Genomic DNA, 107,514 nt, shown 5'->3' on the forward strand with positions numbered 1-107,514 from the left:
TGACATCAAGTAGCACAGAAAAGCTGTGTTGTAGTAACCATCAGTTAGCTCAGTGTGATGAGAGGCTGTCCTTGGGAGCCACAGGTCCAAGGTTCAAATCCCACATTAGGCATAACTGTGACAATTTGCTTTGCACACTGATTTCCTGAAGGACAACTTTAAAGCAGCCCAGAAATTCACCATGATTGTGTGCCGGTAAGTGGCCCAGCGGATAAGTCAGATGATATCCGTAGTATACCTAGTAGAAGTGTGCCGGTTCAAACCCGACATACTCCTAGTAGGTAGTGATGGTTCAAATCACTGACACCTAGAGTAGGAGTGGCCCTGTGGATAAATCAGATGATATCCGTAGAATACCTAGTAGAAGTATGCCGGCCGACATACTACTCCTAGGATGGTGCTGGTTCAAATCACCATCACCTAGAGTAGGTAGGACCGTGTGCTGTTAATTGGCCCTGTGGATAAATCAGATAATATCTGTAGAATACCTAGTGGGATGGTGCTGGTTCAAATCACCATCACCTAGAGTAGGTAGGACCGTGTGCCGTTAATTGGCCCGGTGGTTAAATCAGTTAATATCCGTAGAATACCTAGTGGGATGGTGCTGGTTCAAATCACCATCACCTATAGTAGGTAGGACCGTGTGCCGTTAATTGGCCCGGTGGTTAAATCAGATAATATCCGTAGAATACCTAGTGGGATGGTGCTGGTACAAATCACCATCACCTAGAGAAGGTTGGACCGTGTGCCGTTAATTGGCCCGGTGGATAAATCACATAATATCCGTAGAATACCTAGTAGGATGGTGCTGGTTCAAATCACCATCACCTAGAGTAGGTAGGGGGTCAGGTAAGAGTATGTAGGGGCAGAGTAGGTTGAGGTGTAGATAGGGGGAGAGTAGGTGAGGGTTGGTCAGTTAGGTGGAGGAGTAGGTGAGGGCGGTCAGGTAGGGGGAGATTAGGTGAGGTGGAGAGTAGGCGAGGGTGGGGCCAGGCAGGGGAAGAGTAGGTGAGAGGGTGGCAGGCAGGGGGAGAGTAGGCCAGGGGGCCAGGGAGAGGCCAGGCAGGGGGAGAGTAGGCGAGGGGGGAGGCCAGGCAGGGGGAGAGGGGGGAGGCCAGGCAGGGGGAGAGTAGGAGAGGAGGGAGGCCAGGCAAGGGGAGAGTAGGCAGGGGGGAGGCCAGGCAGGGGGACCAGGCAGGGGGAGAATAGGAGAGGAGGGAGGCCAGGCAGGGGGACAGTAGGAGACGGGGAGGCCAGGGGAGAGTAGGAGAGGAGGGAGGCCAGGCAGGGGGAGAGTAGGAGAGGAGGGAGGCCAGGCAGTGGGAGGGAGGCCAGGCAGGGGTAGAGTAGGAGAGGGGGGAGGCCAGGCAGGGGGACAGGGCTCTAACTATTATTTCTTTTAAATAATTTTAGAAAAAATAAAATAATTATAATAAAATATTTATAATTATTTTATAAAAAAAGTTTTTTTTTAACTTATTTACTAATGATTTAAAAAAAAGTCAGGAAGACCCCTAACTGGCCTTTCTCCTCTCCTACTCTCCCCCTGCCTGGCCTCCCTCCTCTCCTACTCTCCCCCTGCCTGGCCTCCCTCCTCTCCTACTCTCCCCCTGGCTGGCCTCCCCCTCGCCTACTCTCCCCCTGCCTGGCCTCCCCCCCGCCTACTCTCCCCTTGCCTGGCCTCCCTCCTCTCCTACTCTCCCCCTGCTTGCCACACCCTCACCTACTCTTCCCCTGCCTGGCCCCCCCCTCACCTACTCTCCACCTCGCCTGCCCCCCCCCCTCGCCTACTCTTCCTCTGCCTGGCCTTCCCATCTCCTACTCTCCCCCTGCCTGGCCTCCCTCCTCTCCTACTCTCCCCCTGCCTGGCCTCCCTCCTCTCCTACTCTCCCCCTGCCTGGCCTCCCCCTCACCTACTCTCCCCCTGCCTGGCCTCCCCCCCGCCTACTCTCCCCTTGCCTGGCCTCCCTCCTCTCCTACTCTCCCCCTGCCTGCCACACCCTCACCTACTCTTCCCCTGCCTGGCCCCCCCCTCGCCTACTCTCCACCTCGCCTGCCCCCCCCCTCGCCTACTCTTCCTCTGCCTGGCCTTCCCATCTCCTACTCTCCCCCTGCCTGGCCTCCCTCCTCTCCTACTCTCCCCCTGCCTGGCCTCCCTCCTCTCCTACTCTCCCCCTGCCTGGCCTCCCCCTCGCCTACTCTCCCCCTGCCTGGCCTCCCTCCTCTCCTACTCTCCCCCTGCCTGGCCTCCCTCCTCTCCTACTCTCCCCCTGCCTGGCCTCCCCCTCGCCTACTCTCCCCCTGCCTGGCCTCCCCCCCGCCTACTCTCCCCTTGCCTGGCCTCCCTCCTCTCCTACTCTCCCCCTGCCTGCCACACCCTCACCTACTCTTCCCCTGCCTGCCCCCCCCCTCGCCTACTCTCCACCTCGCCTGCCCCCCCCCTCGCCTAATCTCCCCCTACCTTACCGCCCTCACCTACTGCTCCCCCTAACTGACCAACCCTCACCTACTCTCCCCCTATCTACACCTCAAACTACTCTGCCCCTACATACTCTTACCTGACCACCTACCTACTCTAGGTGATGGTGATTTGAACCAGCACCATCCCACTAGGTATTCTACGGATATTATCTGATTTATCCACCGGGCCAATTAACGGCACACGGTCCTACCTACTAGGTGATGGTGATTTGAACCAGCACCATCCTATGTCGGGTTTGAACAGGCAGACTTCTACTAGGTATTCTATGGACATTATCTGATTTATCCACCAGGCCACTTAACTGCACACACTCCTACTTACTGTAGGTGTTGGTGATTTGAACTAGCACCATCCTACTAGGAGTATGTCGGCCGGCATACTTCTACTAGGTATTCTACGGATATCATCTGATTTATCCACTGGGCCACTCCTACTCTAGGTGTCAGTGATTTGAACCATCACTGCCTACTAGGAGTATGTCGGGTTTGAACCGGCACACTTCTACTAGGTATACTACGGATATCATCTGACTTATCCGCTGGGCCACTTACCGGCACACAATCATGGTGAATTTCTGGGCTGCTTTAAAGTTGTCCTTCTGGAAATCAGTGTGCAAAGCAAAGTGTCACAATTATGACCAATGTGGGATTTGAACCCTGGACCTGTGGCTCCCAAGGACAGCCTCTCATCACACTGAGCTAACTGATGGTTACTACAACACAGCTTTTCTGTGCTACTTGATGTCAGTGTGGAAAGCAAAGTGTCACAGTAAATACTGGGGTGGGATTGCACCCTGGAACTTTATTTTTTTGTTTGAACTTGAGTGGGGTTTGAACCCACCATCTCCTGATCATGTGGCAGCATCCTAACACACTGAGCCACTGGGTCCAGACAATTCACACTGCTTTTTTGTTGGTTTTCTTCTTCTGAAATCGGTCTTGAAAGTAAAGACTTGAGTGGGGTTTGAACTCACCATCTCCCGATCATGTGGCAGCATCCTAACACACTGCGCCACTGGTTCCAGACAATTCAACTGCTATTTTGTTGGTTTTCTTCTTCTGAAATCGGTCTTGAATGTAAAGACTTGCGTGGGGTTTGAACTCACCATCTCCCGATCTTGTGGCAGCGTCCTAACACACTGCGCCACTGGTTCCAGACAATTCACACTGCTTTTTTGTTGGTTTTCTTCTTCTGAAATCGGTCTTGAAAGTAAAGACTTGAGTGGGGTTTGAACTCACCATCTCCCGATCATGTGGCAGCGTCCTAACACACTGCACCCAGACAAATCAACTGCTTTTTTGTTGGTTTTCTTCTTCTGAAATCGGTCTTGAATGTAAAGACTTGAGTGGGGTTTGAACTCACCATCTCCAGATCATGTGGGAGCGTTCTAACAGACTGCGCCACTGGTTCCAGACAATTCACACTGCTTTTTTGTTGGTTTTCTTCTTCTGAAATCGGTCTTGAAAGTAAAGACTTGAGTGGGGTTTGAACTCACCATCTCCCGATCATGTGGCAGCGTTCTAACACACTGCGCCACTGGTTCCAGACAATTCACACTGCTTTCTTGTTTGTTTTGTTCTGGTACCATTTGGTAACCAATCTGGTAACAGACAACTAGGGTTAGGGTTAGGGTTAGGGTTAGGGTTAGGGTTAGGGCTAGTGTCCGTTGGGGGGTAATTGTGTGATTTAACATGGAGTTGATGACAAACCGTGAAACACCAAACCCACCCTCAACAAAATCCGGGATTCCTTCAACTTGATAAGAAAATGGATTAATATGCCTTTGAATGTGTTGGTTGATAGGTCGTTGGTTTTCTTCTTCTGAAATCGGTCTTGAAAGTAATGACTTGAGTGGGGTTTGAACTCACCATCTCCCGATCATGTGGCAGCGTCCTAACACACTGCGCCACTGGTTCCAGACAACTCAACTGCTTTTTTGTTGGTTTTCTTCTTCTGAAATCGGTCTTGAAAGTAAAGACTTGAGTGGGGTTTGAACTCACCATCTCCAGGTCATGTGGGAGCGTTCTAACAGACTGCGCCACTGGTTCCAGGCAATTCACAATGCTTTTTTGTTGGTTTTCTTCTTCTGAAATCGGCCTCTAAAGTAAAGACTTGAGTGGGGTTTGAACTCACCATCTCCTGATCATGTGGCAGCGTTCTAACACACTGCGCCACTGGTTCCAGACAATTCACACTGCTTTCTTGTTTGTTTTGTTCTGGTACCATATAGTAACCAATCTGGTAACAGACAACTAGGGTTAGGGTTAGGGTTAGGGTTAGGGTTAGGGCTAGTGTCCGTTGGGGGGTAATTGTGTGATTTAACATGGAGTTGATGACAAACCGTGAAACACCCAACACACCCTCAACAAAATCCGGGATTCCTTCAACTTGATAAGAAAATGGATTAATGGGATTGATATGCCTTTGAATGTGTTGGTTGATAGGTCGTTGGTTTTCTTCTTCTGAAATCGGTCTTTGAAAGTAAAGACTTGAGTTGGGTTTGAACTCACCATCTCCCGATCATGTGGCAGCTTCCTAACACACTGCGCCACTGGTTCCAGACAATTCACACTGGTTTTTTGTTGGTTTTCTTCTTCTGAAATCGGTCTTGAAAGTAAAGACTTGAGCGGGGTTTGAACTCACCATCTCCCGATAATGTGGGAGCGTTCTAACACACTGCGCCACTGGTTCCAGACAATTCACACTGCTTTCTTGTTTGTTTTGTTCTGGTACCATATGGTAACCAATCTGGTAACAGACAACTAGGGTTAGGGTTAGGGTTAGTGTTAGGGCTAGTGTCCGTTGGGGGGTAATTGTGTGATTTAACATGGAGTTGATGACAAACCGTGAAACACCCAACCCACCCTCAACAAAATCCGGGATTCCTTCAACTTGATAAGAAAATGGATTAATGGGATTGATATGCCTTTGAATGTGTTGGTTGATAGGTCGTTGGTTTTCTTTTTCTGAAATCGGTCTTTGAAAGTAAAGACTTGAGTGGGGTTTGAACTCACCATCTCCCGATCATGTGGCAGCTTCCTAACACACTGCGCCACTGGTTCCAGACAATTCACACTGGTTTTTTGTTGGTTTTCTTCTTCTGAAATCGGTCTTGAAAGTAAAGACTTGAGTGGGGTTTGAACTCACCATCTCCCGATAATGTGGGAGCGTTCTAACACACTGCGCCACTGGTTCCAGACAATTCACACTGCTTTCTTGTTTGTTTTGTTCTGGTACCATATGGTAACCAATCTGGTAACAGACAACTAGGGTTAGGGTTAGGGTTAGGGTTAGGGTTAAGGCTAGTGTCCGTTGGGGGGTAATTGTGTGATTTAACATGGAGTTGATGACAAACCGTGAAACACCCAACCCACCCTCAACAAAATCCGGGATGCCTTCAACTTGATAAGAAAATGGATTAATGGGATTGATATGCCTTTGAATGTGTTGGTTGATAGGTTGTTGGTTTTCTTCTTCTGAAATCGGTCTTTGAAAGTAAAGACTTGAGTGGGGTTTGAACTCACCATCTCGCGATCATGTGGCAGCGTCCTAACACACTGCGCCACTGGTTCCAGACAATTCAACTGCTTTTTTGTTGGGTTTCTTCTTCTGAAATCGGTCTTGAAAATAAGGACTTGGGTGGAATTTGAACTCACCATCTCCCGATCATGTGGGAGCGTTCTAACACACTGCGCCACTGGTTCCAGACAATTCACACTGGTTTTTTGTTGGTTTTCTTCTTCTGAAATCGGTCTTGAAAGTAAAGACTTGAGTGGGGTTTGAACTCACCATCTCCCGATAATGTGGGAGCGTTCTAACACACTGCACCACTGGTTCCAGACAATTCACACTGCTTTCTTGTTTGTTTTTTGCTGGTACCATATGGTAACCAATCTGGTAACAGACAACTAGGGTTAGGGTTAGGGTTGGGGTTAGGGCTAGTGTCCGTTGGGGGGTAATTGTGTGATTTAACATGGAGTTGATGACAAACCGTGAAACACCCAACCCACCCTCAACAAAATCCGGGATGCCTTCAACTTGATAAGAAAATGGATTAATGGGATTGATATGCCTTTGAATGTGTTGGTTGATAGGTCGTTGGTTTTCTTCTTCTGAAATCGGTCTTGAAAGTAAAGACTTAAGTGGGGTTTGAACTCACCATCTCCCGATCATGTGGCAGCGTCCTAACACACTGCGCCACTGGTTCCAGACAATTCACACTGGTTTTTTGTTGGTTTTCTTCTTCTGAAATCGGTCTTGAAAGTAAAGACTTAAGTGGGGTTTGAACTCACCATCTCCCGATCATGTGGCAGCGTCCTAACACACTGCGCCACTGGTTCCAGACAATTCACACTGGTTTTTTGTTGGTTTTCTTCTTCTGAAATCGGTCTTGAAAGTAAAGACTTGAGTGGGGTTTGAACTCACCATCTCCCGATAATGTGGGAGTGTTCTAACACACTGCGACACTGGTTCCAGACAATTCACACTGCTTTCTTGTTTGTTTTGTTCTGGTACCATATGGTAACCAATCTGGTAACAGACAACTAGGGTTAGGGTTAGGGTTAGGGCTAGTGTCCGTTGGGGGGTAATTGTTTGATTTAACATGGAGTTGATGACAAACCGTGAAACACCCAACCCACCCTCAACAAAATCCGGGATTCCTTCAACTTGATAAGAAAATGGATTAATGGGATTGATATGCCTTTGAATGTGTTGGTTGATAGGTCGTTGGTTTTCTTCTTCTGAAATCGGTCTTTGAAAGTAAAGACTTGAGTGGGGTTTGAACTCACCATCTCCCGATCATGTGGCAGCTTCCTAACACACTGCGCCACTGGTTCCAGACAATTCACACTGTTTTTTTGTTGGTTTTCTTCTTCTGAAATCGGTCTTGAAAGTAAAGACTTGAGTGGGGTTTGAACTCACCATCTCCCGATAATGTGGGAGCTTTCTAACACACTGCGCCACTGGTTCCAGACAATTCACACTGCTTTCTTGTTTGTTTTGTTCTGGTACCATATGGTAACAAATCTGGTAACAGACAACTAGGGTTAGGGTTAGGGCTAGTGTCCGTTGGGGGGTAATTGTGTGATTTAACATGGAGTTGATGACAAACCGTGAAACACCCAACCCACCCTCAACAAAATCCGGGATGCCTTCAACTTGATAAGAAAATGGATTAATGGGATTGATATGCCTCACCATCTCCCGATCATGTGGCAGCGTCCTAACACACTGCGCCACTGGTTCCAGACAACTCAACTGCTTTTCTGTTGGTTTTCTTCTTCTGAAATCGGTCTTGAAAGTAAAGACTTAAATGGGGTTTGAACTCACCATCTCGCGATCATGTGGCAGCGTCCTAACACACTGCACCACTGGTTCCAGACAACTTGATTGCTTTTTTGTTGGTTTTTCTTCTTCTGAAATCGGTCTTGAAAGTAAAGACTTGAGTGGGGTTCGAACTCACCAACTCTCAATCATGTGGGAGCGTTCTATCACACTGCGCCACTGGTTCCAGACAATTCAACTGCTTTTTTGTTGGTTTTCTTCTTCTGAAATCGGTCTTGAAAGTAAAGACTTGAGTGGGGTTTGAACTTACCATCTCGCGATCATATGGCAGCGTCCTAACACACTGCACCACTGGTTCCAGACAACTCGATTGCTTTTTTGTTGGTTTTCTTCTTCTGAAATCGGTCTTGAAAGTAAAGACTTGAGTGGGGTTTGAACTCACCATCTCTCGATCATGTGGGAGCGTTCCATCACACTGCGCCAATGGTTCCAGACAATTCAACTGCTTTTTTGTTGGTTTTCTTCTTCTGAAATCGGTCTGGAAAGTAAAGACTTGAGTGGGGTTTGAACTCACCATCTCCCGATAATGTGGGAGCGTTCTAACACACAGCGCCACTGGTTCCAGACAATTCACACTGCTTTCTTTTTTGTTTTGTTCTGGTACCATATGGTAACCAATCTGGTAACAGACAACTAGGGTTAGGGTTAGGGTTTTCACATTTTTCAAATCTGAAAAAAAAGGAAAAAAATAGCAAATTTCTGTTTGCTGGACTCAAACAGAATTATACTAAGGCACCACCATTTTTGTGATTTTTCGGTTAGTGTTTTCCCATTTTTCAATTCTGAACAAAAAAAGGAATCTTTGAAATGTTTCATCGTTTTAGAAATATAGTGCTTTCAAATTTGAGACATTTACAATGGGGCTCAATGGCAGATATTGGCACGTCAAAAAAGCACTTTCACCTAGAAACTCCATTCACACTTTTTATAATTCAGCTTTTTGTGGAGACACATGCTGGAACTTTTTACTTTGAAATGTTTTGTAGTTTCTGAGTTATTTAAGTTAAACGCCCAATGCATTCCAAATGGCAATAGCACAAACTTTGGCATGCTACTAGTCCTACATACTTACACCTAGAAACCCCATTCAAACCTATTTAGGTTCATCTTACGGTGGACATGTTTGCCTGAAAAGGAATCTTTGAAATGTTTCATCGTTTTAGAAATATAGTGCTTTCAAATTTGAGACATTTACAATGGGGCTCAATGGCAGATATTGGCACGTCAAAAAAGCACTTTCACCTAGAAACTCCATTCACACTTTTTAATTCAGCTTTCTGTGGAGACACATGCTGGAACTTTTGACTTTGAAATGTTTCATCGTTTTAGAAATATAGTGCTTTCAAATTTGAGACATTTACAATGGGGCTCAATGGCAGATATTGGCACGTCAAAAAAACTTTCACCTAGAAACTCCATTCACACATTTTATAATTCAGCTTACTGTGGAGACACATGCTGGAACTTTTTACGTTGAAATGTTTTGTAGTTTCTGAGTTATTTAAGTTAAACGCCCAATGCATTCCCAATGGCAATAGCACAAACTTTGGCATGCTACTAGTCCTACATACTTACACCTAGAAACCCCATTCAAACCTATTTAGGTTCATCTTACGGTGGACATGTTTGCCTGAAAAGGAATCTTTGAAATGTTTCATCGTTTTAGAAATATAGTGCTTTCAAATTTGAGACATTTACAATGGGGCTCAATGGCAGATATTGGCACGTCAAAAAAGCACTTTCACCTAGAAACTCCATTCACACTTTTTATAATTCAGCTTTCTGTGGAGACACATGCTGGAACTTTTTACTTTGAAATGTTTTGTAGTTTCTGAGTTATTTAAGTTAAACGCCCAATGCATTCCCAATGGCAATAGCACAAACTTTGGCATGCTACTAGTCCTACATACTTACACCTAGAAACCCCCTTTTAAATTTGAGAAATTCAGAATGGGGGTCAATGGCAGATTTTGGCAAGTAAACATTTGAGTGGGGTTTGAACCCACAATGTCCAGATCATGCAGCCAGTGTGCTAAGTCACTGATCTACTTGCTACCTGCCACAACACAGTCTGCTGTTCCCTTTGACTACAACATTGATACAAAAATAAAATACAACAAATAAAATAACAGGAGATTTGTCTATTGTTTCTTTTGCCGTTGTTTATCTCTAGACGTTCGAATGTTTATGAACCACAATGGAAACAAGTCTCTGGCTCTTCTGTCATTATCTATTCGGCCTTTTAAGAACAGCATGCACAGTGGCTCACTGGGTAGGCCTACAGAGCCTTCCTGGGAATCAGGAGGCTGCTGGTTCAAGTCCTGGCTCTGACATAGTGTCCTGAAAATATGACTAAATATATTATGCCGTCCCAAACCATGGACTATAGTATGTCGTTTTTTTTCAAATCCTCCAAAATCATGCAAAACGACATGCTATAGTATGCCGTCCGAAACCATGAACTATAGTATGTCGTTTTTTCATGATTTTCATCTTTTTTTCAAATAGTCCAAAATCACGAAAAACGACATGCAATAGTAAGCCGTCCGAAAAAAATTATAACTTTGGCATGCTACTAGTCCTACATACTTACACCTAGAATCCCCATTCAAACCTATTTAGGTTCATCTTACGGTGGACATGTTTGCCTGAAAAGGAATCTTTGAAATGTTTCATAGTTTTAGAAATATAGTGCTTTCAATTTGAGAAATTTATAATGGCAGATAGTGGCACGTCAAAAAAACTTTCACCTAGAAACTCCATTCACACATTTTATAATTCAGCTTACTGTGGAGACACATGCTGGAACTTTTTACGTTGAAATGTTTTGTAGTTTCTGAGTTATTTAAGTTAAACGCCCAATGCATTCCCAATGGCAATAGCACAAACTTTGGCATGCTACTAGTTCTACATACTTACACCTAGAAACCCCATTCAAACCTATTTAGGTTCATCTTACGGTGGACATGTTTGCCTGAAAAGGAATCTTTGAAATGTTTCATCGTTTTAGAAATATAGTTCTTTCAAATTTGAGACATTTACAATGGGGCTCAATGGCAGATATTGGCACGTCAAAAAAGCACTTTCACCTAGAAACTCCATTCACACTTTTTATAATTCAGCTTTCTGTGGAGACACATGCTGGAACTTTTTACTTTGAAATGTTTTGTAGTTTCTGAGTTATTTAAGTTAAACGCCCAATGCATTCCGAATGGCAATAGCACAAACTTTGGCATGCTACTAGTCCTACATACTTACACCTAGAAACCCCATTCAAACCTATTTAGGTTCATCTTACGGTGGACATGTTTGCCTGAAAAGGAATCTTTGAAATGTTTAATCGTTTTAGAAATATAGTGCTTTTAAATTTGAGAAATTCAGAATGGGGGTCAATGGCAGATTTTGGCAAGTAAACATTTGAGTGGGGTTTGAACCCACAATCTCCAGATCAGATCATGCAGCCAGTGTGCTAAGTCACTGATCTACTTGCTACCTGCCACAACACAGTCTGCTGTTCCCTTTGACTACAACATTGATACAAAAATAAAATACAACAAATAAAATAACAGGAGATTTGTCTATTGTTTCTTTTGCCGTTGTTTATCTCTAGACGTTCGAATGTTTATGAACCACAATGGAAACAAGTCTCTGGCTCTTCTGTCATTATCTATTCAGCCTTTTAAGAAGAGCATGCACAGTGGTTCACTGGGTACAGAGCCTCCCTGGGAATCAGGAGGCTGCAGGTTCAAGTCCTCGCTCTGACATAGTGTCCCGAAAATATGACTAAATATATTATGCCGTCCCAAACCATGGACTATAGTATGTCGTTTTTTCATGATTTTCATCTTTTTTTCAAATCCTCCAAAATCATGAAAAACGACATGCTATAGTATGCCGTCCAAAACCATGAACTATAGTATGTCGTTTTTTCATGATTTTCATCTTTTTTTCAAATAGTCCAAAATCACGAAAAACGACATGCAATAGTAAGCCGTCCGAAAAGAATTATAACTTTGGCATGCTACTAGTCCTACATACTTACACCTAGAATCCCCATTCAAACCTATTTAGGTTCATCTTACGGTGGGCATGTTTGCCTGAAAAGGAATCTTTGAAATGTTTAATCGTTTTAGAAATATAGTGCTTTTAAATTTGAGAAATTCAGAATGGGGGTCAATGGCAGATTTTGGCAAGTAAACATTTGAGTGGGGTTTGAACCCACAATCTCCAGATCATGCAGCCAGTGTGCTAAGTCACTGATCTACTTGCTACCTGCCACAACACAGTCTGCTGTTCCCTTTGAGTACAACATTGATACAAAAATAAAATACAACAAATAAAATAACAGGAGATTTGTCTATTGTTTCTTTTGCCGTTGTTTATCTCTAGACGTTCGAATGTTTATGAACCACAATGGAAACAAGTCTCTGGCTCTTCTGTCATTATCTATTCAGCCTTTTAAGAAGAGCATGCACAGTGGCTCACTGGGTACAGAGCCTCCCTGGGAATCAGGAGGCTGCAGGTTCAAGTCCTCGCTCTGACATAGTGTCCCGAAAATATGACTAAAAATATTATGCCGTCCCAAACCATGGACTATAGTATGTCGTTTTTTTTCAAATCCTCCAAAATCATGAAAAACGACATGCTATAGTATGCCGTCCGAAACCATGAACTATAGTATGTCGTTTTTTCATGATTTTCATCTTTTTTTCAAATAGTCCAAAATCACGAAAAACGACATGCAATAGTAAGCCGTCCGAAAAGAATTATAACTTTGGCATGCTACTAGTCCTACATACTTACACCTAGAATCCCCATTCAAACCTATTTAGGTTCATCTTACGGTGGACATGTTTGCCTGAAAAGGAATCTTTGAAATGTTTCATAGTTTTAGAAATATAGTGCTTTCAATTTGAGAAATGTATAATGGCAGATAGTGGCACGTCAAAAAAACTTTCACCTAGAAACTCCATTCACACATTTTATAATTCAGCTTACTGTGGAGACACATGCTGGAACTTTTTACTTTGAAATGTTTTGTAGTTTCTGAGTTATTTAAGTTAAACGCCCAATGCATTCCCAATGGCAATAGCACAAACTTTGGCATGCTGCTAGTCCTACATACTTACACCTAGAAACCCCATTCAAACCTATTTAGGTTCATCTTACGGTGGACATGTTTGCCTGAAAAGGAATCTTTGAAATGTTTCATCGTTTTAAAAATATAGTGCTTTCAAATTTGAGACATTTACAATGGGGCTCAATGGCAGATATTGGCACGTCAAAAAAGCACTTTCACCTAGAAACTCCATTCACACTTTTTATAATTCAGCTTTCTGTGGAGACACATGCTGGAACTTTTTACTTTGAAATGTTTTGTAGTTTCTGAGTTATTTAAGTTAAACGCCCAATGCATTCCCAATGGCAATAGCACAAACTTTGGCATGCTACTAGTCGTACATACTTACACCTAGAAACCCCCTTTTAAATTTGAGAAATTCAGAATGGGGGTCAATGGCAGATTTTGGCAAGTAAACATTTGAGTGGGGTTTGAACCCACAATGTCCAGATCATGCAGCCAGTGTGCTAAGTCACTGATCTACTTGCTACCTGCCACAACACAGTCTGCTGTTCCCTTTGAGTACAACATTGATACAAAAATAAAATACAACAAATAAAATAACAGGAGATTTGTCTATTGTTTCTTTTGCCGTTGTTTATCTCTAGACGTTCGAATGTTTATGAACCACAATGGAAACAAGTCTCTGGCTCTTCTGTCATTATCTATTCGGCCTTTTAAGAACAGCATGCACAGTGGCTCACTGGGTAGGCCTACAGAGCCTTCCTGGGAATCAGGAGGCTGCTGGTTCAAGTCCTGGCTCTGACATAGTGTCCTGAAAATATGACTAAATATATTATGCCGTCCCAAACCATGGACTATAGTATGTAGTTTTTTTTCAAATCCTCCAAAATCATGAAAAACGACATGCTATAGTATGCCGTCCGAAACCATGAACTATAGTATGTCGTTTTTTCATGATTTTCATCTTTTTTTCAAATAGTCCAAAATCACGAAAAACGACATGCAATAGTAAGCCGTCCGAAAAGAATTATAACTTTGGCATGCTACTAGTCCTACATACTTACACCTAGAATCCCCATTCAAACCTATTTAGGTTCATCTTACGGTGGACATGTTTGCCTGAAAAGGAATCTTTGAAATGTTTCATAGTTTTAGAAATATAGTGCTTTCAATTTGAGAAATTTATAATGGCAGATAGTGGCACGTCAAAATGTTTATGTTTATGAACCACAATGGAAACAAGTCTCTGGCTCTTCTGTCATTATCTATTCTGCCTTTTAAGAACAGCATGTACTGTGGCTCACTGGGTACAGAGCCTGCCTGGGAATCAGGAGGCTGCAGGTTAAAGTCCTGGCTCTGACATAGGGTCCCAAAATCATAGTGCTTTAAATTTGAGAAATGTATAATGGCAGATAGTGGCATGTCAAAAAATCACTTTCACCTAGAAACTCCATTCACACTTTTTATAATTCAGCTTACTGTGGAGACACATGCAGTATAGGACTAGTAGCATGCCAAAGTTTGTGCTATTGCCAGAATGCATTGGGCGTTTAAGTTAAATAACTGAGAAACTACAAAACATTTCAAAGTAAAAAGTTCCAGCATGTGTGCCCACAGTAAGCTGAATTATAAAAAGTGTGAATGGAGCTTCTAGGTGAAAGTGATTTTTTAACGTCCTATAGAGCTGCCATTGAGCCCCATTATAAATGTCTCAAATTTGAAAGCCCTATATTTCTAAAACTATGAAACATTTCAAAGATTCCTTTTCAGGCAAACATGTCCACCGTAAGATGAACTTAAATAGGTTTAAATGGGGTTTCTAGGTGTAAGTATGTAGGACTAGTAGCATGCCAAAGTTTGTGCTATTGCCATAGAGAATGCATTGGGCGTTTAAGTTAAATAACTGAGAAACTACAAAACATTTCAAAGTAAAAAGTTCCAGCATGTGTGCCCACAGTAAGCTGAATTATAAAAAGTGTGAATGGAGCTTCTAGGTGAAAGTGATTTTTTGACGTCCTATAGAGCTGCCATTGCGCCCCATTATAAATGTCTCAAATTTGAAAGCCCTATATTTCTAAAACTATGAAACATTTCATAGATTCCTTTTCAGGCAAACATGTCCACCGTAAGATGAACTTAAATAGGTTTAAATGGGGTTTCTAGGTTTAAGTATGTAGGACTAGTAGCATGCCAAAGTTTGTGCTATTGCCATAGAGAATGCATTGGGCGTTTAAGTTAAATAACTGAGAAACTACAAAACATTTCAAAGTAAAAAGTTCCAGCATGTGTGCCCACAGTAAACTGAATTATAAAAAGTGTGAATGGAGCTTCTAGGTGAAAGTGATTTTTTGACATCCTATAGAGCTGCCATTGAGCCCCATTATAAATGTCTCAAATTTGAAAGCACTATATTTCTAAAACTATGAAACATTTCAAAGATTCCTCTTCAGGCAAACATGTCCACCGTAAGATGAACCTAAATAGGTTTGAATGGGGTTTCTAGGTTTAAGTATGTAGGACTAGTAGCATGCCAAAGTTTGTGCTATTGACATAGAGAATGCCATGGGGCGTTTAAGTTAAAGTAAAAAGTTCCATGTGGGCCCACAGTAAGCTGAATTATAAAAAGTGTGAATGGAGCTTCTAAGTGAAAGTGATTTTTTGACGTGCCATAGAGCTGCCATTGTAAATTTATAATTCCATTATAAATTTCTCACTATTTCTAAAAGTATGAAACATTTCAAAGATTCCTTTTCAGGCAAACATGTCATATTTTGGGGGAACCACTGCATGGTAGTGAAAGGCAATGATTTGAGCCAGACAAAAATAGGTGAACACATTTAATCTGTGATAGAGATTTAAAGACATAATAAAAGAATGCCAGAACATGTACAGTTACAGTACTCTCTCTATAAACAACTGACTAATATCCGATTTATACATAGTTGTGCGTGGCTGTCCCGACTCCCTGCACCACAAGTAGCAGATCTACAAGTATACAAGCTCATAGCTGGTGTGAGCTCATATAGTTCAGCCATAATGTATAATGTATGTAATGTAACTCACCCACGCACAACTACAGTAACTAATCAGAAATAATGGGCAAGTTCATTTACCCATAATCACAGACGGACGTGCACACAGTTACGTAAACACACACACGCTCATAAACAGTGTACACAACCAAATGAGCACAAAGTATTTAGGTGTTCAACACACATCTTAATCTTAGAAATATACAGTATTGCTGTAGTGGGGTCAATTAGGGGGGAGGGTGATCTTACCAAGAAATGTCAACCATGATAATGAATACAGTAGTAATAATAACAACACCTCCCACCTCCCCCTTTTTAATTTTGTATAGGCAATTCAAATATGTTTTGAATACCTAAATGAGTAGTTCACCCCAAAAAAATACTTATTTTCTATCAATTACACACCCCATGAAGCCTTGAATTCATGATGATTCATGGAGAGTTTTGTCACATTCTTAAACCAATAATTTGATGACCGGCACGTCCGGCATTGTATCTGGTAGGAGACTCAAAAGAGCCTCCATTGAGTCTTTAGAAAATTAGTCTTTTTTTGTGAACTACTCCTTTAAAGGGTTCACCTCTAAATAAGATCATACCGACTCACAAACATGTGGGAATTTATAGTGGTTCACACAGGATTGAGTAAACCTAAAGTCTGCTTTATACTTCCGTCACACTGCGATGTTCGTGAGTCAAAAACAGCAGACTTACAAGCTCACAACGTGTCACAAATGTGACGTGTTGTGAGCTTGTAGGTCTGCTATTTTTGACACATGACAGAGCATAAATGAGTCTTTAGAAACCATATTTGTTGTACACTACACACACATGGATATGAATCATATACAGAGTTATATTGCATAGGGTTGTGTTGTTCTCAAGTATAACACTATTGTTCTTCCGTTTGTGCCAAAAGTTAAAGAGAAATGGCTTTTAGGTATAATAGTCATACATTTTTAGTAACAAGAGAAACGAACAAAACCCCCAAATCTCAGAGCTTCAAGTACAGATTTGGACATGAAGTCATATTATTAATGTCTCTGTTGTGCACAGAGTGGAATGTCTCTAAAACAACATCCGATATAATAATAGTAAAGGGTTCGGCAAACATGTAATAACGCTCGTATCCGGACGAAATAAACTTTTTTTTCATGATCGGCTAAAAACAAGACCTATACGGTTAAAAGACATTAAAGTTAAAAGCCTGCCTGAATGTCGTATACGAAAGAAACAGCTGATCGATCGACAAGCGCAGCTTGAAGATCTGCTATTTTCGCTGCGTGACACCAGCGTGCATTTAAATCAAGTATATACTGTTAAGACCTAGTCTATTTTGTTGTAAATAATCTCCACCCACACAGACATGATTAATGGGGTGATACTGCAGCTGTAGTGGGGGTGGGGGGTTTGATCACAGCTCTATCAGAAACAACCATCAGATATAATAGCAGACAGGGGGGTGTGAAGCCTGATATATGTCTGACTTCAAAAGTAAACATCAGCAAAAACCAAAAAGCCGCCCATGTTTTCAGTCAGCATTCTAACGTAGAATATCATCGCCGTCAGGCAGAAACCTTGTATCTTCTCCATAATAAACGGTGTGTTATTAAAGAGTTGTTTATCGGAGACAGACAACTGCTGCCATGGCGACGCGAACGCGGTCAGAAGACGTCCTTCAAGAACAGCCTAGAGCAGTGGTTTTCAACCAGTGGTCCTTGAGGGGGTTCCAGGTGGTCCCCAGCTAAATGATGGAGAGTTGGTAACTAAATGGATCCAATTCCTTATAGATCTTTAACTCTCGAGTGTAAAATGAAAACAAATGGACATTTTACACTCTCAAAGAGTTAAATTATTGTTAAACATCTGCATTATACTTCATTTACAAGAAGTCTATAGGGAATGTAGAAGAATTGTTATTTTGATTGTTTGCCTGTTTTCTCTCCCATGTTTATGTTTATTAAAGGATCTAATTAGAGAGAGGTCTGACAACTATAGCCCTAAGTACCCATCATCAACACAGCATGGAATTGTGGACAAAATCGACGCGACGTGTTTCAGCGGGTATCAAGTAGGGCATTAGTTTAGTAAAAAAAAACTAAAAGAGAATATGGAGATAAGAGGTTTCTGCCCGACAGCGACAATACGTTTTGTTCCATCGTTACCAAAACAAAGGCGGCATGATAACTTTTGATAGTCATGCGATTAAGTAAATAACTACATAATAATTGTATTTGATTTGATCAATAAGCTTTATATGTAAACTGGAAAGAAGAAAATTGATTGTGTACTGGACTAAATTGGCAATAATAATTAACCACTGAAATCCTATATAGGTAGTTAACCGGGGTATACCACAAGGACATATGCTAGGTACGCTTAGTATTTCCTTATACACCCAAATGCGACGTATCGTGAGCTTGTAGATTTTCCTGCGAAGATATTTGATGTCGATCAGTGGTTTTCAAGCTTGTAGATCTTTAACGCTTGAGTGTAAAATGTCATCTCTCCTATTGTACCAATACAGCATGGAATTGTGGACATCATGTTATCCAACGATAATAATCTATCCTTTACTTTTGGGTCCATCAAAAGGTGGTTCCGTGGCTCAAATGGCGAAAAAATATTGGACCTTGATATGATGAAAAGGGTTGAAAACCACTGATGTTGATCGAAAACAGACAAGTCGCTAGCATAGAGAGCCCTGAGGGACCCCGGTTCTAAGTGTAATACAATGATATTATATATAAAGTGCTTAAAAGTGAATGACAGCATCATTATAAATAACAATATACTGGAAACTGCATTAAACAAACAAAATATATATATATAATAACGACTAGTCGCCTCATGGTCAACCTTACCTAAACTGTGACACAGCTGTCTGTGTAGGCCAGGGGTCTTCAACACTGTTCAGGCCAAGGACCCCTTTGGCTGAGAGAGAGATGATGCAGGGACCTCCCACTACGTATTGTATAAAGTTCTGTTGCAGATTAAACTTTTTCCAGAGATTTTCTTGATAGACTCGTTTACTAGCACGGTGTTGGATCCACGTCGATGATGTGCATTTTCAGACAGTTAACCACTTAAACCCTCAATACTTGATCTTTTCCTTTCCCCTCTTACACAAAACTCTTTTTTCAGCTAATGTTCCTCCCAGAATAGGGACGCTAGGGTTCCCTGTAGTACCTCTGAGGACAACCCTAGGGATCCCGGACCCTGTTGAAGACCCCTGGAGTAGGCTTCTGTTGTGTGACAAATTAACAACTTTTTGTCACAAATTAATGACAAAAAGTAAACAACAAAGCTAAAAACAATAAACGAAAAGCTATAAAAGGGCATGTAAGTGATATGTCTTCTTGTTAAAGTAAGCGTTAAGTAGCTCTACATTCTAATAGTAGTACTTGCCATATTAGAGTGATTATTCGTTAACAATAGTTCTGACCATTTCTCCAACTCTTTAGTAAAAGAGAACATTTTCAGGTCGGGATACCAATTTTGTCCATTCAGGAGAGAGACCTCAATTCAGTAACAAGGATAGTCCTATACAGGATATAAAACAAGTGAAATTGGAAGTACATAATAATACACTAAAAGAATGAGCAGACAAAAAAATTAAAACGGAACTTTATGAAAATGTAAAGGATATAAATGCTCTTTGTGAGGTTGTTCTCTCTCCTGATATCGTACAAAGATTGGTGTCCCACCACCTAAAAACGTAATTTTACAAAATGACTTACTATCAGAATATCACCAGCGAAAACATCACTTACATGGTAACCCCACTTAAAATAAACATATTTTCCGTTTGTGATAGTCAAGTCGTTCTTTGACAAACTTGAATTATGTTACAAGTTACACGTATCACCCGTAACATGATTGTTTTGTTTTTCCTGTTTTTCTTTCAATCCTCTACACTTTATACAGAATTTCATAACAATCAAACTGCGCTGGAGGATAATCTCAGATCAAAAGCGACAAAGTGTGAAATTATTGTAAGGAGGCAGTTTGCCTCTGTTTTTCCACCACTAGAGGGTACTGTGGCTCAAACTATTGCACGATTAGAGTATTTGTCTTCATTGCTTGACAGCGGATTTAGAACAGTGGTTCTCAAAAAACAGCAGATCTACACGCGCCACGCGCTGGTACATCTGCTCTTTGAGCATTTTTTCAAAATCTTGAACGCAATTCTATTTAGTCCTATTTTGTGAGGGTTTTTTTTCCCTTTCTTTCTTTTTTTAAATCGGGAAGACCAGGATGACATTGTAAAGTACCTCCAGTACACAGTTGACATTGTCTGTGTTTTTGATCCATTTCTAACTCTGAGAGGGGTACCAAATGGACCGCTGGGGTTAAACACTGATGATTTGACTGTGCACTCTGCTCAGCTTGCGTCCTAGAAGAACCTTCCCAACGTTGGAACAGAAAAAACTGTGCGGTTCCTGTTCTGTACAGCGTGTGAAGGGTTAGTAGACGGGAGGAGGACTCCCGGGAGATCTTCAGTATGGAATCTGGTTCTGGTAATACTGGAGCATGTCGTACGTTTTGCTCCTGTTGAAGAAAGGAAAAACGATGCAAAACTAATTTATTTCTCATCCGTTTTCCAATCTGCAAGCAGCTTCAGAAAAAAATAAAGAAAAAAAGACAGTTAATATCTGTTGTGCTCTTGCATATTTTATACAGCCCCTTCTACTGTATGTTCAGCTTTGAGGGTTTGTGTAAACGCAAACATTGTCTTAACACAAACATGAATGCCATTGACAATGCATGGTCAGCTTTGAGTGTTTGTGTAAACACAAACATTGCATAAACACGAACATTGAAGACAAAGATGAGGACGCAAAATCTGATTGGCTGGAATGAGATAATGTATGATGATAAGAGCGCCCCTCACTTCACGAGTGTGCTATTTAGTATTCCAGTGTCAATGCCACATCTCACTGCCGTAATAGGAGCTTAAACAGAAACAGTGAAATTGAACACCCACTCAGTAAAGATAAAAGGACGTGTGTATCTTACCTGCTGCTAAGGAAACAGCTCTGTATGATTTTGATGATGTAGGCTGCCGCTTCCTTCTCACTCATCTGAGGGTTGAACCGTCCTCTGAAAAATAAACATAATGTCGTCTGTGTTCACTAAAGCCTGATTTACACTTTGTCACGCAAAGCTTGTGGGTCTGCTATTCTCGGTGCAAGACGCGTTTGCATGTTGGAAGAGCCAATCCGTGTCCATCAATCACAGGGCCATGAGCGCAGACACCGATTGGCTCTTCCACTTTTTGGTGAGAGAGAGACAGAGAGAGTTGCTCCTGCTCAAACTATCGCTTGGATCAGTGTTAATTTTTACAGCAAATTCTGATTTAGTCTTAGTCTTTAGAGTAACACGCCATTTAGTTTTAATCCTATTTAGTCACCTGTAATTGTTTAGTCTTAGTCTAGTCATAGTCGAATAAATATAAAAAACCTTAGACTTTTAGCCTTAGTCAACAAAATGAACACTGGCTTGGATTCTTATCAGTCTTTCATCAACGCTGCCAGCAGATTAAACTTCCCATTTGTTTTGATCACAGGTGTGTGAACCATTCTCTCTACAGTAACACGCGCACGCATGCACACAGTTGTATTGTAATACTTACTTGAGGAGTTTAATGGTTTGTCCCCTGAAACAAGGCAGTCCAGTGTCCAACATGAGAGTGACTAGAGAAACCACTGCATCCATGTACGGCCTGAGAGACACAGGACACACATGATGTCAACAACAATGTTTAGCAAGTTAGCATTTTGTTTTTGGCGTTATTATTATTTCCCCCTTTTGTGCCAGGGAATGCAAGTAACATTAACGAGTGTAAGCTGGACAGTGACACACACACACAAACTGACTGGTTAAAAGAAAGCCCTTGAATAGGACATGATAATGTTTACTGTGATTATGGTAAGCTTACTTTTCACATTTCACAAACACCAAAGAGTAAAAACTCCTGTAACTTTAACCAGTAATTTATTTTCGCCGATACCGATATGCAGCCGATACATGGGTGCATTCCTACTCGTAACAGGTCTCACCGTACGGCCAGGTATCCTCGGACACACATCTCCATGAACCACTTGAAGGGCGTGGCCTCCATCTTCCCGCCCATTATCATCACCATCTCATCGGTCAGCTTGATGTCTGGCTCCCAGCCCAGGTTACCCCCAGGAGAGCTCTCAAACATGAAGCCAAAGTCTACGCACGCGCGCACACACACACACACACACACACACACACACACACACACACACACACACACACACACACACACACACACACACACACACACACACACACACACACACACACACACACACACACACACACACACACACACACACACACACACACACACACACACACACACACACACAGTTGATTTTGACAGCAAATGTTGATTACGTTTTAGTCATCAGATTTGTTTTTGTCTAGTTTTAGTCAACAAAATACCATAACATTTTAGTCGACAAAATCTACAGTAGATTTAGTCGACTAAAATGTATTTTGGTTGGCCGTGATGGCGTTACTTGTTATACATATATGGATGAAAGTACCTTTGATGTAATAATGTACAGTACCTATATGGATGAGATGACCCTTGCTGTAATAATGTACAGTACCGATATGGATGAGATGACCCTTGCTGTAATAATGTACAGTACCTATATGGATGAGATGACCCTTGCTGTAATAATGTACAGTACCGATATGGATGATGGCCCTTGCTGTAATAATGTACAGTACCGATATGGATGATGGCCCTTGCTGTAATAATGTACAGTACCGATATGGATGAGATGGCCCTTGCTGTAATAATGTACAGTACCTATATGGATGAGATGGCCCTTGCTGTAATAATGTACAGTACCTATATGGATGAGATGACCCTTGCTGTAATAATGTACAGTACCTATATGGATGAGATGGCCCTTGCTGTAATAATGTACAGTACCTATATGGATGAGATGACCCTTGCTGTAATAATGTACAGTACCGATATGGATGAGATGGCCCTTGCTGTAATAATGTACAGTACCTATATGGATGAGATGGCCCTTGCTGTAATAATGTACAGTACCTATATGGATGAGATGACCCTTGCTGTAATAATGTACAGTACCGATATGGATGAGATGACCCTTGCTGTAATAATGTACAGTACCGATATGGATGAGATGGCCCTTGCTGTAATAATGTACAGTACCTATATGGATGAGATGACCCTTGCTGTAATAATGTACAGTACCTATATGGATGAGATGGCCCTTGGTGTAATAATGTACAGTACCTATATGGATGAGATGGCCCTTGCTGTAATAATGTACAGTACCTATATGGATGAGATGGCCCTTGCTGTAATAATGTACAGTACCTATATGGATGAGATGACCCTTGCTGTAATAATGTACAGTACCTATATGGATGAGATGGCCCTTGGTGTAATAATGTACAGTACCTATATGGATGAGATGGCCCTTGCTGTAATAATGTACAGTACCTATATGGATGAGATGGCCCTTGGTGTAATAATGTACAGTACCGATATGGATGAGATGACCCTTGCTGTAATAATGTACAGTACCTATATGGATGAGATGACCCTTGCTGTAATAATGTACAGTACCTATATGGATGAGATGGCCCTTGGTGTAATAATGTACAGTACCGATATGGATGAGATGGCCCTTGCTGTCCAGCATGATGTTTCCATTGTGTCTGTCTTTGATCTGCAGCAGGAACAGCAGCAGACTGTAGGCTGCCATACTGCGGATGAAGTTATAGCGAGCCTGTCGGAAGAGAGGATGACAGTTAGTGCACATGATTTAAGGTCTTTAGACACCGGGGGCCGCAGCAAATACATTAGTCTGTACATTTTGTAGTAACTTAAAGTTTAGATGTCATATCTGTAATACCAGGAAAAGGTATAGGCCTGAAGCCATAGTTTATTTCGCCTACCCTTTTACAAAATAAAGATAAAAGGAACAAGACACTTACGTACATGTACATTTTATCATCTTCGTGTGTGTGTGTGGGTGTGTGTGTGTGTGTGTGTGTGTGTGTGTGTGTGTGTGTGTGTGTGTGTGTGTGTGTGTGTGTGTGTGTGTGTGTGTGCGCGTGCATTAACGGTACGTAAATATGTAAAGACACAGTATGTCACAAGGAAAACTGGAGAGAATATTGTGTTTCCATTATAAAATAACTTGTATAGTTGGTGTTTAACCACTTAAACCCCAGCATTCATATTCTGGGAGGAACATTCACCACAAATAGCCGATCTACAAGCTTTGGTGAAGAGACTTATTGGTGTACTGTAGCCTGTAGGCTGAAAAAGAACGCATCAAGTACAGTTTAACTCGGGTCTGTTTTACTAAGCATAAAGGCTCCAAGTGGTTTAAACTGAAGTGACATTGATGGATTATCAAAGTATTCTGAGGCACCCCTGGAGTTGCGTCAAGGCACCCACTCTGAGAAGCCCGGACTTAGTGTGACTTGGTGTGCAAGTGGCTTCAGAGGGTACAGGTTTAGGCCAGAGGTGATTGATAATACTTTCCACACCTTCTGAAAGGCCAGGGTGGACTCGTCTCCGTACTGGTTCCTGAAGTAGTCGTACATGCCGAAGTCAGTCTGTCTGCCCAGCTGGTCCCGAGACTTGCAGTCTGGGATGCACTCAATCACACCACACTGAAACACATACCGGTAGATTGTAAGCATCATCATTCTGTACAGTGGAGAACACACCACAGATAAAGGAGAAATCTGAAACCCTGAATCAGCCTATAATCCTGTCCCAACATACATGTTGGGACAGGATTATAGACCGATTATCTCCTTTAATCAAACTGGTTGGTTCAATTCTACTAGTCCATACCCGTTCGGGCTTAAGAACAGCCTAGCCTCGGTACCCAGACTCTGTGCCGAAACGTTAATCTATAATAAAGTGGGAGTTTACAAAGTTACAGTGTACAGACTTCTATTTTTTATATAACCTTCTCCTTACCCCCGGGACGGTGGTATAACATGTAATATGCTGACATAGCGTTCTCCTTACCCCCGGGGCGGTACTATAACATGTAATATGATGACATAGCGTTCTCCTTACCCCCGGGGCGGTACTATAACATGTAATATGATGACATAGCGTTCTCCTTACCCCCGGGGCGGTACTATAACATGTAATATGATGACATAGCGTTCTCCTTACCCCCGGGGCGGTACTATAACATGTAATATGATGACATAGCGTTCTCCTTACCCCCGGGGCGGTACTATAACATGTAATATGATGACATAGCGTTCTCCTTACCCCCGGGACGGTACTATAACATGTAATATGATGACATAGCGTTCACCTTACCCCCGGGGCAGTACTATAGTACTATAACATGTAATATGATGACATAGCGTTCACCTTACCCACGGGCGGTGGTATAACATGTAATATGATGACATATAGCGTTCTCCTCACCCCCGGGGGGGGGGGGGGGGTGGTATAACATGTAATATGATGACATAGCGTTCTCCTTACCCCTGGGGCGGTACTATAACATGTAATATGATGACATAGCGTTCTCCTTACCCCCGGGGTAGTGGTATAACATGTAATATGATGACATAGCGTTCTCCTTACCCCTGGGGCGGTACTATAACATGTAATATGATGACATAGCGTTCTCCTTAGCACCGGGGCAGTACTATAACATGTAATATGATGACATAGCGTTCACCTTACCCACGGGCGGTGGTGTAATATGCCGACACATAGCGTTCTCCTTACCCCTGGGGGGGTGGTATAACATGTAATATGATGACATAGCGTTCTCCTCACCCCTGGGGGGGGGGGGTGGTATAACATGTAATATGATGACATAGCGTTCTCCTCACCCCTGGGGGGGTGGTATAACATGTAATATGATGACACATAGCGTTCTCCTCACCCCCGGGGCGGTACTATAACATGTAATATGCTGACATAGCGTTCTCCTCACCCCCGGGGCGGTACTATAACATGTAATATGCTGACATAGCGTTCTCCTCACCCCCGGGGGGGGTGGTATAACATGTAATATGCTGACATAGCGTTCTCCTCACCCCCAGGGGGGGTGGTATAACATGTAATATGCTGACATAGCGTTCTCCATAGCACCGGGGCGGTGGTATAATATGCTGACATAGCGTTCTCCTTACCCACGGGCGGTGGTATAACATGTAATATGATGACATATAGCGTTCTCCTCACCCCCGGGGGGGGGGGGGGGGGGGGGGGGGGGGGGGTGGTATAACATGTAATATGATGACATAGCGTTCTCCTTACCCCTGGGGCGGTACTATAACATGTAATATGATGACATAGCGTTCTCCTTACCCCCGGGGTAGTGGTATAACATGTAATATGATGACATAGCGTTCTCCTTACCCCTGGGGCGGTACTATAACATGTAATATGATGACATAGCGTTCTCCTTAGCACCGGGGCAGTACTATAACATGTAATATGATGACATAGCGTTCACCTTACCCACGGGCGGTGGTGTAATATGCCGACACATAGCGTTCTCCTTACCCCTGGGGGGGTGGTATAACATGTAATATGATGACATAGCGTTCTCCTCACCCCTGGGGGGGGGGGGTGGTATAACATGTAATATGATGACATAGCGTTCTCCTCACCCCTGGGGGGGTGGTATAACATGTAATATGCTGACACATAGCGTTCTCCTCACCCCCGGGGCGGTACTATAACATGTAATATGCTGACATAGCGTTCTCCTCACCCCCGGGGCGGTACTATAACATGTAATATGCTGACATAGCGTTCTCCTCACCCCCGGGGGGGGTGGTATAACATGTAATATGCTGACATAGCGTTCTCCTCACCCCCAGGGGGGGTGGTATAACATGTAATATGCTGACATAGCGTTCTCCATAGCACCGGGGCGGTGGTATAATATGCTGACATAGCGTTCTCCTTACCCCCGGCGCGGTGGCCACCACTCTGTAAGGGAAGACGAACAGGTCCAGTCCCACCAGCTGGAAGATGTTCTTGAACAGACCGATGATCTGCAGAGCCAGCATGTCCTGCAGAGGGCGTGAGCGAGACAGACAGTAAGTAGCATTGGGCTCTATGCACACATAATAACTGGGGGTTACGAATGTAACCAAAGTTCTATAACAGCGAGCAAGGCTGCTCACTATGGGAGTTTGCGCCTCCTGGCGTGAACACAGAAGCATTTATTTATAAGCTCACAGACAATATATGGGCTGGGACTTTAAGACGCAAAGGACGTTGACCCCGCCCGCCGGTGCGCTGGTATAACAGTCAGTCAACGCCCTGCGGCCTCATTCGATAACAATTGTTCTCTTCTCAAGCAAACAAGAAGGGAATCTTGGTGAGCAGCCTTGCTCGCTGTTATAGAACTTTGGTTACATTCGTAACCCCCAGTTCTAATAATCAGCTTAGCAAGGCTGCTCACTATGGGAGACTTCATTAACTCCCTTATTGTCATCGCGAAGTCTGGACCCCTAGGGCCCGTACCCTCATCTGTGAGAAAAGGACCACAGTACGTCCCACAACAGGACCACTGCACCTTATTGGGAAGGCCAACAGACCAAGTCTGCCAAAAGTGCCTAAGAGGGGCCGACAGAACAAACTGTCGTAACGCCCCGGAGAAAACCAACGTCCCCCGTGGGGAACTAAGCCTCTCCCTCACCTGGAGGCTACGCCCAGGACTGCATGCGCCACTGGCGCCGCTGTCACATCCAGTCTATAATAGGTGGCAAACGTGGAAGACGATGCCCAACTTGCAGCGGAACAAACATCCTGAACAGAGACCCCCCTACAGAGGGCCCAGGACGATGCCATTCCCCTCGTGGAATGTGCCTTCAACCCTACGGGAGGCACCATATTCCTGCCAGAGTAGGCCCGCTCTATAGCCTCCACGATCCACTGGGAAAGCCTAATCTTTGAGATAGGCAGTCCCACCGTCTTGGGATCCCAGGAGACAAACAGTTGTGTAGTCTTCCTCGTCGCCTTAGTCCTGTCCAAATACAACCTCAACGCCCTCACTGGACAGAGGTTATGCCTCCTCCTATCCTCCTCAGAGGCAAAGGGAGGCGGACAGAACGCCGCCAAGTCCATCGGAACCGGGGTAGCTAGGCGGTTCTTAGGTAGAAATGCTGGATTGGTCTTCATGACCACCCTTGCATCTCCATTGAATCTCATGCATTCCGCACTCGTCGACAAAGCATGGATATCACTGACCCTTTTAGCGGTCACCAAAGCTAGCAATAACGCTGTCTTCAGCGATAATAGCTTCATACTCAACCCCTCCAAGGGCTCAAATGGCACCTGGGACAGAGAGTCCAAAACCAGAACAAGGTCCCACGAGGGGACCAGAGACTTGGTTACCGGATGAAGGTGGCTAGCCCCCTTCATGAACTGGCGCACCAGTGGGAGCTGGCCCACCGTCTTGTCCTCAAACCCGATGTGGCAGGCTGAGATAGCAGCCAGATACACCTTAACCGTACTAAAGGCTCTGCCTTTGTCCAGGAGGTCCTGGAGGAATGACAGTATGACCCTCACTGGTGCTTGAAACGGCACAACTTGAGCTGGTGAACACCAGTCCTCAAACAGCCGCCACCTCATATCATAAGCATCCCTGGTCGACTGCGCCCTCGCACACTGAATAGTGTCGATGACGCTCTGGGGAAGACCCTCCGCGCCAAGATTCAACCTCTCACGGGCCAGGCCCAGAGGTCTAGATCTTCCGGCCGTGGGTGGAATATCTCGCCTCCCGCCTGGGTCAGCAGGTCCCTGCGCAACGGAAGTTGCCAGGGCCGGTCGCACAGGAGAGGGACTATGTCCGACCTCCAAGAGCCCCACCCTGGGGCCACTAAGATCACTGACAGGCGCTGCGTTCTCACTCTCTCCAGCGTGGGAAGGATGAGAGACAACGGGGGGAACGCGTAAAGTAGGCCCTGGGGCCATTGGTGCGCCAGGGCATCCAAACCCAGCGGAGCCGTCCCTGCTATGGAGAAGAACAGCGGACACTTGCTGTTCTCGTCCGACGCAAACAGATCCACTTGTGGCCTGCCGAACCTCTCCCATATCTGTCTGGCCACTGTTTGATGCAGTGACCAAGCCGCATAGAGGTATCGGCCCCTGGACAACAGATCCGCCCCCGTGTTCAGGAGTCCCGGAACGTGGGAGGCTCTGATCGACAGAAGGTGCTCGTCGCACCATAACGTCAGTCTGTGTGCTAGCGCATGCAGTTTGGTGGACCGTAGGCCCCCCTGTTTGTTGACATAGCACATTGTCGTCGTGTTGTCCGTCCTGACCAGGACATGGCAACCGCTGATGAACGGTTCGAAATGCTGCAACGCCAACATTACCGCCATCAGCTCTAGGTAATTTATGTGGGCAGACTTGATGCTGCCACTCCATACACCTCTGGCTGCCCTGCCTTCGTGGGTGGCACCCCACCCCGACAGGCTGGCATCCGTCGTGAGTACTTTCCGGGATACGACCATCCCCATAATCACGCCTTCTGAGAGGAATTGAACGCCTCTCCACTGACGTAATGCCTCGAAGCATCCCACCGATACGGTCACAGGATGCTGACAACGATGTTGTCCTACACCCAGTGACTGCATCCACCTCTGAAATGGTCTAATGTACAATCTGCCTAGCCGAATAACGGATATTGCAGAGGCCATGAGACCCGCCAACCTCTGACAGGTCCGGAACGGGACCCTGTTGCCCGTCTGAAACAACGCCAGACATGACTGAAACGAGCGGATCCTCTCGTCGGAGAGACGCGCCGTGAAAGACACAGCGTTCAACGTCATGCCTATGTAATCTATCGATTGTGCCGGCACCAACACGCTCTTGGCGTAATTTATGCTGAAACCCAGAGACGTCAAGTGATCTACCACCCAGCCTGTGTGTAGTCGCAGTGTTGACGCTGAGTCCGCATAAATTATCCAGTCGTCTACATACATTGCTACCCGAACGCCCCGCTGGCGCAGCGGGGCGACGGCTGCCTGTGTACATTTCACGAAAGTCCTTGGACTTAGTGACAGCCCGAACGGAAGGACCAGATATTCGTATATCTGTCCCTTGAAGCCGAACCGCAGGAATTTCCTGTGTGGTGGGTAGATGGGAATGTGGAAATACGCGTCTCTTAGATCGAGAGTTGTATACCAGTCCCCTCGGCGCATCATGCGCAGCAGAGCCTTGCTCGTGAGCATTTTGAAGTGAAACACTTTCAAATAGCCGTTCAGAGCACGTAGGTCTAGAATGGGCCGCATGCCCCCCCCTTTCTTTTTCACGAGAAAGTAACGGGAGTAAAACCCTGTGTTGCTCTGCTCCATGGACACCACACGTATAGCCTTCTTCTCCAACAGAGACGTTATCTCGTCCTGGAGAACCTCGGCTGCCTGACCACTCGCTTGCGAGAACAGAACGTTCCCACAAGCGGGAGGTCTTCTGGCAAACTGTAGTTTGTACCCCTTCGAGATGGTGTTCAACACCCAAGGATGAACACCACACCGATTCCATTCCTGCAGACACAGCGCCAGAGGAGTTGAAGCCAGCTCTGAACCCTTTTGTGGCAGAGCGGCGCCCCTTACGGTCAGAACCTGGGCCTGGGGCCTCTGTCCTGCAATATGGACCTGGGGCCCTGGCGCTGTGTCCACGGCAGCTACGCTTGCAACTCGGCCGACTGCCACGGGCCTCCTTGAAGGCCCGGGCTGTGGGCCCATCCCCCTCAGTTTCAAATGACGATCCATGAGACCGGTTTTCAGTAGAGAACACTGCTTTATTGGAAATCGTGGTGGCACAGAAAATACAGGAGAAACATTTATTTTCGAAAAACAAGTCCTCTTTCTGTCCACACTGAGAGCGTCCGGCATGAGGCCCGTGGCCACTATGCCGCGCTTCAGAGAAACTCGGGGAAGGGTGGGGGAGACTGTGTCCGACGTCTCCCCGTGGGGCGGGTCTGGTTATTTCGCCTTCCCGCCGGGTGGCCCTCCTTTCTTAGCCCCATTGCGGGGGCCGCCGGCCGGAGAGGCAGAGGGGCGCCTCCTATCGACCTTCTTGCGGTTGCGAGGTGGGCGGGAAGATGAGGCAGACGCCGACGGAGCCCTCTGGGCGTCGGGGACTTTGAAGGTGTCCCTCCTGGACCTGGAACGATCGACCCTGTCCTTGGTGCGCTCGTAGGTCGGCCTGTAGGGTTGAGCCTGTTTGGGCCGTGCTCCCGTCGCCGGGAGACAAGCGCCGATGACCTCCGTGTCAGTCTTCGTCTGTCCGTCGCGGGAGCGCATCTCCTCCAGCATGGACGCGAAGAGTGTCGAAGTGGAGACCTTCTGTTCCAGTGGAGTGCGTCCCACCTTAGGGGACAACTCCAACCACCTGGCCCTCTCAAGGACCAGTAGTTTCGCCATGGTTCTGCCCACCATCTCCGTCTGGGCCTGAGTGAGACGGAGGAGCTCAAGGTGCAGGCGCCTCAACTCAGCCATGCGTTCGGGGGTAGGCTTGTCCCCCACCTCCAGCAGGACGTGAGACACTGACCCTTGCAGAAGGGTCGTGGCGTTCAACGCTCTGGCCGCGGTCGAGGCGCACTTGTAGGCAGCCTTGTTGACTTTGGAGTCGTCCTTGTCCGTAGGCAAGGAGAAGTCCGGGTCCTTATTGAAGACATTGGGGTTAATACCCATGAGCCAGCCGGCGAAGGACTTGTCCATCGGAGGCATGGCCTCGAGGCCCGCCTCCCGTTGTCCTGCGCAATCAAGCAGTTTAAAGCCTCCGCTCAGGGAGGTGGAGGCTGCGTAGGGCTGAGCCCAAGACACCATGAGGGAGTTCAGGAACCCGCCATCGAGGGGGATCTCAGCCTTGGTCTGGGGCTTCGCTAGGTCGCCCTGAATCCTCCTGCGAAACTGTTCACACAGGGTGTATTTAGCCACTGGAGGCTCAAGACTGGCCGGCCAGACCAGATCACAGCGAGCTGTAGCCTTCTTGAACAACTCGACGATGTCAGTGTTGTCATAGTGGAGCTGTGGTTCAGCTGGGGCCGCCGTTGCTGGATCCGTCGGAGCTGCAGCGGGGCCGGCTGGGGCTGCAGCAGCAGTAGCCGGTGCAACTTCTGCAGTAGCTGGTGGTGCTGGAGCGGCGACGTCGGCCGCCTGAGCGGTCTCGACGACTGGAGGCAGGGCTGCCTCCTCAGCGTCGCTCTCGCTGCTGCCGCGGCTCTCTCCATCATCCTCCTCGTCAGAGGTGTAGGAGGATGCTGACTCCTGAGATGAGGACTCCCCGGAGCTCATCTCAGCGTTGTCCCTTCCAGGAGCCTGCTCCACGCTTGCGTCGTCGTCCGCAAGAACGACAACGTCAGGAGCGTCGGGGAGTGGAGCGTCCATGTCAGCGGACCACTGCTTTACTCCCCGCTTCACAGCGGCGGCGTAGGCCCTCTTTGCCACAGTCGCTGCGACGGCGTGTGCCGCCTCCTCAGGAGTGGCTCCCTGCTTCCTCGCTGCATCGTAGGCGTCCTGTGCTGCAGCAGACGTGAGGGACCGGGCTGCCTCTCCGGGGGTCGGGGCTCCGATGAAGAGGCTTGGAGAGTAGCGGTTAGGGTCAGCTGCCTCCCTGGAGGCTTCCTGACGCTGGGCTTCGTCCTCTCTCCCCCGTGCGTGGGCGACCCGCTGTGTCCGATACGCCCTGTGGGAGCGCTTTCGTCTGCTACGCTTAAGGATGTCGGAGAAGGCAGAGCAATGTGGGCATCGCTCTGGGTTCTCCACCGCCTCCACAGCATGGCCATAGCCCAGACAGTAAAGACATTCGTCGTGCATGTCGTCATGGGAGAGCAGGCCCCTGCATGACTTGCAGGCCCTCTGCATGCACTGGCTATCAGCGTCCACTAGGGCGCGACGGCGTCGACGACGAGCCTTGGTCGGGGACTCAGACATCTTACAATGCTAAGAAGCACGTGGAAGCTACAAACAAGGCAAATGGGGCCGAGTTAGTAGGCAGTCACGTTCAAAGTGGAAGCTAAAACAGAGCTTTTGCTAGCTGCTGTGAAAGACCTTCACTTTATGTGGAAACTAAAACAGGGCTATTACTAGTCACTGTAAAAGACGTCACGTGCGTGTGGAAGCTAAAACAGAGCTATCGCTAGCTGCTGTAACAGACCGTCACTTTGTGGAAACTAAAACAGGGCTATCACTAGTCACTGTAAAAGACGTCACGTGCGTGTGGAAGCTAAAATAGGGCTATCGCTAGCCGCTATTAAAGACCGTCACAAACGTGGAAGCTAAACAGTATTATTACTAATTACTGCTCAGATCACCACTCCGTCGAGGGCTAAACCACAGGACGTGTGTGTGTTGGCTAGAGCGGGCTATTACTAGCCACCGCTAAACGCCGCCACACGTGTGGAAGCTAAACGGGTTGTAACACCGTTCAAGTCCGTCACACGTTCGAGACCCTGAGGCCAACGAAAGTTCGTGTGGAAGCAAAAACTGGCTGTTGCTAGCCGCGCTACAGACCGTCACACAGGTAATTTATAGTAGAACTAACTACAACGCTAGCTAGGGCCACGCCGGGCCACTATGCAAAGCTAAATTACCCACCAAGTTAGTATTAACCCGGTAAAAGAAAGCGGACTTACCGTCTTTCTTCGACTTGAAGCCTCGGGGAAAGGTAGTTTCCGCGGTACCGAGAAACCTTCTCGTCCTTATGGAAAAAATCAGATACCAATCGGGAGACTTCGCTGCGTTGTGTGTTACACATGAGAAGAAAAAAACGAATGAGGCCGCAGGGCGTTGACTGACTGTTATACCAGCGCACCGGCGGGCGGGGTCAACGTCCTTTGCGTCTTAAAGTCCCAGCCCATATATTGTCTGTGAGCTTATAAATAAATGCTTCTGTGTTCACGCCAGGAGGCGCAAACTCCCATAGTGAGCAGCCTTGCTAAGCTGATTATTAGAACTCTTCCTACTTCCGGGCCGCTTCCCTACTTCCTTCACAGGTGTTACAGATGATACTAATAAGGCTCTGTTCCATTTCGTGTGCAGTGGTTACTGTGGTTCTCAAACATTTTAATTTCAAGGACCCCCATAACTCTGAGGGTGTACAAATGGAACCAAATAGACTCTTACGGGTCCATTTGGTTCCATTTGTACACTCTCAGAGTTACACACCCATACTGGGCCATTTGGAGCCCACTCAAGGACACTTTGAGATCCATTGGGGTAGCAGAGTGTTTCCAGTGAGCCAACATGCACAATAGCAGCACCTTGACTCTGTTTGACCAGAGTGGAACAGACAGAGCCTTCATTAGTATCATCGGTAACACCTTGTGTCTCCATATAGGGAACTATCCCTTTAAGCTAATCATTTGAGGACCCCCCCCCAAAATAATTTGGGGACCCCCAGTTTGAGAACAAAATGATGTACATCACGATGAGAGAAGTGAGGATTGAAGTATACCTGTCTGCAGTCATCGCCCACTTTAAAGATGGCCGCCTGCCAGATGACCCTGCGCGCTGCGTCTGTGTTCTCCTCGGAGTCTTCCACAGAGTCCGACGTACAGCGCATGCCCTCCTTCTCCAGCTCACTCACCCCGCAGCGCTTCACCTTGAACTTAGCCAGGTAGGGAGCTTTGGCCGCACTGCATGATGGGAACACATGGATTAAAGGGAAATGTTTTATCTCACGGCTGAAAACTATTTGTATGGCCAAGTCCTAATGTGCAATTTGTTAAACGGTGTGAAAGAAGTCCTCCACGCTAGCACTGATTCCTAAACAATTAACACAATATGTAAAATGATGCTGTTTTAGTAATTGTTCCTACTGTTCTATAGTACATACTGCCAACCAGGACTGAGGCTTTAACCTTTGCTTTATTGAAAATTATCAGAGACCATTAGGCTTCTGAACACGTTGCTAGTTTGGCCACTTAAAATGCTCTAATCTTAATATATTAACCAAAAATAGCCTACTGTATGTACACAAGCTCTCAATGCATCACAGACGCGTTGAGAGCTTGTAGATTGGCTACTTTCGCTGCGCAACATGCTTCCATAGAAAACAAGACATGTTTGGCTGAAATCAGTCGTAGTGACTGAGGACTTGTTGTGTGATCAAGCAGCCTAACACAAGAGCCAACAACATGTGAGCTTACCTCTGCATAGGGGTTCCTGACTTGTAGTCGATGTCCAAGACTATGGCTTCTGGGTTGCTGGGGAGATAACAGCCTAGAGACAAGACAGACACACCAAAGTGGTTCATGCACAGAAGAGTTGCAATGGCACTAATTTTGAATGAGTTTTCTTTTTTTTCCTACTCTACTTGATCATACTACAACGTGACACAAAAGTATCCAAAATAGCAGATCTGCACGCTTGAAGCGGGGTGCGATGTAGTGCGTAGGAATCTGTGGAAACAACATGTGGATGTTTATCAGACTTGTGAGAAGTATGGTTACCTGGCTGAACTTTGATTTCTGACAGGGCCTTGAGACAGACTCGCTTCCTCTCATCACCCTTTGGAACGTGTCTGAAAATAATTAAAAATTAAATTAAACACCAGGGACACATATCAAATATCCAGAATAGTTGTTATTTCCATCTGGACCTAGCTTGGTAAACCTCTCCCTCTTGAAAACATTTCATTCATTCTGCAAGCAGAATGAAATATTTGTCTAGCAAAAGGGAGGGGTTTACCAAGCTAATCTGGACCCCCAGGGGATCCCAAATTCATGGGGGGGGGGGGGGGGGGGGGGTCACGGCCTAAACTGCTGTGTGAAACAAACGTACTTAATGATGGCAGACACATTGGTGATCTTGTTGAAGAAGTCAAACTCTCGCGAGTAGAAGTCCTTTGCTGGACCAGACAGAGAACCAGTCATTTCCTCCACCATCTGCTCCAACAGCTCCCCAATGTCGGCTATACACAAAAACATGTACAGTTAAACTAAAACTATGACGATTTTTTTTCGCAAACTACCTTTTTTCACTGATGAAAACTAAATAAAAACTAAACAAAAACCAAGCTATGATGACTAAAACTATGCCACGCCCTGAAAATAGCTGATCTATTGATTCTACAAGCTCACTGAGCTTGTAGATTTTTCTTTCTTTTCCAAAGGCCCTCACTGCCAAGGGAGTTTATATCAGCGAAAAATGTCAGGAAACGGATCGAAACAATCGCAAAATCCCATCCTGATCCGCTATGTTTTTCCGGAATCCGATGATGCATGCTTTTTTCTGATGATGATAACTCTAGAATGCAAGCTCCAAATTGAATATTTATTTGATTTCCCCCATGAACACAGCACACGTGTCCGTAACCTCGGCCTGAAACCAGTGTTGATTTTGAGAGTGCAACACCCGAGCGCAACCAAACATAAAATGACTTTTCTTTGTAGTTCTACAGTATCTCTCCTCCAGTAGTCCCTCCCTAACATTTTAGTGTCAATAGAAGGTAGGCCTGTGACATCATCACATACCCGGAAGTTATGCGGGAACGACTACTGAGTGGCAAAAAACTACTTTCTGGCCTTGACACTTCATACATCCAAACAGAAAAGTCCTATCTGATTGCATTAAATTACGTAAAACGACGTTAAACTCACTTTGGCACTCGATTTGCCACTACCTCTACCATATATACAGTATTTAGTCTTAATTTTAGTCATCTTGGCTTCGTTTTTATTTCGTTTTCGTCAGTTAAAAAGTCTCACGGTCTTTGTGGTGTGCCTCCTCGTCCAGGTAGATGTTGGTCTTCATGTTCCAGATGAACTGGTGGGCCAGCAGCTGAGAGGTCTGGGCCGCCCACAGGATGTACTCTCTCACGTAACCCATCTGCGGTTGTGGTGGGGAAAAGTATGTTTTATGTTTTACGTTTATGTTGAGTAAAAGTGGCAATACTGCAATGTAGAAAATACTCCGTTACAAGTAAGTTCAAAATGTACTCGAGTAAAAGTACAAAAGTATTGGCATCAAAATGGACTTTAAAAGTACCAAAAGTAAAAGTGCTCATTGTTCAAGTTTTCAAATGTATAAAAATCTTGAAAATAGCAGATCTCTGTATATTGAAAATATACAAACTAGGGATGTTGGCTTTCTTTGCCGATATGCAATTTTACAATATTGTCCAACTCTTAATTTCCGATTCCGATATCAAATGATCAGGTAGCAACATCACCTGTCATGGAATTAACACATTATGCCTCATTTTAAAATAGAATTACGCATGTGAAAACCGATAGATGTTTTACGATATTACATTTAATTTAGTTAATATAACGTCTGATGATAATGGGGAGCCAATATTATCTGACATGTCTGCAACAAACAGTTGATTGAACTTAATATTAAACGTTTGTTAAATGGTACAGTATGTGTGATGTACAGTATGTATGTATGTATGTATGTGTGTGTGTGTGTGTGTATGTATGTATGTGTGTGTATGTGTATGTGTATGTGTGTGTGTGTGTGTGTGTATGTATGTATGTATGTATGTATGTATGTATTTATGTATGTATGTGAACATCGATCGTTTACTGAGTAATCACCTTATCATAGCGGAGAGCCTGGACGATCTGGGGGATATAGAACAGGATGGCGTCCTAAAGAGAAAGAAACGTTAGCTGAAAGCAGTCTTATCTATCTATAAATGTGTCTGTCTGTGTGTAATCCACGTAACTCTTGAACCGTTCGCCCCACTGACTTCAAATTCGACACACACGTTCCACACCCCCGCAGGGGGTGCAGTGCCCGGTGTCAAGTCGGTCGGACGCACGGTTGTCCAGAACCGCCCCAAAAAGGCCTCTGCCTGGGCTCTGTACAGAATGCCCAGGGTCTATACAGTATATGGAGCTGGCCTGATCTGACATCATTCAGTCTGCATAGACTCCATATTTGGGCATGCCTGATAAAGAACTCCATATACGGGCATAAAAGGGACACAGACATAATATCTGAGTGGGGGCGTGGGACATGCATTTCCATCTTGCATCGTTCCAAGTAGGCCAGTGCCCAACGGGCACCGCTATAGAGGCCCCACGGGCACCGCTCTAGTATAATTAAACTTTAAGATAGTGCCAAACGCAGACGTGTACACGCCATGGCATCAAATGTCACGCCACTTGATAATGGACAAAGCAATGTCATGAGTCACGGCTGAAACATTTTGCCAAGTCCTAATCTGTGATTTGTGAAACGGCGTCAACGTGCTTAGATTGACTATTTAAAAATGTTTTTCAAAATAGAAAAAAAAGGCAAAGAAGTTTAGGGAAAAAATAGGCAAAAATAGGACCCATAGTCTTTAACCTTTGCATACATGAAATATAAATGGAAAAATAAATGGTAAATGGTCTATTTTATATAGTGCTTTTATCCAAAGCGCTTTACATAGATTGGGTAATTTACCCATTCACACACACATTCATACACCGATGGCGGAGGAAACCATGCAAGGCACCAGCCTGCTCATCAGGAACAATTAGGGGTTCAGAGTCTTGCTCAAGGACACTAACTCTGGGGGAGCCCAGGATCGAACTGGGAACCTTGCAGTTCCCAGTTCCCTTTCAGCCACTGCTGCCCCATATATCTGTTATCATTAGGGTTTTCTGGAAGATTGAACATCTACAAGCTTACAACTGTGTTGTAGATGGACTTTTTCGGCTTCCATAGAAGACATGCTGACTCCTATGAAATTCAAAGGACTGAAATCAGTCGCGGCGACTGAGAACTTGAATCGATCGCTGCTTGATGCTGTGCAGTGTGCACATGCAGTATTGTATTACCATCACATCATTGAGCCCCCCTACTACTGTATGTGAGTGTTCAATGTTGCAATGAATCCAACAGCTGTTCATACTTACAGGAGGAAAGGAGCGCAGCACCTTGACGCCGTACTGAGCGGTGAGAGGATGAGGAGGGTACATGCTGCTGAAGTAGGACAGGCCGGTGGGAGGGTCTGCCGGAGCCCAGCACAGGATGTGGCTCAGCTCCGGAGAGTCTGCGTCGATGGTGTGCCACGTCACCAGGAACTGGAGGGGGTTACCCAGAGAATGCATTCATTAAAAAACAACTACTCAGGCTTATGTGAGCACAAATTCCGTATTTAGATATTCAATATTAATTTGAGCTGCCCCACCCCCTTCCTATGCAAACCTATTAACCTAGTAACTTCAAACTCCATTTTAACCATGTTAGATTCATCGAAAACACCCGTCCTTTTTTCTGGTGACTGATACTGCCCTCCTAATACGTGAGGTACCCGTGTTTTATTATTATCATCACTTTTTTAATTTATTTTTAATATTTTTTGTTCTTTCCCTGATGCTTTTCATTTTCAAAAATATATATATTAAAAAACAAAAATAAATGACAAAACAAGGAACAAAAAACAAGACAATTATTAGTTGGCATTGTGAGAGAGTGTGGTGAGCCTCGTCAAGCCAGCCGTACCTTCACAGCCTCGGGTACGTCGCTCACCGCTCCGGGGTCCAGTCTCACTAGTCTAGTCACCTCTGCAACGATGGCCTCGTTCTTAAACCTGGTTCTCACACACACACACACACACACACACACACACACACACACACACACACACACACACACACACACACACACACACACACACACACACACACACACACACACACACACACACACACACACACACACACACACACACACACACACACACACACACACACCGCTCACATCTGATTCTACTGTGCACAGAAGGCAGGCTGGTGTCTGGAGATGGAAACTGTAGATTCCCGGAACAATCTAAACATAATATAGCCATACATTGTACGATTCAGTGGTGGAAAACGTACTCACATTTTTTACTTTTTAAGTAAAAGTATCAATACTGCAATGTAGAAACACTCCAGAATTAAAAATGTACTTGAGTAAAAGTACAAAAGTAATGGCATCAAAGTGTACTAAACAAAAGCACCTGTTACAAGTTTTCAAATGTATATATATTTTGTTGAAAATAGCAGATCTATAGATCGATCTAGACAATGTATCGCATTGTGAGCTTGTAGATCGGTAAATGTACTTAGTTACTTTCCAGTTTCCACCACTGGCAAGATTATACGTTTAAATCAGAGAGAGGATGATGATGACACAAACGGATTGTGTCACTTTGAGAAAGACAGATCGGTTCAGAACCTGGATGGCGGTGCTATGCTACCTGGATGGCAGCCGCATGGCCACAAGGTACGGTGCTATGCTACCTGGCTGGCAGCCGCATGGCCACAAGGTACGGTGCTATGCTACCTGGCTGGCAGCTGCATGGCCAGGTACGGTGCTATGCTACCTGGCTGGCAGGCGCATGGCCACCAGGTACGGTGCTATGCTACCTGGCTGGCAGCCGCATGGCCACAAGGTACGGTGCTATGCTACCTGGCTGGCAGCCGCATGGCCACCAGGTACGGTGCTATGCTACCTGGCTGGAAGCCGCATGGCCACAAGGTATGGTGCTATGCTACCTGGATGGCAGCCGCATGGCCACCAGGTACGGTGCTATGCTACCTGGCTGGCAGGCGCATGGCCACCAGGTACGGTGCTATGCTACCTGGCTGGCAGGCGCATGGCCACCAGGTACGGTGCTATGCTACCTGGCTGGCAGCTGAAATGGCCACCAGGTACCGTGCTATGCTACCTGGCTGGCAGGGGCATGGCCACAAGGTATGGTGCTATGCTACCTGGCTGGCAGGCGCATGGCCACCAGGTACGGTGCTATGCTACCTGGCTGGCAGGCGCATGGCCACCAGGTACGGTGCTATGCTACCTGGCTGGCAGCTGAAATGGCCACCAGGTACGGTGCTATGCTACCTGGCTGGCAGGGGCATGGCCACCAGGTACGGTGCTATGCTACCTGGCTGGCAGGGGCATGGCCACCAGGTACGGTGCTATGCTACCTGGCTGGCAGCTGAAATGGCCACCAGGTACGGTGCTATGGGGCATGGCCACCAGGTATGGTGCTATGCTACCTGGCTGGCAGGCGCATGGCCACCAGGTACGGTGCTATGCTACCTGGCTGGCAGCCGCATGGCCACCAGGTACGGTGCTATGCTACCTGGCTGGCAGGCGCATGGCCACAAGGTACGGTGCTATGCTACCTGGCTGGCAGCCGCATGGCCACAAGGTACGGTGCTATGCTACCTGGCTGGCAGGGGCATGGCCACAAGGTACGGTGCTATGCTACCTGGCTGGCAGGCGCATGGCCACCGGGTACGGTGCTATGCTACCAGGATGGCAGCCGCATGGCCACCAGGTACGGTGCTATGCTACCTGGCTAGCAGGCGCATGGCCACCAGGTACGGTGCTATGCTACCTGGATGGCAGCCGCATGGCCACCAGGTACGGTGCTATGCTACCTGGCTAGCAGGCGCATGGCCACCAGGTACGGTGCTATGCTACCTGGCTGGCAGGCGCATGGCCACCAGGTACGGTGCTATGCTATCTGGCTGGCAGCTGAAATGGCCACCAGGTACGGTGCTATGCTACCTGGCTGGCAGGCGCATGGCCACCAGGTACAGTGCTATGCTACCTGGCTGGCAGGCGCATGGCCACCAGGTACGGTGCTATGCTACCTGGCTGGCAGGCGCGTGGCCACCAGGTACGGTGCTATGCTACCTGGCTGGCAGGCGCATGGCCACCAGGTACGGTGCTATGCTACCTGGCTGGCAGGGGCATGGCCACCAGGTACGGTGCTATGCTACCTGGCTGGCAGGCGCATGGCCACCAGGTACGGTGCTATGCTACCTGGCTGGCAGCCGCATGGCCACCAGGTACGGTGCTATGCTACCTGGCTGGCAGGCGCATGGCCACAAGGTACGGTGCTATGTTACCTGGCTGGCAGCTGCATGGCCAGGTACGGTGCTATGCTCCAGGCCAGGTTGACGTTGTCCTTCCACTGCTTCTCCGTCAGACTGATGTATTTGGACCTCCAGTTGGCGATGCTGGTCTCCACCGACTGCTCCGTGGCGATGTCCAGCTCGTGCGCAGAGAGCGGGTTGTACCACGTTGTCAGACGCTCAATCTCACTGGCCTGAGAGAGAGATGGTTAGAGAGAGAGAGAGAGAGAGAGAGAGAGAGAGAGAGAGAGAGAGAGAGAGAGAGAGAGAGAGAGGCATCAATGAGAAAGGCATGTAGGGGAAGGAAAACAGTTGCAGAGTTTGAATGTGGTGGTAAGACGCACAAAAAGAAAACACTATTGCGCTTAAATTGACAATACTTACGCATAATTTATAACCTAGATGTGCACCCCGAAAATTCCTGATCTACAAGCTCACAACGATTTGTGTGTTAAGTTAAGAGTTAAGGGATGCCCACACCAAGAAAAATATACAGTAATAAATAAATAGGATAGCTCACATTATATCGGCATAGTTATCTTACTACAGTAGCTATCATTCTTGGTGTGGAAAAGGCCCTTTATGCTTCATTTCTACTTGGTTGTGCATGACGGTTGGAAGAACCAACTATTAATCAAGCTTTTGAAAGCAGTGAGGCATTAAAAATGATTAAAAATCCATGATTGTCCATGTCCTCAGACTCCTCACTCACCAGTAAGGCCAGTAACAAGGTCCTTCGTTTCATGTAGTACTTGTGAAGCTGGGTCCCTCGGTTACTCTTCTTAGACATACCTGCATGGGAGCAAAGAGAAAGGGAGAGAGAGAGAGAGAGAGAGAGAGAGAACACTTTGAGACCCACTGGTGTAGAGTGTTTCCAGTGAGCCAACAATAGCAGCACCCTGAGATGGCGCAAGATGGCGGCAAGATGCCGCCTAGAGCAGGTGTCTCTTCTGGAAATGACGCTCACGCTGCAACTTGACACGTCTGCAAAGCTTTCAGTTTTTTTGCCGACGCGTCAAGTTGGGTACACTGTCACTCTATTTGACTAGAATGGAACAGAGCATTAGTATCATCGGTAACACCTGTGAAGGAAGTAAAGAAGTGGCCCAAGTTCTTTTCAAAATGGCGTGTGTGCATATAGCCCATTGGCCTCTCAGCTCTCACTACAGCCACAACCACCATAGAAGAGTGACCTGTGTGTTAAGTTCACAGACCCTGCCCTGTACTGAACGTACTATACCTGATTTCTTGGATGTGGTGGACACGCCACTGGACAGAGGGTATGTGTTGATCCAGCCGCCCTGGCCGCTCTGCTGCGAGCGCGAGCTGGAGTCCATGTTGTTCCTGAGGTCAGCGGCGTTCATCACCGATAGGCTGTTCAATGACGGGTCCTGATTATCTACACACGCACACACACACGCACACCGTTGCTGTCGGGCAGAAACCACTGTGGGTTTTTTTGTAAATGAAATGCTCTACTTGATCATACAAAAGTATCAAAAGTAGCAGATCTACTAGCTAGCTTGAAGTGTGGCGCAAAGCGATGGGTTTCAAGCTTGTATATCTGCTACTTCTTGAAATCCTGAAAAATAACAGTTTTTTCAAGTTTGTCCAAGCGGATCTCTATCTGTACCTCTCTCACACAGTCTCTTACAATGTCCTCTTCTGCCTCTCTAGCTATGGTATGCATTTTACCTCAATACTTTGTTGCACGCCGGTCTACAAGCTCACAGTACAACATGTTGTGAGCCGAGGTGAGCTGGCTGACCGACTGACTTTCCTTGGTGTGCTACAGACATACAGTAATGTCTTGGTATCCCATTTCTTCATACTACTTCCGCAACCAATTAAACACAAATCCACCGTTTAAATAAAGTGAGAAACTCCCACGGGCAGAACACCAGAGGTAGCTCCACTGATCTCATCCCCACGCAGATTCGGCACAAAATGGGGATGAATTCATTCTACTATCAAGCCACCAGCATGTGGAGTGACCTACCAACAGCCATCAAAAAGTGTGCCCGTCTGCAATTTGCAACTGGACCTAGACAAGTCTCTAGTATCGATGATTTATTCTATAGTATTATTGTATATCTTTAAATGTCTTGATGAATTGAATACATACGTAGGACCACAATGCAAACAACTTAAGCCCTCAGGGCCTTTGGTTTTATCCTTTTAGTATTATTATATAACTGTACAGCTGTACTTTTTGCAAACTGTTAAAGTATTCAATCAATCCAACTGCAAGCATCTTATCTCCATTATCCGACAGCTAGCCATGTGCAGGTATTTCATATTTGACTGAAATGCTAACAGCTTAATTCACGTTTTCTTGAGTTGTGGTTTAGAACGAGCTTCAATTCAACTGTCTGGGTGAAGATCGCTGCTGAGTACATTTTTCTGTATTTTGTCTCCCTGCTCTTCTATTGAGACATTTAGATTGTGTCAAAGGTCATGTCTCAGGTAGGGCGCGTTCAGAAATACCACACCGGAGCGCACTCGCCTATTAGTTTGCATTGCGCAGTGGGCTCAGTGCGCTATTTCCGAACGCGCCCCTAGACACAGGATCTGGGTTACACACCGGCATTCCGAAGCCCGATATTCCGACGCATCGCCATTCCGACGCGCCACATTACTAACCCTGTCCCTAAACCTCTTGAATGTCACTTTGTCCAGAGGATTTTTACCTAATGGTCAAGATGAAATGTATCCTCTCAGCAAGCAGGCAGGCTGTATTAGCATAATCGTAAAACATTTCTGCACTTGCGCAGGAAACCAGGTTAAAATCCGGGGTATTCATATTCATATAAGAATATGAATACCATCAACGCCAACTGGCTAACATCATAAGACTTTAGCAGAAATCGCAGATCTACATGTTCTACTTTCCACATTCTGTGTACAACAACAGCATACATTTACAAATCACAATGACATATTTGGCGGTGAGGGGCATTCTGAGAAATGAGATGGTTTGACCTGTGGAGTTGAGATGGTCATGCGTTTTAAAGGAGGGACATCCAATAGGATTACATACACAGTAGATAGAGGTGCTGTAGCTCATTCAGATCCACTGATGCCGGAACAGATGTTATTTATGGCACGGTTTCCCAAACGGGAACGCGTTTCAAAAGTATTTCAATCGAATAATTGCCGGAGAAATACTAGTTTCCCAGGCAAACGTCTAATTTCTATTTGGGGTCTTGAGCTAGAAAGTTGCCACAAAAGGAACCACTTGTGTCTGGCGATGACGGCAGGAGGACCAAGACGAATCTGATCCAGGATCTGTGGTTAAAGGACTTCAGGTAGAGTGGTGGTGAGTATGAAAGTGAGACGATGATTCTCTGGGTCCTCGGGAACAGAGAACAGAGGAGTATCTGATTCTCTGGGTCCTCGGGAACAGAGAACAGAGAACAGAGGAGTATCTGGGTGGTGGAGGTGGAAAAACACACTTTTTCAATTTGCATGTGCTTTTTCTTTTTTTTACCAAATTGAGGAGAGGGGCGGGTCGATGTGATGAATACAGTAAGTCATGCGTTTTAATACAGGTGACAAATTTGTGCTGTTCCTCACACCTGGAAAGAATAAGAAATAAATTGTGAGAAGCAAAGCAGTGAGATTAGTGAGACAGTTGGAAAGAGGGTAGCACTTTATAATACATTAGTCATACGTTAAGCATTGTTAAACATGTTCTATATCACTGCTTCCATCTCATTTATACTGTAGAATTTTAGATGCTTCGTAAGGCATAGAATAGTCCTCCATACTTTAGATGGGCTCACACAAAATACTTATGTTTATTTATTTTACATGGACATCACAATCACATTGGACGAACCAGATGCATTGCTTGTATTGCAATATTATATATGCTGTAGCACGAGTGCTAGTTTTCAACACCTGTGATTTTGCTTAATGATGGGTGCCATGATTTTTGTAATTTTTCCAGTTTTTCCATGTGTTTATGAGGTGACAGTACTTCATTAGACCCCTTGGTATGGTTTTATGTGCAATGATGCCTTCCCTTTGTATTTAGGGTTTCTTCCTGGAGGTTAAAGCCTTTACAGTCAAACGTGACAATGCCAAAAACTGTTATATCCGATAGTGACATCACAATATCAACCCCTCCCCCTTTATCATACAACAACAGCTGTGGGTGTGGCTTCAGTTCAGGTGGATCACCAGCCATCATCACCCACCAGGCAAACCAGGCATACTTAATGAACTGGTGGGCGTGTCCACATAAAAATGAAATTTTAACAAATACTGTGCACTTTTTTGAAAAAAATCTTCCTCCTTATATAATAATAATGATACCTAATGATCATGTTTTAGGGTGAAAAAACGGCACACCATCTTTAACTAACGACTTAAATCACGAGTTTGAGTATGAATACGTTGGATTAAGTATTTAATGTATTTAATGCTTAAAAGTGTATCTTTATTATAAAGTGCTACCAGAAATAGATGGAAGAATTCAGCCACAGACTCGTGGTCCCCCAGTGCAAGAGCAACACAAAACCACGTGGACACGGACAGTCCTTTATGCCTGTAGTTCTGGGATTACCGACGACTCCTGTTCGACACTATTTCCACATGGGCTACTACTACTCTACACACTACAGAAAATGTTGTTAACACATTTTGTGCCCAAGACGTCTGTGGACGACTTTGGTATTACCGCACGTGCAGAGCCCAAGACGTCTGTGGACGTCTTTGAAAAAATAAATAAATAAATAAATATTTATTTTTATTTATTTTTTAATCAAAAAAATCAAAACAATGATTTTTTTTTATATGTGGTGCCAAATGTGGTGCCAAAGTTTGTGTTTGCCATTGAGAATGCATTTGGCGTTTAAATTAAATAACTCAGAAACTATAAAACATTTCAAAGTAAAAAGTTCCAGCATGTGTCTCCACAGTCAGCTGAATTATAAAAAATGTGAATGGATTTTCTAGGTGAAAGTGATTTTTGGGCAGTTTTGCGTGGGCTCTCAAAGTGTTAATGGACAGCGGGAACAGCTGGGGAGTTGGGGGAGGGGGGTAAGCAGCGTCATTAGAGGCAGTATGACTTGACTTATGTGAAAAATTGCATTTTGCCAACGGGTTGCAATTTTGACACCTCTGGTACAGTATAGAGCACCGAAGTCAATATCGGTAGAGGGCGCAAATCCACAGGTTCGTGTACTTTGTATTTGTATTGTAATCCCCATAGGGGGATTTTAGATCGCCTCATATAAGAACTGTTTTTGAAAAATAATCATGTCACCCCGGCCGTTTCACTCATGGATATGAAGAATCGACTGACTGAGAGAAAACGCTAATGTTACTGCTACTGAATTAGTTACATTTTCGCTAGAAACAGCCTGTATGAGTGACTGACTGAACGATACAGAGACACCTCCCCGACAATAACGCCGAGACAGCTTGTTTATCTTTGGACCACAACGCTTATATGAGACGATATTAAGATGAGCCCATGTTATTCTCCATAGAGAAATTACTTCCGCGAACCAGGGGAATCGAAGGGATGAGCGAGTGACGTCAGGACTTCGGTGCTCTATAGCATTGGTGTTCACCACTGTTCTCATTCTTATCCCTCTACTCTTACCTGTCCCGCTATTGTTTATGCTGCTACCAACACCTGAATTTCCCCCACATGGAAATGGACATCTAAACCAGGAGTTCTCAAGTGGGTGTCGTGACACAAGTCCAGGGGTGCCGCAGAATACTTTGATAATATTTGGACTTTATCCATTTAGTTTAACCACTTAGATAGACCCTCCATACTTCAAGTATGAAGTTACTTTCAATCTGTTGTAATGGAAACTACCAGTCTTAGGGGAGAAGATTTACCTATTTACGTACCGAAATATGACATAAATGTAAGGTTCTATGAAGTAACAGGTAAAGGTTATTTACAGGGGTGACCTGACAAAAAAAAAGAAAAAAAAAAAAAGTTTGAGATCCACTGATCTAAACGTATATTATCTGGAAAAGGGCCATCAAGGGAAAGAGAGGTGTGAAGATGAAGTGAGAGCAGGCTTGTGAGAGGGCCAGCGGGATATGAAACAGAAAGAGAAGAGACAGATAGGTGAATCAGCACAGCATACATGTGTGAGGATAGAACAGCATCAAATTTGACATGCTTAAAAAAACATGCTATACTGCGCCGCAGTTTCCACTGCTTTCAGCTTACTTAGGAGCGATATCGGAGAAGTGCTGGACACGATAAGCGATCCGAATATCCCGGCAGAGAGGCTGCTCGGTGCTGGGGTGGTACCAAGCTCACCGGGTGGGACCAGCTGGACCGCCGCCAGGTACTTCTTGTCGGACAGGATGCTGGCGTAGAAGCGGATCATGATGCTGATGTCCTCGCGCAGCCGCTTGTCGCCCTGGGTGGGGAACTTTGGAGCCGCGCTGGAGAGACAGGAGGAGAAAACGTTAAGCACTTAACCCATTAAGACCCGAGGACCAGATTCTACAAAATGTGTCTTCTAAATCATGACAGTTTCACCTATGTTTCTATATCCGTGGTTCTCAAACTACCAGTATGTCCCCCTAACAACATTATTGGCATGTAATGTTAGTTCCTACTTCTACTACCCTAACTAACATGACATGTAAACGCAAGGGGAACTGAGATATACTATAGCCTGATTGTTACTGGTATAAGAAATACCAATAGACAACACTTTTACTATGGTACCCTATTATTATATATACGAAGTTATATGAAAATCATTTTATGTATTATGATTATGAAAAAGAATGATTTGATTGTCTTCAATGTTTTTTCCACAAATGAGTCTTGCGAAATGGGATTCGTCTTATATTCAGCACAATACGATCTATTCAAAGATTTGCACACTATTTTTCAAAAATAGCTTGTAGATTCAAAAATCTACAAGCTCGTAGCGCGGCACCGAGTGCTGCGCTACGAGCTTGTAGATCTGCTATTTTTCAACAGCTAAAGTTTAAAATAATGGTTAAACGCTAAGCTAAGGTGACACAGATGCGTTCCAGGTGGGTTAAGCCAGGGGTTCTCAACCCGTGGGTCGCGATCCCTCGGGGGGGGTCGCCAAATTATTTTAGGGGGTCCCCAAATTATAAAAAAAAAAAAAAAAAAAAAAAATATTTTAAAATTTTATTTTCACGATTTTTCAAAAATAACAGACCTACAAGCTCGTAGCGCGCCACTCGGTGGCGCGCTATGAGCTTGTAGATCTGCTATTTTTCAATAGCTAAATTATAACAATGCTTAAAACACCAAAAGGGGTTCCCGCCCAAAATGGTTTAAGGTTATTGTAGCAGTCAATTTATATTGGGGGTCGGGAGGGGGCGGGGCGGGGGTCCCGAGACATTGCCAAAGCATTTCCGGGGGTCCCCGGCCAAAAACGTTGAGAACCCCTGGGTTAAGCTATGAACCTCTTCACTCTTCATACGACTGACGGCAAAAATAGTGGCGCGCATCCGCTGTACTCATAAATCAGCTTTAATTGACAAAAATCGACGCACACCAAGGATCTCCTGTACTTGTCGTACTGTATCTAACACAGTAGGCTCTGACCTGGACATTACAAGGAACAGTATAAATACCATTATTCCTGCACGAAGAACCTGGTACTGAAAACAGGGCTCTGATAATTGTGTCTAAGTCTATTTGATTTTTCTGATTTGACAAATAATAGTTAAGACTGTGTTTGCATTTTGTACCTAAAGTAATCAAAGGCGGTGGAATAGATCTTCTCTCTGAGGACGTTCCTTATGGTGGTGTTGGTGACAACATCAGAGTGCAGCAGAGACAGACCCAGGGTCAGCAACCTGTGGTATACAGTACAACACATTGTATTCACAGAACAGACCCAGGGTCAGCAACCTGTGGTATACAGTACAACACATTGTATTCACAGAACATATCCACAATCCAGGGTCAGCAACCTGTTGTGAGTTTTCAGACTACGGTGGAAGACTGTAATGTACCTCTCCAGACTGCACCTTAGCCCGTAGCACTTGCACTGGTCTTGACGACCTTGCAGGTGTATGCAAAGGCTAAACTCTCCTCTCCATATTTTAACTTGAGGTGTTCTTTCGTTAAATCAACGCCCGGCCTGCCTTCATACTACAGTGCCACACAAAAGCATCCAAAGTAGCAGATGAGAAAGCTGGAAATGCGGACCTGAAGCGCGGTCCAATGGCAGCGACGTGACGGTTGAGGCTGCTCTTAGTTCCGCCCACGCTGAGGGACAGAGAGCGTTGCATCAGACTGCAGAAGATCTCCACCTGGTCTTCACTGGAGTACTTGGCTATCTCAAACCTCTGGACCAGGAACTGGATAGATGGATGGATGGATGAAGAGAAGCAACATCTCATACTGTACGATACTGGCTTTGGGAAAGCATGAATGAACGCTTCTCACACACACAATTTAGGCATCTAGCAGAAGCTCTTAATACAGAGCGACTTACAGTAAGCAAGAAAGGAAGATTATCTAGGATCATAGGTAAACCAAGAACCTTTCAACACACACACACCACACACACCACACACCACACACCACACACACACACACACACCTCTATCCAGATGTAATGTGGCGTGACGTCTGGAGGGCAGGGGACCGGCTGACTCTCTTCCGAGGCGGCCAGAGGGTCGGCCTCCACCTGGGCGTCAGAGAACAGGCCCATCTTCAGCTCCACGGTCATCTGCCACGCCCCCGCCATCTCCCGCATGAACTGCAAACGGAGGCCGAGAGAGAATGTCTGATAGACGCTGGTGTGTGTGGGGTCTGTGTACAGCACAGCACCGGTGTTGATTTGGACAGCACATTTTGATTTGGTCATAGTCATTTGAATAAAATTGTATTAAGCTTTACTCACCTGAAGTTTTCTGAAAAAGCTAAGTTTCTATGTCAGTCGTTCTTCGATTTTTCAAAAATAGCAGACCTACAAGCTCGTAGAGCGGCACTCGGTGCCGCGCGATGAGCTTGTAGATCTGCTATTTTTCAATAGCCAAAGCATAACATAATGCTAACACCAAAAGGGGTTCCCGCCCAAAATGGGTTAATTAGTCTCTCGAGCCCTCAAAAGAGGGCGCTGTTTCTCCTTTATTTGCCGATGGGTTCTCAGATTGAGTTTTAATTGACTACATAATATAAGATTTTAGTCAACTAAATCTACAGTTGATTTAGTCGACTAAGATGTATTTTGGCAGGCCGTGATGCCGTTGTAGTTACACTTACAACGCGTCTTACACTTAATGAGCTTGTAGATCTATTTAGTTCTGCTAGATCTCTTCTCCACTAATCCCTCCCTAACATTTTCGTCTCGTTTTTATTTGTTGAAGAAATTGCCAGTATATGTAGTCTTAGTTTAAGTCATCATAGCTTAGATTTGATTTAGTTTCCGTCCATGAATAAAGGTAGTAAGTCGACGAACATCTTTCGTCATGGTTCTAGTTGGCTAAATGAACACTGGTACGTACAGGGACTTCCACTCCGGTGCGTGCAGCCAGCAGCCATTCCCAGCAGGCGATGGCCGTCTCCATGCCATTCTCCGTGAACATCCTCAGAGGAGACCAGCACAGATGGTGCAGGAGCTGAGGGTCACATTCTACACGGCAAACAAGAGAAAGAGGACGGGTCAGGTAAATGGAACAAACAAACATTCTTATTAAAGTTTCGTATATTTACACAATAACTTCTCCAAGCCATGGTATAATGCGATACAGCTAAGGAGCATTGATCAACGACCCCCTTAGCTGTGATATAATGACATACTATGATATGATATGAACTTTATTTGTATAGCGCTTTTCAAAACATAGTTCCAAAGTGCTGCACAGAGCAAGATTAAAACAGCAAGAAACACACAATAACAAAATGATAATGGCACACAAAACAATAACAATACTACATACAATGGCTGGGAGACAGTTGTTGCTGTGTTTTTATTAAATAACACTTTAATTGCCCGGGGTTATTTAATCCATTACATTAATGCGCCCATTCGATTTATAAACACGGACCCCTTTTCCGGACGGACCGGCGGAAGTTGTTGATGTGTGTGTAGCAGCTAACAATAGCCACACCACTCTAGAGTCGATCGACAACAACGGGAGACAAGAATAAATCTATCGAGACTAGCGACTGGACCGCGGAGCGCCGTCTAACACAGGATCTTTTTTCAGAAAAAGACGGGATGATTTAGATCGCGAGTTATGAACGTTTTAAGATTTTCGTTTTCATCAGCTAAACAGGGGAGGGAGTTTTTCGATGACGTCTCACTCTTGCGCGTCACCCAGCATTGCCCAGCAGGCGCTCCTGTGCTATAGAGCCATGCGATCCGTTCTCATATCAATAAACTTCGTCCTTTGGACAATACTTCGTCCTGGGTGTCGTGCGTTACTAATAGAAAGGACAAAGTACTTCGTCCTGGGCGATTGGTTAGCAAAGGCAATATGATGATAATAAACACATCCTAATTACAATTGATCTTTCTTTCAATTTAGAGTAGCCAATTTTTTTTCACCTCATTCTTTCTCCCAATTTAGTCGTTTCCCACTGCTTTGCCACTGCACCGCCTCCACCCTATCTCCTAAGCTTGTACTGTAGATCTAATTATTTTCTCGCGAATGTCGGCCAAGAACAGAAACGCCGGGGTTCATGTGGTTAAAGATAACATCGCGCACGAACGACGGAGACAACCACGGACGAACAAACCTTTGGTGCTGATGAGCAGGGCAGCCAGTTTGAACATGGCCTCGGTGAAGGTCTCGGGGTGTCCACCGTCCAGGGCCTCGCCCATCTGTTTGATCAACAGCCGGCTCAGGTCCGAGTGGCCTCGCACCACCTGAGAGAAATTGATCATGCCTGACACCTAGAAACAAAAAAGGATGGAAATATGAGCAGGAATGAGTCAAGCAGCACTTACTTAAACATGGAGTGCCGTGATCTTTGTACCTTTTCTGTGTTGTATTTGTCTATGGAGTTAACATGACTCTAATAGGCACTAGGGCTTTCACTCAAATGTATACAAGTTGCCTAGTTTACTTTTTTTATCAACTAGTACCAACGAGGTCAACTAGTGGTTTTACTAGTTGAATAGTCGACTGGTTGCTGAAAGCCCTAATAGGCGCCCATGTGTAATATAATATACAGTATGTCTTCCCTGTGTATTTTTGATTTCTTCCTGAAAGCCTTCGAGTCAAAATCACAGCATTTGACGTTTATCTTTGCATCACGTTTTGGCTTAGCGATAGCTTCATTCAGTAGAGCTCCGGTGGTGTGATTGGGTGGGCGGGCTCACCTCTCCGGCATATCTGTTCCTGAGGTTGAGGGAAGCCATAAAGTTGGAGTAGTCCTTCTTCACACAGGCTGGTCTCTCCATCAACTGGGTGGTCTGCGGATACAAAAGCATTTAGAGGGTTTGATAAGAATTGTTAATATATTTGAGGTTAAAAATGTATTCATATTGTTGCCCTTGGGGTATATTTTAGGTTAAAAATGTATTCATGTTCTTGCCCTCGACACCAATGACTTTCTGCTGCAGATATTACAGTATTTAACTTTTCAATAAACAAAAGTGAAGTGAAGTGAACGAGCTTCGGTGTAAAGGATGACTCACCCCTAGTGTGGTGCTCTGTCTGTTGTAGCCAGCAAAGTGCAGAATGCTCTCCGTGGCCATGGCCAGCCCTGTGTGTTGAGACAGACCCGAAACCCAGTTCTGATGCTTGTTCAGATACTCCTGAAAACGACAAACACACAAACGGTTAGAACAACAAGGTCAACCAACCAACCCCCCCCCCCCCCCCCCCCCCCTTTAGGCCGTAATGTGAAATTACAGTTGTGATCGGACCGATGTGATCAGGGACCAATAAGAGTACGACCACATTGTTTATACTTGTATGAAGGTCAATGCTCTGTCACTGTTCTGTCTGGCTGGTTTTCAATCAATAGTCTAGGGACCACCAGTGGTCCTTGAGGGGGTTCCAGGTGGTCCCCAGCTAAATGATGGAAAGTTGGTAACCAAATGGACCCTTATAGATCTTTAACTTTGGTTTCCTTTTACGCTCTCAAGAGTTACAATTTTGATAAACATCTGCATTACTTAATTTACAAGAAGTCTACACAATTAGAGAATGTTAGAATAATTGTTATTTTGATCAACGTTTCTGTACAGCATAGAATTGTGGACAAAATCTTATCCAATGATAATATTCTTTAGTTTTGGGTGTGAGAGGCTAAATCTCATGGCGGTCCGTGGCTCAAATGCTGAACAAACAATGAAAAGTGTTGAAAACCACTGCTTCAGCGGTGTCCAAATGGACCATTGCAAGTCTGTAACTCATACAGAAGATAGCCACTACGAAGTCAGGAATCTCATTAAAAATGAGGACATTTACTCTCTCTAGCCTTGCACCAATACCCGATAGCAAGTAGCAAACAGGCCAGTAGATGGATTACCTGCAGGTGAGACTTGGTGACAGACGGTGCCCATTTCATGGCCTCTTTTAGGATCTCACCACACCGAGCAGCAAAGTCCTTCACTATGCTCTGAAATCACACATTATTATTGGTTACATTAATTGCACAGATAAAATGGAACAGCAGTCACATTCAATTCAGCACAATCCTGTAATAAATGCAGTGTTAATTTTGACAGCAAATTCTGATTTAGTCTTAGTCTTTTGAATAACACCATTTAGTTTTAGATCTTTAGTTTTTAGTCATCTGAAATCTAGATTTTTTTACATTACAGATAACAAAAAAAGACAATGAACATTACATACATTTGAATGTTTAATGTGGAACAGCTGTTCCTACCTCTCTGGCCTCGTACGTGTCAGGGACAGTCACTCTGTAGGGCGTGTCTGGAATGTCATAATAAGGCTGGTCTTTGTGAATGTCCTGAAACATACAATCACAGAATGTCATGTACGGCTGGTCTTTGTGAATGTCCTGAAATATGTACTGTACAATCAATAGCATCACGTTGACAATCGATCCACTGTTACAGGGATAAGTAGATTACCACATGAACACCTACAGGTTGCAACCATATGTTGGGCAATATAGGCAAAAAGGTCTGTATACTAAAGGTGAAAATATCTCTACAAGCTCAAAGCTTCATTTTATTTTACTTTTTTATTTGCTTTTTTCCCCCTTGTCTCCCCAGTCGTTATGCCAATTGTTTCCTCTCCACTAACATGTCTGTGTGTTGTCATTGTCACTGCTGTTGTATCACCCACGCCAACCGGCGTGTCTGTAGATGCTCGACAAAGCCTGATGCACCACGATGGATTTGAACCCACGACCTCCGCATGGTGGGCAGACACTTTACCGCTGCCCCACCAGAGCGAGATTGGCTTTTTTCATGCAATGCCATCGTATGACTAAGTATAAAATAGGGTTTTAAGTGGATAATTGAAGTAGAGAATGGTTTTAAAGCACTTACAGCACTGAGGGAGAGGGAGAGTGTCTGCAGTATGTCCAGCATAGTCCTCAACACACGACCGCTCCACAACAGATGAGGGAAACTGTGAATATTAAAAGAAATACACTGTTAATACTAATGGTTACAAGATTCCACATTTATGATTATTTCCAATATATTCAAAGTGTCGTTGCCAAGGGTATTTTGCTTTGCCGTTTCTATTGCACTATTTGGTTAAAAAACCCTCCTCTTTTATACATTATGAAATTATTAAATGTACAGTATAGGTCTATATTTGTGAGAGAGCATGCATGTCACAGTGGTTAAAAGAAATATCCTCATGATGATATTATTGAAAACTGGAACATTTTATGTGAAAATGCAACTCTCACGTTTCAGCCAGTCCAGAAAGATATTTGTCGGCCACTCTGCGGATCCTCTTATGGATGTGGTTGAAGTTGACCAGCAGGAACTGTGCATGGCGTTCCAACTCTTCCTCATGGGCCTTGGTCTTTGGCTGTAAAAAAAAAAGAAAAATCATTCATTTTTGACACAGAACACATGATGATACAAAGGCTATGTGTTATTAAGCCATTAAGACCAGATTCTACTAATGTCTTCTAAATCCTGACAGTTTTCTGAAAAACATAACAGTGGTGCACTGGTGGCTCAAACTTTTTCATGTCAAGGACCCACATAATTATCTGAATTTGGCCACGGAACCCCATCTGAAAATATGTTGTTCCAGGGACCCCCCCAGAAGCAAATATTTGAGTTAGAAAACATTCACTGTAAAAGAATATACATATTCAAAGATTTGCACACATTGTCACGATTTTTCTAAAATAGCAGATGTACAATATCGTAGCGCGGCACTCGGTGCCGTGCTATGAGCTTGTAGATCTGCTATTTTTCAACAGCTGAAGTTTAAAATAATGGTTAAAGTGGTTCAAAGCTATAAGGTGACACAGATCTAAATGGGTTAATGTGCACTGTAAGGTGTAAAGATCCCCCCTCACTTTATCAGCCATCATGTGCAGGAAGATCTCAAAGACCTTATCGCCGACTGCGATGACACACTGCATCATACCTGCAGAGAAGATGTCAATCGTTTCAAGGAAAAATGTAGCGGGATAAAGTACGTACTCACAATTTGTACTTGAGTAAAAGTATCAATACTGCAATACAGAAATACACTGTGACAAGTCTGAAATTCAAAATGTACTCGAGTAAAAGTACAACAGTAACTTTGAATATTAAATTATATGATATACTATAATACCCTCTGTTTGGTGGCTTAATTCATTAATGAATTAGTTTTGTTTCTTCACAGAATCAAATGTTTTATTATCATGAATAATCAGGATCCTGGATGGCTTGATTCTAGGCTTAAATATAAATAGGCTTGATATATAGATTTTTGGAAATCTCTATGGGAAAAATGAATGAGGTCTGGAAGGATGGAACCAGAAAATGGTCACGGCCACTGCTATGCCCTATTATGTCTTTATATGTGTTGATTAATTGAATACACAGGACCACAATGCAAACAATTAAGCCCTCAGGGCTTTTTGCGTTATCCTTTTAGCATTATTGTATTGTGTACTTTTTGCAGACTGTAAATAATGTCTTAAATTAAATCAAGCAAACTCTTACCAGACTTGTCCTTCTGTATAGCCCTGTCCTCAAAGTAGCGGAACATGACCTGGAAACGGTCGGAATCCAAACAACGAAGCATCCTAAGAGATAAGAACACATTGAGGAAAACATGGAAAAGTATAAGCCTAATGTATGTATGTATGTATCAATGACCTCTACCCCCAAAAACAGCAATGGCGGAGGTGGTCGCACGGATCGGAGCATTGTCTACCTAAGAGTCTTTAGAGGCATTCATATTTTAGACACCGGGAGTTGCTATTGAGCCACTAAACATGGTCCCTTTGTTCATCCACCGCGATCTGCGCTGGAATTCTCATAAAAAAACTAAAAAAGACCTAGAAATGCCTCAGCCCCCACCTTTCTGTTTTTCAATGCATTGAGGCTGAAAGCCAATATTGAACACGGAGCTGCCGATTGACCGAGAGCTTTGATATGCGTTATAGGTTTATCATTAAATAGAACGCTAAATAACACGTTAAACACGTCTATGGCGCAGTGGGAGGTCCTGAATAATCGGTTAAATCAATACATGGCGTTTTATGAGTTAAGAGCTGAGGGTACTCTGTGGGTCTGTGATTGCAGGTGCTCTTTGGCGTGGACAATGGGGAATTTGAATGTTGTGTATGCATTTGTATTTTCTGTAATATGATGTGGATATCTTTGTGTAGACTAATGCCACTGTTTTCAAAGTGGGGTATGTGGATCCCTGGGGGTCCACGACACATAGTCAGGGGGTTTGAGAACCCCTGGTCTAATGATGATGATTGAATGACTGACAGTTTCAGTTTGTGGTCACTATAATGTCATAACCAGTGGACTCTGATGAACCAGTGGACTCGTTGATCACCTGCGTTGATTTTTGAGTGGTGCAAACCACTCCAACAACTGGCTTTGTACCCGTGTTTGTTCGTACCAAAAAAACGAGCATGGATGCTATGGTTAGCAACCAAAAAAACGAGCATGGTTGCTATGGTTAGTATGTGACGTCACTGACTAACTGTTCTAATGTACAGTAACTATAACAATAAATGTGTAGTTGCACCACTCAGTTCACACGGGTGTGATTTTTTTTTCTTTACCTAACAACTAAGCAATAGAAATATTTAAGCTTTGTATCATAGCTGAACAGAGGGCCGGGGCCCGGGATCCTTTTTAAGTTCACCGACTGACTTTCTCACTCCGATGTTACATAAAAGGAAGGAACATTAAAAATATGGTTACATCTGACCAGAAAGTGGATACTGTCTTGGTTTGTACCTCATGTACTCCAGTCTATACACTGATAGTAAGTATCTTCATATACCTCATGTACTCCAGCCTGTACACCGACAGTAAGTAGGTGGACATGGCGAAGTCCAGCTTGTTGACCAGAGCGCTGGCTTCAGGAGGAGGGTCCAGCAGGTTTATAATGGTACTGCGCAGGTCATTCAACTCAGCCTGAAAGACAATGACGAACCATTAAACCACATGTTACCCTAGCGGGCACTTGTTCTAGACATATTAGGCAAAACATTCTGTGGAAATTGCTGATCTGAAAGATAGGGGGTGTAGATTGGCTATTTTCATCAAATAGATTTGGTTTAAAGAGACAAAAGGAGGGGGCCAAGTACAGACCCCAGGGGGACCTCGGTCAAGGGAGAATATAGGGTTAAAATGGTTCAAAAGTTCAGAATGCTTGTGTCTGTGTGTAGGCCTGTCAGAATTATTACATAATCGTCTAAACTCAATTGTTTGAGATATATATTTTTTACATTATCGTCTATCCTATGAACCCTTAGTTAAAGCCTAAAAGCCAAACAAAATTGGAATTTCTATTCAAAATGTTCCAAATGTTCAACGACACAATTATTTGAGCGACAATTCATTGTCAAATAAAATGTATGGTCAGTCTATATGCATTCTGGCTTGTGGTGGCCATTTTTGCCATGGACAAGATGAGAAGACCAAAACACATAAAGAGCTAGGCTAGCCCTAAAAGACTGTGGCAAAAAAATAATTTTGACAAAAAATGTCCACCGCAAGCCAGCAGGGCGATGAGGCCTGCCTGTCTCCCTTCCTCACCGCAGTGACGGTGTCGTTCTTCAGGGCAGAGTTGTACTGCAGCTCAGAGCGGAGGGGCTCTCCACTGGGGAAGGTCAGGAGCGGAGATTTAGTCGCTATCTCACATACTCCCTCATACCACTCCTCTGGCCACAGACCTGAAAGGGTTAAGATAAAAAATAAAATAAAAAACATTATCAGGATTATTACTGTATGTGTGAAATTATTTTGTAAATTAGCCTGATATTTTCTCCAATTAAAAACACAAGGGCTAATATTTCAGTGGATGGACTCAACATGGTGTGTCAAAATTGGCCCTGAAAAACATCTATCAGGAGACCACAAGGGGAGGTAAATGTACCCCCCCCCCCATCTCTTTTTCTACATAATAGGCTAGTGTTTGTATTTGTTGATGACATGTATTATTGTGTTAATTTTGTATGTCATGTTGATGAATTTAACAACATAAGACCACAATGGAAACAACTAGTACACATGGCTTTTTTGTGTTATTCCCTTAGCTTTACTGTCTTACTGTACCACCACCTGCGGTTTGCACTTCTGACCAATAAAGTATTCAATCAATCAATGCACTGAAGCGACAACTGAATGATAGTTGAACAGAATGAATGCTTGTCCACCTGATCCCTCCACGGCAAAGCCCATGACCACCGAGTAGAGCCAGAAGTCCCTGAACAGCTTCTGCAGACGAGGCTTTGCTTCTTTGATGGGCGGCAGCCTCTTAGTGAGCTACCAAGAGACACACAGAAGAGTTCAGCCTGATTTATACACAATGTATAATATAACCTCGCTGTCGGGCAGAAACCTCTCATCTTCTCCATAGTTTATCTTTTTTGTATATTTTTATTAAGTTAGTGCCCTACTTGAACATACTACAGCGTCACATAATAGTATCAAAGGTAGCAGATATGCAAGCAAGTTTTGAGCTTGTATATCTGCTATTTTTGAATTTGAATCCTGAAAAGTTTCCACCCGACAGAGACAAAATTATATAAATTGGCTACTTTCTGTCCGTGACACAATCGTACCACGGAGCATAAATGAAGCAAGCATTGAAGCATTGAATGGGTTCGTTATTTAAGATACTCAAATGTACAGTGTCCTTGCTCACTTTATGCCCACAACACTAGAGGGAGCACCTACGTACGATCTGGAACACCCCAAATTTAGAACAAACATGGGAAAGTTCTCATTGCCACCAAAATGTGGAATGCCCTGACACCCTCCATTAAAGGAGCTGAATCACTGGTTTCTTTCAAAAACTGAAACTGATCGTTTCGAGGAAGCAATCTGATTGGTTGAAACAGCTTTCTAGCCGTTAAACCACGATATAAGAACACCTACTGAAATGAAATGAAAAACAAAGAATTCAGCTGTGCTGTTCTCCCAGAGCGCAGCGATTATCTTAGTTTTAAGGGTAACCGTTGAATTGCAATATTACACTCGATCGAATATTGCACTTCTGCGATGCCTTTCGGAACTCGCCGAGTTCCTGTGGCACTGCAGGCGTGCATTAATGACGATAAAGAACACCCTCTTGTAATATTGCTTAAATAAATCTTTGGCAGAGTCAGTGCACAAGAAATGTGGTGCTTATCGGTCAAGTGGTTTCCAAGATGAAGCATATCAGGAAGCTGTTATGAGCAGCAGGTCAAAACTATTCAAAGAAGGTCAAGTACTTACTACAGCAATAACTGGAATTAACACGCCCAGGTTCCCAGCACTGCTTGATGCCTAGAAAATGGAGAAGTACAAGAAATATTGATATGCGATTAAAATGTGATTAATTTCGACTAATTAATTACAATGCCTCAAATTAATTTGATTATTTTTTGGGGGTGTCCACACATGACAATGAAGTGACAATTTAAAAGGTAAATAAACGGTCGGCGCTTTCATATATGGAGTATATCTACGAACATACGCGTAGATAACACCAGTAGCTACCGTTAGCCTAGCTACGTTTATGAACGTAGATGGCAGAGAAAAAGTTAAAACGGTTTTGTCCCAAGGATTTGCAGCTTGTGTGGCTTGTGACTTTAGGTTGAGAGGTGCTGCATTCGAGTACCTTCAGTGCCGGACCCTTGTCGGACGCTCTCTCGCTGTGTCTCTTGCCCTCTAGTCCCAGCTGGACAAACAGCTCCAGAAGGTTGACCAGCAGCTCGTCCACCATGTGCTCGGCCTGCAGGTTGGCTGCGATGTTGGCCAGGGCGTTGATCACAGCCAGCGAGCAGTGTCTGATAGACCAGGACAACAGAGAGACAGCAAGGTCAACACCACAGGTGTGCACATGTTCAGCTGCTTTCAATTTGAAAAACGGGCTTTGCAATTGGGCGCATATGCTAATGGTCAATGCCCGACCCGTGTGCAAATTCAGAGCAATTACTCCAGCCACCAAGGAGAGCCGGGCAGAACAGACCGATTTGGTGGTTTGCAGAATTCTAGGTAGATGATAAGAAGCTCTAACCTGTATTCATGGTCTTTGTAGTCTTTGGTAGAGTATAGACCATGGAGCTGGCCAACACTACTATAACCATAAGTATGATAAGAACCAACTCAGTGGCCTTGTGGTTAGAGTGTCCGCCCTGAGACTGGGAGGTTGGGGTTCAATCCCCGGCCGGGTCATACCAAAGACTCTAAAAATGGGACCCAATGCCTCCCTGCTTGACACTCAGCATCAAGGGTTGGATTGGGGGCAAGTCCCTGCAACATACTAGCGTCATGTCCAGGGGGTGTACTTGTACATCAAGCTGCCTCACGCTACAGAAACAGGAGATAGGCTCCTGCCCTATGGGCCTCATGGCTCGGCAAGGCTACTTACTTACTTTATGATAAGAACCATAGTGTGGGAGGACATCACCTGTATCCATGGTCTTTGTAGTCTTTGTTAGAGTAGACCATGGAGCTGGCCTTCACGCTGATCTGCTGGAACAGGTTCCACACCTCCTGGTAGATGTATTGCTGGAAACACAGTGAGAGATGTGACACGCTGTGAGCTTGTAGATCTGGGTACCGAGGCTATAGGAAAGTAGTGAATATTATATACTGACATTGCCTGTGATGACCATGCAGCCCAGCTGGTCAACGATGAGGACGTCCAGCTGGGACGGAGGCTGGCAGAACTTCTGCTGGAGGATCTGCAGGATGGGTTCCATGACCCGGGGAGTGTCCCTCAGAGACACCGCGATGTGGCCCAGAGCTCTGATGGTGTGGTCTGGAATCAGATGGGCGTCCCTACAAAAAAGGACACGGACAGCAGAACAGGCTGAACAGAACAGACGTTGCTCGTGTCTCCATGATGCAACTTAATTTCACAACAAGCGAAAATAGCTACTTGTATATACTTGTAGGTCAGCAATTTTTGCTAGCATTTTGAAAAGTGAAAGTGGTTATGCGTGTCTCTGAGTTTCATAAATATGTAACCAATGAAGAGTATTAACAAGAGCTTGTGACTAAATAATATATAACTGCATTGGATCCACTGGAACACGTAACAGTTTTGGATTTTGTTTCTGCTCGACATCCACGATAAATATTACAATTCCATTTCAATTCCACATTGCACAGTAGGCAAGCACAGACAAAAATGGTACTTTAAAGACAGTACCCATGCTTTGCTTACTTGTCGTTTTCCTGGTAGATGTAGAGGCGGTTAGAGAGACTGGCAAGAAAAGCTTCAACGATGACACTGTCCATCAACAGCCCTGCTTTCAGACACCTGAGGGAGAAGGACACACTTACAGTGAATCATACTGCCTCCATCCTCTCTGCTTGCTCTCAACGAAGGCGGCCGCACTTTTCTTTTCTCTCCCTCCCTCTTCACAGACACCTGTTGTTGTGACTCTGGAGTGGACTGAGGCCACGATCAAGGACGTCTCCATAGCAACTTGTTGCTATCGCATCTCCCACCCGCAGACTGAGATAACTGACCTGGCATACATTCCAGAAGAACTCTCCGGGCTAACTCTCACATATACACATGCACTAATAAGCCCCCCCCCCTCCTTTTTTCATGCCGTGCCTTCCTATGTGAAGGCATTGACAAGGAAGCAGTGTTTTGTTTGTATGCCCCGGTTGAACAACATTTATATAGTGCCTTTATCCAAGGCGCTTTACATAGATTGTGCATTACATTCACCACATTCATACACTGATTGCAACGGAAGCCATGCAAGGTACCAACCAGCACATCAGGAGCAATTTGGGGTTCAGTGTCTTGCCCAAGGACACTTCGACATGTAGACAGGAGGAGCCGGGATTCGAACCGCCGACCCATGGATCATTGGACGACCTGCTCTACCTCCTGAGCCACAGTCGCCCCACACATGCACACACACTCAACTCCGACAGTAGGATAACACCCGGAGTATGCTGTATGTGCAGTGATATGCATGTAGAATAGGGCTGTTCTTCTCACCTGCAGATGTTATCTATGGAGATATCACGTAGCTGCTCATACATGGAGGGCTGGCTCTTTCTGCTGGAAAGGGAACTGAGGGTGGACTGTGAGTGTTCGTTGGTCACATGGATCTTTATCTCACCGCCCCCTTTAAAACACAATGTGGAGGAGACAGCATTTACTGCCGGTTCAAAGATGTTTTTCTTGTTTTATTCGGATTTAGGGGTCGTGATGTTCACAGAGAGTTGTTTTATGAGCGGAAGAGCACTTTGGAGATCATCTCTGCATGGATTAAAGCAATATAAAATCTCCCAACTGACATTTTCTTGTTAGGCCTAGTCCTAATTGTGAAACAGTGTGATCAAATTATGATCACAATAATGTACAGTTATGATGTTTTGTTAATTGTGCTAAGCCTATGCTCTGGCTGTTCTACATACAACTTACCAGTTGAGGAAATCACAGATTGACGCTTTAACCTTTGCGAGATCCCTTGGGTTAGAGCAGGAGTGTCCATAGATTTTTCAAAGAGATTTGAAAATATGAAAATACCGTCAACTAACCATCTCCTGTCATACAATACCTTGACGAAGTAAAAACAAAACATTGTATTTAACTAGAGTGCAAAATTAATGTTTATTTTTTCTGTTGGCAGTGTATCTAAATGTAAGCCACTCCTCTGTGCCGTTAACAAAACAGAAGTAGCTGTTATTTCCTCCTCCTCCTGCAGTGTTTGGAACATGCTCTCGATTTCCACTAAAAACTTCACTTCCACTGCGAGAAGCTGACGTTCCTGTTGCCAATTGACCCTTTGTCAAGTCCAGCCTGTGGGTGAGCCCCTCTATTATGTTTTGTTTTAGCAAATTCAACAAAACAACCATATGCCAGAATCAGGGCAGAATGAGGCAGAAAGAGCCTGCTATGCTGCTATGCTGGTTAATCAGAATGACAATGGGCCAACTGACTGCATTCATACTTGACCTTCCACACTCCCTCCATCCATTCATACTTGACCTTCCACACTCCCTCCCTCCTTTCATACTTGACCTTCCACACTCCCACCCCCTTGTTGTCCTCAGGCTCACTGACAATCCTGTGCTCTGAACAGCAGAGTATGGTTAAGGACACCGTATGCCTCGCTGTTACTGACATCGAACCTGGGACCCTCGTGTCTTCTTACCTGTCGTGTATTGGCTGTGATATTTGTAGAGCTTGACCAGGACAGGAGACGGCACCACAAGGAAGTCCCTCAGTGACGTTGTGACCGAGTGGGCCACCACAGGGAAGCGCTCACATAAACGACCCAGGCCCTGAACATGAACACATCAATTTATACTGTAGTTGTGGTGACATTTGGCCCTCACAAGTGTAGTAGTATTACAAATGTGTGCACGCACGCACGCACGCACGCACGCACGCACGCACGCAGGCTCACAGTGTCACAAAGGGAAGTCCACTTCCCTGAAGAGCACTTCAGTGGGTGTGCCCTTTTTGAATAATTTGCAGGGGTGACTCACAGCGGATATCAGGGGTGACTTACTCCCGGGTCCTTGAGATGAAAAATGTTGTGAATGGTCGGTGTAAGAAGCCCGTTACCTGTAGACAGCAGATGAGCAGAGGCATGTGAGCGATGATGACTTTGCTGGACGTCTTGGACTGAAGCTTCTCGGACAGCTTGGTGCACAGGTTCTCAGCTCCTGGTGACAGGAATGCAGGGGTGCAACAGTTAATCAAAGGAGCGGGCACACCCATTGACTCACCCCGCTCTGTCTGGTCCCAACCAATAGCATTCATTTCCGGTTCAATTCCCGGACCGGCTATAGAAAGATGGCGGGTTTGAAATCTCTGAAGAACAGGCTTCATTTACGGTCTGCAGAAACCAATGGCGTGCCGCTGTCCCTATTTTTTACGGTCTATGGTTGAGAATGGCTGATAAATAACTGTACTATACGGTAGACATGAGCGTAACATGGCATCTCACCCTGCTCCTCGGTGACGGCCCACACCATGAGGTCCACACAGGCAGCGTTGGCCTGGCAGCGCAGCTTGAGGGGACTCAGGTCACTCTGCAGGTACTCCACGTCGTGTAGGATCCTCTGCAGCTCCGACTGGCTGCTGCTGAACTGCTCCAGCACAAAGTCGTGGACGTCCTTCACGTAGCCCGTTTGGAGGTCTGACACAGACACACACGATATAGAGGGTATGCGTGTGACATCATCATCATACCCGGAAGTTATGCGGAAACACCTACAAAAAACTACGTTCTGGCCTTGACAGCCCGTACATCCAAACAGAAATGTCTATCTGATTGCATTAAACAATGTTAAACGATTCATTTTGCCACTCGAATTCACTTTATGCATGTGCAATTGCGCATACACCCTATTGTCATCGCTGCCAGGCATGAACTTGCATATTCCGTCTCCATATTCTAACTTGGTGTATTTTCGTAAATTGATCATACTACAGCGTCACACAAGCTCGAAGCGCGGCGCCAAGCGATGCGTTTCGAGCTTGTAGATCTGCTGCTTTTGAATTTGAAACCTGAAAAGTAACAGTTTTGGACATATAAAAAACAAGTCCCCAGAACTTTTTTTGTGTTATCCTTTTTAGCCTTAATGTCTTAGTCAATCGATCAATCAATAAAGGCTTGGCTCAGGGAAGAGGACGCCCCTGCCATGCATAGTCCACCAAGGCACCGTTGGAGGTGCGACAAAGAAAGCAGGAAGACCATCCTTCTGTATGAAATAAAGCCTTAATGTCTTAGTCAATCGATCAATCAATACAAAAAAATACTAGCCAATACAGGTAATTACTAGGGATTTGTTCTCACCTTTCAGGTTGTAGAGAGTGTCTCTCAGCAGTTTGAAGACAGCCACATACATTGGATCGCTGAATGTTTTATAGTACACATGGACGCCAGGGTTCAACTACAAAACAAAGAAATTGTTCATCAAACAGTGAACTTGAACCGTTCCAAAACAAAAGGCAAATGTCAAACTTTGTTGTGCTGTGACAGAATATGTTCAAATACCTCTATAGCTTCAGTCAAGGTTTCATCCAGAGATTTCAAAAATGTTTCAGAGACAAGCTGTTCCACCTGTTCAAAGGGAGAAAAATTTTAAATCACACTTGTGTGAATTGAGGGGCACTCTTATCACCATACATCATTATACATCATCACATTCCGGCCAATCACAATTGGCGTCCTCACTTTTTGATCCTATATACAGGTTTAATATGTGTATTTAGTTCAATGTTTGTTTTGTAAACGCCATTGACAATGACAGGAAAATGTACGTCATAATGTGCCTCATTACGTCATATTGTCTCTTTATTGTTAATGGCGTTTAATGTTTGTGTTTGCACCGTTTGTTTTACATCACCATTACATCACCTAATCAACATGAGTTAGACTTTAATATATTAGCGCCCCTCAAGTCCAATCCGGCTAATCACTTGTGGTGTCCTCACTTTTTGAGTGGTGTAAACCACTCCTACGACTGGCTTTGTTAGTTTACGTGTCTGTCTGTCTGTCTGTCTGTCTGTCTGTCTGTCTGTCTGTCTGTGCTAAAAAAATGAGCATGGTTGCTACGGTCACCCAGTTCACCCGGGTGTGATTTCATTACGTCAGACATTACGTCAGGCCACAGCTGATCAGGCTATATAAGACCTTACACCACTCAGTTCACACGGGTGTGATTTTTATTCTCAATACGCACTCAGCCAATCAAATCATCGCTATGTTTTAGCTTCACCGATGGCCGCTCAGATGCTCATATCATGATGTCTTGCTCAGGGACACTTCGCACCAGGGGGGACAACAGGTGACTTTACAATTCCCACATGACCTCTCTGCAGAGTCTGCACACAGATCTACAAGCTCACGATGCTCCATAATGTTTGTTGAGCTCGTAGATTGGCTATTTCCGACGCCAGGGATACCCGGTCGAAAGTGGCTAATGGAGGAGAGGACGAATAACACAAGCACTTAAACATCTATCAGATTTTAGAAGCCTTCCGGTTTCATATTTCTCACACACCCAGCTCAGAGTGCACACAGAGAGTTCCGATTTCAAACCGAAACCTTAAAAGAATGTTCCACAGCACTCTCAGAAGAGCTGTGGAACAGCATGTACTGGAATTATGCCGCAGCAGCATTCATTGAAACAGAAGGCAGTTGCAGTGCCTCCGTCAGCATTGAAGTGATGACGAAGGAAGGCTTGAGGGGCAGAAAATGTGTCGGTTTCAATGACTGCTGCTGTTGCATTAAATTATCTAAAACCTATTCTGAGAGCCGACTATTCTCTTGATGTTTCTGTTTACAGAACTTCACAGAACTTTCTAAGTTCTGTGGGTTGAGCGCCACCAAGCCTTGGGACTACTCCAATTTCCACCATGATTGTGGGAAGTTTATAATAGATTGGCCTCCATCAACGGTCATGAATCCCCTGGCCCAGACATGATCCCCCCAAAAAACAATATTGAAAGAGTTTGCATGTGAGATCAGTATTCCTCTTTGTGACATCAACAGTTCAGTTGGTGAAGGGGAAAAGAGGGTACTGTTGTCCCTATACCAAAATCTTCCCCATGCAATATAGATGAATTAAGACGTTTTTCCAGTTAAAAGGGGGAGATTTCCGTTGCCACTCTCACAAAATTGCTTGCTCAGGGTGGGACTGTCGGGTCTCTGCTCTACATGTAAAGTAGACACCTCATTGTGATTTGACACTTTGAACTAACCATGGACAGGAGTTGCCGGAGCATATCGATAGGGACATCAAACTCTCCAGTGCTGCTTCCAGTGAACAGAGGGGAGACGGAGAAACTGGAGCTGATGGTGGAGAAGTAGTAATCAGGGTCTACAGCACTGCCATCAGGGAGGTATGAACCTGAGGAGAAGGAGAAAAAAAACAGATACTGATGCCATACTCACTGCTTGGTGAAATAAATCTGTCAAACGCAAGAAGAGCTACCTGTGTGTTTATGTTATCATTGGGGCTGACACACAGAACAAACAGTATGGCATTAGAACAGCGCGTCTTCCAGGTCCAGCTACGGGATCAATTCCTCGAGAGCTCTGTATAAGACGGAGGCTCTCACAAAACCTATAAAGTAACAGTTTTGCACATATGAGGTTTCCACTTTCCACCCATCGCCGGGCACTATATGTTTTTCATCCTTTTAGACTAGAGCAGTGGTTCCCAAACTGTGGTGCGTGCACCCCTTGTGGTGCGCGGGCACCTTCTAGGGGGTGCGCAACATGAAAAGGCTAATGGTGGTGCTATGGTTTTATTTCAAATATATTAACATATTATGCCAATATATGGCAATTATATGCAGAATATAGCCTATATATGGCATCTATATGCCATATTCAGGTTCATATATGTGCTTATATGTGGATAAATAGGAAATTATGTCTCTATATAGCTTATGCAAGTTACATTTCCATGGGGGGGGGGGGGGGGGGGGGGGTGCGTCAGCTAGGGCAGGAGGTAACAGGGGGTGCATGGCCAAAAATGTTTGGGAACCGCTGGACTAGAGCATATCAGCGAGGTCATGATGGGGACTATACAGTATATGCCACACACAAAAAAGGGAATTCCGGGACATACAGTTGTCCTAACCTCAAAATGGCCAAGTGTTGAAGGACTCTTCCTCTTACCTTCAAAGTATTGTGCAGGATGGTCAGCTGGAGAGCTGGGAGTTAGACCGACCCTTTCTGGACTGCCCTGGAAAGACAGAAGAAAAACAAAAAATGTTATCAAATCTACGACTCCACCCCCACCGAGAGGATGTAGCGCCTCCATCCTACTCCCCTTATTCAACATTCCATGCTGAGATAGGGTGACCAGACGTCCCGGTTTGGCCGGGAGTGTCCCGATTTCAAGCTGCGTGCCCAGAGTCCCGACAAACACTAAAACACTAATATGTCCCGGTTTTCATATTATAATAAATATATACAAAGGAGAAAATATCTAAATTATAGTGGCAATATTATCAAACATTGATGAGCAACAACCATAGGACTGAATATATTAAAAATAAATGGGAGACAGAACTTAGAGAAAAACATTGGATAAATATTTGGAGAACGCATCAAACATCCACAAATTCACACATATGGAGCAAAAAAAAAAGTTTTTAAATACTATTATTGTGTGGGGGGTGTGGCTGTGTTTGCATAGCGTACCTGCTGTGATATGGAGGAGACGGAGGAGCCTTTGCGTCTGACAGTGGCGTCTCCCTGGCACGCGCTGAGCAGAGAGCTGGGCATGATGGAGCGGAACTCGTTGAAGGACCTCCGGCGCGCCGTGTCGCCGTCCTCCCCCGCAGAGCCCAGCAGAGGAGCCTGGGGCCTGGGGAACAGCTTGGAGAGCAGCGCCTCTTCAGTGTTGCTGTAGCGGCCGAACGCCCGCGCCACACCCAGCAGGCAGGGCACCGTGTACCGACACAGATACTCTGTATAGGGGAAGACATACGTCACACATTAATAAACGTAACCACTCTAGCGGCGTCCACTATGGGCACATCATAATACTGTGATCAACACAGTATTCAATGTTTTACAGGCCAAGGGGCCATTTAGCTGATAAAGACAGATTGTGTTGCAGATTAAACTTCTTCAATTTCATAGATAGATTAATAGACTTAACTTGTTGGACTGCACTGTCCGTCTGTCACAAGTGTCTGTCATAATTAATGTTTTTTTTTTATTTATTTTTTTACACATGATCTTTTCTATCATATGTGATTTAGGTCCATGTGTATTTAACTATTTAACTACTTAAACCCTCAATACTTCGTTAACACCTTGAGGGCCCGGGCCTATTTAATCCATTAATAAAATGTGCCCATCATTTATAGCGCCCGGACCACTTTTACCAGCGGACCGGAAGTTGTTGTGAATGTCTGTGTAGCAGCTTACAATAGCCACACCACTCTAGAGTCGATCGACAACAACGGGAGGTAAGAATAAATCTATCGCGACTAGCGACTGGACCGCCGTCTAACACAGGATCTTTTTTCATAATTAGACGGGATGATTTAGATCGCGAGTTATGAACATTTTAAGATTTTCGTTTTTGTCCGCTAAACAGGCAGGGAACATTTTCGATGACGTGTCACTGTTGTGCAACACCGAGGATTGGGCAACAAGCGCTCCTAGGCTGTGGAGCGATGCGACCGGTTTTGATATCATTAATCTCTGTCCTATTTATCAATCTCCGTCTCGGGCAACTGACCGTGAACTTGACAGTGATCTCCGTCTGGGGCCCTTAAACTGTTAACTTGACATAATTGGTCTGTGCTTACTCTTAATTTTTCCTCTTTGCCAAAAATAGCCGATCTGCAGCATGTTGATATAAAGTGTTCAGTGTTTGTACCTTTATCATCATGGTCCTCAGCATTCTTGCAGATGTCCTGTAGCACCTGCATGGTTTCCATGATGGCCTCCAAGATCTACATGTAAGATAATTCAAAAGTGGTATAAGTGATATGTGGAAATGGTCTATGGTGGCGGTAGCCAACAGTGCCCAGGGGTTTTAGTGGCAGGCTATGAGTTAAAAGCTCTATCTTCCCTTAGTAATCATAGCTATACTTTGTTATACTTAAGCTATTTAGTAAACAGAATATACCTTTTCAGGTAGGGATACCAATGCCATCCAGTCAGGTGAGAGAATTCCACAATGACTGTAAGCTTAATTTGTATGGTGTTCCAGTTCCAATTTTGTCTAGTAGTTTTTTGTTTCACCACTTTCAATTGTTTTATCCTGTATGTAGAAATAGTTCTCTCTCCTGATTGGATCAAGTTGGTATTCCAACGTGAAAATATATTTTCTGTTTACTAAATAGCTGGAGAAACAGATCCCTGATACTGAACGCACACTACATAGCAATAATTACTAGGAATATAGGGCTAACAATATCACTTATATCCCTTTAACTAAACCAAAGGGCAACATTTCTTACGACATTGTACACACACACGCACACACACGCACACACGCACACACCTGTCCACGTAAGGTTTCATCCCGCTGGGCGACATCTGAGAGTAGTGTTACTAGAGAGAAGCTGAAGTTCTCTGCTACAGGGAGTGTTTCTGCATGACAGGAATAACAACAGTCATTATAAAAACATACACTCCAATGCACTAAAACATAATGGACTTCATGGTGGTAGGACATGTATTGATAGTTACGGGATAACACCACTTTTAACAGCCTGCTCAGAGACTACAGATGAAAATGAGCTCTTTGCTAACTCTGGCTCAATTACATACATGGAGGTGAAAACTGAAATGTTGTCAATATGCACGGTCACTGGTAAATAAATAGTAGGAGCACACAGTATACATGTGGCAACTCTAGTAATAACTGTGTAACAAACTAAAAACTGTATCTTAGGTAACTTTACCCCTTCCTTTGTGTTCAGAGCTTTGTTCAATCCACTGAACTCTGGTAAGCCCCTTAAGCAACGTCAGAAGGTAGGGCAGAATGCTTTCTATGTGCTGCAACACAACAATTACACGTTAAGACATTGTTAGCACCCATGTTTACACATGGATGAACTAACCGGGTGTTGCCGGTGTGTTGGAGTACCTGCAGCTCGGACTCCACCAGAAAGACGCCCAGGGCGATGACCGCATCCCTCCTCCGCTCGTCCAGCTGGAACACTCCCCTGAAGTCCACAGGGCACATGCACTGCAACTTCTGGACCTGTTAGGGACGGGACCATATGGAAATGTCACGTCGCGATTATTGTGGCCAACATGTTTGCGATTAAACTATGTTATCGCAATAATCAACATATATGCTTAAAATGCCACTTTTGATAAACTGGGGGGGGGGGGGGGAGCATTAGCCAAAATATTTTTTGGCAAAGATATTTGTTTTTTAGTGGGGAAAAAAGCCATACTCTTTATAGGTCCATTGTACAAAGTACAGAGGGTTAACGTGGTATAGAATATGCAGCTTGGCAAATGTGAATTGATGCCAGTGTATGATGAAGGACAATTTCACGAAACACTTTATCCACAGGCAGCATCGGCACGGATAGATACAAAGTCTGGCGCTGATCGGTCCGGCTGCACGCACGCACGCACGCACGCACGCACGCACGCACGCACGCACGCACACACACGCCTCTCTAATTTAATAAACTAATGGGTTTCCCATTTAGATCGGAGGCCGATTCAAAAAATGGCATCTAAATCCTGACCTACCGAAGGGTAATTCAACATTTTCAAAAACATTATGTTGCTATAATTATACTGTATAGCAACCCCAAAAGTGGATCCTGTCCTAAATGGGTTAACAGTACTTAATAAAGCTGTCTTTGTCCACAGAATAAAAAAAAAAAAAAAGTGATTTGATGATGTGTTCCATTAGGGATAGTAGTGATTCAGTCAAACTAATGTGTTGCCAGGGAAGGAGCCAGGCAAGCACAAAATCCCTCCACCATTAATTAGACCAACAATAACGAGGATAAGTTAAAATACTCAGGGGGATTAAACCCTGATCCATATGGCGTAAACACTTCAATATAGTCAGAATGAGATGCAGGGGAGATTCAATAAATCACAGACTACAGTACTTTCTCTAATTCTGATAATTAAATGTTGTTGTAGAGCACAGTAAGCTCAGTGGTCCCTGTTGTGCGAGTCTAGCAAACTGCAACACTGAATGAAACCCTATTCCTACAGTACATATGCATGGATTCAAGCAAATTAAAATCTTGCGACAAATGTTTCGCGAAAAATGTTTGTATGGGATTTGTGAAACAGGGTGAAAGGATTCCGAAACAATTAATACAATATGTAAAATGATGATGTTTTAGTAACATTGTTCCTACTGCCAACCAGGTGAAGAAATAACAGATCGAGGCCTTGGCCTTTTGCTTTTATGTGATTAAGATTTTATCTTAATCGACCTGAACATATTGCTAGTTTGACCACTTCAAATGCTCCAATCTAAAAACAACTAGAAAAAGTGCCCTTCTGGGCACAGGTCTCCACCAGGAGGATAGGACTGTGTGAGATGTTTGGCAAAATGTTTAGGAGTAATATAAACATGTTTGCCTTTGATGGCAATTGGATGATTTGAGGCATTTTGTTCCAAAAATGTGTTTTGCAAAAATCAACCTGTTGGTGGCGCTATAACAGGCCAATGTGAAAAGGGTGGGATATATTCCTCAGGCCAGTAAGAAAATGTGTGAAAGATTTCACGTAAATTGCATGCTGCGTTCATGATTTGAGGCTTTTGTTCAAAACGGGGCAATCTTGCAAACTGTGAAAGCTAATTCTAGCCAATTAGGATGGAATATGAAATATCGGACAGATCCGACTTGAGCACATGACCATAGAGATAGTGTGTAACGATTTGTGAGATTTTTGGACAGAATCTGGAGGAGTAATATCCAAAAATGTGTTAAGTCGGCCTCCTGGTGGCGCTATAAAAGGCAGATGCGGAAAATGCAGGTCAACGGTTTGTCCTTGGCCTCTAGGGAGTGTGCATGCAACGTTTCACGCAGATCGGTGCAGTTTTAGGTAAAACATGTGAAAAGCTGCCTCATGGTGGCGCTATAACAGGCCGTTCTGGAAAATGCGGGGCAGAGGTTCATCGTTGGCATCCAGGGAGTGTGTGTGCAAAGTTTGGCATGGATCGGGCCAATGGTGCCGGAGATTAGCTGGTAACAGACGGACGGAAGGAAGGACGGACGCACACACGCACACACACACACACACACACACACACACGGACGGAGTGCAAAACATACTCTCTCCCCATGCCTTCGGCCTGGTGGAGACAATAACCGATCTACAAGCTTTCAATGACACAGATTGAGAGCTTACCTATTTTTGCTGTGCAACATGCTTCCATTTCCATAGAAGACATGCTGGCTTCTATGGAATCCAAATGACTGAAATCAGTCGTGGCGACTGAGGCCTTCATCAGAACCACCATCATGAAGGCCAACTGTGGCCGAAACGTTGTGTACCCTTTGTGGAATGTCAAGCGATTTAAATATACGAAACACTGAGGAGCAAAGCTGTGCAGACTGTTATCCTTTTAGACTGAGAACCATCCATGATCCATGTTGTTATTGCCTACACTAGATGAGGAGAGTGTGGAAATCAGACATGGGAGAAGACCTCAAGCGTGTTGCTGTATGGGGATGAGACATGGACAGTCACAGCACAACAGGAAAGGGCCCTGGATGGAGTCGAATGGCACTAGGTGTCACATGGAGTCCATAGACGGACCACATCAGAAACATGGACCTCTACGGGGACCTACTGTACCATGGCATGGGTCACAGACAAAGTCAGTCAGAAAGAGAAGGATGAGGCTGGCAGGGCACTAGACTACATACAGTAGAAGCACTCACGGCAGGTTAGCTAACAACACTGTTGAGCTCAGGGACTCTTTCCTTGGTGTTTCGCCTACTGATTACAAGTTAACCGCTAACATTTAACTCCACTAAAACTATGCCTAAACCTAACCCTAACCTCACAAACACTATGCCTAATCTAACGTCTGATGTACAGAGCTGTGAATTCCCCTTGCATATTGAGGAGGATCAATCTTTATCAATAAAGCATGCACGCAGACACAGACACAGACACAGACACAGACACAGACACAGACACACACACACACACACACACACACACACACACACACACACACACACACACACACACACACACACACACACACACACACACACACACACACACACACACACACACACACACACACACACACACACACACACACACCTTTTTGACATTGAATTGAATTCTATGAATCCTGCCTGTATACTGAGTTTCCTCATTTTCTCCCTGTCTACAGTGAAACCCCAGGCTGATTTTGCAGTTCGTTTTAAAAACTACGGCAGATTTTTTAAAAAATGGCAGACTAGTAAGCAACAGAGCTGCACCAAATAAAATAATAAATGAGTGTTAGATTTTCATAGGTGTGTCCAGAGCCAAGGGCATGCCAATGTGATGATGCATGATAGACAGTATTGACACACCTAAAACAAACACCCATTATTAATTTGATTAGCTGCAACAGTGTGTACTATGCACTGTGTGATGCAGTCTGCCATGTTTTACCCTGCTGTGGTTTTTAACCTGAAATGGAAAACAAACTACAAAATCAGTCTAGAAAAATCAGCATTTCATGCCCCTTTATTTGCACAAACCACTGCATATGGCATCAACAACAGTTGGTGCTACTGGTTTAGTGTCCACGGCCTGCCAGTGGCCAGAAATGATTGTGAAAAGTCGGTGGTGCAAATATTTTGCGTGAACTTGATTGATTGAAATATTTATTAACAGTTTGCAGAATTACAGTACATTTCAAGCACAAACTCAATACAAAGGCTGTTAACTGTGAGTGGACGACCCAATTAAGCACACTTGTTTACAAGAGGGTCCACCATGTTCACTTCATCAAAACATTTAGAGACGTACAAATAGACACTTCTATATAGACAAAGAACAGAACAGGAATTCATCATAATGAAGGTAAAAAGGGAAAAGAAACATATACAGTGAGGGAAAAAGGGGGGGGGGCTGGGATGGGGGGTATTCAGATTTTACGGGGGCCAGTTTCGAATTGCAGCCATCCGTAGGTGCCCTTTGAGAGCGGTTTTGAAGGAGTCAAGGGATTTGCATGTCTTAATGACTGTTGGTAGGGCGTTCCACATTTTGGTGGCATAGGAGCGAAAATAATTTAGTCCCTTGTTTGTGCCGAATCTGGGTTGTACATGGTTTGTTGCACTCCCTCTGGTGTTGTGGGTGTGGACTTCGTTAACATTAAGGAAGTATCTAGACTAACTTCCTCTTGTTCTTCCTCGTCCTCTATTTCTGCTTTCATCCTGTTAATCATCATCTGTCTCTCTGGCTGGCGCTGCATGCAGCTACACGTTTTATTTATGACTTCACATGATGTTCACAACATACTGCTGCCGTGCTGGCTGGCTGCTTGCCTGGCTGACACAAACACACACGTCCATAAATCGTCACTCTCTGCAGTAGGTGCAAGGTGCAAGCCTTGAAGAAATGATTCCTGTTGTTGAATGTTACTTTTAAACTAGTATAGTTTACTAAATGAATTGCACAAACACGGGGGTTAAATTAGATTTACTATTATGCCACCAAAATGTGAAATGCCTTACCAACAGACATTCAAAAATGTGACTCCTATCCTCCTTCAAAACCACCACAAAAGAGAACCTGTCTGCAATTTGTCGTCTACGCTTGACACCAGAAATGACCTCACCCCTGCCAATGTTTTCTGTACATAGACCTATATTTGTATCACTCCTATAGTGTTGATGATGTATTGTATGTTATTGTTTGTCTTTAAATGTCTTGTTGACGAATTGAATGGAATGGAAACAAGCCCTTAGGGCCTTGTGTTATCCTTATTAGCATCATTGTATACATATAGTTTATGCAAACTGTTAATAATATAGTACAAGTAATCAATCAAGCCACCATTAGGACCCTGTGTCATTGGAGAATTACACTGGGTTACAACTTACAGCCGACCCGCTTGTTGACACCAGACTTTATACTAGGTTCATTCGTATATTGTAGGCTACATTGTAAGATATATTGATTTGAGGACATATTTGAGTAGTACGATCTTTTGATTGAAAAATGTATTAAGTTTGTAGAATGGGTACAGTTCAACGAAAAATACAGGTCAATACAAAATCTGCTATGAGGATGAAACTAGAAAAAGCACTAAGACTCATAAGACAATAATTATGCAGACCAGACAGACACTATATACAAGTGGGAGGGCTCCTCCAGTCTAAACAGACAATGGTTAAAGTTGCAAAATATGCAATATAAATTTAATTTCACACAAAAACCACCAACAACTTTGTAATTACTTCACTATAGGCTAATACTAACAAACTATATAAATATAAAACTAAACACTTTAATTAATACAATAAGATATTGATGTCCATGTTTCAATGTTGACAGTTTTGTCTAATCCACTCGAGCGTTACTTCGCCGCACACGCACACGAAAGTAGCCGATCTACAAGCTCACGCGCAGTGCCAGGGCAGTGAGCTACTGAGCTTGTAGATCGTCTATTTTCAGGTCAAGCTAGTAGTAGTAGCTATAGTTGTATGTTGGGCAGCTCACTCACCTTGTGTATGGGCGCGGGCCGGTGCGCTGCCAGGGAGCGAGCCAGAGACAGCACGGTGTTGAAATAGAACCCTCTCGACGCCCCTCCGTTTAAAGACGACATGTTTATGAAACGTTTAAAATGCTATACTACTGCTACGCTAAGCTGGACGTTAGCATGTTTATCTGGTCCAGCAGTCATTGAGGACAGACAGGAGAGAGGACTTGACAGGACACAGACCTGCTAGCTGACATCAACAACTGTGCGTACGGCGAGCACCGAGGGTCAAACAACAGTGTGGAGGAGGAGGGTGGAATCATAGACATATGGGTGGAATCATGGCTCATAGATTATCATCACCTCACTGTGGAAGAAAGAAGTAGTACCACAATCAGTAATGCATCGATGGTCATTGCACGTGCAATACCATGCCGTCACCCCATGTGTTTTAGGAGCACGCACTTGCATCGATTACAAACAACCCTTCATTTCGAACAGGAACAACGTTTACAAAGGCTACCGTGTGCCGAGTGTCACACCAGCGTGCATTAACCATTAACATAGGAATGAGCCTAGATGCATATCAATGGCCCAGTCACACAATCAGTCTCAATATTGACTGATTGATTTTTCAATTAATGTCCTTTTGAAGGATGTTTTCTCACAATTTGTATATCAAGGTAGAACCCTGCCATCCTGTGGCTGTTTAATGTATCTCTACAAAAGGACAACTGCACGCTAAGTATTTAAAGGTCACGAACTTGTTTTTGTTTTAGACAAATCTATGTTAATTAATGTTAATAGCCTAATAAACCTATGAATATGCCGGTAGATAAATATATTTTGAGTGGTCATATTTGGTACAAGCAGTTGCCCGGGGTAAGTATGGAGACAAGTGAGAACTTGTCGACCACAACATCAAGGTAATCAAGACACCACTTTGAGCACCATGGATAGCTCTTCTGGTCAGGTGTTGCATGACCGTGGAAAGCTCAAGTTAGGGTGTGTTCAGCACCATGGATAGCTCATGTCAGCCTTCATGTAGAATTTACTGTCTACTCCCCCTGTCCCCATTCTAAACCAGGATTGGGTGCATATGTCCTGTGCCATGTGCTGATTTTTGTGTTGTTAACAGTAGATCATTTGACATTTAGCAAGTTTCACAAAAGTCCAAACTGATGAGAATGCATCATGCATGAATGATGTTTATCCTTCTGGTGCTATCTGGAGGAAATGCAACTATATACTACACAAACCGGACGATTACCCTGATGCTTTACATGTAATACAAATAATAATAATACATTTTAAGGTCAATGTCCATGTTTTATTAGAGTGTTATACAGTATTAGTGACAACTAATACTGTCAGACTATAGTACTGTTGTCTGCTAACTGGAGCAAGGCTACAGAAGGCACATAACATCCACAGCTTGATGACCAAGCCAGAACAGGTTTGTTGCACATTCAGCTATTGGCATTAATCTCTCAATAGAACATTCTCGGAGAAGCATTTATTTATTTATTTATTTTGGCAAATCATCATTAGATTGGCCTTTTTCTTTTTAACAAGACGCAATCTTGGAATGGAAATTTAAAGAGAAGGCAATTAAAAGTAGTCAACCATCATTCAAAGTAACAGAATAAAGGCAATTCTTGTTTAGGTGAATTGCTTTGCTTAAAACAATTTTTCCCAAACAAATACATTTGGAAATCTGTATTATAAACCTTTAACATGGCATGAGAAGAAAATAAAAGCACCATTCCTTGGCATTTCTTTAAGGCATAGAAAGGAATTACAAAGCAGAAACCACATGAAAATGTTAATTATATAAGTAAAAAAATAATCAGAAATACTGCAGATTCTGTCTTGCATTAAACAATCTGAAGGTGCTATATTATTGTGTATACCTTGAACAGTGTACATTCAACAATAATTACCATATTTGATCTATAGAAGTCTTTGTAAATGAATCATACAAATACATACAGTAGGCACTTGTATAAGAGAACGTAAAAGGAAACTATAGTTTGATCTACAAGCTCACAATGAGCTGCGGAACATTGTGAGTCAGGTAGGGATCCGGAATCGAAGGAACCGGATCCACCGTTGAAGAAACCAGAAATCAGTTCCATCACATTTTGGAACCGTTTCCAGGACCGTTTTGATCCCACTGTCAGAGCTGGCATGTGGACTTCACGTCTGCTCTACATACAATTACTATACCAGTGTACCAAGTTCTCAAACTTTTAATTTTAAGGACCAAAATAACTCTTGAGGAGAGTGTACAACTACAACCTTAGTGGTCCATTTGGTTCCATTTGTATACTCTCAGAGTTACAGACCTGTAAGGGTCCATTTGGAAACCCCCTATAGGAATCGTTAAAGGGAACCATTAATGAATCGGACTGCTAAGAGGGAATTGTTAAGGAACCGGAATCGTTTTTTCGGTGAGCGACACCTGCGCCCAACTAAGTATATAAATCAGGTTTTAATACATTTCTGCGACTGGAAAATGTAATCACCTGACAGAATTTCTACAATCTCAATTATGTCGATTTGCTTGACAAATCTTTGAATATAGAATCTCTATTCAAAATACAATCTTAATAAATGCTTTGTGAACATGAATGTAAGGCATTTAGGTTTTAATTGCATCTGTTGATAAAAATCAACCAACAATCATACTTCTATTAGCATCGATAGCCTATCATTTCTTTGTTTTATGAATCCACTGCATACAAAATGGTCCATAAAATAATTAGTTTGTTGACCATCTCTTCATTTCAAGTATTAGCTACTGTACCTTACATTAAGTTGGAACTGTTGAATTATTATTATTATTATTAAATATGTACAACATGAGATCAAAGTCTGTAGAAGGCTGTGGTCACATTCTCAGGTCTAGACCAAAACAAATCATTCATCCCCTTGACCCCTTCCCTGAGCTCTAAAAGAACGTCCTCTGATTAGCAATTAAAGATGAGAGGGTAGGTGTTAAACAATTAACGTTGCGATTGGCGGCCATTTACCCATTCCACAGACATCGATTAGACTTAAATGTGTCTGGCTACAGCAAATTAATCACTTTAAACGTTAGTTGTTATGGAGGTAGATATTACAACCTAAAGAGTAGCGTTGTTGAGGAGGTGACAGGTTTGGAGTTCCTGTCCTTAGCTGTCCTGCTTGTGTACTCATCACTGGGTGGGTGTGTGTGTGTGTGGGGGGGGTCCACTTCAATCTGTCTTCCAGACCTTGTTGAGGATCTTCACTACTTCCTCATAAATAATGAAGACGATGGCCACGTCCAAACACACGCGACCCAGTCGAGGTACGGTTCCTTTGTAGAAGCTGTATGGGACAGAGGAAGGAAGAGAGAGTTTATGTCCGTTGGGGATACTGACATACTGTAGCATTTGTACATTCCATTCATGGGATATCGACAACCCATTTAGACCTGTTACACCTACTGTACAGACTATGTTGTCGAAGCTGGAAACGCCTCTAAGCTGGCAACGCCTCTGTGTCATTTTAGTTGTTGTCAGGTAGAAACCTCTCATCTCCGTAGTCTAAATTATTGTAGCAGATCCACAAGCTCAAAACTCGACGCGACGAGTTTTGAGCTTGTAGATCTACTACTTTTGCTATTTTTGAATTTGAATCCTGAAAAGTATTACAGTTTTGTAATATGAGGTTCCCACCCGACAGAGACGATACTATATAGCAACATAATTATTTTGTATTTGACGTTTTGGCCTCAGGTCTAAATGGGATAAATGTGTCCATTCCTGACACTTCAATTGTGTTTTGTTGTTTCTGAATGCACTACTACTACTACCTCCAAACACGATGCATATCGCATGAGAACTACTACTACCTCCAAACACGATGCATATCGCATAAGAACTTACGCCTTAGGTCCTTCATGCTTCATGATCTGCGTGGCACAGTCCAGCGTGCTTTTGTACTTGTGAGCTTCAAGACCCTGTTGAATAACAAATAAACTTAAGCATTTTCGTAACATCGTTTTTACTACTACTACTTCTGTGTAGGCTTTTACCCTTTTTTCTCCCCAATTGTTTTATTTATTATGCCAATTGATTCCTCCCCACACACATTTATGTTTGTTGTCACTGCTGTTGTATCCTATTGGCTCACCTGCTAGTAAGCAGGAGGCCCCCCTCCCACCCCAACACTCCCCACTGACAGGTACAAACCCCTACCCCCCCCCCCCCCCCCCCCCCCCCCGTAATAGTATGTGTGTTGTGACAAACATCATCCTCCCGCCCAACTTCCCTCCTCCGAACACGAGCCAATTGTCAATAATTAGTCATAATAAATACATGTCATCAACAGATACAAACGTTTACCTCCCCTTTTGGTATCCTGATAGCCATTATTAATTATGATATGTCAGCTGTGGCTCAGAAGTTAGTGTCATACTGTACCTGCATCCTAGTCTTTACAACATCCAAGGGAGTGTTTCCAAACACACTGATAGCTCCAGCAGTAGCTCCAAACAGCCCAGTTATCAACGGATTGAGAGCCTTGTTAGGATCGTCTCCTAGATGATTCACACAAAGCAAGCTATGTTATTGAGTTGAACATGAATGTGTATACTATACTAGTCTTCAAGGTTTTTCAGGTCAAGGACCCCTTAGCTGAGAGAGAGATGAAGCAGGGACCTCCCATTACATATCGTATAAAGTTGTGTTGCACATTAAACTTTTTAATTCAGGCTTGTTTTGCAGCACTATCATCACTGTTCTGTAAATCTATGTTTTGTGTTTACATGTTATTTACACATTATCTTTTCTATTTAATATGTTGGACTTGATGTTAATGTGTATTGTCAGACATTTAACGACATAAACCCTCAATACATGGTTCTGTACTTGGTCTGCTCTTTTTTCCCTCTACACAAAACCTCTTTGCCAAAAATAGCAAAGAGGTAATTAATTAATAATTGGCAGCCTCCCTGTAGTAACTCTGAGGACCCCCTACGGGTCCCGGACCCCCTATTGAAGACCCCTGTACTGTAGTATACCCCCCCCCCCCCCCCCCCCCCACACACACACACACACACCTTTGTACCAGTTCCGCAAACTAGTCATGACATAGAAGCGGATGGCCTGGTTTGAGCCCTGCTTCAGGACTGTGGCTGTCAGTCCCTGGTACGTCCCCTTCAGCCCTGAGGACAGCAGTTAAACAATGTAATCATTAAAATAATACATTACAATGTATATAACGTTTTTCTAGATACAATGTCACTTTACAGAAAACAGTACATTAGGAGAAAAAAGGTTTTCTCCTCCTGAAATAAAGACGGGTGAAATTTAATTTAAGATAATTTGGGCATTTTATTTTCAAGTCAGTGTGTGTGTGTGTGTGTGTGTGTGTGTGTGTGTGTGTGTGTGTGTGTGTGTGTGTGTGTGTGTGTGTGTGTGAAAAACATATCTTTCATTTCACTAGGTCTTTAAAAAGGTTCAATACTTGGAAGGTTCAAATTTCAATACAAAAAAATGTAAAAAATAAAATAAAAAAAGTAGAAAAGTTCGGGTGAGGGTAGCTGGGCAAGGAAGGTCACTACACGCATACGGGCTGGGGCGGCACCTGTCAGCAAGGAGCGTTGGGTGGGAGGAGTAGGACGAAGGCTCTACATCCTTCCAGGGGAAGCTCCTCACTGGCAGGTGAGTCAGTAGGAATCAACAAAGGATACAACAGCAGTGTTCAAATGTGTGTGGTGTAGATCTGATCTAAAAAGACTAAAACATCTATTATGCGAGCCAATGTGAGATAAATATGAAATCATGTAAAACAAAAGATAGATGAAATAATAACCAGGAACAGCTCCGAGTATATGATATAACATGTGCTGGGTTACAGTAAATGAACAGCCAACATGCACAACCTGAGAGTCTTACCCTGAGTTCGAATAATCTCCTTCACCCCATGGAAGAAGCCCTTGTACTTTGGGTTTGCTGATGTCTGGTCATGGATGAATTTGACCTAAAACCAACACACACACACACACACACACACACACACACACACACACACACACACACACACACACACACACACACACACACACACACACACACACACACACACACACACACACACACACACACACACACACACACACACACACACACACACACACACACACACACACACACACACACACACACACACACTTTGACTGCCATGTATTAATTAAGTAATTATTCCGCTCTGCCACGGTCTTTGCAGTACATACTCTTTATTATTTCGTAAACCGGAAGTAAACAACATGTTACAATGTGGAGATAAGAGATTTTTCTGTCCGACAGCAACGATAATGTTAATGCAAGGGTGTACTAGTGTGAAACCGGGCTGACCTTGACCGTCTCCATGGGACAGACCACAACCACAGCCTCGGCCATGCCGGCCCCCAGACCACAGAGCAACCCCGAGGTGCTGGTCAGTGTACCATTCTCATCACGCATCTTATTAGCCAGGAACTCAAACACTCCAAACCTGACGAAGACATGGAAGATCATGGAGACACATTTCAAAATGACAACACACCGAGCCGACGGTTATAGTATGGTATGGAAATAGGTATTTGTAAGTGTTAAGGCTGCAACTAACGATTATTTCCATAATCGACTAATAAGACGATTATCAAAACGATTAATCAGATTATGGCACTTATTTAGCAATTACCTTTGAATTTAAAGGTTGATTTAGGCATTTAGGCATACAAAGATTAATAATTAATTAAACAGTAGTGTATAAAATGTTATACAATTTTGCTCAGCTGCTGATTAGTGTGCGCGTGCACGTGTGCGTACGTGCGTGCAGTACCTGACAGCTGCTTTTGGTATGGAGCCATACACAAGTGAGCTCAGGCCTCTGTACAGACCCAGCACCCCATGACTCCTAACTGTCTGCTTCACACAGTCACCTGAAAGTAAGACAGGAGGGATACAGGTCAAAGGTGAAAGGTGAGAGAGCAAGGCAGTTTTACTTGTATAGCACATTTCAACAACAAGGATCATCTTGAAGCAAGATTCAATGTGCTTTACATAGAACAAGGAAGCACACAACGGAAGCACAATAACAGATACAGTTACAGTGCAGAAGATAAAGGAGAACTAAAGGAAAGAAAAGTAACTCAAATCAAAGGCAGCGGCAAGCAGAAAGGTATTTCGTTGTTTTAAAAGAGATAAGAGTGGCAGCAGACCTGTAGTTTTCTGGGAGTTTGTTTCAGATATGTTGAGCATAAATACTAAATGCTGCTTCCCCAAGTTTATTTTATTTTATTTTTTGGGACAGAAAGCAGAACTTTCACAGATAGGTCTGGATGGTTCATGATATCGTACAAGATAAGAAATGTATTTTCAACACATTATAGACCAACAGTACTATTTTGAAATAACGTATTTGACACCAGTTCTTAAAGGTCAGAGTAAGTAAGACAGGAGGGTAATGTTCAGAGCAAGGTGAGAGAGTAGGAGGTAATAAATGCCTAAATAAAATAATAAAGAGTCAAACAAGAAGAGCAAAAGTCCCTTCTCGCTCCTTATCTTGCTGCACCTTATTAGCGTTGGACATTTTGCAGTCATCACAAGAATATGTTAAATATGTACTGCATTGACCTTACAACTAGGTTAACTTACAGTATATAATTCAGGAGTCTATTGTCTTAAAAGTGACCTGAAGCATAGGATACAAGTTAACTAGAGAAAGACTATACGCTGTTATACCCTCCATCCGCCAAGGTCAACACCCGCAATAACATCCTGCGCAAACTAGTGAACTCCAAGTATAGAAAGGCCTAACCAGGGACTGGGGTTGCAAATTAGCCTTGGCTATAAACCCTATATGTACAACGCAACAGTTTCATGTTTTTACAAACTTGATACATTTGTTTTTGTACCGTCCCTGTTAAATAAACATATAAATAAAATAATAAAATAAAAAGTTGGTGCGCAGACCCACAAACAATCAATGCAACTGCCATGGCCCTGTCTTTCTCTACAGCAGAGTATGCCTGGTCAAGCTGGAGCCGATCACGTCACACCAAATTGGTCGACACAGCCTTAAACAACACCTGTCGCATCATCACGGGATGCGTCAAGAGTAAGACAACACCTGTCCCATGCCTCTATACACTAGCCTGGCACAGCCACACTTCACCCGCCCCTAGTATCGCAACACGAGGCTATCTATACACTAGCTGGCATCTCTCCCTCGCACATCAGACGACTGCGTATCGGTCAAGATGAATGGAGAACACAGGAGACAGACATTAGACACCCCTTGCATGGCCACGTAGCACCCCCACGCAGGCTCCCATCTAGAGCCAGTTTCGTGCAGACAAGCAGCAAGGGAGAACATCTGGCAAGATGAATCGCAAAGCGCTAATGAATGGCTGGACAGAGGAATAACACCAACAGAAAGCCTCGCTAGTGGCCACGACCGTGGCTGGACAACCTGGATGTCACTCAATGGACTGCGTGTGGAACAGGGGATGTGCAAAGCACTGAAAGTCTGGAACTACACAACAGAAGACACGTGCAGCTGTGGATCAGTACAGACAATGTCCCACCTACTGGAATGTGCCGACCACCCGGTGCAGTCCAGAAGACCTGGCAGAACCTACCCCATCCGCTGTGGCCTCAGCTGTGAGCGATATTGGCAGAACGACATCTGAGATTGCTACGGACTTGAAGAAGACTCTCCATCCGGGAAAGCTATGTATATAGCATAGCAACATTACTTTTCTTGACATTTTTTGCAGGTTTTTCTGAAAACTTCGGTTCGGGCTCAGTCAAAAAAAATTGAATAAACCGTGCACTGAGATGAAAGCAGACAGGGCGGCAGACAGACAGACATAGCAAAGTCTAGCAACTCTCTGCTAACAGATAACAGTTAGAAAGTGGGTCAATGCAGCTGCACAATGGTTCATTCAAGCTGGGGATATATTGGTAAAGGAAAAATCAGCTCCACTGGTTTATTAATTCATTGTTTCGATCACTGGGATCTTCATCAGGAATGAAGAAGTGAAGGACGATCTTAGCTGAAAAATGTATCGTTACCTCCCGGTTAGCATATTAGCGTTTCTATCGCTAGATTAGGTGACTGGCTGTGGCACAAAAATGGCAGATTACTACTTCCCGTTCACAGGGGAAAATAAACGTGTGTAGGTTCACCCGCCCCCGCACCGACATCATGTACACACTGAGAACTCAGGTTTATCCTCTCTGACTGAGAGGCGAGATAAGCATTGGCACCTATTTTTATATAAAGCCATTGCTGGGATGCTCCCTGACTATATTTGTTCCATGATGGAACTGAACAATAGCACCTATCAGATCCGCTCTAGTGATTTCTTAAGGCTCAAGGTTCCTCAGGCCCAGACAGAGTTGGGCAAGACAGCTTTTTCTGTCAATGGCCCAACTTCGTGGAATTAACTCCAAAACTCTTTAAAACTGAGCTCCCTGCCATCCTATGGTGAATTCAAAGGAATGCTCCAGAACATTTTTCACCGTGATTGCTCCTGTTTCAATTGATTTATTTTACTGATTGTTGTTCTGTATAAAGTTCCTTTGTAATTTATCCTGATTTATAATGTTGTATTTGACTGTATTTTGTGTATTGTAACCTCGGCTACGTTGAAAATGAGGGCTTGCCCTCAACTGTATTTCCGAGTATAAATAAAGGTGATGGTGATGATGATGATGTGGCATTCAAGTCAATAGCAAAATAAACATGTGGCGTTGTGTGTATGTCCACCACAACCCCATATAAAAAAGATGCTGCCATTTTTCAATGAAGTAAAAATGTTTCAGCTTCCTAAACAAAAGGGTGGTGGATGTTCATAACCGCCGCAGAAACACCAATAAAGTAGATTCGGACTATATTATATAGTCAGAAACACAGCTTTATTAATTCAATAATCATCTTATGTTACCTAACTGTAGCAGTTAATGGAAATCATCCTCAGACTCAAATATTTAGTAAGGTAAGAATTCATTTTTCCCCTGGTGCCAAGCTATAATCCTAAACTATAATCCTGGGCACTACTCTCCCTCTGCCAACCTGGGGAGAGCCCCGAACTGAGCTGTTTCCCCGGTAAGACGTAGCACGTGGAAGGAACATATTATTCCAACCAGTACCTTTCCCCTCCATCAGGAGACCAGGATTCTCCCAGACCCTACCCTAGGCCTAGGGTACACGGGGAGAACCCCTCTGTTTACATTTCTGACTAATAAAACTGTCAGACTAGAAGAAAATCGGGGCAGAAGTCTTTGTTATTAAGAGAACAGATGTTGACAAAAGACTCACCAACGCCTTGAAATTTGGGAGGGTTGGCCTTCTCGTCCAGCTGCAGCTGTGTTTTGACGTACTCAGTGGGGAAAGTAATGCAGATCTCTATGCCTCCTGCAAGCCCACCTGGAACAGCACAGCAGATAATACAAATCTCAATCACAGACCAAGCAGGACACATGATACAAGCATATTATGGTGAGATAGTCAGTAACACAGCAAAAAAAACAAATCTGTTAATCCTCACATTCCCAGGCAAATACAAAATGAGCATAATCTGCATTAACAGACTGGTAGGTAATTACCATAACTACACAGTATACAACTACACAAAAACAGACGTATTTACTGTTTAAATGCAAATTTGTTTTCCTCCTCGTCAGCACATCTCTGTGCCCTTAGCTTGGTCTCTCTCTTTCTGCGCACACACAGAGAGGATTGCATTAAATGTTTACAACACATATCAATATCCTTTTTGTTTGTTTGTTTTTTGGTGAAAACTTCAAAATGTGGAACATGAATGAATCGTATAAATGATAATAACAGAATGACACACACAACACGTTCTTCTATAACAGAACGGTTCCGTTCCACCTTAAGAGGCAGTGGGTTGACACATCTGGCGTTCAACAGCAAACAGAACGGCAGCAGCCGATTGGCTTAGCTGCTGAGCGAGTGATTCTGCCCACATGATGATACTCCCCCTAGGACTAGGTCCTGTTCCAGCTCCAGGGGGAGGTTAGCTTCCAAAACACTGCCTAGGTAACATGTATACTGTAGTTATAGTTCAACTAAGATGTTGAAATATAACTACAGTATGCCCGTAGCACTTGCCGTAGCCTTGACGACCATTCAGTCTTATGCAAAGGATAAAATGAAATTTAGATAGCATGTTATGTTAACTTATGTAGACAGATGCCAGGTTCATTTGTTGAACTCCTGGCATCCTATAGTTTGTATAGTTTCAATGAAAATTTGATTTGACCTTTGTCATGCAGTGCAATCCAACATCTCTGCACACAGCATGCAGGGTCAGGCCAATGTTTTAGGATTCCTTCTTAACAACAACATAACATGTTTTTTATTTGTCACAGACCCACTCAACAAAACACAGCTTCTTCAAAAACAATTTTGCTGCCAAGAGATGATCATCATGGTCAGTTTTGAAGGGTGACACCAAACCCCAGCATTCCTTTGGTTAGTAGATGTCTTTATAGCCAAATGAAGCAAAACCAGAAAAACAAAAAGAGCATGTCATCACCTGCAATCCAAAGCCTTCATCCAGCTAGTACCTCCATTCCTAACTGGAGAAGAGATGCAACTATTCTATAAGAATGAACACAATATGTAAACTTGTGTTTTAGAAATAATTTGTTCCTGATGTTCTACATACAAACCAGGTGAAGAAATCACAGATTGAGGCTTTAACCTTTGCTTTTATGAAATATCCGAGACTATTAAGGTTTTATGGAAGATGCTTCGGAAAACATATTGCTAGTTTGACCACTTCAAATGCTCTAATCTTAAAGTAATAACCAATGCAGACGCATTGAGATTCAGCCATTTTCTCTGTGCAACATGCTTCCATAGAAGACATGCATAGCTTCTATGGAATCCAAATGACTGAAATCAGTTGTGGCGACTGAGAACTTTAATCCATAAATACTGTGTGTCATGGTGTGTGTGTGTGTGTGTGTGTGTGTGTGTGTGTGTGTAGGGGGGGGGGCTGTTTTCATTACAGTTCATGGGGTTTTCTTGTCCTATAGAAGGACTATAAGAAGATCAAGGCCTAATTTATATTACTTAGTTGCATGCTGGCGTAAAACAGCAGATCCACAATGCTGTGTGCAACACTGCACACAACCAAGTATAAATCTTGGCACAACAGTTCAAATGATCAACTTTCTTTTCTACCTCTTCCCGCCTTACAATTCTGTATTGTGTGTGTGTGTGTGTGTGTGTGTGTGTGTGTGTGTGTGTGTGTGTGTGTGTGTGTGTGTGTGTGTGTGTGTGTGACGTGTGCAGGTGAATGTGTACAGACTTGTGCCGAGGTCGACAGAGCAATGTGCTTGGTCATCGTGCTTCATGGAACTGAGCTAAAGAAGTACTGCAGTCCTCAACCCTCTTTCTGACCATAAGGGATCTGGGTCATTAGCAGTGTTGGAAAGTAAAATAATCAATCCTGCAATGTAGAAATACTCTGTTACAAATAAAAGTGTGGAATTCCAAATTTACTTGAGTAAAAGACAAGTATCGGCATGAAAATTGACTTAAAGTACCTCATTATGCAGGATGACCCATTTCACAAGTTTTTAAATGTATAAAACTATTTTGAAAATAGCAGATCTACAAGCTTGCATGTGACACATTGTGAGCTTGTGAGCTTTGCTATTTTCAAATGGCCATAATGTATACAGTTACAGTATAGGGCTGAAGTGGTTAATCCAAATCTACAAAGTATCTTGTAAAGCTGCCTGCCTTTGTCTACAGTAAATCCGCGACTGGTTTGGGGTGGCTGTCTTCTATTGAGACATTCAGATCGTGTCAAAAGGTCAAAGCTCACCTAGACACAGGCTCTGACACGAAGATGTCAAAGTTCAATTTATCCCCTGAGCAAGCAGACAGGCTCCATTAGCTCAATGGTTTAAAAAAAGATGAAAAAAGAGGAGCGATCTGAGCATTCGAAAAATGACGGAGGAGAATCAAGGTACTTATAATTGCCCTCTCCTTCGTCATTTTCCGAGTGCTCACTCCTCTTTTTTCAGGTTTTGGTTCCTGTTGATCCTTGCAGGGGTCGGATAAAGTGCCATGTTTTTATTTTCTTGATAGTCAGTGTGCCATACTGCCCACGTCAACATTAAGTTTAAGTATTACATCCCCTTCAAAATAAAAATATTTCCAACAGATTTTGATTGTCCATATTCATAACACCCTTAGAAATGTGTTCTTTCCCATCAGGACATTGATCATTAGACTCAGAGCAATAACCCCACCTATATCTCCCAGACACCCTCCCCAGTCCAAGTTATAGGAGGTTGAATTGTAGAATTATGTGCAGGATGTGATTTGCAGAGATGTGAGGGGGCTTAATTTAATTGACAATATGTTGTTGTATTACTTTTAAAAGCAAAAAATCATCTCTCACACAATTATGCCAGTGTGCCAGGGATCACCCTGCCTCCCCTGTGTTGGCACAGGGGATTTTGTTGGCACAAATGCATGTAAAAGAGAGAGAGAGAGAGAGAGAGATTGTAGAAAATATCCCAGTACATCATGTACTGTACCAACTAAATGTAAAACAGAGTAACTGCTGCTGGGCACATGATGAAATGAAATAACAAGAGGTTGAGGTTCCATTCCATCTTAAAAGCATCGAACCCCCTCAGGCCAGTACAAGCCTGAACTTCCTGTGATAGTACTATAGTTCCTTCCTGCCAAGATGACACAAACATGGCATGCACACCCCTTTCCCTTTATACACACACACACACACCGTTGAGTATGCTAACTCTCTTATCAGAAATAAATGTACACTGCCACACTGGTGTTTAATGTAGTTATAATAAAAACCGTCAAATCCCGACTGACGAGAATGATCCGCTGAATTCTTCTTTCCAACGGCCAGCATGCAGCACAAAATGATAGCAAAAGAGCTAACCTTACGACTCCGATCAGTACACTGAAATGCACGAAATAACTAAATATATTATGTTCGTTACAGAACACGTCAGACATTAGATCTCATACTAAAGTTCAAACTGTTGGAAATATCAAATGCACTACTTTGTGAACAATGTTACGTTAACTTACACACTGTTGTTATTACAATAATAGTGATGACGAGTCACGACTGTTAAATAACTTTGCCTTAGGCTAAACTAAAGTTACTAAACTTACCTGCCAAAATAGCTTTGCCAGGATGAGTAAGTTTGGTTTTCCCTGCCGGGGCTGCAGCCGCCAGACACCGGGGTCTGTGGAAGGGACTCGCGAACAGAGGGTTTCCAGACATTGTGGTTGCAGTGTAGAGCGAACCCTAACCCCGATCAGATAAAACTACTATTTATTTCATCAGACGCTGCGAATCAGAGCCACCATCTATGAAGCCCGGTGCTTAGTGCAGAAAGAACGCTGCTAACTGCCTCACCACGCAAAGGCACAGCGATGTTGAACATTGGACTTGGTACTAACTGTTCAGAGACTGATAAAGAATGGAAGCCTGTGTACTTTGACAGTGGAGCCCCCTGATCTCTCTCACACTCGTCCAGATGCTGATAGTGTGGACTCTGGAGTCAGGCAGTAGAGTGTGCACGCAGCGCAGTGGTGGTTCAGGGCGCTGAGGGCGGGGCTCAGTTGGTTTGTAGCTATGGTTTGTACTGCCGATGTGACTGTGGGCGGCGCTAACGCCCAACTTGTTGACTCCTGACTGTTGACAGTAAACACACAGTACATCCAGTGTACTGTAAACCAAACCAGTGGATCATGCCATAGACCGCCAAATTGATGTGTATTTTTGACCATGGACCCCCATCTGAAAATGCCAGGGACCCCCCCGGAAGAGGATTTGTGTTTTAAAAAAAATATTTAGATAAAGAAAAATGATAATAATAATAATAATAATAAAAAAGCAGATATCTACAATTTTGGGAATGCCAAGATAAATGGATATAATTATAAAGTGGTTATATGATGCTGTATTAACTACTTTTGCTGGGATTGGGAACGCCCTGGAATATCACCTCAAGGGCCCGTAGGCCTATTTGGGGACTGTAGCCTATATATTTTTTTCCCTTTTTTCCTGTTTTGGGCTAAAGTGTATATTTGTATGTCTCTAAATGTTATGAATTGAAAATGGTGGACCCTCTTGTAAACAAGTGTAATACGTTATGGTGTCGTCCACTCACAGTTGACAGTTTTTGTATTGAAATGTACTGTAATTCTGCAAACTGTTAATACATACTTCAATCAATCAAACACTACATGCATCAGAGGCATGCATTCAGGGCGGGGCATGTGTTTCAGCTCCAAAAAAGCTTTGAAATGTGAGTGGGCAGCACTGCTATCATGAAACAATATTTAATTATAGTGTATGCGGCCCATGGCCATGCTGATACTAGTGTTGTGTGCACGTAGCAGAGCATGTGGATTCAGCGTGGAATCCAAATAATTATATTGCACAGCATAAAATAATAAACATTAGAGGTAATGAGTGTAAACTATTCACGAGTTTTAAATGTAGTCTTACACCAGCCATGTTGAGGACCAACAGGTGTTGCAAACAAATTAATTAGTTATTAGTTTGACGCCAATCAGACGGTTCAGACAAATTGAAACACCTGTGTTGGTCCCCAACATGGCAAGTGGTTGTTAATATTTCAATATGGCCTGTTTCTTGGTTGAGAAGAGATATTGTTGTTGCGGTAACATCATTGTTCTGACCTCCCGTTAGTCCGATTACTAACACTATCCCACACCCTAACCCTAACCTCAGTCTTAACCAGCCACGTATAGTTGCTAACTCTAACCTCAGTCTTAACCAGCCACATATAGTTGCTAACCATAACCTCAGTCTTAACCGGCCACGCCTCTCTCTTAACCGGCCACGCAGGTCGATAACCCTAACATCAGTCTTAACCGGCCACGTAGATCGCTAACCCTAACCTCAGTCTTAACCGGCCAAGTAGGTCAGACTCGGACTAATGGGATGTCGGACTTATGGGCAGTCCCCATTGTGACAGGACCTAGCGGCAGCCCACCACACCTAACACCCAAACACCTTGTTCCAAACTGGCCCACGTGATCCAGTCTAGGCCTCGGATGGACATTGAAACTGTCCTTTAGGAGTTTTTAACCCTAAACCTTACATTTATAAACCCTGGGCCCTGACACATCTGTAGCATATGCCTACTGAATATATATTGCTGACACTGGAATAGGAACTGCACTCAGAAGATAGGTGTTAAATGAAGGACAATTGCACTGATGATCACACCCCTTTAAAGAACACTACCCTAACCTCACAAACAATAAGATCACAGAATAATAATCTCAAAATGGGGCCACTGGGTAGAAAGGTCCAGAAAAGAGTGAATCTCATAGCCTACTATTGACAGTGTCTTATTCTGTCTCAGGACGATTCTCATGAAAGGTAAAACATATATATATAAATATAAAATACAATTCACAAGACATATACAATAGTAAAATAGCTCTTCATTTATTGGTTTTGTTCAAGGTTGGCTAAATTCAGTCTGAGCTTCAATAATGTTTTTTATTAAAAACAATGTAAACTTTGCATATACTGTATGTACACAGGCACGTATATAGGCATGACACATTTGATTAATCACAGACCAGGCTTATGGCAGCAACAACAACAATCACTACATTTATGTTTAGTGATGTTATAGCGATGTGAGGTAACAAGATCAGGTCAGGTCCAAGATTTCTCTATGAGGAATTTCTATGAGGAAAATACTTGACCCAGGGGTAGAGGGAGTGATGTTGGTACTCTATTAAAAAATAGCAGATGTACAAGCTTATAGCGCTTCATTTCGTGCCACGCTGCAAGCTTGTACATCTGCTATTTTTGAAGACGTTTGAAAAATATAAAAATTGTTTGGAAACTTTTGAATAATGATTTTTTTGTAGTGTTTGTTTTTTTTGCATAACGTTCCTGGGGGTCCCTGGCACCAAACAGTTTCAGATGGGAGGGTCCACGGCCAAATACATATACATTTTGGGGTTCGTTCGTCGGCACAAAAAAGGTTGATGTATTTATTGCTGTTCAAGAGGCCAGTGTGTGCATCCGCAGGTGGCTGATGAGGTTGCGCTGCTGCGTGAACTTCACGCCGCACAGCTGACACTTGTAGGGCTTCTCCCCCGAGTGGACGCGCGCGTGCTCCGTCAGGCGGTACTGGCGCGTGAAGCGCATGCCGCACTCCTGGCAGGCGAAGGGCTTGAGGCCCAGGTGGCTGCGCATGTGGCGCGTCATGGTGCCGCGCTGCGTGAACAGCTTCCCGCAGAGCGGGCAGGGGAAGGAGGCCCTGGTGGCGGTGGCGTCGGCAAGCCAGTGGTGGCTCCTCTCGTGCTGCCGCAGCGAGGCGGCATCCTCGCAGCGCTGGTTGCAGATGGAACACACGTGGTGGTGCAGGAGGTGGTGGTGCGGGTGAGAACGTTCCACCACCGTTTCCTCTTTGGGGGGATCTTCCGGCTGGTTCTCGGCGGGGTCCGCAGCTTCGTCTTCAACCTCTTCCTCATCCTTTACACTGGTGTTTAGTGAACTGGAGTCCGCTGGGCCCCCGGCCTGGCGCCAAATATCACACGAAGGCTGTGAGGACGTCGTGTCTGTTTGGAGGTAGTAGTATGACATTTTATACACGCTGCACAAAATCATAACTTGCATTTGTTGGGGGTAATTATAGTATCAATTGAAAACTGTGGGACTAATATCCAAAAATGTGTTGAGCTAAAATCGACCTCCTGGTGGCTAGAACAGGCCGATGCAGGGCCAAACGATCAGGCCAATGGTGCCAGAGATTAGCTGTTCACAGACCGACGGACACACAGACAGAGCAGATATAGTCTCGGCCTTCGGCCTGGAGGAGACGGTTAAATTCTACATATTTCAAGATTTCAAAGGAAGTTTTAGAACAAGCTAAAATAGCTAACCTACAAGCTCACGCATTGGGACGCTTTGTGAGCTTATAGATCTGCTATTTTCATGGTATGAAAAGTATACCGGTGGGTAACATGTTTGACAAATGTGTTTGTGTGTGCGTGCGCATGGTGGGGTCTCAGCTTATAAAGTGTCAGATGTAAGAAAGGAAGGGCCTCCGAGGTTTCAGACACTCACCATTCTCTTCTTCCACCTTGACGTTCATGTAGAGCTCCTCTGCAGTGTGTGACTCTACGTGAGCGTTGAGCTGTTCAGAGCTGGAGAAACCTTGTCCACACGGGATGCACATGTACAGGTTGTCACCTAAGGGAGGCTCGTCGTTGTAGTCATCCCCCCCTGGTGGGAACCGGGGGTAACTGCAGGTAGTGGCCCCAACCTCCTCGCTCTCCTTCTGGATGCTGATGATGTCACTGCAAGGCTCTGTCTGATTCGCTGAGACCTGCTGCGAGGCAAGTGGACACATCAACAGAGAGCAGGGAGAACATACAGTAGTGCCTTGAAAGAAACGTTTAACCCGGAAGCTTCCAAAACCTGAAACTTTCTCAAAACCTCAGAAGTTCTGTGATTTTCTTTTTGTTTTCCATGGGGACTTGGTTTCAGTTGAAGGGAATGTTGTACTCGTGTGACAACCCACAGACATAAACAGAAATAGTTTTAAATTGTGTTTATTTTGAAAACTAGAGGTTTGAGCTGCTCCTTGCCTACATCCCTGTACCCTTGTGCTCGGCTGTTGCACTCTGAAAATACATTTTCAGCCTGCAACGTTTGCAACCAAGTGTAAAATCAGCCATTTCAACGCCATCAAGGCCCGCCAAGATACATTTTAGTCAACTAAATCACTGTATATATTTCTTTTCCCTTTTTACCTCCTTTATGATGAATTCCTGTTCTGTCTATAGAAGTGTGTCTATTTGTACGTCTCTAAATGTTTTGATGATTTGAACATGGTGGACCCTATTGGAAACAAGTGTAATGCTTAATTGGGTCGTCCACTCACAGTTAACAGCCTTTGTATTGAGTTTGTGCTTGAAATGTACTGTAATTCTGCAAACTGTTAATAAATTCTTCAATCAATCAATCAATCAGATTTAGTCCACTATAATCTTATGATATTTAGTCAACTAAAACTTCTCAGATGACTAAAATATGACTAAAACGAAAAGGTTTTTTGTCAAAATACTATGACTAAAACTGAAACAAAACTTGCGGTCAAAATCAACACTGGTTCAAATAAAGTTGCTCTTTACCATGCATGCAGTTGGAGTACCTCTCTGTACGGTTCCATTTCTACCACAACCACCCCGGAAGGGCGATAGGTATGCCCGTATGCCGTACATTTCAAGTCTACAAGCTCACCACCATGTTGCAAGTAGATCGTTTTAGAAATACTTTTGAACATAAAAATAAAAGTTGTACCACGCAGTGTTAATTTTTACAGCAAATTCTGGTTTAGTCTTTTGAATAATAACACGCCATTTAGTTTTAGTCCTATTTAGTCATCTGAAATAGTTTTAGTCTTAGTCGACTGAATATCTAAAACCTTAGTCAACCTTAGTCAACTTAGTCAACAAAATGAACACTGGTACCACCTCCTCTTGAGCCGAGCCCAGATCTCCTGCTCTCTCCTCCAGGGACAGTCCATCATCTTCGCTGGCCTCCTCCTCCAGGCCCCTGCCGTGTCCGTTGAGAAGCGCTCTCTGCAACGAGCTCTCGCCGCCGCCGCAACTGGCTCTGGGCCTCTTGCGATGGGCCGCTCTCTGCCGCCGTTCCGCGGCGGTCGTCTTCGACCATAGCAGGTCGTATCTTTGCCCGGAGATCTCCCGCCGCCCGCGGACGGGTGAAGCCGAGCCGGTGGTGTTGGTAGGAGTGTTGGAGGCAGGAGGGCGAGATGGTCCCACACCGTTTAAAAAACTCACTTCTTCTGTAGCTACACCACTGCCTGTTGGTAGGCATGTCAAAATTATTACATAATTGCAATTCAGTCAGAGAATTCTTAGAATGAATTTAGAATATAATATTTATTGAGCATAATTGAGCATAGATATAGAAGTTAACAGGCGAGGCTTTTTCGATTGTTCAGGAAATAAAGAAAACCTTGTATTTTTAAAACAAAGCAATACAGCCTCATCAAAGTTGGTGTTGTAACTTTATATATTGTCAATTACTTCCATGAGAGGGGGAGAGGTGGTGGAGTTAGCTGTTTTAGCAGACATTTTGAGGGTCCAATGGAGTTAAGAGGTTTTGTCCAAAGCACTTTTTACTACTTTCCATTGGTTCAATATTTTCGAAACAACACACGGACGTAAAGGGTGTTCAATGGCACTGGATTTATGCCAAAAAAAATCAAAAACCTCCAAAATGGAGTTATGAGGTTTCCTCCCGACAGCAACGATATATTATTTGTTTGCATAATCGTCATAATCGTTACCATGTTTAAACATTGTCACATATTTTCAAACATTTAAAAAAATAGTGGAATACAGCTGATCTACAAGCTCAAAACGCGTCACATTGTTGCACATTTTGAGCTTGTAGATCGGCTATTTCCACTATTCATTTAAAAATGTAAGTTAGGTGTCATATCGAGATATCTGCCCTGTACATATTTTGTTTACGAAGCCTAAAAGCATAAACGGAAATGTAATTTCTGTTCATAATGTTCAACGACAAAAACCTAATTATATTGTGAATCTCAATTATCTGTTCGACAATGAATCGTTGAGTAACATTTCATAATGGTGACACAACAGCCCTACCTGTTGGACTCTTCCTGGTCAGGTCCAAGCCCAGGTCGTGCATCACCTCAACAGTGCTGTCCATCATATTTACCGCTGCAAAGGGATGGCGTGACGCGCACCGCGAGCCAAAGCCCTCGCCCTGTGACGTGTCCCTGCTCTGGTGGTGTTCCTCCTGGGCTGCCGCTCTCCTCTCCGCTCCCCTGGCACGGTGGCCGTGGTGGTGGTTGGCTCTGGGGTTGGAGAAGGGATAGGGGCCGAAGGATAGAAGATGCCCATTGGGGGCTTGTAAAAGGTCGGAGGAGGAGGGTGGAGTCCTGCTGGCGGAGCTTGAAGGTCTGAGTCTTCTGTGGCAGAAGGCTGCTAGGTGTGACACCTGGAGGTAGGAGGCAGCCGTCAGGAGATCAGCAACACCTTGGTCACTGACGTGGTCGGGACTGGCTACGCTGCCCGTGTAGATGAAGTCTAACACCTGGAAAACAAAGAGATTAAGGAGTCAGGGCAGAGAGTAAGGTCCACTGTCATTGAATGGCTGTTGAATCCGTTATTAAAGTAATGCAGGGTTTTATTTGCTACCATTTAATTCAATGCCTGCATTTCCTTCTGGGAAGTGCATACGTTTTGCAATTTAATTAGAAAGTGCTATTTTGGGCAAATTTATCACAATTGAAAAAAATAAATCAAACAATTTGTCATATGTCGTGCGAAGGACAATGTTGTCTCTGTCGGGTGGATACTAAGTGGAAACCTCATGTCCAAAACTGTTTATTTTCAACTAGATTCAAATTCAAAAGTAGCAAATTTACAAACTGAAAACATGGCTACTTTTGATGCTTTTGTGTAACACTGTAGTATGATCCAGTCAAGGAGAGCTGGAGAAACGATCAAATCCTTGCTCACTTGTTTAAAGACAGAGGGGCTGATGATCTCTGTGTCCAGGTTGAGAAGGTTGTCGTGCAGAAGCAGGGATTTAAAGTAGCTGCTGCTGGCTGACAGGATGTTCTTGTGGGCTCGGAACAAGGCGTTCTCCACCACTATGATCACATCGCACAGATAGCCTTTAGACCTCTGCTGGTTCAACTGCACCAGGAGCTGCTTGGCATAGTTCAGCTGCTCCATCTCGCCACACTCTGTGGAAGCCAGAAAATACACAAAATAAGCACGAATAAAACTAAAAAACTATAAAGTCCCACTTTTATACCTTGGCTTTTGATCCCGTTTCAGAGAGTTCTGTGGTGTTGTTGTTTCACTTCACAGAGAAGATTGTGTGCACATCTCATTGCCTATATTTAGGCCAGGTGCTGGAAGTCAGGCATCAAGGCAAACATCAAGGAAGAGAAAGAACATCCACACACTAGTAACGTTTCGTTACATTTGCACATTTGCAACGTTTCGACCTATCCATCAGGAAAAATCCTTTCATCATTTTGCCTGATAAAGACTTTGTAGGTCGAAACGTTGCAATTTGTTGCCTCTAAATATAGTAAGTCTCGGAGCTCTAGAAACTAGTGTGCAGATGTTCTTTCTCTTCTTTGCTATTGTTTCACTGTCTGTTGACACTACTGCGTCTTGTATTCTATGGTGATGTGTCTCCTTGTGTTGTTTATCGATTTATTTTTATATTACTGTGTTTTTGCTATTGTTTTTCTGTGTTTTAGGCTGTGTTGATTTTGACAGCAAATTTTTATTTTAGTTTTAGTCATAGTCTTTTGAATACTTTTCATTTAGTTTTAGTCACATTTTAGTCACCTGGAATAATTTAGTGTTAGTCTAGTTTTAGTTGACTAAATATCATAAGATTTTCGTCGACTAAATCTACAGTTGATTAAGTAGATTAAAATGTATTTTGGCAGGCCTTGATGGCATCGTAATGGCAGATTTTACACTTGCTGAAAATAGTAGATCTACAAGCTGATCTTGTAGATCAGCATGCAACCAAGTGTAAAATGACTTCCACTAGTCCCTTCCTAACATTTTAGTCTAGTTTTTATTTGTTAACAAAATTGCCAATATATTTAGTCTTAGTTTTAGTCATCATAGCTTAGTTTTCATTTTGTTTCCAATTAGGTGAAAAAAGGTTGTCAACGAACATTTTCCATCATAGTTTTAATTAGTCGACAAAATCAACAATGGTTTTAGGTCATCACAAGAAATGTTTAGTTTTCACCAAAAACATCAGTTACCCTATAGCTACAGTAGCCTACCTTTAGTTGTCTCCACCAGGCCGAAGGCATGGGGAGAGAGTATGTTTTGCACTCCGTCCGTGTGTGTGTGTGTCCGTCCGTCCGCGTGTGTGTGTGTCCGTCCGTCCGTCCTTCCTTCCGTCCGTCTGTGTACAGCTAATCTCCGGCACCGTTAACCCGGTCAATGCCAAACTTTGCACACACACTCCCTGGATGCCAACGATGAACCTCTGCCCCGCATTTTCCAGAACGGCCTGTTATAGCGCCACCATGAGGCAGCTTTTCACATTCTTTACCTAAAACTGTACCGATCTGCGTGAAACGTTGCATGCACACTCCCTAGAGGCCAAGGACAAACCTTTGACCTGCATTTTCCGCATCTGCCTTTTATAGCGCCACCAGGAGGCTGACTTTTGTAAAACACATGTTTTGATATTACTCCTCCAGATTCTGTCCAAAAATCTCACAAATCGTTACACAGTATCTCTATGGTCATGTGCTCAAGTCGGATCTGTCCGATATTTCATATTCCATCCTAATTGGCTATAATTGGCTTTCACAGTTTGCAAGATTGCCCCGTTTTGAACAAAAGCCTCAAATCATGAACGCAGCATGCAATTTACGTGAAATCTTTCACACATTTTCTTACTAGGCTGAGTAATATATCCCACCCTTTTCACATTGGCCTGTTATAGCGCCACCAACAGGTTGATTTTTGCAAAACACATTTTTGGAACAAAATGCCTCAAATCATCCAATTGCCATCAAAGGCAAACATGTTTATATTACTCCTAAACATTTTGCCAAACATCTCACACAGTCCTATCCTCCTGGTGGAGACCTGTGCCCAGAAGGGCACTTTTTCTAGTTGTATTTCATACTTACATTTTTTGCATATAAGATTTTAGCTATATTTTAAAACGGTTTTCCCGCCTCCTATAATGCCCGTACCCAAAAATAGTGAGGCAAGGTTTCCAGTGTAAAATGATGGAAGGAGAGATGATAAAAATAGACAGACTCCACCTCTCTGCCACTGATAGATAGCAGCTCTGATAGTTATCCTGTTATTATCACTGCTGCCAGCCTCATCCAAGTCTTACTATATCTACACTTACTCTGTTTCACAAACAGTGTCATTTTTGGGGGTCGCAAGAAAAATATTATAACTTTATTTTAAAAACATATTTTATTTCAAAACGTTTAAACAAAGAAATAATAATAATTGCTATATATAAATAAATACAATTAATGAAAATATCAGATCTACAGCTTGTAGATTTGCTATTTTCACTAGTTTGGGTCTCGGACAAATGTAAACATTTTCTTTTGGGTCTTGAGCTAAATATTTTGGGTTGCTCTACTGTATAGGCTGAGGCTCGTTATTATGTCATATCTATCTCATCATGGTGTTTCAACATTTATAGGACAGTGGTTCTCAAACCTTTTCATGTCAAGGACACTCAAATACATATGTATTTGGTCACAGACCAATTGAACCATTGATCTATAATTGTTTCATGATTAATGCTTTATTATTTCAATTTTTTTAATAAACCTTACCAAGATAACACATAGCAACACAGTATTACAAGGACTGATAACTGACCAATTATAGCGAAAAGCAACAACACACCAAACAAAACGATACTAAACGAACACCCAGAAGACCACAGCATCCCCCATCAACCAACACTCCAGAGAATACTCCATGCAACACACACACCTTTCAATACATTGTAGCTTATTCAGAGCCATGGAACACCATCAGACCTCCGTCATATAGTACAAACGGTATTGCTCCATTTCAAATCATAGATTTCTAATCGTGTCTTTCAGTCTTGTCAAAGCAGTCTATATGTGACAATCACTCCAAGGCCCAAGAGAGTACCACAGAGACAGACAGACTCAGAGGTGTTCCAACGGGACAGCGCAGGTGCAGATATGGCCCGTCCTTAATTCCTTCCCCACATGATGGTAATATTGTTATTGTATGGGTAATATTGTCAAATATTACCTAAGAAATGTGCAGACATTGTGAAAATAGCCAATTTCATGCTCATAACGAGCAAAAGAATAGAAACAAAATAACAAAATCTTTAGTCTTCAACTAGACCATCCTGTTTTATTTTGGTACCTTCTGAGACTAAAATGTGTTTGACTGACAGTTTCATGGCCACATTTTCTTTTAAACTTTGCTGCCCACTTATACACTTACAGAACAATAAGGCTTTAAACGGTCTGAAAGTCCTGTGATTATTTGATTTCTTCTTTGGTGGTTCTTTAACGTCTCTCTAAAGTTCACCCATAACTCCATTCAGGTCTGGCAGAAGCAGCCAGTTGCAAGGTTGGTACAAAGATAGAATATTGTGTGCTGATAAGGAGCAGCAACGTATGTTTTTTGCCATACATAGATATAGAATAGCGTATCTCTCTTGCCCCCCAACTCCTTCTAAAAATATCCACACAACGTTTGAGCCCTCCATCTATCTGAGGGCTGCAGCCCCTCTACCCCCCTGGCCCGGCTGCGTGCGAGCGGAGACGCTCGCATGTCGCACGCACACGCGCGCGCGCCGATTCTAAAGAAGCCGATTCTAAAGAAATGGCTTCTAAATCCTAACAGTTTTCTGAAAAACCTATGTTTCTATGTCAGTGGTGCTCCTTTTTTCATGTCAAGGATCTGAAAATATGTAGTTCTAGGGAACCTCCGGAAGCAAAGATTTGAGTTTAGGAGCTTATAGGAAGTGTCTGATATAATGAACATCACACATCTAAATATTGAATCAAGCAACTTAAAAAAACTACACAAAAGCCAGGGTAGATGTTACAATGACCCTAGAAGTGAAGCTAGTTTTGGGCCTCTCTAGGGTTCATGTGGTTAAACAAAGTCTTGCATGTTGCCATAATGATGCCTGCAGTTGGCCAGACTGCATGTGATTTGTTTAATTTATATTTTGTTTTATATCTTAGTAGCTATTGTCCATCAATTTTGTTCACTCGCACATTGCATAGTGACAGGCTGTTAACATTGGGTCCAATAAACATCATGAACTTAGTTTGCTCTGTTTGAGAGATTCTCTAGAGAGATGATGGAACTAATTAAGCTACTCAGACGATAGCTGGTCTGCAACAGCTCACTAGAAACAAGACCCTATTTCATATGGTAGACTGTAGTATTAACCTATACATTTTAGTCTTTTGTCTAATTTAAAAATTGTTAGTACCTTAGTCTAGTCTTTTTGAATGTGAGAAATGTGGTTATTTTGTGCAAAGGTAATACCAGACATGAGGTGGAGTCCGGAGAACTCTTCTGTCTATACAGAAATATTCCATTTGAAGTAAAAGTCCGGAATACAAAATGTACTTAAGTAAAAGATAATTTGTAGCTTACTTTGTGTTACAGATTTCACAAAATCTAAACACAAAAATGACTTGAGTGGCGCTAGCCTATTCATGAGTCATGACATCAAATTTGTACAATGATGTATGCATTAAATATGTATGTATCAAACAGTCCATAATAAAAGCCAAACAATACAGGACACACATTTTTTACTTAAATAAAAGTTTCAATACTGCAATGTAGATGTACTCCGTTACAATTAGAATTCCCGCATTCAAAATGTAAAAGTACAAACGTATCGGTGTCAAAATGTACTTAAAGTACTCATATTGCAGAATGTCCCATTTCACAAGTTCAAAATATTCACAAGCTCACAATGAGTTGCATTGCGATGCGTTGTGAGCTTGTAGATCTGCTATTTTCAAATGGCCGAAATGTATATACTGTAGGGTTGAAGTGGTTAATGTATGTTATCTAGTCTAAATGAAGTAACTTGAAACTAAAGTTTTCAGCTAATTGTAGTGGAGTAAAAGCACATATTTGGTTCTGAGATGTAGTGGAGTAGAAGTAAAAGTATTGGAAACACTCAAGTAAAGTACAAATACTTCAAAAGTGTAAGTACAGTACTTAGTTACTTTTCACCACTGCCTATGTGACACTCAAAACATACACACACACACTCACACACACACATGCTATGTATAAAAAGTGTCTGCTCACCTCTCAATCGATGACAACCCTCTAGACAAGACAAGAAACGATGTGCCAGTGTGCGTTGACATTGACACTTGTGGGGTGTTCACCTCATGGACTTGACACCCATCCTTTTCACTTGGACCAGTCACCTTTCTGCTAGAAGTCTTAACTACGAATGTACATTTTTAGTGCCATCTAGTGCCAGACTGCTATCATGAACATTTATAAATTGCATTTGAATGTCTACTGTTGCTCCCCATGTACCTCTGCCTTGTAGTTTAAGAATATTAATGTTCTAAGTTTTATTTTATCCCACTAACCCAGTCTGTTACAAGTCTGGCTAAAGGGCTTGCAACAAAGCAGAGTCCACACCAGTGGACAACAGTCCTGGTTAAAAAAAATAGTGGTGTGTGTGTGTGTGTGTGTGTGTTGGGGGGGGGGGGGGGGGGGGGTAACAAATCAATGGCATGGGCCATGGTTATGAAACATATTGTCAGAGAGCTGCTTACCTTAATACATAGGGGAGAAGGGCAGGCAGAAAGCCATTCCCTAATCAGATGGGAAACACACAGACATTAGCAATAATTATACAATCACCAAATTAGACATTAATCTGAAGGATAGGAGAGAGAGAGAGAGAGAGAGGACCATCAGTCCTAGTTATTTATGAATTAAATATGACAGATTTCTTTTACATTTCATTCTCAAACACAACTTCAAATCTAACTATTTCACTATAGAACTGCCTTTAAAACGTTTATTTGCCAAACAATGTTGTGTTCCAAGGCCCGGGTCATACCAAAGACTATAAAAATGAGAACCAATGACTCCCTGCTTGGCACTCCGCACTCTCTCTTTTCTGTGTTTTGCCCAGGTCGACATGGTTTTGAGGTTAGGTTTATGCATAGTTTGTGTGAGGTTAGGGTTAAGTTTACTGTTAGGTATAGTGTTTGTGAGGTTAGGGTAAGGTTAGGGTTATAGGTACGGTATAGTGTTTGTGAGGTTAGGGTAAGGTTAGGGTTATAGGTACAGTATAGTGTTTGTGAGGTTAGGGTAAGGTTAGGGTTATAGGTACAGTATAGTGTTTGTGAGGTTAGGTTTAAAGTTAGGTTTAGGCATGGCTGGGAGATGTACTCGTACATCAACCCGTACACGTTACAGAAACAGGAGGAGATAGGCTCCTGCCTTAATGGGCCACATGGCTCGGCAAGGCTTAATATGCCGGGTCATGTCCGGGGTAATTTCCTGTGATGACAATATTGAGATTCGAGAGCAGGAAATGATTGGAAACCACACTTCTGTTTCTTGCACAGCATGACTCAAAATGTCACAGCCACAGGGGTATCAAACTGGCGATCCGCCACGTTTCTGTAGAGTCTACAGAAACGTAATCTGCATCAACCTATTGTTCTCAGGGAGAAAGAATGAAGAGCACCTCGTGTCAACCAGTTCGCTTATTTGACTTTCCACGTCAATTCTTACCATACGTTTATATCACAGTACTGATCATTGGTCTAATTGCAAATGGCTGGGGATTGAAATCCTTGTTCCACAACTGGAAGAAACTGGGGAACGTCAATGTTTTTGTCTTCAACCTTGGAATAGCAGACATGTTGTATTTACTCACACTCCCATTTCTGGTTGTCTACAATGCTTTGGGGAACGATTGGATCTTTGGAGACGTATTCTGCAAGGTAACAAGATTCTGTTTCAATTTGAACTTGTACGGCAGCATTGGCTTCCTTACCTGTATAAGTGTTTATCGTTACCTGGCTGTGGTCCATCCGATGAGAGTGATGGGAAGAATTACTCAGACCCACTCTGTGATTATAACGGTAATGGTCTGGGTCTTGGTGTGTGTCCAGATTGTTCCAGACATGTTCTTCACTAAAACATCAACTAGAAATCAAACAAGGAAATGTTATGAAACTACTCACGAGGATCAGGTCAAAGATTACCTGATGTACAGTCTTGGACGAACACTGACCGGGTTCTGCATCCCATTGCTCATCATACTGGGCTGCTATGGACACGTGATCGTGGTCCTCTGCACCAAAACCAACATCGACAAGTTGCTGAAACGGAGGTGCCTGAGGCTGCTGTTCATTCTGATGGTACTTTTCTCTGTGTGTTACATCCCCTATCACGTACTTATGAACCTCAACCTGAAGGCAAGGATTTTGACAAAGGAACGTCTGTGCCAGGAGTGGTTTGATGGAGTCTACATTGCTCATCAGACAAGTCGTGGACTTGTGTGTCTGAACAGTGCCATCAACCCCCTGATTTACCTCCACGTGAACGAAGGGCTCCACCAGCTCAGGCAAACCTTCAGGCGCGTCCGGCGGGGTGTCACGGGCACACCCAGCAGTCCAACCAGGGAAATACTGATACTCACCACAGGTCTTTAAGATGAACACTTACAGTGACCATTTTAATTCTCTGATGTTTCTAATAATATTGTGTGTTGAGTGAGAACAGTTTTGCAAAAAAGAAAGAAGATGATGTATATCTTTATTTCATTTTGGATTATTTTGAGGTTGGTAGATTATTGCAAAAAGGCAACATACTATATATAGTATATAGCATGTCAAAATTAAAGCTGGGGAAGGTGTATTTTGTTACTGGGACAATGCTTGCCGAGTGATTGGTGTGTGTATAGCATCTATGGAGGTCCCTATAGCATAGCCTATTATACTGGACTGTATGTGCGCGCTGCACCCGATCAAGTTCAGGAGTGAGAAAGTAATGAACATTTGAGTGATTATTATAGGACTATACATGTTCTTATCAGGCTGTGAATATTAACATTTCTTGTTTTAAGTTTTTTTCGTTTTGATTTTTTTAAAGCTGCACTATGCAACTTTCCTCTCCTAACCCGCATGTACATTTGAACCTGGTATCCTGCACAAGTGCTTTTCACCAATGAGCCTATAGTAGACAATAGAGCCTGCCTGTTTGCTGTGTCACGCTCATGACCTTTGACACAATCTAAATGTCTCAATAGAAT

General features: G+C 43.7%; 4 protein-coding genes across 5 annotated transcripts; 1 reads left to right on the forward strand and 3 right to left on the reverse strand.

The window, feature by feature from the left end:
• Positions 1-15,735: 15,735 nt before the first annotated feature.
• On the reverse strand, positions 15,736-77,848 carry pi4kaa (phosphatidylinositol 4-kinase, catalytic, alpha a). 2 transcript variants are annotated; one of them, XM_079523755.1, is made up of 54 exons: positions 77,580-77,848; positions 72,000-72,116; positions 71,815-71,908; positions 71,412-71,500; positions 70,782-70,857; positions 69,590-69,858; positions 69,062-69,128; positions 68,137-68,285; positions 66,428-66,493; positions 66,227-66,323; positions 65,375-65,566; positions 64,990-65,090; positions 64,574-64,703; positions 63,412-63,541; positions 62,617-62,712; positions 62,045-62,228; positions 61,855-61,955; positions 61,063-61,231; positions 60,678-60,728; positions 59,615-59,723; positions 58,995-59,131; positions 58,237-58,370; positions 56,931-57,013; positions 56,294-56,364; positions 55,667-55,791; positions 55,296-55,377; positions 54,665-54,748; positions 54,305-54,394; positions 53,466-53,585; positions 53,148-53,240; positions 52,562-52,718; positions 51,325-51,452; positions 50,418-50,576; positions 50,021-50,172; positions 49,558-49,665; positions 48,134-48,261; positions 43,079-43,237; positions 42,551-42,630; positions 41,833-42,032; positions 39,431-39,518; positions 38,842-39,009; positions 37,531-37,584; positions 36,697-36,817; positions 35,771-35,900; positions 35,440-35,510; positions 35,137-35,209; positions 34,443-34,623; positions 26,939-27,043; positions 24,524-24,649; positions 23,634-23,754; positions 22,003-22,162; positions 21,576-21,665; positions 20,960-21,043; positions 15,736-20,491 (listed from the first exon to the last, which is right to left on the reverse strand). In XM_079523755.1, exons 1-54 carry the CDS (start codon positions 77,679-77,681, stop codon positions 20,440-20,442), a joined length of 6,303 nt encoding a protein of 2,100 aa, XP_079379881.1. In that variant the 5' UTR covers positions 77,682-77,848; the 3' UTR covers positions 15,736-20,439. The 2 variants fall into 2 exon arrangements, with proteins under 2 accessions (XP_079379881.1, XP_079379880.1); XM_079523754.1 differs by having other exon boundaries at positions 48,041-48,261.
• A 1,238-nt stretch (positions 77,849-79,086) lies between these two features.
• On the reverse strand, positions 79,087-92,206 carry slc25a1b (slc25a1 solute carrier family 25 member 1b). The gene is made up of 9 exons (XM_079523768.1): positions 91,776-92,206; positions 87,897-88,004; positions 84,411-84,510; positions 83,942-84,080; positions 83,483-83,567; positions 82,645-82,749; positions 82,007-82,122; positions 81,470-81,543; positions 79,087-80,909 (listed from the first exon to the last, which is right to left on the reverse strand). The coding sequence occupies exons 1-9, from the start codon at positions 91,885-91,887 to the stop codon at positions 80,795-80,797; spliced, it is 954 nt and encodes a 317-aa protein (XP_079379894.1). The 5' UTR covers positions 91,888-92,206; the 3' UTR covers positions 79,087-80,794.
• Positions 92,207-94,560: 2,354 nt separating this feature from the next.
• LOC306939397 (hypermethylated in cancer 2 protein-like) lies at positions 94,561-99,407 on the reverse strand (the record flags this gene model as incomplete). Its single annotated transcript, XM_079523986.1, has 5 exons — positions 94,561-95,222; positions 95,731-95,995; positions 97,140-97,492; positions 98,310-98,760; positions 99,189-99,407. 5 exons carry the CDS (start codon positions 99,405-99,407, stop codon positions 94,663-94,665), a joined length of 1,848 nt encoding a protein of 615 aa, XP_079380112.1. The 3' UTR covers positions 94,561-94,662.
• Positions 99,408-105,931: 6,524 nt separating this feature from the next.
• Positions 105,932-106,915, forward strand: LOC306939398 (P2Y purinoceptor 1-like; the record flags this gene model as incomplete). The annotated part of the gene is made up of 1 exon (XM_079523987.1): positions 105,932-106,915. The coding sequence occupies one exon, from the start codon at positions 105,932-105,934 to the stop codon at positions 106,913-106,915; it is 984 nt and encodes a 327-aa protein (XP_079380113.1).
• Between the last annotated feature and the right edge of the window lie 599 nt (positions 106,916-107,514).

The sequence above is a fragment of the Electrona antarctica genome, assembly GCF_951216825.1.
Source record: "Electrona antarctica genome assembly, chromosome: 16".
In the NCBI taxonomy this organism is placed as follows: Eukaryota; Metazoa; Chordata; class Actinopteri; order Myctophiformes; family Myctophidae; genus Electrona; species Electrona antarctica.

Coding starts and splice junctions, on each gene's coding strand:
- pi4kaa (XM_079523754.1), bottom strand. CDS start 77,681: ATGTCGTCTTTAAACGGAGGGGCGTCGAGAGGGTTCTATTTCAACACC. Junction 61,956..62,044: donor GCATGGTCATCACAGGCAAT/GTCAGTATATAA, acceptor CTGTGTTTCCAG/CAATACATCTACCAGGAGGT. Junction 34,624..35,136: donor TCAGGAACCCCTATGCAGAG/GTAAGCTCACAT, acceptor CCCATCATGCAG/TGCGGCCAAAGCTCCCTACC.
- slc25a1b (XM_079523768.1), bottom strand. CDS start 91,887: ATGTCTGGAAACCCTCTGTTCGCGAGTCCCTTCCACAGACCCCGGTGT. Junction 84,081..84,410: donor ATACCAAAAGCAGCTGTCAG/GTACTGCACGCA, acceptor TGTCTTCGTCAG/GTTTGGAGTGTTTGAGTTCC. Junction 82,123..82,644: donor TTTGCGGAACTGGTACAAAG/GTGTGTGTGTGT, acceptor TGAATCATCTAG/GAGACGATCCTAACAAGGCT.